The sequence below is a fragment of the Miniopterus natalensis genome, chromosome 16, assembly GCF_054644295.1.
Source record: "Miniopterus natalensis isolate mMinNat1 chromosome 16, mMinNat1.hap1, whole genome shotgun sequence".
NCBI classification, from domain to species: Eukaryota; Metazoa; Chordata; class Mammalia; order Chiroptera; family Miniopteridae; genus Miniopterus; species Miniopterus natalensis.
The window spans coordinates 27,356,285-27,500,463 of NC_142096.1; the positions used below are offsets into that span (position 1 = coordinate 27,356,285).

The 144,179-nt window shown below is 40.5% G+C and overlaps 1 protein-coding gene across 1 annotated transcript; it reads right to left on the minus strand.

Moving 5' to 3' along the window:
- Positions 1-30,625: 30,625 nt before the first annotated feature.
- Positions 30,626-102,764, minus strand: TRPA1 (transient receptor potential cation channel subfamily A member 1). The gene is made up of 28 exons (XM_087825606.1): positions 102,638-102,764; positions 76,776-76,930; positions 71,172-71,331; positions 68,616-68,791; positions 64,154-64,261; positions 61,358-61,466; positions 61,042-61,187; positions 60,437-60,573; positions 57,629-57,677; positions 56,524-56,623; positions 55,525-55,625; positions 54,253-54,422; positions 54,003-54,167; positions 52,243-52,360; positions 51,153-51,319; positions 49,479-49,572; positions 46,075-46,134; positions 45,463-45,555; positions 42,929-42,999; positions 42,207-42,369; positions 41,308-41,397; positions 39,719-39,888; positions 38,097-38,226; positions 37,478-37,660; positions 34,365-34,433; positions 33,808-33,921; positions 32,144-32,241; positions 30,626-31,566 (listed from the first exon to the last, which is right to left on the minus strand). The coding sequence occupies exons 1-28, from the start codon at positions 102,762-102,764 to the stop codon at positions 31,362-31,364; spliced, it is 3,528 nt and encodes a 1,175-aa protein (XP_087681732.1). The 3' UTR covers positions 30,626-31,361.
- Between the last annotated feature and the right edge of the window lie 41,415 nt (positions 102,765-144,179).

Consider the following 144,179-nt stretch of genomic DNA (forward strand, 5'->3'; position numbering starts at 1 on the left):
CCCCTGTTGCACTGCGGTGCCCACGCCCCCTCGAGGGCACAGCCCTGACCCAGGCGCCTCCGTAACTGCGTGTGCATCATGCCAGGCGGGGAGAAACCGTGCGTGGGCGCTCGGGGCCGCGAGCCCGCTGAGAACTTGAGGAGAGCGTCCTTGTCATTGCTGGGACGCTCCTCGCGCTCCCGCCTCGCCCCGCTGTGGAGAGAGCGGGTGTAAAGACCGCCGCCACCTTGTCGGACGCAGGCACCCTCCCAGGAGGGCGTCCTGGGGCCTCGCCGGGAAGAGCCGCGGCCGGAACCAGTCCCGGGGGGAGGCCGGGCCTGGGGCTCCCCGTAACCTTGAGACTGAGCCGCTCTCTGCATCGGGCGTCGTCTGGGGTTCAGAGAATCAGCGGTGCCGTGCTCGGAGCAGGGCCCGGCGTCCGTTACTGCCCACTCATTTCCACGTTCGTGCGTGTTAACCGTCACGCTGTGCCCGGAGCTCCCTCCAGTGACAGAGGGGCGCCCTCCCGGGCCCGCCCTCCCCCGGCCCCGCCTGGATCCGACTCCCTCTGCCCCCCTCCGCTGCCCACCCCGGACCCCTCCTCACTCCCAGCCTGGACACGACCCACCTCTCCACTCGGGTTCCCCCTGGCGCCCACCCGGCCCCGGCGGCCCCTTCAGGCGGCGCAAAGGCCCTGTCTGTAGTTTAGCTTGGCCGTGAGCGGCTCCCCTGCCCTGAGGGGGGCCAAGGGCTCCCCTTTTGAAAAGAATCAGCTCAGTATCTACGCACTGGAAGGCACCCTTCTCGGTGCCTGGACACGGCAGTGAGCAAAACAACACCCGTGTCCGTGGAGGTCACGTCCTAGTGAGGGACAGAACATTTCATCGAGCAGGTACTTGAGGGTCAGGTTTCTGTGCGCCCAGGTTTCCTTAGGGCTTCGAGGTGGGCGCCACAGTGACCCCATGTCAGGAATGCTCGGCCGTGGCCCTCGGGTGCCCGGAGCCCAGGACCCGCAGGAGCCGTGGGGGCTGAGCGCCCCCTCGGGTCGCGGGCAGAGCAGGCGGCGGGGTGAGGGCGGGCGCAAGGCCCCCTGCTCCTCGGCCTCGCCCGCGGCGCCAGGGGACGCGGGGCTGGAGAGAGCGGCTTCCTGGCCGTAGGTTCGGGCTCCGGAGTCCCACGGAACTGCTTCAGCGTTTAGTTTCTCCTTCACTCACCAGCAGAACCACCGCTGGCAAGTGACTCCATCTCTCCCAGCCTCGGTCTCCCCATCCTCACGATGGGTGCCATACCGGGCTGGGCTTTATTCAGGGAACAGGAGAGACACCTGTACACTTTACTTTGCGGAGTGACACCCAAATACTTTCCATTTCATGTGTTTTATTCTTTCTCCTACACTCTCTGTTGAGAAAGGAGGGAGTGTACATCATGGTTGTGTAGGAGCAAGGTGAGAAAGAAAGCTTTGCTCCCGGTGACCTGGGCTCTGCTGATGCGGGTGGCGTTCACACCTTGCCCACCCTCTCCACACTGACCCCTGAGCTATACTCACACTGAATAAAAGCTTAAAATCAAGAATTCATTCATCTGCCAGCTTATCTGTGCTAAATCTGACTGACTGTATCATGGTACTGATTTTTGCTTTTGACATTCACTCGCCAAACCCTTTTACTCTCAAAGAGAATTTCTTCTGTTGGGTTTTTCATAGTGTTTCCTATTTCTTGGGTATCTGAGTAAAGAACCATCTTAAATTAACATGTCATGACAGTACATGATTGGAATCAGACTGAAAACTTAACAATTTGAGGGTAAAGTCAACAGTGATACCACAGAAAATCACAGATTTTTTTTATGTTTTAGCAAAAATCTAAAAAGCAGAGATTTTTTAGGAGACCCACAGGGCTAGCCCTGTCTCAAATCTAAAAAGCAGAGATTTTTTAGGAGACCCACAGGGCTAGCCCTGTCTCTTTGGGTGTCCTGTGGATTTTTGCTAATTTGGGTTACTATTTCAGTTCTCTTTCTAGCAAAGAGATGTCTTATTAATTTATTAGTGAGTGATGGAAAATTTTACAGAGCTTCAAGGTGTTTGGAGTATCATTTTTGTCAGAAGATAATCTAATTTACGTATTCCTGAGAGCTTCTGGTAAAGAAAGCTACTTGGATGCTGATGATAACAGCACTGTTAAGAAATGCCTGTGTTTCCATGCCTGATTGCCTAACAGCAGCTTCAGTTTGCAAAGCGTTGTGTGCTGATGAAAAGGAATGAAGAGGGAGGTGGAAGACGGGGGCAGCAAAATCCTCACTCGGGTTTTAACACCCGCCCAATATTTCTTAAAATAATCGGACTCCAAAACTTGAGTGCAAAAAATAAAAATAAATCAGTCACATTTTTGGTTAAGAAGTTATGTTGTGAGTTTGTAACCCACAACTCTTTATTTACATATGAAGAACTAAACTTCTGATACATTAATTAGTTTCAGCTAAGACCCCTACTAAGTTGTGCTTCCAGACAAATTGCGCTGTTTTCTTTGAGCAGATTTGTTGGTTTAGAGAAGCAGAAATTGATGGCAAATTATCTTTTTCTTTGGAAAGAGCTTTCACACTATATTATTATAGAGGAGGTCTGAATAAGTTGTATACTAGAAAACTTTTCTGATTGTTTTGACATATCTGATACAAAAATACTTTATCATTTTTCCATAATAAAAAAAGTGAATGCTTGTTAATAAAAGGCTAATTAGTTAAGAAAAGTGGAGATATATCTTTAATTTCTAATAAATCACTTTTTAGTAGGGAAGGAACAAAGGTTGCAAAGCCAAGAGTTATTGTGCACAAAAGCACCATCTAGTGACCAGAGTGAGTAACTGCGTGCATCCGTAAGATGCACATGAAAGCAGAGCCCACGAAAGCACTAGATACTGGGACTGGCTCCCATGTGCTCACTCTTCTCTCAGCCTTAGTGTCACTATCAAATAACTTAATTTCAAGTTATTAATTTCAATCATTTAGTTTCAAGCTCTACCCTTTTAGTAAATTCTTAGGGTTTTATGTTCTTAGGGTTTGTTTTTTATGTTTTTATGTACTTTTCCCCTTTTCAATTGTACTGCTTCAAAACGGCCTAATAATTGCATTAATTTGTAAATGACTGATAACTGACCTAAATTGTTCTCTTCCCAGGATTTATTTGAATTTTGAAAGACAACAATCTATCAATCAATAGAGGGATATTATGGGTTAGTAGGTCTGTAGCTATTTTTGATAAAGGAAAATTTATCAACCATTTAAAATAACCATTAAAGATAAACTTAAAAAATAAAATATTGCAACAGTTAAAAATAAATAAAATAAAATAACCAGTCATAGCATAACATTTCCTCTGATTGGATGGCATGGTCATTAGAAAACCACTTGGAAATATCAGACAGGCACTTAATTGCTGTCTATTAGTACTTTTCTATTGATGAAAGGGCATTACATATAAAGCCAAACACTACAAAGTTAGGTTGACATATATGGACATTATGTGTTATTATGTACTACTACTTTTTTCTTTTTTTTTTCTAATTCTCACTCGATATGTTTTTATTGATTTTCTTTTCAGAGAGAGAGGAAGGGAGAAAGACATCGATGTGAGAGAGAAACATCGATACATTGCCTCCCACAGGTGCCTTGACCAGAGATCAAATCCACAACCCAGGTATGTGTCCTGACTGGGAATCGAACCCGCAGCCTTTTGGTGTATGGGACAATGCTCCAGTCAACTGAGCCACTATATCTTATGCAATACCACAGTTCTTTGTTGTTGCTTTATATTCAAAATACAGCTTACTAAAAGCTAAGAGATGGCTAATGCCTCTTATGAAGAAACAGATTTCATCTAAGGGTCCATCCAGACAGGTAAATTACCATTTTCTTCAGGCCTGAATTTTCATTTCCTACCTGCTGTACAACATGCCTATTCAGCATGTTTCCACCCACTTCTGTGGCTCAGAGGAGTGTCATTTTTATCATCAGGAGACACCCCTGTGATTTATCAAGAAAATAGTGTCCAAAAACTAAATGTCCAACAACAGCAGAATGATGAAATAAAATATAGCCTAACTCTATGCCAGACTGCAGCATAAAACCAATTGTCCAAGAATATTTAATGACACAGAAAAATGCCTCCAATATACTTTGGTGAACATTTTTAAACCCTTATACCTATTTTTGTTTGATCTCAAGTTTAGAAAAAAATAAAAGAATTTTTACACTTGTAGAAAAAATACGAGAACGATAGTCATTATTAACCACGGTTCCTTATGGGTGGTGGGATTAGGGAATACTTTTTGCTTTCTGTTTACCCTCACCTGTCTTTTCCAAAATTTTAGCTACTATTTTGCAAGATTGTATTAATGTCTTCAGTTGTTCACCAGTCTCTGCGTTCTTGCACTTCGCCATGTGCTTTCCTAGCTCTCCCAATACAAAGGAAGATTTTGGCCACCCTTTATATTTGGGTTCACACTGGTGACTTGCTTTGGTCAGTGAAATGTTAGCAAGCATGTCGTGAGCAAAGCCCTGGACAGTGGCTCTGTGGTTTGGCTTGCCCCCTTGCGCCATGTCCATGAGAAGATTGGCCTAAGCTGGCCTGCTGGAGGAGAGCGACTCAGGCGTGGAGCAGAGGCAGGCAGCCCAGCTGATCCCTGCCTCCCTGCCTGTCTTGGTCTGCGGCTGAGATTTTTGTGGTTGGTTGTTATGCAGCATTACTGTAGCAGTAGCTACTCATTTCATTATTATTACAAGGAAAATGCTATATGTGTGATCCAAGCCCGTAGTGTCCAGTGTAACTGAGGATAGGAAAGAAAGACCCAAGGGTGGAGTAGGTATCTCCTCCCTGTAAAACATGCATAACAAAGCTTATTCTCAGGGCTGCCTCTCTACCCTTTTACATTGTCTCCTTAGATAATGAGATTTTAATCACTTTGAAATCTGTAGGCCAGATGTGGAGTGATCACATGGACTCTGAGTCAACTCAACTCATTTATGTGCTTTTCCTGGGATTTTCCTCTTTGCTTCTTTGCTTTTCCTTTTAGTCATTAGTGGGGAAATTTATCCAGAATATATTTTTTGTCAAATAAGTCACTGTATTATTTTTCAATTTTCCATGCTCCAATTTCTACTCTACCCTTCTCTCTCTTTCTTTTCTCTCTTCTCCCGCTCAGTGGTTTTTATTACAACAGCAAAACCACACGAAAAGGCAGCAGTTCTAGGGGATTCTTTTCAGAGACCACTCCTCTGGAACAACTCAGTTTAGTGTAGGGCTATTCTACCATGTTCTCCCCGACAAAAGTGTTAATCTCATGTGCCATCCTCTGCTTTATGGGGACTCCAGCGCCTTTACAACCGAAACCTGACTACGTTGACCAGCCAAGCTGAGTGCAATAAATCCACTCACCAATCCGCTTGCCTCACACCAAAGCAAGTGGAGTTTTAGTGGAGGTGGAGGTCTCAGAACTAAGGCAGTTTATCCAGAGTGGGTTTTGAGGGATTACCCGTCAGAGTCGGGTGTTAGGGCTGGTCCCAGGTCATCAGCAATGCTGAGAACCGGCCTGTACCCCATGCTCTTGATCCACACCTGATCCACAGAGGCAACTGTGAGCCACTCAGGACCGCACAGAGAAGCCCTGATGAAGGACAGAAAAGGACGGCATGCCCATCATGCACCTTTGAACTGACTGACACCATTTGGCTTCCTTTTTCCTCCTGCACACTCAACCTCAAAGGAGTGGATGTAGGGAGGAAGCCCAGCCCCCTTCACTCCAGGCCCCGCCATCCTATGCTGGTTTGGGGAGGAGAAAAGACTGAAATGAATATGAGGTTCACGTTTTAAAAAACAAAATGAGCTGGGCTGGTGTGGCTCAGTGGTTGAGCATTGACCCATGATGACCCATGAACCAGGAGGTCACAGTTCGATTCCCGGTCAGGGCATATGCCCAGGTTGCGCCCTGAATCCCCCATAGGGGGTGTGCAGGAGGCAGCCAATCAAAGACTCTCATCATTGATGTTTCTGTCTCTCTCCCTCTCCCTTCCTCTCTCTGAAATCAATAAAAACTTTTAAAAAATAAATAAAATAAAATAAAATAAAACGAATGGAGGACACTTTAAGAATGAAAATAAAACTGTTTTAACAAATTGAAGTGACTTAAAAGATGGATTCAGACTAGTATCATTAAAACTGAAAGCCAGCCAGGGTCGAGATTTGACAGAGCCCAGTTAAGGGCAGATGCTGGGAAACTAAAACCATTTCATGTCCAACTACCAGCCAGTCGAGACAGCTTACTAATCCAGCTTCAGTGTACTCAACAGAAGACTGGGATGGGAGTAAGAGGGGAAACACAGATGATGACCCTTTCTCGGACTGCTCATGGCAGGGTGGCCGTCCCCTGCACTCCCCTGCACTCCCTCTCTTCCAGCCCCTTTCTGCACACCCCAGTAAGGACTTGGCTGGTTTTGTGGACCAGTTGCTTTCAGACAAGAGAATCTCCAGTCAGGCATCCTTCAGTCTTGTAGGAAGAGGGGCCAGGTGGCCCCGTCCATGGGGAAGAGACAGCTGATGCTCCACACACTCCCTGATGCTCCACACACACTGTGCTCCTTCTGTCTTCTGGGTCCTTCTCTTGTACGAATGTGTGTGGGGGGAGTGCTTGTCCCAATGCTCCTAAAATGTCGCCTTGGGATTCTTTAAACCCCAAGAATGGGAGGTACTGAGCCCCTGTGTCCTCCTCCTCAGTGGGCAGTAGTCATTATTTCTGAGAAAATGAGAAGCACTTCCTCCAAACCTCACACTGGCCTGCTTGAAATATGTAACTCATATGAGTATAGCTCACCCACACTGCCTCTCGTTTGCCCAACTAGACACGTGGTTGACCCACCACATTGGACTTTTTAGTGATGGGGAGTAGAGAAAGAGAGAAGAGAGAAACATTGATTTGTTTTTCCACCCATTTATGCATTCATTGGTTGACTCTTGAATGTGCCCTGACTGGGGATCAAATCCACAACCTTGGCGTGTTGGGATGATGCTCTAACCAACTCAGCAATCCCCAGGGCTCACCTTGGACTTCTATTCCTACAGCTGCAGCCACTATAGTAATGTTGTTTATAAAATAGCACCAGAGTGCCTACTCTGTACCAGGTGCTTTACCTGCTTGTTGTCATTTAATGCTCACTACAAAACACATTTATTGTCCATTTGACAGACGAGGAGTCTCTGGCCTTAAGCACAGCTCTCCCATCCAAAGTCCTAGTTCTAATATTTCCTGTCTGACCTTGTGCCCTCTGAGGCAAGCTGGGGGCCTTCACAGCCACACCCCACCCAGAACCCAGGGCCACTACTTTCTTTACCTGCCTCACTTGCCAGAGAAATGACAGAGAGGAAGAGATTTCCAGGTAAACAGTTCAGAACAATGATATCTGCACATTCTGTTGACAACAGCTTACAGACTATTTCTTCAATGTAAGACAAGATTGATTCCCTACTGTGTGGACAAGAGGTCTTCCATTTTGGTGCTTAAGGTCCCCTGCCTCTCTTAGCCTAGGACCTCTTTGTTGGGACCCCTCCTCTGCAGCTTTCTCTATGAGCTGCCTCACTTCCCTCCAGTGGCTCACCTTCCTGGTTGGTCCCCACTTCAAGTGACAATCAGAGAGGCCTAGGAACTTCTGGATTAGACCATATGAAGTAGTCACGTTTATAGGTCAGAAGACAAATGTCAGCTTGTTTGTATGATTTCTCCCAGCACCTCACACTCACCAAACCCAAGGACAGTGCAGTTTTGTGTTGTGTGAAATCAGCCACTGTACAATTAATCAGAACTGTGTTAGAAGATTTAATATGTTAATAAACCTAATGAAAATCCTTTTGTCACTTCAAGTTTCCTTTTATAATACGAGGAAGCACCTGTGGCCCATCTTTGTTCGTCACACTGGGTTTTTTGTTTTGTTTTGTTTCGTTTTTCTGCTGAAGTCAAGCATAGCAATGTCTGTTTAGCAGAGTTAACTCTAAACTCATATATCACATGAAATATGATTGCATGTCAAGTCGAAACATCAATAAAAGAAATAACATTAGACTGTCTTAAATAAATGCTAAACCCAAGAAACTAAGCCAGGAAAGTACTCCTGGACTTACTTGAAAAACACTTATAACCATTGTTCAAAAAGAGCTACTTTAATTTACTTCAGGTGTTCTCAATTCTCAGCAATTAATGTTCGAAGTGAGAGAGGATGGAGGTTTGCCTTTCAGGGAAAGTCAGTTCCCTGGAACAGGATAGTTCGCTTCTAAGGTCACTTAGCTTTGGATTCCAAGGGAGCCCGCATGCTGCTCACTCCTCTCCAGTTCTAACTTTTAGAAAGGTCCTTTTCCTTGTTGCTCAAGTCACACATCCTAAAATCCTGCAGCTGTTCCCCCAAGATTGCCAGCAAGATAACAGCTATAAAACTCAAACCGCAAGATGCAAATTCTTGCCCATTTTCTCAGTTCCAGTCTAGCAAAAATATCCTGCCTCCTTCTCTGCTTCCTAAGAGCACTTGTGACTGTTCACAGGGAGGGGAAAAGGTTCTGCAGACCAGCTGGGCTTCCCCCGGGTCTCAGTGTCTATAGGACCTCTAGTGTGCCCAGGAGGGACTTAGTTTAGAAATGCTGTGTGTTTTTCAAAGGACAGCAAACCAGGAAGGGCCATCTTTGAAATGAGTGGACACAGACCACCCTTTTGCTTTGGCCAGTGAACAAAAGGGCAGGCTTTCTAGTTCTAACGGTTTGGGCTAATACAGTGTGAAAAACTAAATATAGAATACTTTTGTTAAAATCAGATTAGACTAATTCTATATGAAGTGCTTTAATGAAAAATGTTTAATGGTTGAAACACTATACCTCTGGAGTTAAAGTGCAGGTGCAGGAATGATATTCTACACTCCCCGGAGAGCAAACGAGAACACACTGTGAAATAGCAATTAAAGTTTATAGTTGCCTGCCTCGGCTAAATGTCTTTTTCATGGGAAATTTTCATTGTCTTATGCAATGATCATTTTGGGTTAAAATATGTGCTGAATTATGTGGGCATTCCAAGTTATTAAGAAATGGATTTACTTTACAAGCAAGCTGTAAGCATTCTTTGCTGTTCTTATGAGGTCATCGACATGACTTTTAAATGGGGCTCTAGGCCAACTCTGATTCTCACATCAGTTCATTAATTCACACAGCTGTCTCTGAAAACTACAAGCATAATATATACTGCAGACTGAGGGCCAGGGAGGGGGTGGGGTGAGATTTCAAGGCCGTATTTCAGCCCGGAGATCCTGCTGACATCATAAACTATGAGAAGACAGCTTAAGCTGTTTGGGGAACCGCAGTAGCCCCCCTGATGGAAATATGGCTGGTTTAATTGATTCTTTTTCGTTTCAGAATATACAGAGTGGGGACACCCAGTCGTTTTTATTCCGAGGGAAGTCAGAACATGAAAGGCAGGCACTGCGGGAATGCATTAGCAGGGAAACCCAAGCAGCAGCCTAAGGTGCAGGGATGGATTTGATTGTGTTGATGATATATGAGCAGCCGCGCTGACATGTGAAGGGCACTGGTAGGGTTTACTGTACAGTGATTTTGTTTTATAGGTGATTGTGAACTCACCATCGCAATGAAGAGTTTCCCAAATGAGATGTGACAGGGATGATATGACTGTGGTGTGAGCGAGAGGCTGGGAGAATCCCGAAGAAGGTTCCTCACCCCCTCTCCACTTCCTGGGTTGTAGCAAACATTGACTGTAAGCGACTGTAACCTGCGGTGGGGCCTCTGACAGCTTTTCCCACTTGGTCCTAAAGAGGCATCACTAATATCTGTATTAAAAGTCACTCCGGTATGTATAAGCCCACATTTGGGAGGGTTTGATACCAAACTGAATTTGGAAGTAGCTCAGGCAAAACTAATGTTTGTGGGAATGTCCTGGTTTCCGATTCTTCCCTCAGCATTAATATGATATTTTTAAAAAGGATATCTGCAGTTTCAGATCCTTTAAATTCCAGATTTGTTTTGGTTGCCATGAGAAGGTGAGCTAAGCCTCTATGAGAGTAATTTCAGTTTTACAAATAAATCCAGCCACATTTTTATGTCTTTGGATGGAGGAAAATTTCATGAAATGTGACATTTTAAGTGTGCTCTTCAGTAACTCTCCATTAAAACATTGACACCTGTGTACATGTGGGTGTTGAGATTTGCTTGCCCTTATCTCATTTGTATACACAAATGTCTTTTTGTACATCTGACCTGAAGCTCTGCATGAGAAACAGATGTGTCCTTAAAGAGTATGTGTTAGACTGCTAATGCAGAAGAAAGGGTAAAAAAATTCAGATTTACTTAAGAGATTGGGGTTGAATCTCTTCTAGGCTCTCCCTACATGCTTTTCATCCCCCCTCCTATACTTAATTACTCTGTGGGCAAATGCTGTGGGGTTTTCTCTTAGAATCATGAAAATATGTGAAACTTAGCATGTTGAACAGGATTATCTTAGTCCATTCTGGCTGCTATAACAAAATCCCATAGGCTGGGTATCTTAAAAACAACAGACATTTATTTCTCACTGTTCTGGAGGCTGGGAAGTCCAAGGTCATGATTCCTGCAGATCCTGTGTTCTATGACAGACCATGTTCTCATACAAGGCCTTCTTGCTATAACCTCACAAGGAGCGAGAGGGATTTCTCTGGGGTCCCTTTTATAAGGGCACTAATTGTAGTCATGAGAGCTCCATCCTCATGACCTAATCACTCCCAAATGATGAGGTAATGGGGCTGGGGGGATAACCATAATGGGATCAGTGCCCTTATAATACTATAAGATAAAGGCTTTCTTTCTCTGCCCTGTGAGCACATGAAGACCGCCATGATCTTGGACTTCCCAGCCACCAGAACTATGAGAAACAAACATCTGTTGTTGAAGCCAGCCAGTCTATGATATTTTGTTGTAGCAATGTGATAAAACTTTATACCCACCAGTTTGGCAGAAATCTGATAATACTAAGTGTTGGTGAGGAAGTGGGAAATAGGAACTCATGTACTGCTAGTGGGAATATAAATTGGTGCAATCACTGTGGAGGGCAATGTAGGGATATCCACTAATATTGAAGAAGCACATACCTGGGAGACCAGGGACCGATATTTTTGTAATAAATCTTGTAGGACTATTTGATTCTCAAAACCATAAAAAATACAACTTAATAAAAATGTAATGTTAATTAAAAACAGACAAACAAGGAAAGATACTTAGGAATGTAAGGTAAAGCCAAACTTTAACAGCTCCTGAATATCAAACTAATCTCTATTTGTAATTGAGTCAGGTGGTAATTAATGTTAAGCCACTGAACTGTTTTGACCAATGAAGTAATAAGACCAAAGCTATTCTTGAAGACTGGCTTACCAAGATGTGGAAGATGGTTTGGAGGAGTCAATGGCCATAGGGAAGCATTGCTTACATTATTCAGGAATAGACTGTAAGAAGCTTAACTGAGGGGTGGGCTCCAGGATTTGAGAAGATGTAGATTCTAAAAATATCCTGTGTGCTGAGTCAACCTCCCTGCCTGCTGTCCTGTACTGTTGTTATCTCATACCAGTCCGGTACCTCTGCCCCACTCAGGACACTTTCTCACTCGTCCTACTCTCCCCTCAGCCCATGTAGGACAAGGTAGCCTCTAAGACCAATGCCTAACTCACAGCCACATCCTCCTGGCCTTCCTGAGGTAGACCTCTATGTCCACGAGTGTCAATTATCTCACTCTCTTGGAAGACAACTTTACTGAGTTCCCTCACATGTACACCAAAGAAACAAAATAGACCCTCAGCTTTCTATTTATTTTGGTTGTATGAACACTCTTTGTGATCTTCCTTCAGAATTCCAACTCTTCCGTAAATTAGGCACAATTTCAATGATTAAAGTCATTGCTTTTGCAAGAAATAGTTAATACCCTGTGAAGCAGCAAATACACTCCTAGATAAGAAATGAGCTTGGAAATGTTCCTTCCTCTGCAATGTTTTGAAAGAGTTTGTGAAAGATTGGCATTAATTCTTTAAATGCTGAGCAGACCTTATTTTTAATGATATTATCTCCACTTAGTAGCTATTCGATTAAGGAAGTAATAATAGCTATCTCATAGCTGTTATGAGAAAATATATCTAAAGTCCTATCACAGGATCTGGTATATAAAAGAAGCTCAGTTGAAAGGAATTTTTTTCCCCTTATATCTTAGTAGGCATGGACGGAAAGCTCAGTAAATGTTCATAAAATTTTTAAAGCTTATCTACACACACACAAGTGATTTATATATTACTGTAACAATAAAACCTCAGTTTTCTATGGTACCTGAAAGTAAATAGCACCGAATACAAGCTTCCAACTTTTTATACAAAAACTACATAATTAGTTCTTATTAAATAAAAAAATGACACTAAAATATTTGTTATGACATTTACTAAATTAAATTAGAATAATAAGTTTTTACTTTTTATTCATACATTAACATATTTTCCAGGTTAACCTTAAAACTTTTAATAACATGAGTTTGTGAAAATATATTATGGTAAATTGTTCAATAAATCCAGGAAATATGTATTTCAGCATTAGAGTCTAAACTGATACAGAAAACTATGAAAGCGCTTTCTCTGGAAAGCTTTGAATCACAGTGATGCAGATCCCTTCCAAATATATTTTTCAGGAATTATTTGTCTACTTTTACCTAAATTCTATGAGTAAAATTTCAAAACTTCTGATGGCTATAAGGAAAGTTTTCATTTTATTTAGGAACCACCTAACAACATTCATTTTTATTAATGACTACATAAAATGCAGTATGATGAAGTGTTTTAAATTTATAATTTCTCTTACAATAGGAGAGATTTTTTAATCTCATTATTATAAAGAATTTGATAATTTTTATAATATTCAAGTTGATTTTTTTAAAGACCAGTGTACAAAAATCTTTTTACTTGGTTATTTTCACAACTAGAATTTTTTCTAAATTATATTACCTTTAAATGGGATTATTTATAGCATAGCTCACGCAAATAAATGCATTTAAGTTAAATTAGTTTATATACTCATTAAGTTAGTTTTGGTTCATTTACGGTTCTATGTAGTGCTGTTACTTTTACCCTCACTTTTAAAATGAGATGCTTACAGTAGAAATGTTATTAAGATATAACAAAAAAAAAATCCAAATGAAAGTCACTTTATATGAAATTTGCCTCTTGCCTTATAAAATTAGTGACTATAAAGTTTATGATGCTGGCGGTATATGAGGTGTTGGCTGGGGAAATGGCTGGGTGTTTTCACAGGTAGACAAATGCACACATAGAATGAGTGTAACTTGATCTAGATGGAATTTCACACTGAAAGAAGTAATTTATTGCATATTTGACCCATTAAATCTGATAAAGGAAAAGTATTCCAGAAAAAAAGTATAGTGCCTCCTATAAAGAATTTCTTAGATGAAGGTTCTGTGCTATTTTGACTTTGAACAAATTGTTTTTTCTTAGGTCCTTGTCAAATAAAATAATTCTCCATCAGACTAAAATAAAATGGCATATTTTAAAGTTTAATTGAAGATGAACTTACTCTGGTCAAAGATTGAAGCTTATTTTGTAATTTAAATGCAAATTATATAATTGAATGTGAAAAATAGTGTGTAACTATGATCAGAATTCTCTTTCAAAATTAACTCAGCTTGTGGAGTTTGGCACAAATCCGTCTCCATATTGTTGGATCGACTTCTTGAATCGGCACAGTTGTCATTAATTTGAAAGGAGGCTTTCAATGGTCTTGAGGAGACTTTCTGCCCCTAATCTCTCTCCCATTCAAGCTGCCACAGTGATGGGTATCTGTCATTATAGATCTTTCTCATTACTTTAAGCAATGACTTAGTGAAACAGGGTGACTTCCTATCTAGCCTCCCTCACAGGAATTTGTGGCTCCTCAGTTCCTCTCTCTCACTTACACTCTTCACACCCAATTGATCACAATACCTCCCAAAGTCTGTCTTTCTCTACTCTTCCAGCCATTTCCCGGGGCCTCTGAGAATCACATCTGCTCTCCTAGGCTTGTAGAAGGCTGCTCCTGGGCTCTCTCCCTCATCTCCTCAGGCACTGATCACATGTCTTTTGCTTCAGGCACACTAAGTTTTTACCTTTCCTGGAGCACTTCTGGCCCTTCTACAACTCCATGACTCCCTCTTCCTGGCTGTACTTTTATTCTGCTTAGCCTAGAAAAACAAATAGCAAAAAACAAACAAAAAAAACCTACTTAGCAGTCAATATTTATCTCAAATGCCACCACCTCTGCGAAGCCTTCCCTGGCTGGCTCTTCTGTGTTCCTGCAGCATATTTCTTACAGCATGTAGCATGTTGTAGTATAATATATTTTTAGCAACACCCTCTCCCCACTAGACCAAGCTGCCTGAGAACATAGATGCCTTCTTAACTCGTCTGGGTCACCGACACGGCTGCATTATACATCCTTGTGCCTGGCATACAGTAGGTGTTCAATATATGTTTGCTGATTAATGGTAGAACAAAACTCGAACATTTGGGAGTAGAACATCAAGCCACTACCTCCTGTGTTTATCAAATCCGTTTCTCTGACATTGGAGGTACTGAGTAGTAAGCAGATGTGGGGGGTTGGAGACCCTGGAGGAGCAGAGGAAAGGACAGCAGGGGAGCAGGAGGCCATCAGCCACATCATCTGGCCCATAGTGGGGCCAGGACCAGACCTGGCCAATGTGATCAATACTAGGAGGCTTCAGATAGGGAAAAATGACCAAAGGAAAGGGAAAGGAGGAAAGGAGAAAGGGGAAAGGGGAAAGGGGAAAGGGGAAAGGAGGGGAGGATATCGCTGGACACTCCGATCACTTCAATGACTCTTCTGTGGATAAATGCATTTTAAAACAATAATCTATTGACGTGAAGTTCACTTAACATAAAGCAACCGTTTCAAAGTGAAAAATTCCTGGCATTTAGTACATTCACAATGTTCCCCAGCCAGGAGTGATGGAAATGCTTTGGAACTAGATAAATATATAGTTTAATCCCTGCCCCTAGCCACCATTTCCATAAATGAAGACACCCCACGGCTCTCCTCAATCTTGAAGCAAATGTGCAGCCTCGTGTGAGAAATGCATCCAAATGCCACCTGGTATCATTCTGGTGTAACTGTGTGATGTGGAGAGAGGAAATGCATACCACAGGCAACACTAGATCAGACTGAAGCACACATTTCTGCTCTGAAGTTGGGACAAAAAATGCATCTATTGTGGCTCCTCTCTGTTTGATTTCAAATGAGAGATGACACAAAGGAAATTCCCTTGTTTAAGGGAGCAGCGGTGTGCACACAACATGGGAGTGTAACATTGTGCCAGGTTAACTTCCACCTGACCTAGGGGTGTGTGTGTGTGTGTGTGTGTGTGTGTGTGTACAATGTATAGCAACGTGCTCTCTTCAGAAGGCTGGCAGATGTTGGGAAGTCTAGATATTGGTAAACCTGTGGTTATCATTCTTTCTTCTCCATGTTCTCTAATTGTTAAAACACCCCATGTAGTGCCAAGCTCAGACCAACATTGCCTAGGCTAAATATAAACATACAAAATTACAGTCTAGAAATCTAAATACCTGAAATGCAATTAGCACAATCAAAGACCATATGTCTCCACAAACTCTTGAGACCATGTGACTATGGGTTGTAGTAGTTGGTGAATTATGAACACAGCCAGTGGTATAAAAAGAGGCATGTCAAATTCGAATATGAAAGCCAGCTCCCCGTGCTAATGTATTTTATTATTTGGGATTTCTTAGCTTTTGTTTTAGATTACATTCCTTATACAAGAAATTCCTTTTTCCGCAGGTGTGCATTCTGACACATGGAAATACCTCTCAGACTACTCTGACCATCCTGTCACCAAGGTAAGACTGTCCTCACATTGTTCACAAATGCTTGGCCCAGAATAATTTCAAGTGACAAAAGGGAACAGGCTACAGTCACCCTCATAGACCATGTCCACTGCTACGCAGCTAATGGGCTGTTGGGAGATTTATCCTGATCCTCAATATGTGGTTTCCTTCCAACAACATCGTCTGGTGGTTGCTCGTGTGAAGGCCTGACTTCAGCAATGCTGTGAAACCGGACCACACGCTCCAGCTCCTGTAAGAATTCAGTGCCTCTGAATATTAGCTTTATTTTCTTAGTGACATCAGTTTGCTTTAACATTCCCACCAGGAATTCTATTGTGAGAGGAGATGTAAATGAGGCTTTACCTTATTTATTCTGAGTTTCTCACGAGCAGAATTTTGATAATATAATCTTTGAAAATCCAAAAGACCCTAAGCACAAGGGTAGTACAATCCAGTTTCTCCCTCACTATCCCATTTGACATCCTTCTGAAAAAAGAAAATACTTTAAGCAGAAGACAAACTCACGGGAAAGAGAGGATTTGGGGGTGAAACTGGGGACAGATGAGAACCCCAGAGCTGTGGTGAAATATATCTGCTTGCTCGCTAGGTGTGTGTACCGATTCTCAGTCTTCCAGTTTCCTCTGCTTTTTCACCCCTTTGCCTCCCCCACCAGCAAGGTCAGCTGCTCCAAGGAGCAATTTATAAACTTGCAGTTCATATTGTGGTTGCAGTTCCTGGGCTGACATGAAATTAAATCAGTCTTGAGTGCTGTAGGATGCAAAAGCTACCTTCGGAGTTTACCGAGTCCTCCAGACTCCTAATAAATCTTGGAAAGGTAGCATTCCACCAGCAACAGCCCAGTTTCTCCCCTCGCAAAAGGACCTCAAAATGGAAACAACAAATTTTTCTTTGAGGCCACATTTCATACCTCGGAGAGAAAGACGTACAGGGAAGGCACATTCTTAAGCCCCTTTTCCAGCTCTGGGGCTGGCGCCTGTGAGATGGTGTTAAAAGAGCTGTAACTTACTTCTCCTCACCCCAGGCCAGGGCCACGTGATGTGAAAACACCCAGAAAAGTTGACTGTATCCCCCAAGTATACTGTTTTTAAAGAGCCTAGAGTGTCACCCCTCAATTTCCAGAGACCCCGAGGCTTATTGCTGAGAAGGAATCTGAAGGAGATGCTGTCAGATAGTTAAGGCTGAATTATGCCTGATGGTGGCTCACGTTTTCTGCTGTTTTAAAATTTAATCCTAAATCTTTAGTCAAATATACCTAAAACCTTGGTACACAGGGTCAGTGATGCAGTCCTGTGCCAAGTGCTTGATAGGCATTAACATTTAATGTTCCCTAGACCTCTCTAAGCTAGGCATTACTAGGGTCCCCTGTGACAGTTAATTTTGTGTCAGCTTGGCTAGGCCATGGTATCCAGGGGACCCAATTCTGGTCAAACACCACTCTAGATGTTGCTGTGAAGGTATGTTTTAGATGAGATTAAGATTTAAATCAATGGACTTTGAGTAAAGCAGATTACCTTCTATAATGTGGGTGGGCCTCACCCAATCAGTTGAAGGCCTTAAGAACATAATTTCCTGAGGAAGAGGGAATTCTGCCTCCAGACTGCTTTTGGATTCAGGCTACAGCATCAGCTCTTCACCTGGATCTCCAGCCCACAGGTCTCTCCTGCAGATTTCAGGCTTGCCGGCCCCCATGATCACATGTACCAATTCCTTAAAAATCAATCAATCTGCCTCCACCCCCCTGAGATTTTTCTGGACAGCCCTGACTAATACTCCTCCATTTTCTGAATGGTGAAACAAAGTCTCAGAGAGAGAAAATAACTTGCCACAGGCCACACAGCTAGTTAGTGCCAGGGCAGAGTGTAGGCTGCTCTTTCTCACAGGGGCATCCCCCTTCGAGTCACGCTAGAGCCTGTGCTCCTTCCCAGCCTGTGGCCAACAACCACAGGAGGGTCACGTGAAGAGTGGGTTGTGTTTAATCCTGTCATCAGTTTATTGGAAAGCTTTTCACTGCAGCTCGCGTGAGGGAAACCGATTTGCTGGGACAAACGTGGCCACCAATGTGTTACTTCCCTTAATCTAAACAGAGCCTCAGGCACACTTCATTGATCACGCCTCTGAGCTGAAAGGCTGCCTTAATGCTGGCCAGCAAATATTATGTTTCTCAGGCAGCCCTGTGCTGTCAGCCACATTTCCTGATCTACTCTGATTAGATATATAAACAGCTTCAGTAAAACAGAGTCCGCGCTTTGCTGTTAGAAATATAAGATAAGGCTTCCATAAAGATTCATCAACAGCACAGACACTGTCTAAGTTAGGCCTGAGCCCTCAGAGCTCACAGCTTCTTTTTCTTTCCTTTTTTTTTTTTTTTTTGGTGTGTAAAAAGGGTCAGTGGGCAAATAACCATGATTTATAATCATGTTTTAATAGTGGCTGGTGCTTCGGCTAGGGGACACCTTGGGGAGAAGAAAGGGTTAAAATAATTGACCAGGGTCACAAAGTGGTCTTGCATGAGTGCCCCAGCATGTGATGACATAAAAGTAACAGTCATTTTGTATCTGCTAAGAAGTGTCACCCTGTCCCAGCTGAGAACGGGGAAGTGGGCTGATGCCTGCAAGGTGCAGTAGGCTTAGGAAGGAAGAACCCAGACTCCCTGAAACTCAAATGAATGCGTCAGTTGGGGAAGTGAAGCCATCGAAAGCAAGCACTTATTCCTGCACACCTTTATGCCTTCCCCGTGCCTGTTTCAGATACACTTTGTTCTATAAACAAGTACAAGTGGGAAAAGTTTAGGAATTTTGTTATAGATGTGCGTGTTTAATTGGGATGTGTTTCAAAATATTCTTCTAACATTTGTGCCAGGGATGCACTAAGTGACCTAAAGGATTTTCCCAATTCCAGTTTTTTTGAACAGAAATATATGCCTTTTCTGGATGATTTTTGGTATTTTTTCCCCAGAAAAATAAAAAGGATTATAAATATGTTTTAAGGGGGAAAAAGTAAGGTGAGAGTAAGAGGAGTGTCCAAAATTTCTTGGTGGGAAAGTGTAAGAAGGTAACATACTGGATGAAGTTTTAATGTGCTTTGATGTTTATATGTAATTTCTAAAGGATACTTTGCTCATATAAAGAGTAGATTGCTCCCCATTCAATGATCACTTATTAATTTCCTAAATTAACCAATATAATTTCTATTCAATTCTAAAAGTAATTGCTAACATTTATTGAGCATTTACTTTGTACCCAGCACTGTTCTAAGCACTTTATACAAATTAGCTGAGAAATTTGTTTCAGCAACCAAAGAGTTTGCTGCTTTTTTCCTCCTCTTAATCTTAGCCTATCAAATTATACATGTTAAATTTAAACCCTTCTTGAATTAAAATAATATCCTCTCAGGTTGACACCTGGTTTGGGGTAACGTCAAATATAACTGTCTTTTATTCTCCTGAGATGATAGCTTTATTTTTTTTGGAATTATTATAACCAGTGGTTCCTACGTAGCTGTGCGTGAAAATCAGATGAGGAATTTTCCAAAAATGCCAGTTCCTGAGCCATACCTCCAACTGCGGACTCTCTAAGGGTGGGACTCAGGAATCTGCATTCTAACAAGGAAGGTGCTATATTTAATCCTTTCTCGGAAGAGGTAACTGAGTCACAGTTAAATAGCCTGAAGTTGTACTGACAGTAAGTGGAATTGCTAAATGCAAACAAAGGATGATTGTAAGGTTTTTTAAAATTGTATTTAGTTGATCTTAGGGTTGTTTGTGCTTCTATGACAACATCTTTTCTTTGTACAAGGACCTCAAATACTAAAAGCGAAAGTGATATTGGGCTGCACTGAAAATACATTGAGGAACTTGGGCCACCTCTTGGAGGCTTCCAGGAAAATGAGTGGCTATGGACTATCTTCCAGTCTTTCCTTTAGATCAAATACCCCTAGGCTTGGTTTACACATGCAAATGGGTTTCTATCATTAGAATGACCCAGAAAGCCCCTTAGACTGATGTGGGTCCATGAGGGTCTATGAACATGGCTGTAGAGAGGTCTGGGACCCTCAGTGTTGGGGGAGGAACCGACAAGCCAGAACCTACAATCAGAAGCCCAGGGTGCCAGTCCTGTCCCAGTCACTGGTCACTTATTTGCACAGCCCTGAGCAAACATCAGGTCACCTATGAGGTCACTTTTAGCTGTTGCCTTTGACATTTCAGGGACGCCCTGAAGGACAGTGCCCCGGGCATTGTCTAATGAGGCCCACAACTTCCCTGAAGAAGGCTCTGAGCAGAGGTTGGGGGCAAGTGTTTTAGGAGCCCATTTGGGAATAAAGGCAAATTCTTTAAGAGACAAAAAGTGAATCTTTGATAAAATCAGGCATGGAGAACCTTAGGAAAGTTTCTCATTTTCAGTTCCAGTTGGCTTGCTTGACACAACACTGATGCTCAGAGCCATGGGTGCTGGGAAGGATAGGGGTTGCTGCAGAAGCAACATTCTGTTCTGTGTGTCATTTTTAAAGTTCCCACAACATAGTTTCCCACATTTTCTAAGGAAAGGAATTTTGTACTATAAACATTGTGCTCAAGGCCTTTACGGTAACAGTAAGCCATTTCCTTAATTTTGTCTTAATTCCCAAGTACACAATGCAGAGATAAACAGGCCTTTTACCATTCAGAGTGCTGAAGTATTTATATATAAACCCAGGAGCGCTGCTGGCCGAGTCGCAGGCAATACAGATCAGGTTCCTCCGAGTTGCAGGGCGCTCTTTGGTGGTAATTTCCTGTTTATTCAAGGTAGGGAAGGGTCTTGCTACCACAGACTGGAATCAGACATAGGCCCCTTGCACCCACAAGAGCTGAAGTTAAAGGACCATCTCTGTTTTTTAAACAAGCTGTGTTTATTCCAACCTCTGCAGGGTTTAGCCCAGCTCTTTTCCTCGTCATGTTTATGCTGCATTGCTCTATTTACATATTTCTTCTGAAACCCTGATGGCAGCTACACACATTGTGACTTTTTGCCTCTGTAAGGTAATGCCTTTTCCTTATACATCACATCTTGCAGTTGCTACCTGTGGCATTGCCAGATGCATTCTCTTCTGCCGCTCACTGTCTGTTGATTACCTAATAACATCTAAACTAAAAGTGAAGTAGACAATGACTTCATTTATGAAAGAAATAGGACAATTTTCTGCATCCCGACCTTTACGAAATACAATTCCTTCCATCTTACGTATTAGGTTTAGTTAAATTGAAAGTCATGTCAGTCTCCCCAGCTGAAGTGTGAGCAGTTAGACTAATGAGACTGAGCCCTGCATGTGCCCTGTGCCTTCACCATTATTGGCACAATGAGGGCCCTCCGTAGCTGACTACCTACAAGTGCCTTTGCACCCTACTTCTCACTATAATGTCTTTCAAAATGCAACTGCCTTTTGCCCTCAAATCAAGTACCCAAGAAATGCTCCTGTTTGGTTTCTGACTAATCTTCCTATTTTCAGAGGCAATGCTGACTAATCGTCCTATTTTCAGATGCAACGCTAGGTGGACTTACAGAAATGCAAAGTAATGGGGTAGTTTAAGAATTAGCAAAAGTCCCTTGATGAGAAATTGATCTAGCATTGAGGGACATCCATGTGGGTAGCTAGAACACACTTTGTGAGGGTGTCTTACAATTTTATGACTAGACCTGTGAATGATCCCATGCAGTGACAGGAGATAAATAGACCAAGTCTTCCGGAAATTCTAGAGAACAGTTAAGTGATGGCCTTCTCAGTTTCTGTTTCTGTTCTGATTCAATTTTAACTCTTGTAGGATTTTGTAGACTTTTATAGAACCCTGTATATTGCTTCTCTAATCCAGTGATTATCAACCTCAGGCTACGACACTTGGGGAGTGATTCTTTGTTGCAGGAGCATGTAGGATGTTGAGCTGTGTATTGAACCTACTCTGGTTCTGGAATTATATCTAGCCTATGTGCTTGTTCTTTCTGCTAAGCTTGTCCGAGGGCTCTGAATTGAGCCTGCTTTTGCTCTGAAGCTTGAAGTGGTGCAGATGGTTGTCCCAGAGCTTAACCTTGAACAAGAGCTATGGCTTGAGCTTCCTCTGAGTCTAAAGTTGATGCTGGGGTAGTTGCTTGTTTTAGCTCTTGAGCCTGCTCTTGCTCTGTAGCTAAAGATGGTGCAAGTGGTTGGTTGTTCTAGCTCTTGGGCTTAGCTGTGGATTGAGCCAGCTCTGGCTCTGGAATCAAAGATGGAATATGAGCTAGTTTTAGTTCTTGAGCTAGAGTGTGAGTTCTGGCTTGAACCTGCTTTGTTCTGAAGCTGCAGATGGAGCAGGTGCCTCATTCTTGCTTTTGACCTTTAAGGAGAGCTGAGGCTTGACCTTTCACTGGCTCTGAAGGTGAAGCTGATGTTCTGGCTTGAGTCTGCTTTGGTTTTGCAGTTGGAGGTGGTATAGTTGCTGTTCTAATTTTTGAGTTTTATTGAGAGCTGTTGCCTGAGCTTGCTCTGGCTTTTTATGTGGAGCTAGCATGAATGCTTATTCTAGATGTTAGCTTGAACAAGAGCTGCGACTTGAGTTTGTTTTTGCTCTGAAATTAGGGATGGTATAGATGCTTTGTTTACCTCTTTAGCTTGAACCAAGAGCTATTGCTGTGGCTCTGGAACTGTAGAGGGCACTAGAATTACAGCCAGTGTTAGCTCTTGAAATGGTTCTTGATCATAACTCTGCAGCTGGTTCTGTAGCTGCATAAAGAGAAAATATTATCAATATGATTAGCTTTCATGTGCCTTCCACAGACAGAAAGTCTCTTGTACTTATCAATAAAGTCTCAGTTCAAGAAGTCACCCTCAGGAAGTGATTTGGACCTACTCAAATTGTTCCTGCCTAACCCCAGCTTCTGGAAGATCTTCTCTGTGTGGCCTAGTCACATCCCCTCCCTGAGTCCTCCTCACCCTCTCTTTCTGCCTCAGTGGGTTCAACGTACTCCAGCTCTGAAAGGAGAATCTGGGTCTAGTGCTCTAAGCCTGGAAAGTTGAGCTCTGTGTAGGCCAAAAGCATCATCAGACAGAAATTCTGGCTAGGAAAAATCCTCAGGGTACTGGTCCAGCCAGGTGCCCAGGATGAAGAAAATGGCCCTGGGGGGAGACACATGGGCAGCAGAGTCTGAGGCCTGGCTTTTCCCTCTACAAGGCCCTCCCAGAGCACCTCTGCTGTGCCTCATGCTCCTGCCCACTCAGAAGCCAGTCCTGCTCCTTGTCTACCTTCAGTCAGGCAGTCCTGGCAGAGATATGCCTGGTGACCCAAGAGGGGCTGGCAAAAAGCCTTTGTAACTGAGAGCCACTGATCAATGGTGCAACCACCTGTCCTCTTCTTCAGAGAAGCCTGGAACACTTCTCTGTCAGTCTTCCTATCCCCTCTCCATTGGAATGTCAAGTCCATGAGGGCAGGGAGGGTTGGTGTCTGCTCTGTTCATTGCACTCATTGGCACACAGTAAGTGCTCCATCAATATCTGACCAATGAGAGAACAATTGGACCCTGTCTCCTGCCCAGACTTCCCAGGGCCCTCCTAACACTTCAGACTTTAGCTCCTGTGCCTGTACTGCCTAATTCCCTAGGTGCCCGTGTCAGTCTTCTCCTCCTCCCACTGAAACTTGTCTCCCACAAGGTGAGGTTAGCTGGCCTCTGAGCCCTCACTGAGTCCCCTGAGCACCAGCTAAGCACCTATTCTTGAGGTTCTACCAGATTAGTGAGCAGAATGCTCCCTACACCTCCTGTTCTAGGTCCCAGGATGGGGCATTAGAGGCAGGGTTGAAGGGCAGTGATGGAAGCACTAGGGTGGAGAGGGGTTGGGGATGGATTCTCTTAAGGGCTGACTCTGTCCACTGACCTCCCCAATGCTCTCCTCCAGCACCCAAAGCCACATCCATGCTCCCTTTGACTCTTTTCTAAGAGAAATCCTAACACCTCTGCTCTCTTGCAGAAATCCATGTGTGGGGTGCAGGGTTATGCCAGCACCTCCAACATCTAGTTCCATTGGCACAGGTGAGAGGCCCTTTAGCAAGTCCTTCTGCACCTAGCCAGCCTTGTTCTGGGGTGTGATCGTGACAGGACAACCAGGTTATCCACTGCCCATCAACCCGTTCCTTGCTGGGGGGGGGGGGGTCCTTCCTTTATGTCCCTCTTTCCCCCCACATGAAGAGGAGGGTACAGGGGCTGCCCAGGGAGGGCTCCCAGAGGTGGCCTGGCCTGGATTGGACTGACTGAGACCCCCTTGTGTTATCTATAGGGAACCTCCTGGAAATTGGCCAGGGACGTTGGGGATGAGGGTTGAACCAAGGTCTGCAGCATCTAAAAAGGCTCTCAGCCCCAGTTAGTTGGGACATAACAAAAAAAATCTGTCACTATCAAGTGTCTCCTGCCAAATGAGCTAGCTATGAGGCTGTCACTAGAATAGGGGTACCTGATTACTGGGTTCCAAGTTCTGTTGGGATCTATTGTCAAGGAAGTGATTTCACTTCCTGTGGTCCCTTACCCAAGTCCCCTCCTCCAATAACACATATCTGGATCGTCCTCTGGGCTGCTGACTGCTCACCCGCCTCCCCATGCAATACCAGATCGGTACATGGTGACACCAATACACCCCTCTCTGCAGCCCCCTGGAAGGTCTGGGTGCAGCCAGGGTCCCAGCTTTGAGGAGACAGAGGAGGATTCCTACTTGGCCGTGCATTCTGACCAATCAGTCTGTGATTCTTGGCCAGGCCTGAAATTCTGGGGCCTTCCCCTTCTCCCCTCAGTGTCTCCCCACAACCCCTATTTCCTGGGACACATGCTGCCTGTAATCTCCTCCCTTTAAGTATGGACTGCATTAGTGGCTCCATAGAGACGGCAAAGTGGTCCATTCTCACTTCCAAGATTTGGCTGTAAAAAGTCAAGTCAGTGCCTAACTACTTGCTCACTCTGACCTGTGTTCTCTCCGCCTTTCTAAGTCTCTGTCTCTCTCTCTCTCTCTCGGGTCCCTCACCCTGGGGACCAAGCCTCTACGTCATGAATTGCAATCTCATATGGCCTAGCCCTGAGGGAGACCAATAAACAGAGAGAAAGCCAGGCCTTCAAATCCAAATGAATCTCACCATTGCCCTGAGTGAGCTCAGATCCAGACTGATGAAGATACTGCCTCAGTTGAGACCGCAGCCTCAGTGTCCCGAGAGACACTGTCCTGGCAGGAGCACCCAGCTGAGGCAGGCTAGGTTTGGGGTAATGTCACACAGCCATATATTACTAATACAGTTGTCTCCACACCAGATCTTGGGCCTGACCTCGTCTCCCTCCCCCATCTCCTTTCAAACCTGTGGGTATTTTCCATTTCAAAGACCAGATTGAGCAAAGTTCTCTCTGCCATTTAGCTAAGACTTACCCTCAGTAGCTACAACTGGAGATGAACAAGGCATTGAATCTTTTATGAAAACTTGGTTTAGCTACCTTAGGAGGTGGCACCTGACTTAAAGCACTGTCAAGTCTCACAAGTTTATTTATTACAGGCCTTATGAGAGCCTTTATTAAGGCAATATGCACTGTGAGCCTGGAGTGGGAGTGTTAGAGTAAGTGGCATTTCCATATTTGACCATAGGTTTCTCTAATGACGTATCCAGGGGTAATAGTGTGAAGCGGTCACAAGAGCAGTGATGCTCAGCCTGCAATGTGCACGGGAATCACTGGGCGGTGTGGGTCATGTGCAGGTCTGTTTCCGTGGGTCTGAGTGGGTTCTGAGAGTCTGCATTTCTAACAAGCTCTGGGGATGCGCCTGCTGCTGGGCCACTTTGAATAGCAAGGCACTAGGACATACTAGAGTCAAGAAGAAATATTCGGCATCCCAGTGAGAGAGCAAATGACACCACTGAAATACATCCTGCTCCCTTTGAGAACCATTGTTTTGACAAGGATGCTGTCCAGAAGGAGTGGATGCTGTTCCACACCAAGAGCAAGCTCTGGAGGGAACAGAGAACAAGAGGAAATGTGAAGGAAGAGCTTATGTAGGAGGAAAGAGGGGAGGGGGTAGGAAGAGATTATCCAAATAACTTACATGCATATATGCATAATCCATGGACACAGACAGTAGTGTCCTGAAGGTCTGGAGTGGGGGCAGAGTGGGTAGATGGAAGGGGGTCAGTGAGTGGAAAAAAGGGGGATGTCTGTAATACTTTCAACAGTAAAGATAAAATTTTTTAAAAAGAGCTTACTTATGGCAGGTCTCATTCAGTTGAAATTCAGTTGGTGAATTTGTTGGGTAAGGGATATGGGGTGGTTAAGTGGTCCCTCAATCGGCATATGGACTAAGGTAGCTTCATTTTTGTCATTAAAACCCAAGTAAGGGGGAAAGAAAATCAGGCCCAGTATTAGTTCAGATTTAGTGACTATTATCTCTCTTTACCCACAAATTCAAGTTGCATGGGTTATGAATTGTTTTAACTCTTGATTATTTGGAACAGGATATTAATGTCAGAAATAGAAAGGGGAAAAGTTAGCTGGCATAAAAAGAGGTTAAGCTGGATCAAGTGAGGTGGTCGCACTACAAAACATAAGCAGATAGTCAAAGGATTCACAAACTCTCCTGTCTTCTACAGACAGACCCACCTTTCTGACCAGGCCCTGTTCTAGCCTGGGAACCTCAATTTGGCACCCGGGTTCCTATAGCAGCTGCTGCTCTCTGCTGGCTGCCTTGGCCTAGGAGACTCTTCTCTCAGGGTTTCCTGGCAACTGTGTTTTAATAAACTTTGTGGGTCACACAATTCGTAAATGTAGAGCTGGGATTAGCCTAATGGAGGTGTGTGAAGTTTTCCCGCAGCATATCTACCAATGATTCATTTCTACCAGCTATAGCTTGACATATTTTGATAACTTATTTGAAACAAAAGGGTTAATAGCTCATGAGTTCCTAATAGATCAAAACCTATATCAGTGTAAAGCACTCTTTTTGCCTAACTTAATTTCCCTTGGGTTCTTTGTGTTAGGTTCATTTTGTCACTCTTGTTTACATTTTTAGATTTATCTTGGCTCATCTTTCTATAAAGCTAGTTTATTCTCTAGTAATTAAAATTTTAACCCAAACAGAGTATTTTGCCTTCAGTGATTTTTATGTTCATTGTCAGGATTTATAGGTTTTATTTGCATAGTCTTGTTTGCATGTTTTTGGATTTGTGTGGGTCTTGATGCTTTCCCTTTTTTAAAGCCTTTTTTATATTGCTTCTTTTCATTTTTTAGTGTACTGATAGGTATTTATTCTGTTTTAAATATGTTTATGGTTTCAATTTTTAAAAGAAATGATCTAAGCTATGTTTCAAATGCCAGGTATCATACAGTGTCTTTAACTTTGATTTGAATAGAATTGGCTCCTTGCTGAGAAAAATGGATGATTTAAAGTGTTTACGGTCCCCCAATTCACTGCCTGTTGCAGAGAAATGCAAACACATGGACTTTCGTAGTTGTCAGAGCTGTCGTTGATCAATACTGAAGGTACAGTCTGCTGTTACATAGCACTGGCTAGGTCTTTGAAATGTACGAAGGGGAAATTTATGAATGGGTTTAGTCACTTCCCCATAAACATGTGTCATGCACATCCACCCTAGTGTTCCTGGTCTCTCAGAATTTTTGTTGATTAGTGAGAATTCATAGGTGACTCTTCCTCCAAAGATTAGCTCAGGCATGACCAGTTACAAATAAGTTTTAAGATATCATAAAAAACTATCCAGTGCCCAATAATGTTAAGAAACATTCTTTCACGTTGCAGCCTGTTTTCTTGCTCTTGTCTTATCTAGTGGAATTTTTACTATGTCAAATGGTGCCTCTCGTTATGGTGAAAATGAAGCAAAAGGTGCTTTTCCCCATTACCTTATGTCCTAAAATAGCCAGAATATATACACAGGGCACTAGAGGAAAGTTGGCCTTTCTCTAACTTGTTTGCAGGCAGGCTGAATCCAGCTGGGAATTCCGTGAGTCCCCAATGTCATTAGCAGAGCCCAGCTGAAGCCCCTGTCTAGAGCTGACTGTTTAGAATATTTACATGGTAAGGTTAAGTTGGAGGTGTGTTTTTGTTTGTGTTGCCTTAAATCTTCTCTTTTTCAGGTGATGAGAGCTGCTTAGTGACTAAGTGCTTGTTTTCTTTATCTGTGATACATTTCTTCTTTAATTCAAAAGCATCTAATACTTTTGTCTTAATCAAAAAACTATAATTAAACATACGAAACTCTGTATATTAACATAACAGCTAAAACGTGTAGCCCTAGTTTGCTGTTTACCCATCTGATTTGTGTAACTAACATTAAACTCTGTCATTTGAAATCATATGTATATATCCTTGTGATATAATTAATGTTTTCAGATACTTTGTGTGTATATACATATTAATATTTTTCTATGATAAATTTCCCAAAAAGAAATATTAACAATAAGTGAAAACAAAGTAGTACTTATATTTCCAATAATCATACTAAATGTTTTCATCAAATACCCATCCTGACTTTTTCCCACTTTCTAAGCAGAAAAGGACCTGAATCTTAGGAAACATTTTACCCAAACAGTAAAGCTATGCCCAGTAAAAGGCCTATTAGCTCTATAGCATGCTTTTCAGCTTAACTGTAAACACTAAAAATACAAGAACAGAATGACAAAGCAGCTCAGCAATTTTGGCCCTATTTTATTGTGTTTTCCAAGCGGATTAATTGTATTCCAATTTTGGGGAAACTAAAAGCAGCAATTCAGCTTTTCACAGATGCTTCTCTTGCCTGACTCTCCAAGTGTGAAGCTCATCATCGAAGCCCTCACGGTATTATCTTAATAACAAGGAAAGCCGCACACTTGATGACCTTATCATGCCTGCCAGGGCGTGCAGTGGCACTATCACACCTCGAATTATTCTCATAGGATTTAGTTTTTGCAATATTTTGAAACTTCTTAAAAAACTTAAGATTTTGAAAGATTTGCCCTGTCACGTAGGCCGTACATTCCTGTTATGAATTTAACATATTCCGCATTTCGAAGTTCTGTGGGCCGCCATTCACCAGTTATGGAAAATTTCAGAATCCTTGATGTACCTGGCCCTTTTCTGGCAGCATCATTTACCAGCCTGGGTTGAACCCGTTTCAAGGCAAAGGTGACTGCAGAGGAGCCACAGGAAAATGCAGTATTGGGGTAAAAGGAGGAGAGAACTTCAGTTAAATGATGACTCACTAAACTGTCAGCTCCTTGAGAGAAGGTAAGAGAGCTTATTCACATCAGTATTCCCCATGACAGGTAGGGCACCACGTTTCACACATTCTTGGCGGTGGAATGAAGATCTGTGTCGTGCGATGCCACCCAAAGTTTGAGGAGTGTGAAGATGGTGAAAAGACCATTTGATTTCATGATCATGACATCCCTGGTTATTGTTCCTGTATTGTAAATTTCCAAGCTTTCTGTTTTAAGGAAAACAAAGGACAAAGACCTTCCTCATATCCAAGATCAAGGCACACACAACACTGCCTCTAGGCCATATGCTCTGTTGAACCACCAATGAAAAGATGTCTGGTTTTCTCATATTACATATCGTCACTCAGCATTCTGCCTGTTGGTGTGAGTATGTTTGAGAATGTGTGTGAGAGTGGGAGGTGGAAGCCAACACGATGTCTGTCTCTGGAGAGATAAGCCCAGTGTGGGGTACACACAATGATAGCAAGCAGTTGTTAGAAGCCCTGTACTAGATGGACAGATGGTCCCACAGTCGTATGTCATAGACACAATGTCCACTGTAAAAAGGTAAGAAAGAGAACAAGAAACATAGCATGATAGCACCTATATAAATAAAAACATGCCCAAAACAACACTGTTCAATGTAACACAAGGATACATACATAGCCAAAGAGACTCATGAGAGTGGGTGTCTCTTGGGGGTCATAAGGGAATAAACAGAAGAATTAGGGCAAAGGGGAAAATAAAATAAATCAAGAGAAGCACCCTGAGTGGGATGAATGAAGGATACACGCCCCCCTTATTCATGGATCACAGTTCTACCTGCTTTCTGTCTAAAATCAGTTGTTTCATACATTTTGTCCAGTAGTTGTATGATGGGGAGGTAAGTTAGTCCCAAGTCCATTATTTATGATAGCTAGAGAAAGAAATGCCTTTTATTTCTTTAAAATTATTTTAGTAAGTTTGAATTTTTATTTTCTTCTATTTCTGTTGCAGTGTTTGAGTTTTATCATTTTTACACATGGCTTACAAATGGCAGACAAGGGTTGTGGTCACAGAGAATGGTAAATACTTTTTTCAAATAATTTATAACTTATTGGTCATTTTTTACACCCTAAATGTTTGTGTCCCCCCAAAATTCATATGTTAAAATCCTATCCCCCATGATGACTGTATTAAGAGGTGGGGTCTTTGGGAGGTAATTAGGTCACGAAGGCAGAGCCCTCATGAGTGAGATTAATGCCCTTATAAAAGAGGTTCCAGAGATATCCTTCGTTCTTGTCACCATTTGAGAATAAAACAAGAAGTCTGTGACCCTGATGAGGGCCCTCACCCAACCATGTTGACACTTTCATCTAGGACTTCTAGCCTCCAGAACTGTGAAAAATAAGTTTCTATTATTTACTTTGAGAGAGAGAGGCACCTTGAAAAGATGAACGAAAAGCGTGTGACCGACAGTGGGCATCAAAAGACAAAAGGGCGAATGTGATGGAGGCATTTTTGCAAATCTGAAAAAACTAAACACAATGAACAGCTCACAATAATCACTGGGGTGACTACATAGGTTTTACATTTATTACGATCACTGGCAAACAAAACTACAGAAATAACACGTGCTATCTGTAGTAAAATTCATGCATATCAATTTGAACCTCAACTCAAAGTGACATCAGGCATGCTGGATGCAGACGGGTGGGGCCATTTATTAGGATCAGAACAAGGCACACAGTGTTCCACCCACAGGATCTTCCAACACAAAGAAGCATGCCAAATGGTAGAAGCCAATGTATTTCTTCACTGTTTAATGCATTACATATTACATAATTACCGAGTGGGGCTCTAGTATTCTAGACATTTGTATTCTAGCTCAACAGTCACATTTATTACTCCTTATCATCAAAATGTGTGTTCTAGCAAATTACTTTCTACCCATTCCAATAGTGAGAGATAAAGTCCAACTTGAACATATCACCAAGGAGATTTCTAACACAGAATGACTGGCAGAAAATGTGACTAGAAAGAGATTGTTCACTTTTGCATGGGATGCAGGAAATGTGGTTTCACATGGAGGGAAAGAGAGCAGCTTTCTGCTCTTTCCATATTCTTTCCAAATTGGAAATCAGACCCCGTGTGTATATTTGTATATTTGTGTTCAATATACAAGAGATACACACACAGGAAGCCCTGCTGGTTAGGTAGCTACTGCTAAAGGTACTGTGTTTTGGCCTTTACTACTTTCAGCACGGAATTCCATTTGCTATTCCTTTGTTCTAACCGCTCTTTTTTATACCTGTCTTGAAAAGAACTATGGTTGTCTTCATCCTCTGTCTCCGAGATGATTTCCATCTTCTGAATGATGAGTTTAATAAGCTCGTGCTGTTTTTCCAGAAGAGAAGTCACGTCCTTCAGCCTAAAGGGACGTACACATTTCATGAATTTATTTTAGCCCTCTGAGTGCACAGAGGCCCCAGTACTAGAAGTGTTCTGTATTGTATTACCTGTGCTCAGGTTACAGCCTCATGGCAGTCAGCATCCTTCTAAAGAATACATATTTTTAAAGTTTAAGCGGTTTTCCTACTGTTACACTGTTGGCTCATGGCTGGTTTACTTCTGTTCCCATTTTAGAGATTAAAACACTGTTGCACAGAAAGGTTACGTGGCTTGAACTCAGGTAAATGAACCCTAAAACCCTCACACTCAACCACTGTACACTATATAGCTGCTCTAAGGATCCTCAAAACCTTGCAGAGCTTTGATGTATGAATTCAGATGGCTCGTGAGGGATGTAGCTTAAGATACTGATTGGTGAAGGGCAGCAAATAAGTCATTGGGTCTAGAAACTCATGATTCCCAATCTCCTAACAACATCAGTGAGTTAAAGCATGCCTTAATGCATGAGATAAACACAAATATTCAGTATAACCTTATACTATGCATCGTTAAGACTCTTAAGTTTCTCAAATACAGGTAGAAGGAAAAATACATACCGGTATTTCTGCTTCAATATTTCTACTTCTAAAGCTGTATCAACATTTGGTATTTCTTGTCTTACTTCTTGGGTACAAAAGATATTATGAAATATACCCTGTGGGATAAAAGATTAATAGTTATTCAAGTTAAACTCAATTTGGGATCTACTCTTTGAACATGTGCCATAATTCAGCTCCTGAACCAGGGCACGCTAACACAAATATCTAATGAGAGCCATGCCCTCAAGGAGCTCACAGTCTGCTGAGAGAAACAGACACGCCAAGAGCTCCATAAGGAAATCATGCACACAACAAAGGAGAATGCAAGCTCTATAAATAATACAGAAGGAGGGGTAAGCTGGAGTGGAGGGCTGTTTAGAAAGAGGTTTAAGTGAATCATTTTCATGAGAAAGTACTCATGAAAAATGTCCGTAAGTGGTGGTGTTTCCTACAGGATTAGTTATTTCTCCCAAACTGCTCTGCCCCATTACGTGACACAGCTGAATTCCACACGGGGAAATTCCTGAAAGGCTATTTGAATATATATTTTAAATTTAGAACCCTTAAACCCTTAGTGGACTAGAGCGGATCAAGGGCAGATGTGAAATGGCCAGGAGTGAGGTAATTCTAGGAGTCCAGGCAAGAGGAGGCCACTCAGGAAGCCGGATGGCCTAAGCCTGGGACTGACTGGATGTGAGGGGACAGGAAAAGGGAGGGGCAGTGTCAAGGCTGACATCCCAGCCAGGCAAATGAAGGGCGTGGACATTAACTGACATAAGGAACTTCGGAGAAGGGCAGGCTCTTTCAGCCTTTGCCTGTAGCAGATGTCACATGGGAGGGAGTGGTGCAAGGGAGGAGTGAAAGTCATGAGCTTGTTTTGCATGAGTTTGTTTTGAACATGCTGAATTTGAGGGACCTTTGAGACACACCAGGGAAGATGCCAAGTTGATAGTTGGCTACTGGCGCCCGGAATGCAAAGGAGAGCTCTAGGCCCGAGAAATCCACTGCTGAGCTTCTGTGTTAGGGAGAAACTGCAACCATGGACATGAGTGAAATCAGATATGGAGGTAGCATAGCGTGAGAATAAAGCCTAGGCTGATACTTAGGTTGCCTTTACCATTTTATTACTACACAGTGGAAAACTAACCTACAGAGAACTCAGAAAGGATATTCCTGGAAATAGGAGGGAGCCCAGGGATAGTTAGGATTAGCATCCAGTACTTCTGGCTCTTAGTATAGTTCCTGTTTCATTATAATGCAATGGCCTGGCTTAATCTTTGTGTATTTTCTATATGTATACTCCGTGTGTGTGTATCTGTGAACATGTACATGTGTATATATGCACATACATCTGCACATATGTGACATGTGATTAGGAAAAACAAAACATACTTGCACTGTGAAAAGGACACTTAAATGGTATAGCTGGTCCACAAGGACGTGGCACATGTTTAACACCGAGTGTGGCTGAGCCACCTGGGAACAGAGACCATAGTCCCCTCTGCACTGCCCATCACTTTCTCATTCTGGCTTCATCCTGCACTTTTTTTTTTAGAGCACAATTATTTGTTTCCCACAGGCAGAGTGACTCAAAGTGTGTAAAAGGGCACCCTGAGGGATACACGATGAATGACCATCCAGTGGTGACACTCTTTATGTCAATGTTGGTCACATGTACTTACTAATAACCCTCGGCCGTATCTGGGTCTGTTGGGATACACAGTGATGGATTTCTGATCCACTTTGCGTAGGAACCAGAGCGGCAGCTTCTTCTCCAAGTTGGTATGAAGTTCCACCTAAAGTGAGTTTCGGAATTAGTGATAGGAATCATTAATTAGCATCTGGAATTCTCACCCTGCACAGACGCAAGCGTTAGTACAGCCAACTGAAAACTGGCTCCTGTGTCCTGAGTTGCACACAGGCAGCTGCTCACAGTTTTCCTTGGCCCCTAATAGCCGGTCACCTTCCCCTGCTTTCATCTCACCCACTGACAAGACGGGCTAGCTACCTGGTTAGCCACATGTTGAGCTAAAAGAGGCTCAAGCGATTTCTCAGTTTCTCTGCTGAGGCTGTTGTAGAGATTTTTTTGTTTTTGATTCTCTATCGCAGTTGCACCTGAGAACATGCGCCGCAGGCACGGCACTGAGAAAATGCCCGTGTTCAACGGCTCATTCTCAGAACTCAGCCATGCTGACGTGTGAATAGTTAGGATGGTGCTGGTTTCAAACATGAGCCTCACCTGCATAGCGATCCTCTTCAGCAGTGCGTGCTTCTGGACCTCGGCAATGTCCCCAACGGCCAAACCAATCTGAAGCACAACACGGCATTGAATCACGACCAGTTTAATGGCTCACATCAAAATGCGCTTACCTTCTCTCTCTGGATACTGTGAGAGTGGCATGAAATTTACCAGCAGTGTCCTTGACACACTTGGCTTCCACACCTCACAGAAGCTGCAAAGCCTGTATAATTCTAACAGTGATGGTCATGGTGGTGGGCGTAGTAATGCAAATGTTATCATGAAAAGTTAAGACATACAAGTTCATCTGAAATTCATTTTAATTTAAAGTAAAAATATGTTCTTTTGGGGGATGAAGAGGGTGATGCGATATCAAATGCAGTTGGGAACAGCCATGCAACATAGTTAGAAATTGCAGGAGTTTAGCATCTAAGGTGACCAAGAGCGACTGGACAACATGGAAGAGTTCAAACATTAAGGTGAGGTAATGAAGGAATTTATATCTTACCTATGTTTTGCAGGAAAAAGTGTACTTTAGGGGTGAGCGAGGCTCTGGTAAGAAAAAAATCCACCTAGAAACCCATGGCTAGGTAGAATCAGGTGAGGGGAAGGTGTCAGCTCAGTTCTACTCAGTCCAAATTAAATTGCTTACATTCGCTGAGTGTCTTTCACCATTAGACACTCAGTTTCTGTTTATGCGGAACCAGCCTGCTTGCTGTGGCCGGAGAGGAAAAGCCAGTCCCTACTCTCAGGGGCTCAAAGTCAATTAAACTCCAGGAGAGAAGGGCTCTGTCTGGCCAGGTCACCACCATATGCCCAGTGCTTAGAATAGTACAAGGCACATAGTAGGCACACAAAATAGTGGCTGAACGAGCAGTGAAAGTATATTCTAGGGTATACAAACTAGTATTGAGAACCAAGTACAGGGTGTCCAAAAAATGTATACATACACTTTGAATTATAATGGCGGTGTTTATTAAAATACATTTCACTTTCAAAATTGAGCTGTCAGCCATTAAAGTGTGTATACATTTTTTGGGAAACCCTGTATAGTCAGCAAGTAGGTTCTGGTTGGCAGGATAATGTTTTCTGTTTTTCAATTTGCAAGTCTGGAGCTGGGCATCCTCTCGGGTTTAGATCAGCCTCCATCAAAACCAACTGTCTCATAACTGCTGCTTCGTACGTCCAAGGTGCTTGCCTGGGCCCTGAAGACACTGAGCCTGTGAGTCAAACTTACAGCTTGTGAGTCATCTGAGCTTCGAGTCCCATTATAGTTTATTAATATAAGTTATAAGCTTCTGAGTCTCATGGTAATTTACTAATTAAAGTAAGTGAAAATTAACAATTAAATATTAATCAAATACCTTTACTGTTTAATAGTAGCTAACATTTTGATGTGGAATGCACATTGTGTCCTAAGTGCTTTGTATTAGCTCATTTCATCCTTACAATAACCTAGGAAGTCGGTTTTTATTATTTTCTTTCTCCGATTTGTATCCTCAAAACTACGATAACACAAGAAAGGGGCACCCGATTCAGACGCAGGTGACTGGGGAGGGGGAGTTGGTTGAGAATAAGTCTGCCCACGAGAGATGATGCGTGAGCTGAATGTTGAAAGCTTAGAAAGGGTTAACCCAAGGTGGGAGGGCTTCTAGGAAAGGAAGAGCGGAGGCCAGGTGGCAGGAAGGAAAGCCTGGCATACCGCCCCTGAACATGCGCGCGTGGTGCTCGTCCAGGTGAAACCCGCCAGCAGTGAGGAGCTGGGTGAGATGTGTGCAGGATCCAGATCACCAGGGTCCTTGCATGCTGCGCTCATGGGTTTAGACTGGGTTAAAGCTTTAGAGTCATAGAAAAAAATCTGAAAGAGCCTCTGATGAGCCCAGCTTTTCATTATCAGAACATCACTGTGGTGATAATTTGCAGGGAGGATTAGACAGAGAAATGAGATGGGATGGAGAAACTCTTCAGTCTCCTGCAGCAATAAGGGCGAGGGACCGTGAGGGTGCAAGCTAAGAGGAAGCAGCCATCTGCTGGAAGAACTGAGGAAAAGGGGGCTGGGCGGATGGAGAGTATCTCCCAGGGGCCTGAGTCAGGCTGAAGGAAGGAGAACACTGCAGTCTCGGCCCTGCTGGGTTTGATTTTGCTCTGGGACGTGCAGGTAGAGAACGACTGCTAAGCCAAATTCTCTTCTAGATAATGATTTCCCAAAAGGTAATGAATCTAAGAGATGGTGTGGGTTTCACATCATTCTCTGTCATTCTTCATGCCATCTTTATTTTTCTAGGTCACCAAAATAAAACTCTGGAGTTGTATGAAGTGAATCAAAACGCTAAGTGGTCTGTATTATTTTTTCCTTCCTGGAAACACTGCCTAGCACAGTCCCTGGTGCATAGTCAGACTCCAAAAATGTGTGTGGAACATGTGCATGTTCGAGTAAATGAGTAAGGAAAATCATGCCCTGCGATGTGGGCGCGGGCTCCCCAAGGACCTGGGGTACCTTCCTGCCTGCACTGCCAGGATGCTCGTGGCCGGGCAGGTTCTCCGTGGAAGGGAGGGCCGTGTCTGCGGGGTGGCCAGCCTCTGACTCGTTAGAGGGGCACTGAATGCCGCAAACACCCTCCCACTTAAATCTCTGGTCCGTGAGATTCGAGAGAGGGGTTCTTCCTCCCCACCCCATGAAGGCGCTGCCTAGGCTTCGCCCTCCCCCGCCGGCAGCCCCAAGGCGCACACGCCCGTCGTCTTTTTCTCCTCCCGCCTTCAGTTCCTCCTGGCGTCGCTCACTCCCGGGCCCTCACGCTACGTGTTTATTTGTCCACTGCCTCACTTCTCAACTCGATAATCATGTAGGGACTGGGAATTGATGTGGTTTGTTCACCACTGTTTCCCACCCCCTGGATCAGTGTCTGGCATTTAGAAGGTTCTTGCCAAGAAGACATCTTTGCATCCCCTGGTCCCCACGCCGTGCCTGGCCCACTCCAGGAAGTAAATCAAAGAACGAATTTCATAGCTGTCCTTTTTTCCCTTCATGGAGGGAGATTAAGGAGGCTAAGAATAATTATTATTACATGTCCCAAATAATCAACAAACAGGAAATACAAGGATAAATTACTTACAAGTAAATTCATGAGGACGATTGGGACAAACATTGTGAAGATAATTAGTTGTGCAAAGGACAGAAGTGGATATGCCAGTTCATTTCTCAAAAACGGTTCCAGGAAGGCATCGCGGTAATTAATGTCTCCCAGCATCATGCTGAAGGTCTGGACTATAGAAAGCAGTGGAGAGCTGAAAGCATCCTGAGGAAAGGTGGTAAGGGAAAAACAAAGTGCATATAATGAAACATGCTTCCTGGAGGGTAAAATGATACAAATCCTATTTAAAACATTTTTAAGGTTATAGGATACGGCTACTCAAATAAAGTGACAAAAACTACTAATAAACTGGTGGTAAAGTCATCAAAATGGTCTTTTCTGCGCATGTAACAAATCATCATGCATGATACATAAGCTTTTTGACAATGGGAAAAGTCATTTAACAAGGCTTTACGTTTTCCTGCAATGAAAATCATTTGAATGCCAATATATTGGATAAGACGAAAGTGTACAAATATTGCTGTGTTATTATCAATTTTATACACCATGAAGATATCAGTATAAATATATATTCCCAATATTTAAATACATATTCCCAGTGTCTACAGCAGCAAAATGAACCACAGGTGGGGCTCCTCACCTGTATGCTCAAGAGGACATAGAAGCTGAGCCCAAAGGCCAGAAGGAGGAAGATGAACACGACCGTGGACCTCAGCAAGGTCTTCATGATGACCTCCAGCATAACAATGAAGATCCCACAATTTTCAAACCTCATAGAATGTGAAAAATGAGAATATTTACTCACTTTTCTGGCCCACTATACTTCGCACAGTGTCAGTATTTATCTCGCACTAGACACTAGTTTTCACAAGTGATATCACTGAGGCCAGCTGCTTCCAAAAAGGAGATATGAGAATTCATGACTAGTCAAGTCTTATTTTCAATCTAATCATTCAACCTGCTTTTTTCTTCTTTTTTTCCTCCTTGTTAATGTTTACCTTTAATTGTTTTACCACTTGGCTAAAGTTGGAGAGAGAAATCATAGCTTTCCAGTATCCAGGATAGTGCTACCAGACAACGAGGGGATGAGAGATGAGTTGTGTGGGGCCTCGGTGGGGAGCAATGAAATGAGCTCCTCACTGAAGGCACCTCTCACAGGGCACATACGCACACTTCACATTCGCCATCCTTACAGCTCCCCAAGCTTTCCTGTGTCTCCCCCAGCAACCTACACTGTGAAATGTTGGGGTAGATAACGGGTATCATCTGGTCACTAACTTGTACTTTCCCTTTGGCAAAAACACCTGTTAAGAGAGGAGTCACAGGTTTTAAAGTTAAAAGGGACTTTGGAGGTCTTAGAAACTGTCACTGATCATGACAAAGCCAAGAGAGTGGCACTGCCCGGGCCTGTCTTGAAGCCTCTTTCCTTCCAGGTCACCACTGTTCCCACTGTCCAGGTCACCACTGTCCTTTCCAGGGGGCAGGGCTCAGCCCCGCAGCACTGTGCTCATGACAGCAATGCAGATCTGAAGGTGGGGAAAGCGTGGCCCCTGGGGTTGGAGAGACTTCGGTAAAATGCCGACATCGGACTGACTAGCTGACATCTTGGGCAACTTACTAACTCAGTGCCCCAGCTTCTTTTACAGACTATTAGTAATAACATTTATCTCTTGTTATTGTAGAGATCATGTGACATAAGAGTTATTTTTTTTTTAATCCTCACCTGAAGATATGTTTAGAGGGAAGAAGGGAGAAAGAGACAGAAATCGATGGGAGAGAGAAACATCGATCAGTTGCCTCCCATACACGCCCCAACCGGGGACAGAACCCAAAACCTACGAATGTGCCCTCACAGGAAATCGAACTCACAACCTTCTGGCATAAAGGCTGAGGCTCCAGCCAGCCAAGGCTTAAATAACATATTGAACTTGACATTAGCAATTGTGGGAGGCAAGAGCACTTAGCCCTTCTTTCTCTCTAGAATTAGATTTTTGGGGCTTACTTTTTCCTCCTGTCACTGTTACTCCCTGACAAAGAATTATCTGGCCCCAAATTCCAATAGTGCCGAGGCTGAGAGAAACCTGGTCCACACTCTGAACTGCCAACCTCCCTCCCCTTCCCCTCAACAGCATAGAAAAGATCTCTTCACAGCCTACAAGCAGAAAAGGAACGAGCCAGTGACAAACTTATGGGACTTATAATAGTTCTTCTCTCATATGAAACCTGCCTAAAGGACGCGGAAGTCACTGAAGCGGGTTTTACCTCTGAAGATACAGTAAGAAGTTCATCCAGTAGAAGTAAATGGCGATGGCGCCACACTGCCACTGCACGTGGGCCGGGATTGCCACGAACAGGGGCAGCACGAAAACGATGCTCGTCGTGTAGATGACCCACTCAGCGCCGTTGCTGTGATCTAGAAAGTAATTCCTTTTCTGGGGTTGGAAAGAACGGAGAATTACCGCAGGCAGAGAGCAGGACCTGGCATCTTAGGATGGTTACATGCCTGTGACCAGTCCCAAGCGTTCTCTGTTGCTGCAGCTGGGGAGTGTGGGTCCTGCCACCCCGGACCGAACCCGGGCCCTGGGCACGTATCACCGTGGGAGGTGGCCCAGCCTCCTCTGTTGACCTGACACTTGGGGAGTGTGATGCGTAAGGAAATTCTTCACGTTTCTAGGCTTTCCCCACAGAGCCCACTCCATCTCGAGGAAAGCTCCAGGGGGACTGCCGGTTGGTTTAGTAATTCCTTTCTGCCTCTATATGGACACACGTGTGGATTTCTCAGGATATAAAGCAACTGATACTGCTTCTAAGGAGGTTTGAGACCTGTGCTAAGACTCAATTACCATACTGATTTGGCGTATTTTCTGTTCTTAAAGATGTCATGTAGAGTAGACCATTAACGATAAGAAAATGTGGAGAACAAATCTGTAATTCTCATGTTTAAAATATGAAAATGACAAGAGACATTAAATAATTCGCCCTACATCATTTAACGTTCAATGGAACAATATGGTCCTAACTCTCAGAACTGTGACAAGTTACTGAAACTATATACATATAAAATATGCAATGTATATTATAAAACAAATGTAAAGCACTATTATCATCATGCAAATACCCATGTGCTTATATTATGTAATGAGGTAAATTTCCATAGAAAATGAGATATTATGTAAAAGGTATATAACATAAAAAATATCATTTGCTAAAAGTATACCCCAAAAATGAATAATGAAAGACTTAGAAATAAAAGACTGATGCCATTTATCAACCAGAGCAAGGTCCTTGAATCTGATCTGAACTTGGTCCATCCATTTAAAAAAGTAGAGTAGAAAGTAAAAATTATGCTAAAAAAAAGTTCCCAAATTTTATTATAACTTGAAATTTTAGGCAATAAATAGAAGTATTCCTTTTAGGAAAGGAATTCAAAGAAAAACACACTTGAAACGGAGTCTTGGCCCAAGTAAGTTCTTTGTAAACAGTTACATTCAAAATTATCAAATTCAAAACCTAGTTTTTATGTTAGCAAAATATTAAACCAATAATCAGAGAAAGCACAGAAGAGTCATTCACAAGTTCATCTGCAGCCAGACAGACCCACATGGACTTGTCAGTCTGGACTGGCTCTGCTTCAGGTGTCTCTAACAGGCACCATCCAGTGCAGGAAGCGAATCTAAAACCACGTGGTTTCTACATTTGGAGAAGTTTATGCTTGGTATTTCCAATCTATACTTTTGTCCAGGTATGTGATTTTATTCCAACATAATTGTTTCAATAGCAGTTTAGCAATTAATTTGTGTTCTGCATATTAAAATATTTACAGCTTCAGAGATATAAAATGTATTGTTTACCTGTTGGAGAATTTGGACCACTTCTTTGCAATATCCAAATATACTTGATAAAAAAACTAAAATCATACAAACTTTTATAGGATATGAATTCTGAAACACAAAATAATGTAAGACAAGCACTTATAAGATACACATGAAAACAACACATGAAAACAACAATTTCTTAATAATTTCCAGCTACAATTTTTTTGTTTTCCATTTGCTTCATTTTATGTACTGTCCATATTTGCTTTAAACAGAAAATTACTATGATGCCAACGTAAAGATGACACATACTCATTTCATAATGTCCCAAGTAAGACAGGTTCAAAAGTTGCCAATTGAATTCTAAAGGAGTATGAATCTGAAGACTTATGTAAAAAATCATTTTACTCTGGTAAAATACACATTATATAAAATGCGTCATTTCAAGAGTTTTACATTTTATATGTACATTTACATTTTAAAATGTACACTTCTGTGGCATGAAGTACATTCACAGTGTCATACACCATCATCACCATCTAGTTCCATAACTTTTTCATCACCCCAAATGGAAACCCTGTACCCACTAAGCATCATTCCCCTCTCCCCACAATCGCTGGCAGCCACAAATCTGCTTTCTTATACACCACTTTTGAAGTTTTATACTTCAGCATTCAAGCTAGCATCTCATACATGTCAATTCCTTTCATTTAATTTACAAACTCATTTAGTGACCTATTTATTTATATTCCCTCTCATTTCACAAAGGATTTTAGGAGAAATTGTTACCATATATGAATTGTATAGGCTACTTATAATAGTCAAAGTCCTGGTATTTCAGATTGATTATGGGGCTATTATTCCTAAGGAAAAAATCACACTTTTAATAATCCTTTATTTTAAAAGTTGAAATATGAAAATAAATGGAAAAATACCTTGTTGTCTAGTATTTCTGAATGATCACTTGTTTCATTGATGATTCCAGTTGAGTTGAAAGCCATACCTGGCTGAATACTGACAACAAGAAAGGTCATAGGCAGCAGACCAAGGCAGTAAGATCCTAGGTTCATAATATGGGCTCTAAACCCATAAGCCAGCCTACAAAAAAATAAGTAAACCATAATTGAGGAGTTTCAATAGGATATATTTCCTTAAGATACCTGTGGAAAAATAGTTATGACTTCTCTCAGAAACCTACTTGGTAAATCCACTGAACTTTAGAACCAAGATTTTTTAATTCATCTTTTCCATTTTCAAAACAGGAATTTCAACTTCCCAGTAAACCATAAGTTACTTAAAAATCTCTCACCAATTAATGGAAGAGATGTTAGCTCATGTCTTCTGATTCCAAATTGATTGCTCTTCCCAGGAACACACCTCTCACTTCATTCATGGCCCCTTAACTGCAGGGCCGAGGAATGCCTCTCATTGTCTTATATAGTGATTTCCCCACCCCCAAATATATCATTTAATGTTAAAAATAAATGATATCATCACTTTAAACCAAAATATGCCTTCAACACATTTCTTTTTCAAAGTGTAAAACATTAAAATAATAAAGCCTAAAATATTAAAATCCCATTAAAACATAATTATTTAGAAGACTTAATTAATTTAATGAAGATATCATTAAAAAGAAATACTGCCTAATACCCACCATTTCATAAGTAAATATTCTTTACACACAGGATGGTTGAGAAGCTCTATGCGGTTATGTTGTACCATTGTCTGAGAAATAAGAGAAGATTAATAAAACTACAATCATATTAAGCTATCAAGTATAAACTAAGCTACTTGTTTGCTGGTTTTATAACTTCATCTGATATTATAAAAGTAACAACTGTTTATTTTAGAAAATTTGAAAAACCAAAAATTATTTCAAGAATGTCTTTTTTTTTTTTAACCGCAAGCTAGAGAGAACTCTTTTACACAGATGCAAGTATTTGATTGGATTTGTCTCTTTCAATTTCTCACTAGTTGAGGTAGCATCAGCTTTTCAGTCTTATACAAGTTACAACTGGAAAGGACGTTAAAGGTAAATAAGCAAGAGCTACACCCTTGGTCTTTCCTTGAAGAAACCCAGGCTCATCTTTCTAGAAGGATTTTAAACAGTAAAGAACACATAATAGTAGTTCAGTTAGCCTGTATTTTATAATTTTTCATGAGTTATTGGAAACTACTAGTACCTATCTCAAAATTAATTTTCAATAAATATATAGAGAACGTGGTGTCAGCAAGACAGTGGAATAGGAAGCCCCAGACCCACTGACACAGGAGACAGCAACTTAACAACAATACCCAGGCTCACTGCCTTTGTGAGAAATCCAGGAAACTAGGTAAGAGGTTCCTGCACCCCAGGTGAGCCTGTAGTCCAAGGCAGCAGGACAATTCAAGGCATTTACTCGCTATTAGCTCCGCCCCCAGCACAGAACAGTGAGATCCAGAGATATCTGGCTTTTCTTTTTGGGGGACTGCTGATGGTCTGGTTTCTGTCTTGCCTGAATCTGAGCGCTGACAGGTCCATCTAGACTTTCAGACTTCTGTGCACAATAATTTCCTGCACCAGACCAGCTATCTCTCCAGAAGACGCCCACTCAGCTCTCCTACAACTGAAGCAAGGTTTGCTATGTTATGAGGCGTTAGTCAATCAAGTGCTTACGTCTCACCCCTGAGTGTGGTGTAGCTGTTCAAGTGAGCCTGTTTCATATAAATTATACTGAGTTTATATTATTCAGAGTCTGTTTCTTTCTAAAAGCTACAAGTATTTTATTTCCTCCTATTCTAGTGGTGGAGAGAAGAAACTCTTTCTGATAAAGTAATTGCCTATTCACTCAATTACAATGAAAAAATAAACCCACACATAGGCAAAAAGTCTCTAAGTATAACTGTAGTGGAGTTACTCTTAGGTCACTTGGCTATTGAGTATGAATTATAACAACTGCAAAACATAATAGACTCCAGCAGAACTAAAATGCTTTATTTACATCGAGCAAATGTGAGAGCCCGTTGCCATCACCAGCCCTGTGGGCATGAAATCCACACGACGGCTTCCTTCACGTTCCAAGTACCCAGTAAGCCTTCGAGAATTTCACTTTAGATGACGGTTGGTACCACGGTCTGTACCAAAGGCCTTCATGTAGGGAAGCGAATTCATTTAAGGTGAATGAAAGTTCCGAACTGGTCTAGACCAGTGCTGCCCAATGGAACTTCCTGCAACAATGGAAATGTCCAGTATCTCTGCAGTTGAGTATGAGAGCCACAGACTACATTGGCTCCTGAGTGCTAGAACTATGGCTACTGCAAATGAAGAAATAAATTTTTAACTTTATTTCATTTCAATTTAAGTAGTCACATGTGGCTCATGGTTACCATATTAGAAATCACAGATCTAGGCCCTAGACCACAATCTACAAAGCCAACCCTCAAATGTTTTCTTTCTTATGCACACACTTTTCTTTGTTGCCAATATTTACAGGAGTCTGGGCTACCATTCCCACACGGCAACAGCGATCAGCCATCATCTTTTCACACCAGGAGCTCGTCGCATGTCTGTTACCTGTTTCCTGTGCAGTTATTTGAGTCTAAGACCCTAGTTTAGGCTGAAGTCGATTAGCTGCACAGCTTTTATTGCCTCATCTGCTAGAAATGCAGAAGCACTCTTTAGAATAAGAACTAGTATGAAGCAAGTCTCTTGGGAATTTGGGGTTCATGGTGAGCATTTAGGATCTGCTCTCAGAGTGCATTTACGCTTCCAGAAGGATCTAAGAGCTTCTGAAAGTTCGGAGTTTACCGTGGAGCCCAGGGGTCAGCTGAGCTTGGAAGCTATGACTGCAAAATGTCAAGCCCTGCATTTTCCTCTAGTTTTCATTGGAGCAAACTCATAAATATATGTGTCTGTATTTAGGTGGACAGCCTGTGTTGTCCATGGTTTATTGGATTCTGATTGGGACAGGTTTAGCATGACCATGAGGACTAAAGTGATCAAGAGTGGGGAACTTTAAGGAGACCAAATTATAGCAATTGTGGGGGAAAATGATTGCTTTTTTTACTAAAGAATCAAGGGTTGGGCCACATGGCAGACAGACATAAAAGTATAAATCTGGGAGTGTCTCTAGGACCCTTCCTGAACTATTGTACCAAACATTACAGAGCCTGTGTAGAAACTACCTGCATAATGAAAACACGACTTACATTGATGGTTGTGAGAGGCTCATATGTAACATCCTGTGCGTTTTTTTTCGTGAATTCTAATGGACATTGAAGATATCTGAAATTATACTCGATCTGTAGAAGACAGAATTTTTAAAAATTACAGTCTAGTATAGACCCTAAAACTGTTCTTCACAAATACACAAGCCTACAATTCCGCTGGAAATTAAGTGATCCAAATAAAAGTAGAGTAATTTCATCTGAACAAAAGTAAATTAAGTTATTTCATATTACTTTCAAAAATTAATATACTAGGAAGCTGTTATTCAATTGATTTTTAACTCATAGTCATGGAAAAAGATGAATTCTCAAAAGATCACTTAGACCTTTTAGAACTTTATTCTTTAGGCAATACTACACAAGAAAATGTAAGACTACAAGCAACCCTAAATAATGCTATTAGAAACAGTTAAAATATTAGGGGGGAAACTGAGGATCTAAGGGGGAAATTGTCTTATAAGTAATACAGTAATATGACAAATGAAGACAATAATTACCATCTTTTGAGATTGTGGATCTCTACTAACATTTTTAATACTTTTTAAAGAATTATAATGAAATAAACTTCAAATTGTTATGATAAACTGAGCTTACGTGGTAGTCTCGGCAGGACTTGTCTTCCGTGGAGGGCGTCATGCAGCAATCTAAAAGTACCTTTGAGAGGAAAAACGCCAAAATATTGGGCAGGAGAGTAGATAGAAGATAGGATGTGATCCTATTTCTAAAAGAACACCCAAGACATTCCCCTCCTGTCCTTTGCTTCTTGTACCTCTAAGATAAACTCTAATCCATGTCATTCAGGAACAAAGTTTAAAAAATAAAATGTTACATTTACCACTGCACACCTCAGAAATACCAATGACTCAGAGAAATACCATCCACTTGAGAAACAAACTACATTTACTAAAACTTAAGAAATATTCCATTAGTTTTGCCTAAGATTTGATGTCTTTCTGGGCTTCTAGAGAACACATGGATTTTTAAGGACTCCTTTGCTCAGCGTCTTGTAGTGACAATTTATTGTCCCTAATCAGCTTTCAGCTGAGTTCTAGGATCTTTCTTTGGCCAAGGTCCTATCTGCATTGCCAGAGCCTCAAGAGCTGTGTTTGCTTCTGTACCCTGCTTGCTGAGCAGAACTGACAAAGTCTTTGTCTAGAACAGCATGGCCGGGGCAGTGATGGGTCAATAGAGCCTCCTGTAGGGTGTGGGAACAAATATGTTTGTGGGGTCCCTATCTACATAAACAATTTGAGACACCCCAACTCTGTGTATCAGTACCCAAATTCATATCCCAAGAAAGAATACTGCCCAGTCACGTTGCCCTCCTGAACCCAGATTTGGACACAAGGCCCCAGATGACCCCATCAGTGTGTCCCCCAGAGCTCCTGGGGCATCTGGTCAACCCCACCTGAAGGACACAAGGGTGGAGGGGTGGACAGCACCCTGAAGGGGAGAATCGGGGAGCCAGGCCTCACTGGCTGGTCTCAACACCAGAGGGCCCTAAGAAATTGCAAGGAAGTCCCTGTTGGTGATGAGGTAGAGGCACTAAGTGTCATAGGAGACATCACGAAAAATAAAGACACAACTAGTCAGTAGTGGTGTGCAAGCCAGAACCAGGGAGGTGGGTCTGGTCGTCACAGTTTGAGAGCTCCAAATAATCAGCACAGGCACAGGACAGGACAGGCTGCCTGGGGACGGGAAGGGCCCTGGGGGAGGGGCTGTGTAAGTTCCTCAGCTGTGTGGTGTGAGGCCATGCTAAAACATTTTTAAGCTCCCCTATTTAAAAACAGTTTCACAATACTAAAATAATACAAAGTCATTTTGGAAAACTAACTAGAAAATAGATAGTAGTGTAAAGAAGAGAAGAAAAACCAGTTGCAATCGCACACCTATGATAATTCTTATTAATATTTTGGTATGTTTTTTCAATTCTTTTGTTTTCTATATGTGAATATTTCTAACACTTTTTTACTATGATTAATAATGCTGCAGGAAACATCAATGTATAGAAATCTGTCTGTTCCTCTGATTATTCATTAGGGCAGATTCTAACAACTGGAATTACTGAGTAAGGAAGTCTGAGGTCATTTTCAGTCTTGAATATTTATATGCACTTTGATGAAATTTATGCACCTAAAATGCTAGTCTATGAACTGGACCTGCTCCAGTATCCATCAGATATTGTGAAGAAAAAAATGCACATGAAGTACTTAGCACATACTAAGTGCTTACTGAATAAGTAAAAACAGTGTTATAGTGATAGTGCTAAAACCCACATAAGCAGTATAAGAACAGTAGAATGTGCAATATGGGTTAATCACTATCCCAAATACATTATATATTTTTCCTCTAACTTTTGTAATCACTTTGCAAGATCAGTATCAGCATCACTTCATTAGAGACAACAAAAATAGAAAATGAAGCTCAGAGAGGTGAAATGATTGGCCAAAAGCAGCACAGCAAGATGCAGAGCCAGGACTAAATCCCAGGGCCACTAGGCTCCAAATCTGTCTCACTGCCTCCTCCAGTATTTGAATACATTTTCCCCTATTAATGACATTCAAAGTCATTCCTCTTTTCTTAATTATTCTCTCTCTCCCAGTCCTCAAATCTCAGCTTTGCCAGGAAGTCTTATACCTGCATCCTTTAATACTCACATGCTCAAGGTCTGTAGGTGTTTGTCTTGTAGCGGGGGTCCAGCCACGTGCTGAGTTTAATCTAGCACAGGCAGTCACACCTTCCAAGGCCCCCCGAGGCCAGGCAAGGAGTGTAAAGGAATGAGCTACGCCAGCCTTCAGGGCTCTTCCCCATTGTTCTTGACATGTTGGCTCTCCTTGGGCTGGCTTTTATATTCACATTTGGGGTGGTTTTTTTACATTTATTTTACTTTTTGTATTAATTTTTAATTGAATTTATTGGGATTACATTGGTTATAAAATTATATAGCTTCCAAGTGTATAACTATATAATACATCATCTGGATATTGTCTTGTGTGTTCACCACCCAAAGTCAAGTCTCTTTCCATCACCATTTATTCCCCCCATACCCTCTTCTGCCTCCCCCACGCCCTTTTCCCTCTGGTAATCACCATACTGTTGTGTGTCTATAGTTTTTGTTGTTTTGCTTCATCCCTTCACCTATTTCACCCAGCCCTCCACCCCCTCCCCTCTGACAGCTGTCAGTCTGTTCTCTGTTATCCATGAGTCTGTTTCTATTTTGTTTATTTTGTTCACTAGATTCCACATATAAGTGAAACCATATGGTACTTGTCTCTCTCACTGGCTTATATTACTTGGGATATACCCTCCAGGTCCATCCATGCTGTCGCAGAAGGTAAGATTTCCTTCTTTTTCACTCTTCACAGTTTGGATAGAGGCACATGTAGAGAAACATCACTCTAGTACAGGGGAAGTAGTTGCACAGAATGACAATACAAGGCAGCTAACACTGGGCATTAGAACTAAATATACAAAAGGAGGAGGCTGGTGTGAGAGAAGGGAGGGTGCTTGCTCATCCAAAGGAAGCAGCTGTTACTCACTCACCCAGTGATTCCTGCCTTGTGCGCAGGTAGGCCCAGTCACCAGATGTGATGTTTACAGGAAGCCAGATATCTGGATCCTTAAGGGGAACCTCCTAGTTTTAAATGTTAGCAACTAATGCAAATTTGAAACAATGACATGCATTCCATTAAAAACATCTAGAGGATTTGTTCAGTCAGCAACCACCATTATGAGTCTCTGCTCTAGACCTGGATTATTTGAATAAAAGATCTGTTGCCCATATTTTCTATTTTTCACATGACAACTAATGGAATCCTTTAATCCAAGTAGGTCCTTCTTATATACTTGTTGGCTAACTTCCCATATAGCCTATGGAAAATTAGAAACTTTATTTAAAGATGGAAATTACTACTATTTATGTTGTGAGTACAACAGCAAATCCTCACATTATATTATATGCCAAGCATGTACCCAGGAGTTTTGTTTGGAGAGCTTACTTTCATGCATTCAGGGAGGTATTCTACCATTTCCGTGACTGGACATCTGTTGCTTGGAGAATTATGACTAAAAACCTTAAGACATTCTTCCCATCTGTAAAAAAAATATAATAAAAAAACACAAGTCTTAATTCTTCCATTTTGCACAACAACAAAGCTATCCGTTGAGCCCAGCCAGGCGTGCCTCAGTGTTTGAGCATCAACCTAGGATCCAGGAGATCGCGGTTCAATTCCTGGTCAGGGCACATGTCCGAGTTGCAGGCTCCATCCCCAGCGGGGGGTGTGCAGGAGACTGCCGATCAATGACTCTCTGTCATCAATGATATTTCTGTTTCTCTCTCCCTCTCCCTTCCTCTCTCTGAAATAAAAACAATTTTTTAAAAAATTATATCTTTATGAGAAACTTGAATTGGTTCCAATGGAACCAATATTTGAACCAAGATGAATCCATTAATAGGGTCCTTGTCCATTAATGGGAATTAGAAACGTGGGCCAACTCCAGGATGGCTGTTACCATGGCTGTTCTCTTTCTCTAAATGCCTTCTAAAGAAGGTAGGCTTTTGCCTTCTTTTCCTCCTGAGATCATAAGCTGGTCATGTTGGGTAGAGATACTCACATACACATACACAGGATAGCAACACAGTACTGGGCACAGGATATTTAGTATTTAACCCATTTTTACATCATGTATTGAATTAAACTACAAAATAACATGTGTCAAGTATATTAACAAGCACGGGTTCTGCCAGAACACTGCAGAGTCTGCCCCTTTCTTCATTTCCATTCAGTAGGACAGGATGAGAAGATATGATACCAAGGAGGAAACAGATCTACAACAGGAAGTAAAGAAGAGCCCTTTTACCCCCAAAAGCCTATCTAAGTCATAGGAGACTAGTTCTAAAAACCACTCAGACAAGTTTTCTGTTAACACTATCAGTGAAATCCATGTAGAATATCTGCATAATCAGTAGAAAACTTCCCATTGCACGCATTGACAGGTGCTTCAAAAGAATGATCAGCAGGGGATCTTGAGACTGTCCCATGCTCAAAAACACAGGCCTTATCTGCCTTGAACATGAGATGGTTCCCCTCTGTGTCCACTACTGGGTGACACTGGGCCACTGCACGTATCTGTCTGTGTTTATATAGACAAACTTATGCACGAGAAGTGAGACAAACTACTCTCCAACTTCATCATGAAAGCTCCTAGAAGTTGTTCAAAAAATCTACCACCACAGAAGATCAGGTGTTATGGGAAATTCCATTAGGTGACACTAGTGACAATAACCACCTTGGAGAATATTTTCACCAACATCCAATTTGGGGGTTTCTGTTGGCAAGAGAGTGTCAGGGAAGTTCAGATAGGACAGGGCAGAGTCTGCTTGACAGTGACCATGATGCTAGACACTACACACACCTGAACCCCCGAGTCTCCCAAGACAGCCACGAAGGTGGTCCAAGCTCCCAAGATTTAGAAATGGAAACGGAAGATCTGAGAGGTCAAACAGAATGTCTGCTGTCATCCGAGTCCATTAAAAGTCTTCTATAAGCAACTGACATTTTTAAAATGTGGATTAACAGCTGAAACTTATTCTCTTTCTGTTTACACTCAGGTTGTGAATCATCCCTCATGCCAGGAGACACTCAAGGACAGGGGACAGGAAGACAGCATACCTTTTGTTCCTGATGGTCATAAGAACCACCTCCTTCCTCTTGTTGTGAATGGCAAGGTGAAGAAAGGAAGCCTGTTGCTTGTTCAGGATGATGTCAGCGTCGTAGCTCAGAAGGAGGGTGACGGCTTTGGCGTGGCCTTCCCTTGCAGCCAGGTGAAGTGCTGTATTCTTTTAGAGAAAATAGAACACGGAAATGCAGTGACAATGGCCAATCTTCCCTTGGCTATTTCATTGTCATGTTTCATTGTTGAACTGCTTAAAAGAAATTATTAACAAAACTAGCCATTTAATACCAAAATACATACAATTTAAAACTGGTGTTCAGAATCAAGCTTCAAAATAATAAGTTCATAGTTTAAGCATGGCATGTGTGTTGGGAGGGGGCTGTGTGTGTGTACATGAATTCCAAGTGGTTGTTTTGCTTTGTTTTTGCAGCGGGATAATTCCATGGGGACAGAAGACAAGCTGTCAGGGTAAGGATGCTGGAATGAGCACAGAAGAAAACACTTCTGGAACATTTTATCATTTCATAGAGCAGTGGATCCCAGATTTGGGGTTTTCACAGGATTATAAATTTTTTTTAAAATCAGAGCTTCTATAAGACTGCTAATCTTTTGTTTTGCTACATAAAGACATTATTAAAAAGCAGTGACAATCTTCTATCTCCATCATTTAGTGAAAGAATTTACATTTCAACACTTGCCATCCTAAAAAGGAGGAAGAACATCATAGCAAAATAAAGCTCTACAAATCAAATACACTGGATTTATGAAGACTTACCCCTGCCTCCTTCATTTTCCTCAGCTCACCAAAGTGGTGGAAATTCTATCATCGGTCACCACAGGCCTGTGAACCAGTCTCTGCGAGACTGAAGAGGTGTCCTCAACAGGCACCCACCCCTTAGCATTCTCCAGGGTCTGTTCCCCTTCCACACATTCCTCTCTCTAAGGGTCTGCATAGTAATGGCCCAATAAAAGGCCATGAACAGGGCAAGGAAGGGAAGAGGGTGGCTAAGAGGAAAGCTTTTTTGTGATTTTTGAAGTTTCTTATATGCTAAGATTTGGGGGCGGTATGAAGAACAGAGTACGTACCCCATCTTCATCAAGCTGATCAGTTGTGCACCTCAAATTAGTGTCAAGAATGACCTTCATGGTCTGAGTGTACCCGCCCAAGGAAGCATGATGCAAGGCAGTCCAGCCATTGTGGTCACTGTTAAAGAGTTAAGAAAAGATGTGTGCATTCCCCTTACAGGTGAAATGTGGGACGGCGTGCCACACATCTGAAAGGTAGGTCTCATGACCAAAAAAAAAGCAATCTAAGTTCTAGGAACTAAATATTTATTACATACTTACAGTGAGTGAGCTAATTTTAAAACTAATGATCTACCTATAATGTGACTCACACATATTTTTTAATATGTAGCAGATTAAAGTATAAAAGTATATATATCAAAAACTTGGGGCAGGTGAAACTAAAGTTAGCACGTCTGTGTCATACATATTTTTCCCCAAGGCTGTAATATAGTATACACACAATTTAAATCTTGTTTTGTTCTTTCATTGAGCATTGTATCAAAAATTTCCATGGTGGTGGTAATAGTCTTCATGGCCACTAGTTATTACTAATAATAATAATTGTGATAATTTCATCATCTTATAATACATGACTATAAGATAGTTAACTTAGTGCCATATAGTTTTCTGTGAGTTTAGGTCTGAAGAGATCTTCCTCTGTGGTCACAAAGATGCTTATTTAATCCCTTTGGAAAATGTTTGTCTTTTCTCACAGAAATTTAGTATTAAATACGATGAAGGCTTGACATTTTTCCAAATTTAATTTCAATTAAATTTAATTTCAATGCTGATGAGCAACTGTGTTAGGGTGCAAGAGCCACCTCGCTATTTCAGTTACGGTGTGATTAAGTAACAGCTCTCTGGCCTGGGTCCACTGGGGTCCCCTCTGCAGGTCGCTGCCTGGTGTCCCCATGGAAACAGGAAGGAAATGAGCAGAGCAGCAGTGCCCAGCTGCCTCAGGACGTTGCTGGGATTGGCAGTCTGATAAAGAAATGTGTTTCTGAACATGAGCCTAATGAGCTCTTTGCTCATTCACCTGGGTGACATTAGAAGATAGTTCATCATATGTCTATAAAACTTTTCTGGGGCTTTATTTTCCTTTTATAAACATGTCATTTAATTATGCTACCTTTTTATTATGCATAATTATTTTAATTTGATTTTGCTCCTTATGATAAAGTTAAGTATAATGAAATTCAGGAATGTTTTATATCTCATGTTGTAGTTTAAAGGGCACTTTTTACATCTACCATTCATCAGGTGGAATGAAAAGTAGAGTCTTTGCATATGTATGGGTGTGGATACATGTACACATGCAGTTTTGTATCTGCGTTAAAAGATGATGGCGTGATGAGGTAAAATATGAGGAACTGTATTTCAAAACTCCTGGGAACTACTCTGCACAAAGCCAGGTATTCTTTTTTTTAAAATTTATCTTTATTGTTGAAAGTATTACAGATGACCCCTTTTTTTCCCATTGACCTCTTCCACCCTGCACCCACAGCCTCCCAGGGCCTTCACCACACTATTGTCTGTGTCCATTTATTCTGTGAACTTCAACTCTATAAATCTCAATGTCTTCATTCACCAGTTGAAAATAATACTGACTTCTCTTTCAATATTTCAGAAGTCTCATATGTTTCAAGAAGTAAATTAGATAAAAGTACTCAGGGAGATAGAAAGTTAGGTACCATAATTTAAAATAAAATAGGAAAACAGCCTGGAAATGGCTAACTAGTTAAAAAATACATATAAATATTCTAATCACATATCCTCACCTGAGAAATAAGGCACCTTTTTTCAGAAGAAGTTGGACTACTTTATCATGCCCATTTTTTGCAGCCAAGTGGAGAGGAGTCATTCCATGAAGGTCACCTTCATTCAAAAGCCTCGTATCGCTCATGTCTTGCAGGAGCCTCTGACAGGTATTGATACGCCCATAACTTGAAAAAATTAGATTTCATATGTTCAAAGCAAATATCAAACAGGAAGATGACAGGCTCATATGTCACATCAACTGACCCTTACCTGGCTGCAAAATGTAGGGGTGATTGTTTATCTTTGCTTTTGGAATGAATGGACACATTAAAGCCAAGTAGGTTATTTACAGAGACAGGGACCCCCTGTCTACATGCATAATGCAGAGGAGTGCACCCATCGTTGTCTTCATCCATGACCAGCTCTTTAATGTGTTGCATCTGTGGGAAAAATATAATATTCTAAACATAACTCTGCTATCATGCTAATTATAGTGTTTTTCAAACTATTCTATAGCATAGTATTTTCCAACAAGCTCCCTTGAGGACAAAAATTATAAATAACTGGAAGGGTAATAGAGTAAAATAAATATGGATGACAGTGCATGCTGTCTCCCTACAGTGTACTTTACTATAATGTGAAAACGTTCTGGGAAATTCTGAGAGTAGAAAATGTACTTAACATTTTTAACCTAGCATTCTCCAAACATATTAGACCACTGACCATCCTCCGCACCCCTTTTTTCATTCTCCCCCCAAATAACAATTAAGAACTTAATGCTAATGTGTTCTGTTAGGGAAAAGGGATGAACTATTAAAATTAGGTTTCCTTTATCTTTTGTATGAATATTAAATTTAAAATGAATGCCAAATGAGCAGCTTAATCCAATCAATAAGTAAACATTTGTATTTAAAATATTCAAATACAGGGGTGGGCAAAAGAAAGTTTACCGCCGTGAGTAACATTCTTTTGAGTTAATAAAGCTATTTTGATCAGCATAACCTGCAAGTCTTTTTCCATATGAACAACTATAAATCTGCCCCTGTACATTTTTAATTCTTTATTAAAGATATTGGCAATATTTAAATCTATTATAAAAATATGATGCACTTCATACACCTAAGAGTCACTCAATAAAATAAATATGGAGATAATGTTTCCAAAGTGTCAACAAGTCAAGTATGATTAGTTTTTCTTAATTGATGATGGTGTGTTGCTAGCCTACATGTGTACCTGGCCTTTTCACTGATTCCCAATTTGTAATGGTCAGAGTGAAAGAATGCTGGCTCAATATAGACAGATGGGGATATGTGGGAACCCTCTGTAACTTGAAAAACTCAATCCCAATGTAATTTATTATCATCATAATCATCACAACTATATTGTAAATAAATATTTAAATATGGCAACTTTATTTTAAAATAATTTTTAAATTCCAGAATCAGCCTTCATAATAATAAAAATCATAATAAGCAAAATCACTTTACTCTCTGTTGAGCCCAACTCAGTTTCTGGGAATCCACATATATACAGACATATTACCTGCATAAACTCAGGTCGCAAATTTCTTAATCCGTAAGGTTGCTGGACAGTCAAATGCAAAAAATTACGTCCAAGATGATCTTTTATGTCTACATGGGCACCTAAAAAAGCACAACATAAATATAACTTCTCACTTATTTATGTTTGTTTGTTATTTAACCCTCACCCAAGGATATTTTTTCCATTGCTTTTCAGAGAGAGTGTAAGGAAGAGAGAGAGAGAGAGAGAGAGAGAGACGTCAACATGAGAGAGACACATCAATTGGTTGCTCCTGTACGTGCCACAACTGGAATCGAACCCAGGACTCTTTAGTCCGTGGGCTGACGCTCTAACCACTGAGCCAAATCGTCCAGGGCTACTCATTTATTTAAAGCACGGCCTATGGTAGAGTTTTAATTTAAGAATCCAAAAATAAGTTTTGACTTAAATCTCTGCCAACCTTTAGTTTTCTTATCTAAACTTTAGGTAAGAAAACTAAATATAGTTAAAAATGGGTTTACCTTGTTGTGTGTACTGTGTGTGTGTGTGTGTGTGTGTGTGTGTGTGTGTATAAAGGGGGGGAGAGAATATGTGATTTATTACATTAATATATAGAGTCTTACTTTTGAAAGCATAAACTATAAAGATGGAGAGATTAGAGATCAAGAAAGAAGAGGGGGATGATACCTCTGTTCTTTGTTATCATCACATCAGGTTAGTATCTAAAATGGGGACAGTTATAGTACTTATATGGCATAAAGTTTAACCATTGAAGGAATGTAGATAAAATGTTCAGCAAAATGCCTGGGATATGATAACTACTTTATAACTATTATCTATAATTGTTCTGAAATTATCTTTTTAAGTACTGATCCCCTACTGGACTGAATACTAGTCTAGACTTGGGAAATACTCTATTTATCTTTGTATTCAAGCACCTGGCCCAATGCCTGGCCCACCATAAATGGTTAACCAAATTAAGTGGTAGTTCTAAAGGTTTGGCTTGATCCCTCATGGTACCTTTAGAGAGGAGCAAATTTACGATATTCCAGGATGCAGACGAAGTCGCTAATAAAAGTGGAGAGCGTCCTTCAGAATCGGTGCTATTAATATCTGCTCCCTAAAATAAGACAAGGCATTCAACAAAACCTTATGAACAGACAAATCGGCTTACATTACAATCTGTAAATAATATTAATTCATCAGGATATAGTGCCCACAACATGGCAGCACCCAAGCATGTGACTAACTACAGAACTGCTTGAAATTTCCCTATAATTCATATACTGTAACATCAGAAATCAAGGAATCCTTTTATCATTTCAACAACAAAAATCATCCTCACAGGTCAATCTTTTTAACATCTGGCGATAAGACCTATGTCGCTATCTAAACCAAAAAACAAAACCCTTTGACCTTTAGCAATAGTTGAGTTCTCACTTAGAAAAGGTTTTTAAATGCCCATAATTAAAAAATCTTCCAAATGTATTGCATACAAGATTTTTAAAACATTCACAAGCAACTGATCACTTTTTTAAAAATCTACTTCATCGAAAATACGTGTAACTATCACCATATCAAAGAGTTGCTATTGACAACAAACACACATTAAATACTACAAACGAAACGACATTCACTGCTGATATGATAGGACTTAAATAAATACATCATATATTCATCTGTTAAAATTTAACTCAAAGTTAATGCCTCAGTTTTTTATGACAAAGACAGCACTGAGGAGCTGGGGCGGGAGCTCAAGCGAGTGTGAAGCGGCCGGTGCTGCCAGTCCCGCCCCACCTCAGTCTCCTGTGCCAGGGAAGGGTCAGCAGAGTCACCAAGCCTGACAGGAGCTTTTCTTGCCATGTGCCCACCCACTCCCCACGCGAAACACACTGACGCAGGCATCGGGATACCCTTTGGTCCTTCTAACTTCACGGTAATGACATTTGGCTGTTACGTATTCTTGTGCAATACACTCCACTTGCATATGTGTCAATCATCTTTTTGTAAACTTTTTTGCTGATAAACAAGAAATTAAAATTTGGTTTATTTTTTAAAATTCACACTATGTAATTATATGATTTTTCAACCATAAATAGTAATAAACAGTCAATGGAATAGTTACCACCGAAATTAAGTATTCTGCTAGTTCATGGTGATCAAATAATGAGGCCCTGCAAAAAAGAGAATTAGAAGTATAATAAGCTACTATTGATATAAAATAAGGCTATTATATTCAGAAAATCAATTTAAATGATCACTTAATAACATGAAAAATGACAGAAAATTAAGAACCTTTCAAAATCTATAATTGGTTCTGATTAGGGTAATATTTTCAAAATAATAGTAATAGGAAACATCAAATGCATCACAAGATTTTCTTCCCCATCGTTTTGTAAACCTGTTTTCTCATGTGAAATCATAATGCAGATGTCCTGAAGTGAGTGGTAACATCTGACTAAGAGTTTAAAGTAAAAGGTAACCAAACTGATTGTTACCGCTGTTGCCCCTGGGAAATAACGAGTTCAGGCACCTAAAATTCACCTGCAGGGTTCAAAACGTGCCCTTTGGCAAAAGTGAACAGGCAGAGTTAGCTTTCCTGAGGTTTTATGAAGCCAAAAAAATGATGGTGAGAACTGAAGTCATTTTGGTATCATCGCACAGCTAGTCGTAAGGGTAATGTTAATAAAGCAAATGAAAGTTTTCAACCTATGTCCGAGCACCACCATAACAAATGCGAATGATTTAAAACTTTGTTTCCTATGGCAAATCTTATTTCCCTGTTCCTACTCAAGATTATCTTAGGTATTCTTAGCCCTCTGTATATAAAGCTCAGAATCAGCTTGCCAGTTTTGACCCCAAATTTACAAGAGGTTGTATTATATTTAAATTATATTAAATGCATTTGGTAATTTTAAGAAACAAATAATGACATTAAGGCCCCATTTGATTTGTTCTTATATTTCCCCAGTCTACAGCCTTGCTATGCAAAGTGTGGGCTACAAACCAGCAACATTGGCACCACCCGAGAGTCCATTAGAAATGAAAATTCTCAATGGATCTGGACACTGAGGCTTGGAGAGGTCAAACGACATGCCAAAGGTTACATGGCCAGGTAGGGCTGGAACCCCATTCCTCTGACTCCAAAGCTCACTGTTTCAGCCAGAACAATGCTCTGAGGTCTTTGCACTATAAAAGTAACAGAAGGAATTCTATCCCAAAGAGCAAACTTCCCTTTGAAGCCCAATATAGACTCCAAATGTCACTGGCTATTAGAAGGTCATTCCAGGATCCTAGGTCAGTATTTAATCAGAATTGGGCTGAACTGGACCAAGAAATCTTCGGCCAATCCAAGTTGAATATATCCAGCTAGGTTAAGGATATTTATGGGTGAGGTAGATGGATCTATTTTTCTAAAATAATTCCTTCTTTTGCATATTTATTTATGTATTATGTATATTAAAGCTGTGTTCTAAATGGATACATGTTAACTATACCCAGGTGAAAGCATTTCTAAATTAAACATTGTAATCGCTTAAGAAGCTTTAAAAATTCCTGATACCCAATCCAAAGATTCTAATGTAATCTGGGATATGAATTGACATTAGGATTTCATAAACTCCCCATGATTCTAACGTGTGCAGTTGGAGACTCTCCAGGCTAGAGGTTAGTCTATCTGTTGAGTTATTTTATTTCATATGCTTTCTTTTTCATTTCCAGGGTTTCTAACTGGATCTTTTTCATATAACAATCTTCAGTTCATTCATGCCAATCTGTTTCTCATAATCTGTTATCTTAATCTACTTAATTTTACATAACTGATTACTCTTTCCTTTAAATTTCTGAAGGTCTTAAATAACATTATTTAAAAACTATTTTCAGATTACTATATTATTTCTATTTCCTTGGAAGAAGTCTTTTGTTGATTTTGTTGTCTTTAATAAGTTTTCCTTTACGCTAGGAAATTTTAGTTAACAAACTCATCCTAAGTGGGAGTTCCTTAATTCCTTTCTACCCAGGCAGACCCCACTGTGCCTGGTGGTGCTGCTAATGTACATTCACCAATGCTCCTCCCCAGTCTAGAAGCAAATATTATATTGGTAGCTAAAGTTTCTATTTCCCTGAGGGATACTACAGATTTACAATATGTATTATCTCAGCTTTCTTCTGCCATTCCAGCTTCTAGTGTGCTCACAGTTTGTGCGTGCGTGCGTGCGTGTGTGTGTGTGTGTGTGTGAGAGAGAGAGAGAGAGAGAGAGAGAGAAGGAGAGGGCAGAGAGAGACACAGAGACAGACAAGTCTCACCTCCTTCATCGCATAGGAAGCATGAAGCCCTTGTCTTCCCGAGGAAACTGGACCTTGTCTACACCGCTTGTTCCCTGTCCTAGCAGCATCTAGTGTGCCTACAGTTTCAGACGCTGCTTTCTCTGATGTGTATTTTTGTTCAACTCTACAGAAATATTTGGAACTTGGCTATCGTTTCCTAAAATGATGTTTTGAAACCTGTATCATTTTGGGGGTGGGCAGAAGGGGGAAGAGGGTGATAAAAGTGGAACACTTTTTATCTGCTCCATTATCCTCACTAAAAATGAGGCTAAGACACAGGAGGAGCCGGAACAGATAGAAAGGGTGTGGCAAGCCATGGATGCTGACCTTCTGACCATATAGGAAATTAATCCTGAACCTATATCCACGGGACTAAGAGCTGGACCCAGGATACGCCACTGGTGATTTCACTCTTCGGGAATCTACTTAAGGTTCTGCTTAGATTCCAGAGGAGCACGTCGTTTCCAGTGGAACCCCAGGAGCTTTGTTACGCGTGTTCTTTTCTTTTGAACCCCAGAATCTCTGATGCAAGTGCTAACTTCTTGCAGCATATAACTGAACACCTGGAGACTGAGCATCTCTACAGAGCGGTAAGCAGGGAACTTGCCTGTGAAGCAGCGTCTCCTGGTTTCCATCCACGGCGTTGACAACATCGTCGCTGCCAGAGTAGGAGCTTATCATCAGCTTCACGATCTCGGTGGCTCCCTGGGTGGCGGCGAAATGAAGGGCCGTGCACTTCCCATTCTGTAATGAGTTGTGAAACCAGGGTCAATGCCTAAGTCCCAAACGAAGGATGTGACCTAAATTCAGCTGTGAGGGTTTTTCTTCCCAGGTCAACAAAATCACGGAATATGTAACTTAAGATGATGAACAGCCATCAGTTTCATCTATTGAAAAGCATCAGAATAAAAATCATAGCTGGCAATTTTGCTTCCTTGCAATCTGACAGCTCTTCACAGCTCTGACAATACTTCTGTCATTAACAGTATCATTATCTTTACTGGATCTGTATTTGTGTTTGCAGTTGCTTTGGTAGCTCTCAAAATTCTTTTCGTAGATTGAAATTTGGGAGATTCTCTTGTTCTGCTTCTACACAAACAGCAGGAAATATCTGTTTCCATCTAATCAACTGTAAAAGAGCTATAAAGCATTTTGGAAAATAATTTATGACAGTTCTAAAAGAAACGTCTCATGTAGAATATGAACAATTACCTCCATCAGCTCCAACTGGGCCCCGTTGTCCAGGCACATTTTAATCATGTCCAAGTCACCGCCTTGAACTGCCATGTGCAGAGGACTAGCCTTCCCATTATTCACAAAGTTAATATGAAACTGTCTGTCGTACCCATGCTCCTCACCTTTAAAAGAAAATTCAAGATAAGAAATATTACAAATAAATAAAAGGATTTTTTTAAAGGACATTTAGACTTACTTAAAAGCCCACATATAAATTGTTATTTTTCAAATTATTAGCATCCACCAGTATAAGCTTCCTTATAGTATATAATGTAGGAAAGCCTCTACTCACCAAATTTTAATATTATTTCCATGCATTTTTTGGCTCCCGAAAAGGCAGCCTGGTGAATAGGAAAACATCCCCATTTATTTGATTTACACGGCTTAGCTCCATTATTTAACTGGAGGAGAAGAAAGAACAACGGCGAAAAGTCAAATGACACAACTTAAACCCCACATGGCAAGGGCGGACCAGGAGTTAGGTGCTCTCCCAGGTCATTTCACTTTTCTATAATTATGTCAAACTATATGGAAGAGCTTCAAATGACACGAAATTGAGGCAAGAAGGCAGCTTGGGAACGAGGCTAAGGTTCTGAAGTAGAGACACTCTATATTTTCCAAAGACGAGGTGACAACGTAGACACAAGCCATCAATCTTGATACCTCAGAAAACAAAAGTCAACACAGTTTTCAATGGGATTCATGAGATATTTTAAAACATTAACATGATTCCTCCTACACCCTGTCTCAATTCCTTATACAAATAAAGTGATATAATATTTCCCAGATTCTTTTACTTTTATTTATGTAAAATGAAGACATGATGAGACCAGCATTCTTGTTAACTATGAAAATCAGATATTTTCCCTAATGGAAATTCTCCACTAAAAAAGATGGTAGAAGTACTGAATCATATGTTACCTTGACTTCTGAGTCAATCATTTTCAATTGTCATTTTCTATAGATAATTAGACTTTGGTTTTAAGTACTTTTTATTATCATAAAAGAAAAGATTTTGGCAAGTAGAAAAGTGTAATGAAGTAAATGTTACCTACAATCTCGCCTTCTAGGGACAGCATTGCTTTACATGATAGAAGACAATATATTTGTCTTATTTATTTGCAAAGGTAATTTTTATGTGTATACTTTGTGATCATACTGTTCAGAAAAGTTTTTACTTACCAATAGTCTTTAAAAATATAATTTTATCAAGTGCATATTTCATTTTGGGGTACACAAAACTTTATACAGTCAGTCCTATTAATTGAACTTCAATTTTTTTTTCAGTTTTCTCCCTCTGATTATATATAATACTGGTGTTAACATCAATGATAGCTTTAATTATCTCAAGGATGTATTCCCAGAATTGGAATTGGTGAGTCAAAATATTCACACCCACACTGAATATAATTCCCCAACTCATGAAAATTTCTCTAATTGTATATCAACAAAGTTTTTTCATCTTTGATTATTAGAGAAATTAATTAAACTTCATGTGTCCCCTTGCCAGTTTTCCATGGAGTATCATTTTTTCCTTATAGATCTGTAAGAATACCATATAGATAAATGTGTATCCATTTAAAGATAAATAAACATATAGATATAATCATATGCTTTGCCTGCTCAGGCCAATTGATGTTATAATCCAGTACTGAACTATCTGTGCATTCTCTGCATAAGGCCAACATGCATGTCATGTTACTCTTTTAATTATTTTGATGAATTAATTGCTAGCACTTTTAAGATTTTACATCCAAACTTATTTATATGGTGAAATTCATCAGCTGCTCCAGAGTTTTGGTAATGCGCTTTCTAAAAATGTTTTATGGTCCCCAACAGGTCTTTAACTTTTTACTTAATTTTGAAATTTTAATTACTTTCAGCTGTTAATCCATTAAATGGGGATTTACAAATATTTTTAGAATTGTGCACACTGATCTTTTGTCATTTAAAAATTACCATCAGATTCAAGTAAAGCCAACCCTTTGTTATTTCTAATTTTATTTATTTGTGCTTTACCTTCTTCTGTTTTAGTTAGACTTTCCAATCTTTATCTACTTATCTTTTCAAAGAAATAACTCTTAATTTATCAAATAATTTAAAAATTATTATTATTTGAGTTCAACTTTACTATTTATTTAGTCCAATTTTCTTTTGGTTTATTTGAGGCTCTTTTCTAAATTCTAGGTTTGAGTGTTATTTAACTGATTTATTCCCTTTTTGGTCTAATCATGACAGGCTAAAATAATATGAATTTTTCTCCATACAGTAAATACGTTAGGATGTATTTATAGATTTAAGTATTAGGAAGATATTATAAAATTATTTTATTTCATTTTCCTACTCTCTGAGAAGGCGGAGAGGGAAAATCCAGTAGTAAAAATATAGAATGTGGCTTGGCTAACATACAAGTGATTAAGGAATCTTGGGAAGAAAGCTCTTTACTGGAATTCCAGCACCGCGCTGGAAGGGGCACTAGGTGGAGCAGGAGGCCGTCATTTAGATGGGCGGGCCCAGGGTCCATAGACCCCCCAGAGAGAAGGCGGCTCTCCTCCAGTGCTGTGGCCAAGGACCTTAGCATTATTGTCACACAGGGTTCCCTTTTTTGAGAATCCATGGCAGCAATTTCTTCTCATCTTGGTAACATGAAGGGCTAAGTTTCTCTGGGCTTTTATTTCATGCGCCCAACAGTAAGTCTGCAATTGACTATATTTATCTTCCCTTGGACTATTCAGAAGTTCAGAGTCAAAAGTATGATCCACTTTAATTAACACATGGGCTATTATACTTTGTATTTTGTATCCTAGCCTCATCACCACCTCAGGTTTTCTAATTTTAAGTTTTCCTGTCTATACTTTCATTTCAGTTTGATCTTCTCATATTTTCTTTAATGTTTCCTTTTAGTTTTCTGAATCCATTTAAGATTTAAGGTGTGTGTACATACATTAAAAACACACAGAACTATTTTTAATAACATATTTTCTGTATCTCATATTTTGCTAAAAAGAGAAACTGAGAGTTGTAAATAACAATAATATTGTACTAATAAAAAGGGAAAGAAAACAAAAAATAAGGTTAAGATACAAACCAAAATCTGCAGAGCCTCACTGTTATCTTTGGAGCATGCAATGATCACAGCCGTGTTTCCATTTTCTCCCTCCAAATTGATATTTGTACTGCTGTGCTCAATCAAGACCTGCAGGAGAGAGGGGAACAAGTTCACCTGCAGGTTTCCAAACCGGGTGTTAAAGTATAAACTCTCGGATGCCAGGGACCCGACCTTATTCACAGCTTTTCATCCCTCTCCCAGGGAATCTGGCACGAAAGCTCGCATGTAGTGGGTTCTACATAGATTTGTGTTTCCTTTATGTTTTTATTGACTTCAGCGAGAGGAAGGAAGAGGGAGAGAGAGACAGAAACATCAATGATGAGAATCATTGATCGGCTGCCTCCTGCACACCCCCTACTGGGAATCAAGCCCATAACCTGGCATGTGCCTTAACTGGGAATCAAACTGTGACCCCCTGGTTCATAGGTCAATGCTCAACCACTGGGCCGCACCAGCCAGGTTCTTTTTTTTCTTAATTAAATTTTTTCCATCACCATTTTCCCCCTCTATGCCCTCTTCTACCCTCACTCATCCCCCTCCACCCACAAAATCACCACACTGTTATCTGTCTCCATGAGTTCTCTCTTTTTTTTCTTTTTTGCTCAATCCCTCCACCCTCCCAACATCCTGCCCCAAGCTGCCTGCCTGCTCTCTATCTATGAATCTGTCTCTATTTTGCTTCCGTTTGTTTCTTAGCTACACAAATTTCTCAAACAGATGAGTAGCAACGATTTCCACATCACATCAACTGACACAATATGCAGTTGTGGAACCAGACATAGAGTAAGAAATGTGGATATTAGTTAACACAGTTCACTTAATATTTCTCACTTGTATTAAGTAAACTGTGTTAGCTAAAGTCTTCAAGAAAATAAATCTGTTGGAATATATGGATTGGGGGTGAGGAAAAGAAGGGAGAAGAGGATTAGGGAGGGAGGAAGGTGGAAGAAAGGAAAGAGGGGGAAGAGTGAGGGGGAGAAATGTGGTTTTTCTTTTTCCCCCTCTATTTTTCTTTTACCAAGATTGCAAGTATTTTGGGAAATGTCAATTAAAATTCCATTGTCTTCAATAGAGAAAAGAGAGTTTCATGCAACACTGGTATAGCTTAACTCAGTTAATTCAGACAGTCTGGAACAGAAACTTTTTCTATGATGTAGGAAATTAGGACCCCTGACAAAACAGTTAAGCAGTTTTTCTAATGGAACTTGACTGAAAACCCGTTACCCCTTCACCTGGTTGACTTCCAGCTGATCACTGGCCAAGAATCTACAGATCTTTAGCCAGTCTTTATTTTATATTAAACCTAACAATACTTATCTCATATAAATCTCTCTCCCAAGACAGAAATCTTGGGATTGACCTACTAGAGGCCTTTTTTCTTGCAGCAAGCCTATAATAAAACTATAATGTACTACAACTTAAATTGTTTAAAAATAATTTATTAAAACAAGCTGTTTCTTAAAAACCTTGACTTTTTTTTAAAAAGCACACTACCTCCTACTAGAGTACCCTGATAAAAGAGTGTGTGCTGTCTCAGCAAATAAATTAAGCTTACTAATGTGCTCCTAAAAGAAAATGAAACTGAGATTTACATTCATAAGAGCATACGGAGAAATTTCTGATGGATGACAGGAAATGAGAACACAAGGCTCACTTGATGGACGCAGGCACCTTCACATTCTGTTCCTAACAAATGGTCGAGTCACACGCAAAGTAACCTACACAAGTATATAGGAAGAGATTTTCCGCTTTCCCCTCTTAGAGCCATAGGTCATAGATCTACAGCATGTATCGGGTGTTACTGTTGTATTACCAAAAGCACAATCTTTCACAAAGCTGTGTTTAATTGTATGTGCGTGGATCCCAGGGAGAGCAACTAAACTGTGCACCCACCAAGCACGTCTGGAGCTTCTCAGGTGAGGCCTCCAGACGACCCTTTGATGAGAATCCAAGAAGCTTCATGGGAGGGTGAAGCCACTGGATATTCTGAGGTTAAGCCCCAAGGACTAAGGCCTGTAAGCAACTGAGAAACAAGGCCCCCTCCTATGCACAGGCCAGTGTGCCCCGGGGAACACTATGCATGCCAACAGAGTCTGTAAGAACTAGAGGTCACCATGGGTAACAATTTTTCAGTTTACAACTATATGGGCCACGGTGGAAGGCTTGGGGAAAGGCTGGCAGGCCAGACAATGGAAAAGCATTCTAGACTGGCCAGAACTTGTGGGGCACAGGCCTGCCCCTTGGGGTAATGGGGAGAGGAAGGAAGAAGACCATTTGCAAGCCTGTGAGACACTCCAAAATTCCTCCCCCTTCTTTTATTCTGTTCATCTTAGGTGAAGCACAGGGGGTTAAAAATATTTTTTAGAGGAAGTGATGGCTGGTAAGACCAAGTAAAAGAGAGATGATGTCATTCTCTTGTAACCCTACTTCCCTTCTTGTCCTGGTATCACCCAGGAAAATGTGCTATAGCCACCACTGTAATTTATAAATCACTTATGGGCTTATTTCTAAACTTTCTTTTCTATTTCTGTGTGATACCTACCTTTCTGTATTTGTTGGCCTGAAGAATTCTGATTTCTAATTAACAATAGCCTTTCAACTATTACCTGCCTTTGAATTCCCAGTTCACACATTGAGAGCCAAGACTAATTAAGTCAATGGGCATTTGTTTCTGAAAAGAGCCTTCAGAGGAAGCCCAAAAGTTCCTTGGGGAAATACTATGTGACATCTCTGGGGCTTGGAGGTGGGGTCCCTGCAGTCACTAGTGGCCCAATTTGGATGGTTCATGAATGAAGGATGCAGACATTTAAAGAACAAACAGGCAGAGGCTTTTCCAATAACGTCCTCAAGGGGCCATCCTGACTTCTTAGGTGCTGATACCTAAACTCCTCTTCTCCTTCAGCCAGAATCCCAATTTACTCATTCATTCATTCATTCATTCATTCATTCATTCATTCATTTCAGAGTCATCATTATCAGCAGTGCCAAGGACTCGAGATATTGAGATGAGTCACACACAGTCCCTTCTTCAAGGATAACCAGCCAGAGGGGGAGAGAAGCACATAAACACATGATTATAATACCCTGTGCTAAGAATTAAGACAGGCCTATATACCAGGTACAATGGGAAAGTGGAAAGAGGGCTCCCCTCACATCCTCTATTCCTGGAGTACAAGGACCAAGGACTCAGAGGGCTGAGAGGACAGTGTTTGGGTTAAAGCGAGCATGGAGCTCATTGGACACCCTGAGATCTCCTCGGTGATTTACAGACAAAGTAGGTTTTGGTGTGGTGTGATGGACCAAATGTTTTTGTCCCTCAAAAATGAAATCCTAATCCCTGATGTGGTGGTATTAGGAGGTGGGGCCTTTGGTAGGTGATTAATTCCTGAGAGCAGAGCTCTCATGAAGGGGATTCGTGTCCTTATAAAGAGACCCAGAGAGTTCTCTTGCCCCCTCGGACACGTGAGGACACAGCAAGAAAACAGCCATCTATGAACCGAGAAGCAGGTCCTCACCAGATGTGGAATCTGCCTGTGCCTTGCTCTTGGACTTCCAGGCTCCAAAACTGTGAGAGATGAATGTCCGCTGTTTAAGCCGCCCAGCCCATGATACTGTGTCACAGCAGCTCCAGCTGACAAAGACTTAGCACGATAGCCAAGTCACTCGCAATATTGTTTCTACAGGAGAATTTATTATAAGTTCCAAATTACCTACGTTAGGAATGTATTTCTGGAACATGTTCCATTTGTAGATTGCACTCCTCTTTAAGTAAGCATGTGGGCTTCCCAGCATGTCTGCGAGATTGAGATGCAGTCTGAAAGCCAGGGCCTAAACCTTGCCCTTCAGGCATTTACCAGGGTTTCCTCTACTTGATCTAATTTACTCTCAAAAGAAACAAAAACCTTGAAAAAAATAACAAATTTCCCTATAGTATTGTAATATCTTCTGCTAAAATTATCACATGCCATCCACTTGAACCAACATAATAATTTATAATTATGTTTTCTGTCTTCACTGAGGCGCTCGTCACCTTCCTTTTAATCATTAAATCCATGATGAAAAGGCGGTAAAGCATCAACTTGCGAACTCAAGGTAAGAACAGAATTCGTAATTCTTGCTTTCACCAGTGATCTGACATTACGCAAGTGACTTAATTCTCTTTGCCTCAGTTTCCTCACCTATGAAATGTGAATAATAACAGTCTTACTTAAATGCGGATATAAAAACTAAAACATATAAAGCCCTTAGACAAATGCTTGGTAACAAAGAACTATTTGACAAAGATAAGACTATATCATCATCATCACCAACACTGGCATGGTCATCAGTTGGTCAGGAGCAAAGCCAACAGTGCAATCAGCACGTTCTATTTGCCCGGCAGCCTAGCTTGGCCATTCTCCCAGGAAGGGGCAGCGGGCCCCGGCGCCCGGCCCAGGCTTACCTTCAGCACGTCATTGTGCATGCCCTGCACAGAGAGGTGGAGGGGTGCCATCATGGCATTGTTTCGGAGGTTTGGGTTGGCTCCTTTGCTGAGAAGAAACTTAACACTTTCAACCTGGTTCTTTCTTGCCGCCCAGTGCAAAGGGGTGTTTCCATTATTGTCCATTACATTCAACACTAGGAAGAGATGCCAAAGTACGGGTTAGGTTTTGCTTGGGTGGGACTGAGTGCCTACTGCATCACTATTCACTTCAAAGCTCAGTGCCAGGTGCTACTGTGACAGGCTTCCCCTTCTTTATGCAAACTAAAACCATAGCTTCAGTTCTCAAGGAACATCTAATGGACACCTGGAAGGGATGCATAGAATCATGACACTGACATCAAATGAGTAAGATGTCCTTCTGTGGCATCAATAAGAAACAGATCCTCCTATTGATACATGCTTTTATCTGTGGTATGAATTCAGGGACTGTTATAATGTATCATGCTCAATTAAAGCAATAATTATATGTCAGGCACTCTACTAGGTTCCATATAACCATTATTTCATTGAACCCTCCAATAGCCCGCAAGGAACCATGACCATTTTTTATGAAGAAGAAGATGCTGAGGCCTACAGAGGTTCAAAATCTTGCCAACATTACACTGCTTGTAGAGTTCAGAAAGTTGCTTACTTGTTTGAAACTCAGTTTTCTTATATTTAAATTTAATTACAATCAAAATTAAAACACACACACACGCACACATACATATTGCAATGTTTTGGGGGGGGAGGTCATGAAATGTCTTCATGCAGAGTGCGTGGCCTATTGCAATGTTTCAGAAAATGTTAATGAGAAAAAACACACGCCACTGATAAACCACAAGACCGGAATTAGAGCCTGAGCCTCCAATGCCACACATGGCCTCCATGTATTCTATAGTATGGCATATCGCGCTGTTCACTCTGTGTGCTCAGCACAGGAATGGGCAGCCTCTTATATCTGTTCTAAAATAGACACCACTGTCTGCTTTATCACCATTTTAATTAGTGGCAGTTATTTGTGTGTCTGAGAAGGGGGAAAAGTACTCACTTGTGAAAATGATTTGGGGACCATCTACAAAACCTAGATCCATGCTGCAGCCCTGTCTGTTCTTCTCAAAATTTATCTCTGCACTATTTCCTCTCATTCATCCAAAAGCCTCATTCTCAAACACACACACATATACTCACAGACTCACACAACCCAAGTCTCTCACACACACACACACACACACACACACACACACACACAATCTCTTGACCATTCGGTCTGATCAAGACTGAGCACTTTATTTAGCACTTCAGTCAGCACCAAACTTGGTTAAACAGGGGCCTAAACTTACCGACTCCATTCACTAATTAAATAACTTGAATCTGGCTTTTATGTCCACCACTTTTCAGAAATTATTGCTACAAAGGCCCCGAGGCTTTCTAATGTAAGGGTGTACTGTGATCTTCCTTCCCCCTTGTTGGGTGTGTTATCAATCCCCTTCCCATCACTCTCTTCACCATTTTGCCTCTGGCTTTTCCTCTGCCACCTGACCCCTGTGTTGGTGGCTCCCCTTAGCTATCTTTATGGGCAATTCTATGATCTCCTAAAGGATTCCATGCATGTCCACAGTCCCAGCTACTTCCTATGGCTTTGTAGGGCTTGTGCCTTTCCTTCTGTATTTCTAGTTGTCTACTGGATATTTCCAAGTGGATAGCCCCTGGGCCTTCCAAGCTCAGTATGACCAAACCAAGTTCATTATCCCCTCACACATCGCACTCACTTTTCACCTGTTTTCTTTCTATGCCTCCTTTCCCGAGTGGTTATACTATCAGCCTCATCTCTTTAATTAGGAGTCTCAAAGTCACTTCCTGCCACTCCCTCCTTACATTCAATCTTTTATCAAGCACTGTTGACTCCAAGTGCAAAATAGCTCTCGAATCTCTCCCTTTCTCCTTATTTCAACTTCTAAACTCTGGTGGACTCTCATCTTCTCTTTACACTAAAATAGCTTCCTAACTGGGATTCCACTTCCAATGCATCTTCCACAATATTGTCAGAATTAGCTTAAATATTAAAGGCCTTATCATAACACCTCACTGCTTACATCTCTGTGGCATCCACCTTCCTTGATTAATTGAGTTTCTCAAATGAGGCTGGGTGTACGAGGCTGGGTTTGTGGGAGTACGTTACATCTTCTTAGAGTGTCAATTTTATTCACTGATGAGCAATTTAAATGTAGAATAACCTCAATGAAAGTAGTATAGAAGGATACACACAACGTATATGAAATTTTATGACCTATCAGAAAAATTCAAAGAAAATCTGTGCTTGCTATGCAGCGTCCCAGATCTCTGCACTGTCCTGGGCAGTGCTTCAGTGGGGAAAACTGAGGAACAATGGCCTATAGGGGAAATCACACTCTGAGTGAGCTAGGCAGGCCCTTTATAATCTGGAACTAATCTACCTTTAGAGTAACTTCACAGCACTTTCTTCAATGAATCTAATGGGATAATGGGTAGGGAGCAATCGTAACATTTTGCTACCTTCACAAGAGGAGTCATTGACGATCATCTCCATCAGCTCAACTTGACCTTCTTCCGCAGCATAATGCAAAGGGGAGGCATCCACATCATCATATTTGGGTAGCTTTCTTGCTTTTTTCATCCAGCTTTGTAATTCATTTGTGTTTCCTTCAAAAACCACCTAGAAGTATATTAAAAAAATGTTACCTCAAACAAGCATATGTAGAATTTATTAAGATAAGCTAACTGTTAAAACTTATCATCCAAAACCATTTATCGTGCTTAAAAGAGGCAATTTTTTTAAGAACATGAAATGCTCCCAGACATAAAGGAAGTGCAAGCAAATGCCTAAACACTGATAAGTACATTAAATAACTGATTTTATTTTCAGATTATAAATGTGTATAGACTATAGAAATAAAGATCTTGAGAAAAATTTCAAAGCAATGTAAGGCGTGTGATCTGAGAAATAAGAAGTATAGTGAACCTATAGAGGAATTCTCTTTGCCAGGTGAAAATGTAAACTACAGCATGAGCGATTTCTGTGAAATAAAAAGATTTTCATGAATGCAAGAATTAAGTCCAGGAATCTAAATTGCTGCCCTGTCTTTGGCCTTCCTGCCTACAGTCAATTCCCATCCAGTGTTTCCTTTTGTATATGCCAGAGCTAGTCATTGAGCACTGTCATGTCACTCACTTGGTCGGCAATCTAGAATGGCTTCCACTCACCCCTGGAAATAAGCATTCCTATCACTGGGGTCCTGCAGCAGCCAAATCAGGTCAGGCTCACCTCCACATTGCTCTATGCATGCAGGAAGAGAAGGTATTATTTGCAATTACTTAGGACCCTATATCAAGGCATCGAGAGGTTATGTCACTTGCCCAAAGGCACAGTAAGTGGCCAAGCTAGAATCTGAAGAGGAGATGCATGGAATACATATTTTGCTGAATGATGGATGCTAAAACTCAACATACACAAGAAGCAGAGGTCAAAAACCCTCATACAAAGAACAATGTGATATAATAAGATATTATAGAGCCTAAGAACGGCCTTTGCAGGCTCAGTACTTGCTGGCATCGCTGGCTGCTGCCACTGGCCTGTAAATGTGTAATTTCAAACACATGCTCACATCCAGGGACATCCAGGGAGGAGCAAGAGCTTTTGTGAGTATCTTACTTTCCTCTAATGCTTTCTTTTCTTCAAGCTTTTTATATTCTTTATTATGAGCAGACTAAAGATGACTTATCAGAGATGACATCCTGCTTCCTCCTTGTGAAGTTTTAGGGGGGGCAGCATTCACATTCTGAGTTTGATTCATTCTCACAAGATATGAAGAAAAATTCTCAGATAGGTCTCTTTCTTGAAAAGCTCATGACATATATAGAATTAACTTCCTAAAAATTAAATAAATCTTTTAAAATCATTTTATTCAATGTTATTAATGTTGCTATAGCAAACACAATTTTAAAACAGCCTTCACGTCATAAACTTGCTTCAATGAGCCTGCCTTGCATTACAAGTTATATTTATATATATAGGGTGTCCCCAAAAATGTATGCACACACTTTGAACAATTTTAAAGGCAGTGTTTATTAAAATACATTTCATTTTCATTTAACAGCTATCAGCTGTTCAACTGTATATACATTTTGGGGGAGATACCATAAAAGTATATTATGTTCTTCCTAAAATTAATGCATCCTTTCTTAATATCTATATTAACTGATAATCTATTTCTCTATTCAACTACTTGAAAATTCTTAATCTGGTTTATATAGAAAATTAAGAATTTTCAAAATCATTCATTGTAACCATATTTAAGCATACTGCAATGACAAGATTTTTATTCAAAGTTGCTTCTAGAATTACTCCCTATATTTGAATGTCAGTATTTAGGTATTATCAATCAATATGAATGACACACCTTATTCTATTGCACACATTTTTACATTGTTTAGAGTTGGTAGTATCATTGATCACACACCAGTTCAGAGAGGTCACAAATGGCATCAAATTAGGTTTTCTAATATTTGGTGCCAAAGGCAAGGCCAAGGCCAAAACTGAATGCAGATAGTGACCCCTATTTGAGGCTGAAAGGCGACTCTCAAACACATCCCTGCACTGCACACAGTGGTCTGATCCGCAAGCCGAAGCTGGGCTCTTCCTGCACCTGGCTGTGCTGCCCTGTGCATGCGGGCTTGACCTTCACCAGGCTTTCCACCTGGACGACTCACCCTTCTCCCTGTCCTTGTTCCCAATCCACCCATCTTCCCACAGCCCTCCTAAATCTTCCCTCCTCCTCCAGGCCTGCACAAGAGCTATAGGATCCCCCCCTCCAGCCCAGCCTCTCCCTCAGTTTCTCACACATACACAGTGGAGTTTTCCAGAGGCCACAGATATATGGTGACATCACACCGCTGATAGGTATCGGAACAAGTGCGGTGTATTCTCATGTTTTCAAGTGTTTCTAACATGGTATATTTGGTAGCTATAACCTCATTTGGAATCTTCATATTGTTTAAGTTTAAAAGGTTCTGAGACCAAAAAAAAAAAAATTGAAAAACTCTCTCTAGTTCTTTCCTAACACTGTCTATGCTAAATATGCACTACACATTTGTATACTTATTTTCCATGATACTGTCATATGTAAATAATTTTTTCAGAAAGAAAAAAGGAAAGAGGGAGGGAGGGAGGGAGGGAGGGAGGGAGGGAGGGAGGGAGGGAGGGAGGGAGGGAGGGAGGGAGGAAAACCCAGAGCTCTTTGGAGCAGCAGGTGAGGCCATGTGAACTATTAGACACTAGGACTTCCCTGGACTACTTGGTGAATTTCAGTTCCCTAGAGGCTTAAAAACCAATGGGAAAAATTAATGGCACCTCATCCAATCCTGTGACAATACAGAGACTAAAATTTTTTCTCAATGTTCCTTCAAACTTTGCAAATATATGACCAAACAATACATTTGTCTGAATTTTTTCCAAAGCTATTTCTTAGCAAGTATTTCATCACATGGACCTAAAAGCAAAATGTTCTATAAGACAGTAGCTTTTCATGGAACCCACTATAAAGTGACTATTTTCTGAAAATGCAGAAACTCCCCAAACAAATGATCCAGGCACTTGCTTTAATCCTACTTTTGACTGTGACTGGTCACATTTGACACATGACAATAAAGTCTTAAAGTTCTTAATGTATTTTAATATAGTTTATAAAAAATTGGGCATTTAGGATTCATATAATAAATGTCAGGTTGAAATAAACAAAACAGAATCTCTTAAAATTTTGATCTTTGATTTTTGGTCCGTTAACACAGAATAGTACCTAAGGAGTCAGTCTTCCCTGGTAGGCCCTTAAAAAGAGATGTGTCACTTCTCAATTACAAAATTCTGCATAAGCTCCATATACCTTTAGTGAATGCATATGACAATGGCTATCCAACCATTTCCAAATTTACATATATTCAGTAAAAAATTTTAAATGAGCCTTTTACAGAAATAGGTTCTTTCTTAATGTCTTACCCTATCAAAGAAAGTCTACCTAAATCCATTTGGAAGTATTTTAGCACCTAAGTTTGATATGCTCTTTCAGTGATAATAAAGTGATCATATTGCTCACCCCACAGAGCCAGAAAGTGCAATTTGTTCAGCGATGTGCTGTCAACAGAATCCCAGTTACACACTCCTGGGAACAAGTACGTGGTTCAGATGCACCCAAGGAGCTGATGAATTCACAGCGGCACAAGTGCATCAGAACACTTTACGCAAGCTCGTCAGGCACTGAGCAGTCTGAGTTCAGTACATGATAAGTCAGCCTTTAAGGGAAGTTCTGAAATAAGCCCCAAATGTGATGATTTAGGCCAATTATACATCCAGCCGGTGTAGTTTGCACTGTCGCCCTATATGACTACACACAGGACCCAAAGAACAGGTCACCTTTAAAGAAGAGACTTCTTTAAAACAGAGATATCAAAGACATTGGTTTCAGGTTACTTTAATGCAATGCATATAAGTAGTAATGGGGCAAAAAGGAGGGAGGCTAAAGTGAGAGATTATAGCAAATGACAGGTCAAAAGCTAAAGTACTAACTCTTGAAGAGCCACTGGGAAAGGACAGAAGTGTAAGTCAGACAGTTTCATTCACATTTCTCATCCTGTGAGGTTTCTGCCATCCTTCCATTTGGTTAGTGCTCCTGAAACAGTGTCTGTGCTGGAGGAAACATTATACTAAATATCTTTTTTAATCAGGAAATCCTTCCGGGAATGTTAAATGTATTGATTTCTAATTCGTCTCATCACTAAGATTTCTACAGAATGATCTGGAATTGCTGCAGGTAATAAAATATATCAATTCCTCCACCTATAAGCTCTAATAGGCTCATAGGCTTCTAAAACAATGCAAATAGCTCTGCTTCACTTAGGTAAGCCAAGGAAATATTTCTGGTGTGATCTGCAAAATTTTTTAATAATTCCTTCCTGTCCCATAGTATTAATTCCTGAAACACTATCCTAATGCTTGAAATCCGCCCATAACCTCGGCACCAGGGGTTGAACCAGAAGACCTTGGTTAACGTGTTAATGCTGAGAAGGAAGAAGAGTCCATGTTCTGCCTGGATGTGCACAGGGCTCAGCCCGGGCCGGTGTGCGGGCCTCTGTGATTTACTGAACCCGCCTGACTCACACACACGATTGGCAAGTGTCAATTCGTGCAACCTGTTTAGAGCACAATTTGGCAGTTGCTACCAAAATTAAAGCTATACATACCTCTTGATCCTGCCGGGACTTCAGCACACAGACGCCCCCCCTAAGGTACAGACAGACAAAGCCACGTCTCCCCTCACAGACACGTTCAATCACGTGAAATAACAAAACCAGACACAGCCTAAGCGTCCACGGATGCAGGGCTGGTTAGTAAAGCATGATACATTCCGACAACGGAATACTATAGAGCTGCTAAAAAGAGTGAGGCGCGACCTCCCGGTGCTGATTCGGAAAGCTTTCTGAAATAATTTCGGGAGGAAATAAAAGTGCCATCCCCTCTGTAAATAAGAGGTAGATGCTTGTGGACGTGGGTATTTGTATGAGCGTCTCCCCTCCCCGGAAAATACGCAGGAACGGTTCATGGTTCCCCTGTGGAAAGGGGTTCGTGCTGGGGGTTTGGGGAGACATCTGTAACGATGGATTAAGGCCTGAAGAGAGGCCCTTCCCCGCCGGCAGTGGCGGGCCCGGGCCGCCCCGAGCGCTCCCCGCCTCGCCCGGACGGCGCCACCTGAGGGCGGCGGCCGCGGCTGCCCCAGGGCAGGTGTCCAGGGCCGGGTTTAAGAACAGGAGCCCCGTCCTAGTCCCGGGGTCGCCCGGGGGCCACCGACCCACCTCCAAGGGTCTCCCTCTCCGCAGCGGCCCCCCGCCCCCCGGGAGGGTTCCCCAGCGCGGCCCGTCCTCGCAGGTGCCGGTTTCCCCGCTTCTCTGCGGGAGACACGAGTGCTCCTCCCCGCCCGCGCGCTCCGGACACCCGCCGCCAGGTACGGCCACCGAGCTCTTTGCTTCGAATACAATCGACCGAAAGTTCTAGCGCGACAGCGCAGGCTCCCGCCCGCCGCCCGGCCCGGCCCGGCCCGGCCCGCGCGGTACCTGGACGGCGTCCCGGGGGTCTCCCGCGCCGGCCTCCACGCCCTGGTAGCCCCCGCGCCGCGGCTCCGTCTTCCCGCCGGCGCGCAGCATCCTCCGCAGGCTGCGCCGCAGCGGCTCCGCGGGCGCCGTCCTCTGGCGCGGCGGGGCGCCCGCACCTGGGGCGACAAGGGCCGTGAGCGGCGCGGCCCGGCCGGGGCTGCGGGGAGCTTGCCCCGCGCGAGGCCCGCAACTTCTGCGGGGAGTTCTCGGGCCTCAGCTACTTGCAGCGCAGGAAGGAGGGGCGCACACCTGGAGCTCCGAGGGGTGGCCCGGGGGCTCACTGCCTTAGGCGGAAAGTGCGAATTTCCTGTCCCTCTCACCCCACCCCGCCCCCGCCCCGCCCCCACCTGAGCCTGGGCGTCAGGTCAGGGTGGATCCAGCTACAAAAACACTGAGAGCCCCACCCCCGCCTGCCCTGCCCTGCCCCACAACCATGGGCGGGAGTGGGGGTGGGGTGGGGGTGAGAGCATAACTGGGGACATTGGGAAGATATATATTTTTTATAATTTTTTTTTTTCTAAGAGTCACTGGGCCTGTTTTTCCTTTGTCCATTTCACTTTGGAAGCCTCTATGATTTGGAGATCGTTTTTAGAAAAAACTTCTATTTTCTAATAGAAGGCCCTACTTCCTCTGGATACATTTCCCGTGGATAAAAACACAATCCACTTAGGGTTTGGTTTTTCAGAATGGCTAGTAAAATGACAGGTTAAAGTCAGTCCGGTCGACTGCTGTTCACCCTCAGCCTTTTTGGGAAGGCCTCTCTGCCTGGGCCGGCACTGCCTTTGCTAATCCCCAGCAGAGGGGTCGGTGGTGAAGTGGAAGGAGCGTCCTCTCCTCTCGGTTGGAGAGGCCAGTTCTTCTAAGTACAGTTTCTTCTGAAACTGTGGCCACGGTGTTTAGGTCACAAGGTCAGGAAGCAAAAGACTTCCTCCCAAAGCCGAGTACACTTTGCACATTAGAGAACTTGGCCAGTCTTCTATTTGGACACTGTGGGCTCCTTTGAGACCCTGGATGGTCACACTCACGGGATGATCTCCAGCCCCCGACACAAGTGCGCAGGGATGGGGGCCTGGCAGTCAGCACTGAAAGCACGTGTGTGGACTGCCCGGCTTAGGGGCTACCCTGGGCTGAACTCAAGGGGAGCAGAGTGGTCCTGGTGATACGGAGGCACTAAGGGAAGGTTAATATTGAAGCTATCTCCAGTCACCCACCCCTGTGGCAGAAAGACACGGGGAAGATACAGCATTCAGATTCACCACCTGCAGTTTTCCATCAGCAGCTGTACTCAGGGAGTACACTGCAGGGGTCAGCTGCATTCCTGACTTCTATCAGATTAGAGTGGGTAATGTATTTAGAAAATAAAAATTAAAATTAAAAAATAAAAATTCAGAGGGATGGGGGAAGAATAACTTTGATTCACTGTTGTCTGCTGGCATTTTGCATCTATAAGCTCCTCAATTTAAAAGGGAAATGCCTCAGAGGAATATTAAGGCTTTCTATTTGTTATTGTCAATTTACTTTGATCAATTGCTTTTCTCCTAACGCTTAGCTGAAAAGGGTCACTATGGCAAAAATGAATAGAGAGGAGTCTGAAAGGGGTCACTCTGGAAGCCTGGCAGAGGGCGTGTCACAGCGTTTGGCCTTGAGAGAGGACTGTGGGGGCCAGAGAACTCTAGCCTTAGAGGGGTGCATGGGGGAGGGTCCCAAGAGGCCAACACTCTCCTGCCTCCTTTGCAATTCACTGCCTTCAGCTGCCGGCAGGGAATTCCCACAGTATAATAGCTTCTGTATTCTTGCTTCTGAATAAAAGTTATGCAGAGCAGGGAGAGGGGTGCTTCCTAGCCCCTCTCTGATGCTGCTCCTCAGTCGATGCTTGCAGACCATCTCTGTATCCCTGTGGTCCCTGGTTCCCCATCATTTTTCCCATCTCAGTGTTCCTTTGCCTATGTTTAACTTGAGGTTTCCTTTATTTTCATATCTCTGTAGATCTGGTCCTGTCTGCCTTCCATTTTGCCAGAAGTCTTTAATATTTTTAGACTGTTGGTGGCATTGTTTTTTGTTTTTCCACTTTGGTTTGGATTTACTCTTTAATACAAAATTTTTATTTTTATTTTTTGCCATTTCATGGGATCTCAGATGGGAAGGAAGGTAGATGTGTGTACACAACTATCTTAAATCAGATCACTTTCTCTTATTTCCTAGTAATTTTTAAAAAATTCTACCCCATTTTGGCCAAATTGCATGGAAAAGAAAAAATTTTTATACAGCACATCTTGAAAGTCATATTAGAAAAGGGTTGAGTCAGGAGGAAGGGAAGAAACTGATGTTCATGAGGCTCTGCTACTCACCAGGCCACGTCCTTAGTGACACTGAGTCCCAGGTGGAAAATTCTGGTTAATATGGACAGGTCGTAAGGTAATTAAACGCACACACATATTACTGTGAAGTACTTTTTTTCTACCAGGGAACCAGGGAAACTCAGTATACTTTGTTACAGAGAAACCTGAAGCAGATTCTGCCCTGTCTACTTCCCACAACACCAGCCGGTGCACACAGCACCATTCCCAGGGCCCTTGGCAACCATAGTCTAGAGAGATTATGGGAACCATTAATAAAAATGCAAATCGGATAAGATTATTTAAAACGTCAGGATATTTGAAAAGCTAATTAAGTTGCCCCCCTAGGGAAAGAAGACCTTGCTAAGAGTTCATTGTGTCATGGCAAATAGTATTTCAAATTTTAGAATAAAGTAAGGTACATACATTTATTTTATTTGTATTAAATTTTTATAAACTAGTACCTATTTTATCCCTTAATCAGATGAAGGACTTAATCTTTATGTTGTAAATTTCTACTTCTAACTATTTTACCTGAGGCAACAGCCAAAATTGTATGATAGAATTAACCTTTACATGTGAATTTTTAAATTTTTAATAATTCAGCTAGAAGCAATAGCCAAAATTTAAAATTTGTTTCCATGCTATCTGCCAAGCCTCTTGGTGAATCCTGAACAACCATAGCTCTAACAATTCAAACAGAATTAGATGTAAAATAATGTTTTATTTCACTCAATTCATTATGGGAACTAGGTCAGACTGAAACTAAATAACATCAAATATAAAATGAGAATCTACATTCCTTACAGTTGTAACTGACACTGGCATTTCAGATATGTAATTAGTATTACAATTAAACTAATTTCTTATGTCAGAAACCTTGATTCATCTAAAATCTGAACTATATGTGTTATTCTTTAAAAATATGAAAGTTATAAGATATTGAATAAAAATTATGCTTACCGTTATCCATGGAAATTGACATCCTATTTCTGATGTTGCACAGGCAAAAATATCCCAGCAGAGAACTGTTCCTTTTCTCAGTCAGTAGTAGTTGGCACCCACTTTTATAGTCCCGTGTAATTGTACAAGGGGGCGGGTCGTTCTAAGAGTCAATATTATGCCTTTTTATTAGACTACCTAATATAAATGATGGACGAACATTAAATTTTCATAACTTGAGCTTTAAAATTTGATTGCTGGCTACTGAAAAGGAATCAGCTAATTTAATTACTGCTTGTAAGTTGATCTCAGCTGCATGGCTTCTTGATAAGTCAGTACCACAAATGAAAATGTGAATAGGTAGCCTTGGGAGAATTATCTAGCTTTTGCAGAAAACTAGGTACCATCCTTCTACTGAATAAATGACAGATTACCAAGAAAAATAAATGAAGGATTGCAACCTTGTCATTTACTTGCTTAAATCTATTATATACCAGTAAGTTGGGGACAAAATTGAATCACCCAATAGAACATTATCATGGCAAATGTCTCATACCGTAAAACATGTATCTGTGTCTACCACAGATAAGATTTGAAGAAAAATAAATTTCTAAAAAGAATAAACAAATTACCTTGTGAAAACTGTAATGTTTTAAAAATTAAGCTAACTTTGGACGTCAGGTATGACAGCTTGATTGAAGATGTCTCATCTGATGCATTCTTCGTTATCTGTCCTAAAGCATTTTTTTCCACTCATTCAGTCATTAATTCAGAAACATGTATTGAGCAGTGGCTGTATGCTAGGTAGGCTAATTACTGTAATAAGAATTGGCTCGATCATGAAAAGTCCAAAGCAGGTATTCTTTAATCATCCAGAAACTCTTCTTCAAGCAGTAGCTCCGAGACCAAGGGCCCTGCCCTGTAGCCACCGTCTCCCTCGCCTCACAGCTGCCCCTGTTGCCGCTCGTTTGTGTCAGGCCTGGGAGAGGGACAGCCTGGAGCAGCTGGAGGGGTGTTGTTTTGGACCAGCGAGGGGGCTGGGGAATGCATGCTTGGGAGGAAGAGGAGGCATGTTTGCTGACAGGCGCTGCAGGCGCTGTGGGACCACAGCTGTGGTGGGAGGTTGGTCTGGGAAGGCTCCCCGGCAGCAGCAAAGCTCATCTTATTTGCTGAATAGCAGCTAGCTAGCCAGGAGAAAACTGGGGTGGCGAAGGAAGATGCCTGTGAGCGAGATCATCGCAGACGGAAGGAAGAGCTTGGGCAAGTCACCGAAGTGAGAGAGGGTGGTGAAAGCAAGGAACTGCAGCAGCAGGGGCTCCCCCGGGGAGCAGACGGAAAGGACTGGGGATGCTCCTATAGTTGGCTTGTCCATATTGTAGGGTTTAAAACTCCTTTTTTTTTTTTTTTTTGAGCTCCTTCCAACAGCATTTTAGGGATGAAGCAAGCAGGCCAGGAGTGGAGTCAATAAAATCAGTAAGGATGGCATAATGATCATAAAGTCAGAAAAGATAAAGTCCTGGAGCGTGGTGGAAATGAGGGAGGCGGGAGGGCTTCCTGGGGCTCTGGGACACGGGAACCACAGACGCTGGAGGACGAGGGTGAGATGAGTGAAAGTAGGGTCTAGAGGCCTGTGAGGTTTCTGATTTCCTGGGGAGGAGAGAAGAGGAATATAAACGGGGGGTGTGGTCAGAGAGGAAGGAGGAAGAACAGGTCCCATCACCCAAAAGCCATGAAATGAGAGTTTCAAAATGGTAGAAAATTTTAACCTTTCTGCAAAATCTGCAAAAAAGGTAAAGAAAATGAGGGCCAAAACGTATCCTTTCAGTATGGAAACTAGAATTTCACTGGTGATCTTCCTAAGAGCAGTACAAGAATTTAGATCTATAGATTAGTAATAAGCATTTCGATAATATTGAAAATAAACATGTTTGTTATGAAAAATAATAGCACGGTTTACGTTAGTGTTTAAGTGATTCAGTTATAGAGAGAAAGGGCTTTGATGGTTATCACAATGATATTGGGCAAAGTTTAAAATGAATCTATTACATTCTGAATATAAAAAAAAATTATCTCTAGTTCATGACTACTGAAGCTCCAACCCTGACATTTCTCCATCTGAAGTCTTTCCTTGCTGCCTAAATTTGTTCAGAATTTGGTGATGATAATGCATGTGATTATTATTCCTAAAACATCATGGTGAATGTTGCAGTTTACCATAATGTTTCCAATAACTCAATGTCAAAATGATGCTATAATGAGAGTGATAACTTGTGGAATTTATAACAACAAAATTTCAAGGTATACTGAATATGAAAGGATATTTCAAACCTTCATACTGAATAATCATATGCTTAAGATATTATTTACTTATCAAAAAGAAACATTTTAATAACATCTCATATGCAATACACAATCTCAGAAGAAAAAGGAACAGCTTATAGAAAATTAGCAAAACTGGTATTGGTAAAATAGAAAATTGTGGTTTTACTGAGAAAATAACCTCTCAAAAATAGAAGTGCAATACTACATTATCTGCAATAACAAAACCTCAAAGAAATAAAAGTGATGCAGAATTCAACTCTTAAATATAGTTGTTTATACAATAATTAATACACTTAAAAACTAAAACAGTGTTCTCTTTTCACTAAATATTCTATGAGAAGCTCAAAAGCTTAAGTGGAGAATGACCTGCATGTATTTTAAATGTAAAATATGGTGCGTTATTACAAAGAAAAAGAAAAGAAGTACCCTTTTACCTCTGGTGTTTTTTGTTTGTTTGTTTGTGGGCTCACCAGGGATGAAGTAAATACAATAGTCCCGTATTACAAAGTAAAACAACTATAGACCAATATAGAGACTACTCTAAAAGCTGATATTACCCCAGTAAGAAATCAACAAACCCACTTCCAAATTACCATCTATCCACAGAAGATTTCACAAATGCTCTGCAGAATCAGACTTTTCCAGACTAAGAGACCAAAGGGTCAGACAATGACATGGAATTTGAATTCAAAGGACCAAGGTTTGAGTCCTTACTTGTCATCTGGCAATTTTGTAACTGTAAGTTGGTCATTTAATTACTTCAAATTTCTGATCCCTTGGACACAAAATAGAAATGATAAAACCAGCCTCAGTAGGATGATATTAGAAACAAATTAGACAATGTAACAGAAAATGTTATTAGACTATAAAGTGCTGTACAGAACAATCATCTGGGTTTTACGAGCAGCATTAATGCTTATTTATTATGCGGATGACCATTTCAGTAATACGAGGAAGCATTAGGAGCACAGTACAAAACAACTCAGGTGGAGAAACATTAAATCTTGGACTCTTCTAAAGTCAAAGGTGCTTTATTGTGGTTCTTGGGAATAAGATAAACCTCTGGGGAAATAACTATGGAGTAATTTTTTAATTGAGTCACTGTAATAAAAGGCAAATAATGCTTTATGCTTCCTCTTCATTCCAGAGTCACCAAGATACATAGAGTAATTACTGGACACTGTTCACTGTAGTGATGGCTAACATTTATTAATAATCACAAGAGCCAGATTTCATACTTACTATCTCATTTAAGAGCTTTACATTTATTATCTCGTTGAGTTTTCATGGCAACTTATGAAGTAGGCCGTTTATCCTCATTTGTCAGATGGGGACATTGAGGCTCCCGAGGTAGCGACTTTCCCAAAGCCTGTACAATAGCCCCGCCGTGGCCAGCGCTTTGCTTTCTGTGGTTTCAGTTACGGTCAACTCGACGTCGGAAAATATGAAATGGAAAATTCCAGAAATAAACAATTCATAATTTTCGATTGCACGCCCTTCCGCGTGGGGCGGGCGGTGTCTTGCTCGCTCTGCCCATGTGGCGCGTCCCTCTATCTCGTGTCTCGACGCTGCAGACGCTCCGCCTCTTGTTACGACGGCCTGTCGGTGAGGGCGCCGTGTCCGGGTCACCCCCACAGCACCCTAATGCGGCGTCGCGAGGCCTGCGGCACCCCCTCATGCCCCGCACTGCATCTCATTGCGCCGCGTTTCATCAGCTCGCATCGGCACGAAAAGGGTGAGCACAGTGTAATAAGATATTTTGAAAGAGAGGTGGCACTCTCATAACTTTAACTTCTGTTACAGTATATTATTGTTATATTGATTTATTAGCTATTCTTAATCTCTTACTGCGCCTAGTTTATAAATTAAACTCTATCGTAGGTAGATAGAAGGAAACATGGTATATATGGGGTTCGGCACTGTCTACAGTTCCAGGCACCCACTGGGGGGCCTTGGAACATATCCCCAGGGATCAGGGGTGATTGCTGTGTGGCATTTAAGGACTGTTAAGGACAGAGATTCCGTAACATCTTGGTTGTCGATTCTAGTGTTTAATAATCTCTTTGCATCAATAAGTTGCTCACGTACTCCCTTCATTGCTCTACTCGTGTAATTATTATTTTTATCTGTAAACACTGAGACTTGACAGCCTGATTCATCCTGACTGTGCTTAATAGATACTTCCAGACAAATTGTCTGCCAGAGAGGAGTCCTTCCAGATATAAATTTCCTGTGTCGTGGTTAAAGAAAACAAAAACAAATTACTCGATTGCTCAGTAAGTTACAAAATGAATCCAAATTAAGGTTAATATTGGACGGATCTTCTATCATCCCCATTGAGAGATAACCCAAGCACAGAGCCAAAGAAGACAACCAGTTAATCTTTAATAAAGGCCAAATTGACAGCCAGGGTGAACATAATCACCCTTTCTTTAAAATTTGTTTTACTACTGCAGAAAATATCAAGGGCAATACCAAGGTGTTTTTTTTAATATTTAACAATGTTTAAAATAAATCTTAGTGTACGTATTGAAATAAAATACTGCAATGAATACATGGCCAAATATTAATTTTTATTTTAAATGATACACTCATTCAATTAACACTTGCTGAAGACCATCTGGGCTAGGTGCTGGAGATATAAAAGAGAAAGACATGGTTTATAGCCTGAAGACCTTTTTTTTTTAATTCTCACCCTGGGATATGCTTTTTTATTGCTGTGAGAGAGAGAGAAACATCAATCATTTGCCTCCCATATAGTGCCCAGGCTGAAGATGGAACCCACAGCCTAGGTATCTGCCGTGACCTGGAATCGAACCCACAACCTTTTGGTGTACATGGACGATACTCCAACCGACCAAGCCACCTGGCCAGGGCCAGAAGACTTCCTTTAGAGGGAAAAGCACTTAGGTGTAATTGCAGTAGTCAAGCGATGTGGAGAAGGGATTTGAGGGAGTAAAAGCAGCTGAAAAGGCTTGAGGGCCTGAAAATCTGATGTAATGTTTTCATTGCTCCTGGAGCATCAAACTGATTAGGTGCATGGCTGCTTAGGTAGGGAAATGAAACTGTCAAAGGCTTTATCTCTCACCTTGAAGGCTGTGTCGACACCAAAAAGGTGGAGCAACGTTCAGTTTTCGGCTTAGAAAAATTAGTCTGGTGCTGGTGTGAGGAATGGGTTGGAGGCAAAAAAACCTAAAAACAGGGAGATGGTTAGGAGATCCTAACAGGCAGGTAATGAAATGGATCTGAGTGGGGGCAGACCCTTAAGCAAATAGCAAGGCCTGGTGAATGGAAAAAGGCCTGGTAAAAGGAGCCAGAAGCAGCAGGAATTGTGAGGGATTCATGTGGGTACATGAATAGGGAATTCTGTCTAAGAGTACTATTTCTGGGTGGTAGGTGGTTCTGAACTTTAAGTCCTGTTGAGACCATGGAGTAAATGAAATCAACCAAAATGAGTAAGTAGAGCAAAGATTGCAAGGCAGACTGGAGTCATAACTGACCAGGGACTGGTTAAGAAAGAAAAAAATACTGTGCAAATGAGTAACATAATAACAGTGACAAACCTGGGAGCCTATGTCCTGTCCAAAGCCTTCTACTCAAAGTGTGGTCCATGGACCATCAACACTGCTATTCCCTGAAAGCTTATTAAAAATGCAGAATTTTAAGCCCAGCCTCAGAGCTGCTATATCCAAATATTCATTTTAACACTAAAGTTTGGGAAGCATTGGTCTAAAAGGTGTAATTGTTTTTCTGCACTAGCTAATTGTTTTGATTGGTAATATGGGCATGGTGTTGTCAAATGTTCTGATTTTTTTAAGAGGCAATTTCCCAATTTTAGGAACCTTTCCACAGATTAGGTTGACAAATGTCTGATTTTCTATAAAGTTGCCTCATCACTATTTTAGTGCTGTTTCCTAATCACAAGAGTGTGTAGCCTTGTGAAAAATTTAAAACATCAGGAAAACTGTCAGCAAATGCAATAAATATTTGGGGAGAAGATAAACTCAGATGTGTTTGTTCTAGAATAGTAACCACTATATAATCTCCACCTTCATCTGTTGTTTTTTTGTTCTTTTGGTGGACTTCTGTGCTGTCCTTTGGGATGCTTTCATACATTTCACAATGTTATTTCAATTTAAGGAAAATAACATGATGATCTGGTATATAAAGATGAAATAGCATCAGAAGTGCATATGCTTTTAATCATTTCTGTGTGGTGGTAATGAACTTGCATTCAACTACTCGTAGTCTTTTCTGCTGATTCCTTATAGAGTTATTGTAGGACTGAAAATATCTGCTTAAATATTATCCTCATTTCAATGTATTAAAATTGAGCTAAAGCAAGTTTACTAAAGTGACCCAACTTATGAACCTTCTGTTAAAAATACATATATAATATATGTGTGTGTATATAGGACATTGTTATGTCTTTACACCAAAAGTATTAAAAAATAAGTTGTTTTTCATTGTTTTTCTTGCTTTTTATGTTGCTATCTGTTGGCCTACATGTGACCAGCTTCCATATAGCACGTTAGAGAATGCAGTGTTGGAAAACTCAGGTGAGGACTTTTGTTGAAAATGGTGCATGGCAGACAACGACAGTGTAGCCCAGGACAGATGTCGTTCTTTGCCTCCCTGACATCCATTCCATCATTTTCTTTGTTAACAACTGCATTTTGTTTGATGAGCCCCAGTAGGTCTAAACTAATCACGGTGATCCTATTCCACTTTGCCAACGATTGGTTTGGGTGTAAACACCTAGAATTTGAGACAGGGGAGTTTGGCTGGGGAGCATTGGTCTTCTGAGGATAATTTGTCTCCTTGATTGAAGGAGAGAACCATCTGATGAAAGGCCCTTTTCTACCTGCATACCTGCTTTTGAAATTATTTTTAAATGTATTGATTTGAGAGAGAGAGAATAAGAGACATCGATTTGTTGTTCCACCTATTCATTTATTTGGTTGCTTCTTGTATGTGCCCTGATCGGGGATCAAACGCAAAACCTTGGCTTATTGGGATGACACTCTAACTAACTGAGCTACCTGGCCAGGGCTCTGCATACCTCCATTTGAAGGTTTAATCCCGGTATCTGCAGCGACTATTTTGTGACCTGAGGCAAACAGCATGAGAATGGGAGCTGGTATGCTAAAAGTGGCACAGAAGGATGAGCAGAGCCTGTCTGTGACACTGCTGTTGAACTTTTGAACCAACTCTGGAATTACTTTACTCTGTACTTTTTGTTCATAAAACTAGGCTTTTCTTCCCTTGCAGTTCAAAACATACCTTCTCCTTAGATTCTGGGACCCAGTAGTAATGTGTGTGTTGGGGAAAGTTTTCCCACACCAACAAACAATTCTTTGGATGCCAGGGTGTCCTGTAATGCAACTCAATTCTGACACTAGAGATAGCATCAGATGCCACAGATGAAGGGCTCAGTCCCACAAGACAGCTCTCCTCCCTCTCCAGACACCAGTAGAAAGTCCAGGCTGTTGCCCATACTTCAGACCAATTGGCTATAAATTGGAGGTTTCCACCAGCCCCTCCTTGGGTCCAATTAATTTGCTAGAGCAGCTCACAACTCAGAAAAAAAATTTTCCTTACTAGATTACCAGGCCATCCTTAAAGGGTAAAACTAAGGAACACAGAGCAAGGTGTGGGGAAAGGGCACGGAGTTCCCACACACAGGCCCATCAGTCTCCTCAAATCTCCATGTTCACCAACCCAGAAGCTCTCTGAACCCAGTCCTTTTGGTTTTTTATGGAGGCTTTATTATTGATTACATCATTGGCCATTGGCCATTGAACTCAATCACTCAATCTTCAGCCTCTCTGCCCTCCAGAAGGTCAGGGGTGAGACTGAAAGTTTCAACCCTCTAATCACAAGGTTGACTCTATTGGCAACCAGCCCCCATCTTTAGGTTAACATCATAACATCAACCTGACACTAACATTATATTAATATAACATTATTGCTGTAATAACAATCTTAACATTATGTTAAAACAACATCGACAAAGATATCTTTATAACTCTCTCCACTTAAGAAATTCCAATGGTTTTAGGAGCTCTGTGCCAGAAAGGGAGATGGGGGCCAAATATGTATTTCTCATTATAAATCACAGTATCACACCTTCTGACACTTGGCCTCTCCCAGTTTCTCGGTGAAATGCCAGGGATGACACAGGGAAACTACTAGGAACTCATTCTGAAAATGAAACAGCTACAACACAGAGCCCTTCCACTGCCCCTTTTTCTTGGTTAAAAATGGCACAAATTTGGAAGATGTCTCTTTGGTGTTGGAAAAAGAAGAATCAACCAAAATGAAGCAGAGATTAGCCCCCAAATTTTGGCTTTATTTTTTATTGGGAACAGGACGACTCATTACCCATATTTTCAAGAATAAACAACTAGCAGGAGTTTCTTCCATGTCCTGCTTATCTGTTGCCAAAACCAGTTACAGTGCAGGAAGGATCAGTATTGATAGCTCTGCCATCACTGTAAATGTTTGTTCATTGAAAAGCTTTCCAGAAAAACACCATCGTATTTCAAGAGCTTAGGCCAGCTTCCTCAGTGATGACTCAAGGCTCCTAACATCAAGGCATGTTGAGTAAATACAGGTCAGGGCAATGTAAATTCCTTTTGCCGTGATAAAAGAGTGTATCATGGGTTTAAACATCCTGTGCTCAAGAAGCACCATAATTCCTTTATATAAATATTCAAACCGCAGCAATAAACATGGCCAATGTATTATTATATGTCACTAGAACCCACAAAGCTATAATTTCTTTCAGAAAGCTAAATTTCCATTTTCTGCCTCTTGAATTATCTTATGAGCCTTCTTATCCTTGTAAATTAAAATACTGATTTTTAAAAAGCAATTTTATCAAACATATTTGCCCATATTCATCATTCTGAAAATAGAATATAGTAAAAAAACATTTAACCAAACTAGAAAACTTTATCATGGACATCTACAAGAAACAGGGACATTTTAAGAGTGTAACTGTGGCCCAGCGGGCATGGCTCAGCCACTGAGCATCGACCTAGGATCCAGGAGATCGCAGTTTGATTTCCAGTCAGGGCACATGCCTGGGTTCTGGGCCCGGCCCGATCCCCAGTGAGGGGCCTGCAGGAGGCAGCCAATCAATGACTCTCTCATCATTGATGTTTCTCTCTCTCTCCCCCTCTCCTTTCTTCTCTCTGAAATCAATAAACATATATTTTAAGAAAAAAAAAAAAGCTGTGTAGGTGCTCTGTTTGGAAACTTGAATGCTAACTGCATTTTTATGATATTAAGAGATTGTTACCAATTTTTAGAATAATGTTATTGTGGCTATATTTTTAAAAGTCTGTATAATTTGGAGATACCGACTAAAATATTTACAGGTGAAATGAATGATATGATGTCTGGAATTTGCTCCAAAACAATATGGGAAGTGGGAGTATATTTAAAACAGTATTAGTCATAAACTGATCATTGTGTTGTATATTGTTACATGAATACGTGGCGGTTCATTCTAGCATTTTGTCTACATTTTAAACAACTTTGTAAGGGAAATCTCTACTTATTAATTTTCACAAATTGAACACACCTGTGTAAATGACACTCAGATGAAAACAAAATATTACCAGAACTCCAGAAGACCCACTTGTGCTTCCTGTCGTAATACCCACCCTTTCCCAGTCGTGATCACCATCCTGGCTTCTCACATCATATCTTTGCCCATTTATGTAATTCATATAAATGTAACACTCCTTTGTACTTGGGTTTTCATTCAACATTAGGGTGAGATATTTTGGAGTTGTTTTATGTAGTTATAGATCATTCATTCTCACTGATGCATATATTCCAGTTTGTGAATCTACCACCGTTCACCTGTCCATTCCACTATTGGTAGCCATTTGGAATTCTCAGGTTTTTTGCTTTACGAACAGTGCCACTGTGAAAATTCTATTTCATGTCCTTTGCCAAATGTTTATATTCATGGTTTTGTTGTTGTTGAGTATATACCTAGAATTATTGGATCATAAAATATGAATATATGCAGTTACAATAGATGCTACTAAACTGTTTTCCAAAGGTGGTTATACCAATTTATACTTACAACTGTAGGGTATAAGTGTTCCAGTTTATCCATATCTTTGCCGACACTTTCTATTTTCCATCTTTTTCATTTTTTATTTCTGGTGGGAGTATTGGGGTATCACGTTGTGGTTTAAATGTACAATTCCCTGATGACAATGAGGTTAAGCATCTTATTATAGGTTTACTGACTATTTGGATATCCCCTTTGGTGATGTATATGTTAAAATATTTATCAATTTATTTTGGACATCTATGTTTTCCAGTCACTTGGTAAAATTTCTTTATATTTCCTAGAGAAGAGTATTTTTTCAGTATATGTAAGAGAATGTCTTTCATTCTGAATTGTTTTTGTTCTTTCTCAGTGGCATCTTTTGATCTACAGATATTCTTAATTGTATTATTATTTTTTTCCATCCCGAAGGATGTCCAGGGCCATAAAAAGGTACTTTCTGCCAGTGAAGTTCTCTGCCTCCTTGATGACAGCAATATTACTGTGTTCACTTCCAACTCCAGAGCTTAATTCCTTAAAGTGTATTTGTTGCAATTTGCTACATTTTTATGTGAGTCTATTTATAGGTGTCATTAGATAAACTCAGGTCTTTCAAATGAAGAAATTTCTGGCCCATCTAGGGAAAAAGGTAATGGTATGACAGCCGTGAAACCAATGGTAGGAAAAGTTGGAACTGATAACCGTGATGCTAGTGGTGATTCTCTGTCGAGGAAAAGACCAGGTATAAGAGCGTTATTGATGTTATTTCTAGCATGCTGATAGAATGTCTTTCCAGTTATCTATCTAAGCCAACCTTTAAAATACTGTTTCTTTGTTGAAAACACCACTTTAGGGTTTTTTTAAAGTATAAAATTTGTTTTTCTTGTTTATGTAAGACCTGGTTTTGTTCTCAGAAGGAGAGAAGACAGTAGCTCTGGACAGGGCTATATCTATATTGGTCTTCATCTGACAAGAAATTCTTAATTTTAGCATACTCTGTCAACTTTTTCCTTTATCTTTAATGCATCCTGTGTTAAGTATTTTAAACAGTCTCTGCCTTCTTCAGGTCACAAAAGTGACTTCCTACATTCCTTGCTGAAAGCTTTGATATTTTATCAGTCACGCACGGATCTACAGTCTATATGGAATTGATTTTTATATGTGGTGTGTAGTGGGGAGTCAAAATACCCTTGCCCCTCATGTGCACATGTAACTAACCCAGCACCATTATTAAAAAGCTGTTTTTGTCTAGTGCACTTAGTCATTTTTGTCATAAAGCAGGTGTCTAAATATCTGTGTTTGTTTCTGGAGTATCGCTTCTGTCTTTATATTGTTTGCCTACTGTTGTGCTCTTTATGCTGTTGGTAGATTTTTAATGTCCCTGTCTGTTAACACCAATATCTAGGTCATTCATGGGTCAGTTCTCTGTCTAGTAATTATATGTGGGACAAAAATACTGTAAAGAGCTATATGGACTCTAGTTTTAAGAGCCGTAAAGTCTGTAGTTGATGTAATTTCTCACCAGAGAGGTTTTCATATTTCCTTTCTTAGGAAGAGAGGGAGAAAAAAATGAACAGTTCAGTCCAGGATTGTGCTGAGTCAGGGCTGGGTTGCAGTTTTAATGGGATTCATTCTAGGTCTGATTCATATGTTTTTTAGTGGCATGTGTTTTAGAGAATTTTAATTGAGATGTTTTGGGTGCATGCCTCCTTAGTCTTAAAACACTGTAGGAGATTTTTTCGTCTTTGGAGGTTCTCAGGTGATCTCTTTAGATCCTTACCCTACCACATACATAGTTTTACATCCTGTCAAGGATCTTTGGGGATACTGGCTGTGTTTTTAGGCAGTGAAACTACCCAGGATCCCACTCTGCCTTTTAGAAGTGTTTTACATTCTTCCTCAGCTTACCCTGCAGACCTGGAACTCAGAAAAGGCTCGTGGGGAAATTCATCATGCATCGAAACCCCTTAAGTCTCCTATTTATTACTCCAGCCCCATATAACCACTAAAAGCTTGGCTGGTCTCTTCATTCTCCTGTGAAATCCCTCTGTGTTTTAAAAGTCTATCTTCAGCCCATGCTCAGAATTGTCAGATACTCCCAGGGGAAAAACATCTGACTCATCAGTTTACTTTGGAAGGGTGTCATCTCTCTATAACTTCATTTCATTTCATCCTAGTAGCTTCTGTTATTATACAATTTGAGGAGTTCTTGCCTCATGGATTCATGGAACCAAAATGGGTTTCAGGGAGTCCAGAAATCACCAAAAAGGGTATTATTTTATTCATGTATTTATGTATTTCCCACCTTTGGGAAATACAGATTTTATCAGGTTCTCAGGGGAGTCCATGATTCAAGTGAAATTCAAACCAACCACTTTAGCCACCGTTCAGTTAAATTCCTTTGATATATTTTGAGATGTACATCTGTGATTGGCTTTCTGACACTCCATCCTCCCCCTTTTCAGGAATAGCCACAATTTTTATTCAAGGATCCATTTTCCACTATTCTTCATCCACGCCTAAAACAGTTTCACCTTTGCCTATTTGCTTAAGAGAATTTAGGTTGGAGTTTCTGCAACCTGCAACCAAAACCCTCCGACAACTTACTTTATCACACATTCTTTGTCCTCAATTACTTGGCTTTGCTTTTTTGCAGACAAGACCAAATGCTGGCTGCAGACAAAATCCACACTTGGCCAATAGAAGTTCTGCTGTCATTTGCTGGAACAGAGTATTGCATGGGAAAACACCAACCTTGTGCTAGTTTTGGTCTCCACCAGTCCATTTTGCTGTCTTCAGCATTTCACCTCTCTTCGCTGCTATCACCACTGTTACCTTTCTGCTGCTGCTTTCTGCCCTCAGGGGCCATGCTTGCTTACTTGCCATTGCAGACTTCACATTACTCCTTCCTGGAGAGTAGGAGAGGTCGCCTTTTGCCTTCCTTTTCTAGTACATTCTTCTGGATGCCATCATTACTTTATTTTCTGGTTTCTTGCCCTAGGAAGGGAAGATTCTTAAACAAGGATTCTGAAGTTCAACTTCTACTCTACAGACTTTTTTTTCCCTCCCAGTTACAGTTAACATACAATATTATATTAACTTCAGGCGTACAACATAGTGATTAGACATTTATATCTACCTTATGAAGCAGACTGGTTCTTCATTAATGCTTCTTGGAAGATATAGAGACAGTCATAACTATATACTGAAGCACTGGACATTAACCCCTCAGCCACACGATTTAAGCCTTCTTTATGAGAATACTCGGAACACAGATGAAATCAGCCAGACTCTTCTGTAGACGTGTGTTTTTTTGCCTTGTTATGTTTTATTATGGGAAATTGTACATATAGAAAAGTAGATGGACTAGGCATATGGTTAGTATATCATAACAGCAGACTGACCCTACTGCTGAAACAACCAGAAAAAATCAGATAAATTATACAAACCAGATATTTAACTTTTCAAGTGCGGCTCTCATATTTCTTTTAGGCAGTGCTGGATTTGAGTTAAAGATTGATAGCTAAACATAGCTGAAATGAAGGTTTCTAATTATGCTGAACTGGTTATTTGGCTTCCTTAGAACTGCAGATGAAGAGGTAGAATGAAATTATGTTATAAACAGATAGAAGCCAGTTTGGTATTGCATAAATCTTAGGCCCTCTTTGGTGGATAACAGCCGTCATACAAGACTGCAAATGCTGAGCACTCCCTATGACCTTTTTACAAGGCGTAACGCAGGCAAGACTCAGACCAAAGTCTGCCTACCGACATTCATTAACAAATTCTTTGAGCTCTTTAAAATCCAGCTCTACCCACCGTCCTTGAGGCATCAGAACATTTCAGAGGCAAGATTCAGTGAACATTAGGAAGATGGAAATCCTCCTCATGCATGGTTGGCCATTTAAGGTTCAGTCCTGGAGAATTCCCCCTGAGAGTGCACGGCACGGGCCTCCTGTTCATGTAAGGATAGGAAGTACTAAGTGCTTCTCAAACACTTTAGCCAATCTACATATTTTCAGTACTTTTCGCCAATGAGATGTCACTTTTAATACGCAAGCCACAAATTCCACCAGTAAAAACTACTTTGGGCATTCCCTATACTACCTAATAAAGCCTCAGGTGTTCAAGATACAGACAATAGAAGTGCTTACTGAAGCCACTTGTGAAGTATAGCCTTTGTGATGTGACTCAGGTTAACTTGGATAAGATATTTTGTCAGTGCAGAGGGAAGTGATGCTATTCTCTCCCTTGTTCTGAAACCAAAGAAAATAATCTGAACTACTTTTATTTATTTATTTTTAAAATATATATCTTTATTGATTTCAGAGAGAGGAAAGGAGAAGGAGAGAGAGAGATAGAAACATCAATGATGAGAGAGCCAGTGATCGGCTGCCTCCTGCATGCCCCCAACTGGGGATCGAGCCCGCAACCCGGGCACGTGCCCTGACCCGGAATCGAATCCTGATCGCCTGGATCCTAGGTCAACGCTCAACCACTGAGCCATGCCTGGCCAGGCTGAACTACTTTTAATGTAGTAAATGAGCCTTTATGCATTTGATGTTCAACAAATATAAAGGTAAGAACAAAACTGAAGTTATTTGTTGGGGGTAGGCCCATACAGTAGTGTGGACCTACGACATTTTGAGAGGTCACATAACAACCTAATACCCTTTAAAAATCCCTTTATGCTTAAATTACGTTGAATGAATTGTGTTGTCTGCGACTGAGAATTCATACAGATACAAAGTCCAAGGATAGTGTTCTGCAGCACTCTGCTAAAGATCCCCATTCAGTCCGTGTATGTGTTTTCACTGGGTGCATGTCACAAATCAGTTCCTAGTGCACTTAAGGAATAAAATATATAGTATTATAACACACTAGTATCACATTGATCTTGTATTTTTGGGATACCACAGTGTGGGGAGAAAGGATTAACTCCAGTGAACTCTCGTGGAGTTCCCAGGATGTGCCTTAAGCTGGTGATGGGCTAGGTCATTCCCTGAGGCTCCAGGGTGTCAACCTTGACCTTCTGCAACTGGAAACAGGAAGGAATATGAACCTGGGTGGCAGGGAATGCGGGAGTTTTAGAAGTTTGACCAGGAGAGTTTGATTATTTTTTTTTATTGGACTTGAGTTCTAAATGGGGATTTTTAACATTTTCTGAGAAAAGGACAAGACAGAAAGACATACAAAATCCCATTAAGTGGTAAAATAATGACACTCCTGGTCCAGGAGTCCAAAGTGAAGATTCTATGTTGGTTATGCTTGCCTTGGCCTTGCATAGAAAAAATCTCACATAAAGATATATATTCTTAAATGTGCCTTTCCCCTCAGCCTCTTTTAAGTTGTATTCTTTATGAAATGGTTGAACTCCTTTAATGGGCATTGGGAAAATAAGAGGAAGGATTTGGTATTCTGAGGCTAGTAATTTATAGGAGGGGCAGGGAATTTTGAGGAGCCAGGCCTAGAGGCACCGTGGGAATCATGAGACAATCTCTGGGGATGGATATAAAAACGACCTCTCTGGAGGCTGGGCCTGCAGCTGTGACTGTCATATTCCATCCAGGGACTCTCTCCAGTGCTCTACTTGTACTATGAGTCATTGTACTTCACCTGATTAAGGAATGTCCTAATCCTACGCCACTGAAAAATACCGACTAGGAGTGCTTTTTCATGAAAGTAAATAGACTTTCTTCTAAAGCATTGGAAGACAATTTAATATATCAAGAAGGTACTTTTGCTTTTAGTGTCTAAGAAGACCCGATTTGCTTCAAATGATAAAATGTACCAACAGCAGCTCACAGTGGCATAATTACTGCTATTATTGGGATTAGTCAGACAGCTCCTGAGGATTCTGTTCTCATCTCAGCAAACCTTGAGAAGTCTCTCCTCCCTCCAAGATTATTGCTGTTGAACTCTGTAAGGTGAACTCTTCCCTATATGTCTGCTGCATCAGCTTCCAATTACTGTTGCCATCCCCACCCCAGGTTTCCACATTATTACAACTCAATAGGGCTGAGGTTTCTTCAGCACTTTTCTGAACAAGAAACTTCAAGTCACTGTGAGAAGCTTAATAATATTAACATGGTACTCCCAGAGAGCATTTTCCATCTTCCAGATGCTTAATGCTGCCCATCAGGGTACTCACTCGATGAAGATGAGGCAGCTTTTAAAACCCATTAGCTTTCTGAGAGCATCCCCCTTGCTTCCTTGGATCCAGATCATTTTCATGCTGTTTTCTTCTGGGAATGTGACACCAGAAACAATTAAGCCCATTAGAAAAAGTGTTCTCTAAGTCCACCTTGATCTCGGGACCATCTCTTTACAGAAATCTCAATTTAAGCTTTTCTCAGATACAATTTCTATCCAATTTTAGCTAGAAAGACACCTCATTCAGACATTAGGTCACATAGATTAAAATATATTTGAAAAGATTGAGAATAAAAGGGTTTTTTTCCTTTTTTGCAGAAGTTAAAACTATGTTCTTAGGACAGAGTTTAAGACTATCATACTTAAGAAAATAGGTTATTTTTAAAGATTAACTAAAAATATTTATAAAATCTGAGTTAAATATTTTGTTGCGACTTCCAAATGTCTTTCATATTCATATGTTATACTACCACTTGTGTAGAGAGGTCATACTGTCCTGCTAAATAACTGAGGGAATGACACATATCACACAGACCCGGAAGGTGCTCTATTGCCCTTGGAAAATGAACTACACCTAACTCATGTTATGGTGACTCTATCATGTGTAAAGAATTCGAAGATTCTTTTTTTTTTTTTAAGATTTTATTTTAATGCCCAGGTAAGAGTATTAAAACAACTGTCCTCTATCAGCATCTCTACATGAAACAAGTTTTAGCATCAAAATTGAAGGGAGGTTATACTTGTAGATAATAAAATGAGATAGGTTTTGTTTTGTGATTTTAGTGTCCTTTTCTCGTTTTGCTGAGGATGGGTGAAAACTTCATCAGAGCCCAGCAGGGTGGCTGTTTGGAAACCTCACCAGACCTGTTTTGTAAGGTCCTTGCTGGTTCTGACATTCTAGGATTAAAATAGGCATTTTTAGGATTTACTTTCATTCTCAGTTCGATACCCTGCAAAATAGCCCACTATCAGGACCTCTAGAATAGCCCTCAGGCACTAGGAGCTCCAGTGTAGGTCCCCTACGAGGGCCACCTTTGATTTTTCCAAATTTACCTCTCTTCTCACCCTGCCTCACAACTTTCATATCACCTGATTCCATAAACACACATTCACAATTTACCAGAATCGCTCAGGAAAATCAAGGAATTCTTCTTAAGGATTTCATGCTAGACAGTTAGTGGTTTAATGAGTTATACCTTGCTTTGCATATTTAAAATTCATGAAAACACTCTTAAGTCAAAGGATTGCATCTTTAGTGATTATTTCCCAAAGAGTCAGGAAATCTAAATTTTTTAAGGTCAATAGTTAGTGCTAACTACCTAGAACTCTAGTCTTCTTTGGGAGTCAGGATGAAGCCAGCTACTATAAGGATGTCTGTACTCTCCCATCCTGTGGACTCTTCTTTTAAAATACACTTGAATAGAGAAGCACTAAACTCTAGGACATTGGGGAGGTGGGGCTGCAGGAGGGGACAGAAGCAGAGACTCTCAGGTAGTGCGCAGGAAGAAAGAAAATTTCAACAAAACACCAACAGGAAGAAATTTGGAGACCTTTGAAGAAAGTTCTGAGCAAAAGCAACATTAGTTTAAAAGGATTATACCGTACACCCATGTTCATGTCCATTGCAGCATTATTCACAATAGCCAAAAGGTGGAAGCAACCCAAGTGTTTACTGACAGATGACTGGATAAGCAAAATGTGATATATACATACCATGAAATATTATTAAACCTTCAAAAACATGGACATTCTGACACATCTGTAATACTGATTAACCTTGCCAACATGAAGTGAAGCCAGTCACAAAAATACCAATATTGTATAATTCTACTTATATGAGGTAGCTAGAGTAATCAAATTCATGAAACAAAAAGTAGAATGGTGGACTGAGGGAAGAGAGACTGGGCAGTTGTTTTTTCATGGGTGCAGAGTTTCAGTTTTGCAAGATGAAAAAAGTTCAAGAGATTGGTCGCACCACAATGTGAATGTACTTACTACTGAACTGTAAATGTGAAAATGGTTAAGATGGTAAATTTTATGTTCCATGTATTTACCACAATTTTTTAAAAGTGAAAGAAATGGATTATAATATTAAGAGAACTGTAGGTGTGAAAACAATGTTTTCTGTTTGTTATTTCTAATTTTAGCTTCCGTAGAGTGTTAAAGATATATGTAATACCATATATCAAGGCAAGAGCCAGATGACACTTCTGCTCAGAAGTATCCTGGGTGATTATATAAGCACGTTGTTTATTTTGGTTGTTAGCACTCTTTGAGGCCCTTGGGAAATATTAAATATTCCCTTGGCTCGGCCAGGGGATTTATTCTTTAAGGCTCTTTAGTGGGTAAATGTATTACTCAACAAGCCCTCCAGCATGCACTCAACTTCCATCAGATATTTATTGCTCTAATTTTCAGTATCAGTGGACAGCCAAAAGAACCACCACACATTTAAGAAAATATTCTAAACTGAAAGATAGAAGGAAAATGAACAAGTAGAGGAAAAAAGTGAGGCATAGAGATAGAGGGAAGAAAAGATTTTAAAGAAATGAAAAGAAGACTAACATTAATATCATAAAGAGAGAAGGAAAAATATCACAGCCCTGAAAAAATATTTAGAGAAAGGATCTTAGAATGATATATAAAAGATAATTTCAGAAATTTTAAAAATTAAATAAAAATTTAGAAAATAAGATTGAAAAAATCTTACAGACAGTAGGGCCAACAGAGAAATCGATGGAAAATAGCAAGAAAATAAGATAACCAGAGAACATCTAGATATTTGGACTCTAGAAAAAAGAGAAAATGCAATAGAGGAAATATTTCAAAAAAAACCTCTGAGATAGAGGATAGAAGGACCCATCATGCTCCCAGCATGATATGTAAACATGGAGCAAAACTGCAGAAAAACAAGCTTCTAAATGAGAGAAAAAAATCAAAATGATTTTTTAAAAAAGAAATAGAAATTATTTAAAAAATTAATAGAGACTTCTCAACAGCAACACTGAAAGTCAGAAAATAATGGATTAATATCTTCAAAGCTCTGAAAAAAAGTTTATCATCAAATTAAAATTTTATACCCAGAACAACAATCTATGATACGTTCAGATGGAATAGAAAGCTCTCAAATGGTTACCCCTCCCCACTATTTCTATTTAAAGAAGCTAAAAGAGGATGTGTCACATCATATCAAGGGATTCAAGAGAAAAAGAAGGCATGGAAACCAGGATGCAAGAGATTCAAGACAGGAGGGGAAGTGAAGGAAACCACCAAGATGATGGTGAAAGGAGGTTTCTTTCTTGCTTTAGGAGCAAGAAAAAAACATCCAGACTGAAGCAGGTCAGGAAGCTCTGAGAGAGACTTAATAAAGAAGATAAAATTGATAGAATCTCTAGAGTGTTAGAACATACCAAGAGATTTACATAACTAAAGGAGGTTAAATAAGTTATAAATACATAAAAAAGTTAGTGAACACAAAATAGGACAATTGCTAATTCCAGCGAAAATAAAGCATATAGAACAGGAAAAATGGTCGCTGTATATTAAAATGTTCAGCTTTCAAAAGCATTTATATTATCATACTAATGTAAAATTATGATAAAGCTTTAGGAAGGGTGTTTGTGTGTGTGTGTGATAGTGAAAAACTAAAAAAGAGCTTATGACTCTTATTTTCAATGGAGGACTACAATTGAAAAATTAAGAACACAATCAAGAAGGATATTGTTTTGAAATATAAAGATAAATATAAAAATAATTAGATTAAAAAATTAAAAGTCCTTGCCTTTGTGGGGTGGAAAATGGTGGTAGTATGTATAAGATTATTTTTTAAGGCATTTAAAATGATTTGATTTGTTTAAAACATGTACAACTTTGATAAAAGTAATGATAAAATTTTTTAATTACAATTTTTATATTAGAATACTCTATTGACCTCTACCAAAATGGTAGCCCTCTTATAGTAATTAACGTGGTTCTTAACTTTCTACTGTGGAAAACAAATTACTCCATCAACTTCTGGAGCCAGTGGTGTTTGCCACCCAACTGACTTCTAAATCCTCTGCCTCTGCTCATAGCAAATTTTTTTTAATATAAGAAGACAGGAAATAGTAAACATGGGTAATTGAAATAGAAGTAATATAATAACCTGTATATACCAGTGGTAATAACATAATGCCAACTGAAATTTCCTGAGAAATTTAAACACCCAAGAACATACATCACAGATCCTGTCCTCACAAATCAAGAAAATTCAATCAACACTCCTAATATTATTGAATTTCCGTGACAAACATTTCCATTACATAGGAAAGGAGAGAGGAAAAAAACAAAGAACAGCTAAGCCTTGAGCTGTGAACAGTGATAAGATTTATGCTTCCATAAATTGATATTTACACATGTGGAAGATTTAGAGCTAGAAGGAACCAGAGACACTACCTAGTATAAAGCACTGTGAATTTTTAGCTCTGATGTATGGAAGAATCCTAAAACCCAGAGTAATTAGTTGACTCACCTGCATGGATTTAATGAAAGACTAATTTTAAAATAGAGCACATTTATTATCTTTAGATACTGGGTCATTTATACAGAGGTACAATTTATAGAGTATGTGTGAAACCACAAGCAAGCTTTTGACTTCCCAGAACCCAGTTGTAAGAAGAGGGAGAATTCCAAGGCAAAGGGGAAGGAATGGATCCTTGGCCAGTTTCAGTGCATCCCAATAGAGGAAAAGGGGCGGTGGTAGGTATAGGGAAGCCAGATTTCCCCAACAAATACTGGTTCTCGAAGCGTCCAGTTATTTTTATCTGGATAGAAGAACAGAACTAGAGGGGCAAGGCAGGGGTAGCAGCAGCATGAGACTTCAAATCCCAGTGACCTGGCCCTTGGGCCCCTCTTACAGACCCACAAGGCCATTGTCCTACCTCCTACCGGCAGTGGCCAGCCACCAAGAGGAGGACCATGTTTTAGGGAAGGAGGCTACCCAACAACATAAAGGGAGGCCAGACAGTTAAGATCTGGAGAGCTCCGTGCAAAAACAATCCTTTAAAACAATGTAGGTAAAATCAACCACAACACTTATATTTTAAACATACATCAGAGCTAAAAATTCACAATGCTCTATTGTGAAGTTTCATCATTTAACTTGGCAGCTCAAACTTAAAGTCTCAGAATCAGTCTGGTGGCCAAAGAAGGCTCTTTTGCAAAGTGATTTGGGCATGGAAGGGCACATGACCCTAAAGGGTTGTGTCCTAGAAACTCCCCTCAAGACATTGCCTGAAGTCAGTCAAGTCAGGATTTAAATCCAGACCTTCTGATTCCAGATTATTTGCTTTTCCCACTTGATCAGTTTATGTGTTCTTTACAGAAAACATTTGCATAGGCCAAAAGTATGAAACACAGATTAAATTCCTGGTGGCGGTATAGCCTCCATCCGTTCCTATCAATTTTAAGATTTCTCACAGACACCTAGCATATAGCAGCACAGAACCTGTTTCTGTCCTTTCAGATGAGATGTTTACTTTGTTGATTCACATGTCTTTTTTAACCCCAACCGGTCTCTTCAGCCACAGTTTCCACCTCTTACCACCTCCTCTGTCTCCCAGGTATAGAGAACCACTCCTGCATCCCGACTTCTGTTCTGCTCTCTGCCTCAGGTACCCTTGTGTCCCCTCCCATGTGTAGCCACCCCCAGTCATCACTCAGGATAAAGTGGATTATCCTCCAGAAACATTCCTTTACCAACCAACTCCACCCATTCCCAACCCCCTCCAAGGCCACTCAGGCTAAAGATTCCTTTTCCTCTGTTTCTACAGAATGGCATCTCTATTTTCTCAGTTTATTCAATGCTTGTAACCAACTTGAGGGCAAGGAATAGATAATCTTTCAACACTGTACAGAATGAGTGCCACAAACCGGGACCCATAATCTCTACTGAGCCCACAAAAGTGTGGTTCAACCTGCACAGGTGTACAATTTGGCATTAAAATCAGGACACCCACCTGGGCCAGCATTCCTGCATAGTAACGACCCTGAGTCATAGGCAACCTCGATCACCACCGTCCTCGCACTTTCTATTGCTTCCAGCTCTTCCTGTCGGTTGCCATGTTCCTTTGATTCATCTGCCATCTTTTCAAGGTGTAAGATTTCCTGGCTACTATGCATATTTGACCTGAATCCATGCTAAATGGGCAATAAATGCTTTTGGAATGAATAAAGACATTTACAGATTAGATTAAATGACTGCAAAAGAGGGTTTTTCAAAAGAAGAGAGAATTTGTGCCTTTTATGGGAAAGGGATAGGATAATGTGAATTCTTAAAATTCTAGTTATTATTTCCCAAGCCAGAGTCAATTGTTTTCATGATTTTAAATGTTCCCAAATGGTTCTCTACTTTTTTTCAAGGCCACAATAGTCACTGTGTTCATATGAGTTAGTCTATGTCCATCTCAAATCTGTCCCATGAATGTGTAGTAACTAGATCTGTCCTGTTGAAGAAATCAGAACTGTCACTTATAGGTGCCAAGGTTATGTTTTCAGTTTACACAAATTGAATTCCAGATACCTCCAAATAAGGGGCTCTAGTTAGTTTGAAAACATTCTATGGTAGCCCATTTATAACTAAATTCTGTATTCTCAGGAAATAACTCGGACTTAATAATAATCTTTTCATCAGAATCTTAGTTATACTCGCTCATGACTCTATGACTGCTGTTTGGCATCTCTTCCCATCCTATCCACAAAGCAAATTATTTCCTGAAGTAGTTTTCATTGGCGTATAAGTCAGGAAGCCACTTCTAATTGCAGTGAAATGATGCTGTTTAAAAAGCCACTGTCTTGGCCCTGGTCAGAGTGGCTCCATTGGTTGAGCGTCATCCTGTGCACTGAAGGGTTGCCAGTTAGATTCCTGGTTGGGGCACATTCCTAGGGTGCGGTTTGATCTCTGGTAGGGATATGTGCTGGAGGCAACTGATCGATGTTTCTCTCTCTCTCTTTTCCTCTCCCTTCTTCTCTCTCTAAAAAAAATCAATAAAAACATATTTTAAATAATAATAATAAAGCCACAGTCTTAAGAGGGCCTTCCTGGAGCAGAGAGGTAAGTCCCTTTTATCTGGCAAGGTTCAAGCAGTACACAGGAGAGTTTTATGATCCGTGTGCTTCTTGAACACAGGAGAGTGGATATGGCATTTAAAGTGTTTCATAAAACATCTTTCAGAAAGTTACTGAAAAAATAGAAGCAGGTGAGTTGGGAAAAAAATATTGACTATTTCTAAATAAAATTTTCCCAAAATACATAAATAAATATTTTTCACAACACATGTAGTAGTAAGCAGTCCCCCATCCCTCTACCTTATTTGCAGGTGATACATTCCAAAACCTCCAGTAAATGCTTCAAACCAAGAATAGCACTGAACCATATATATAGTTTTTACTATACATTCATACACTTTCCAGCTTCTCTTTGGCATATCTGAATTGCCAGCATCACTATTCTTGCTCTTTGGAGCCATTATTAAAATAAGGGTGACTTGAACACAAGCACTGGGATACCAAGAGAGTTAATCTGATAATTGAGCAGCTACTCAGTGAATAATGGAAGGGGAGTGTCTACAGTGGGGAGATTCGGACAAAGCAATGAGTGACATCCCAGGTGGGACAGAGCAGGTTGGCTCGAGATTTCATCACACTATGCAGAACAGCATGTGACTTTAAACTTATGAACTGTTTATTTCTGGAATTTTTCCACTTAGTATTTTCAGACATCAGTTGACGACAGGTAACTAAAACCACGGAAAGGGAAACCATAGGTAATGGGGGACTACTGAATACATTTGAGAGGGCATGAGAAAGTTACCCTTTAGAAATGGAAAAGGTATATGTGACTGATTAGTTATACTCAGATAATGATAAATTATCTTTGACTTAGTGACCATCACATTTCTAGGTGACAGGGCTTCACTCTGTGAATGTCCAGAGGGGGATCATTAGGCTTTGACAGACCTTGAAGGCATGAAACCTGTCATAAATTTAGGGGAGTCCTGTGATCTGGCTCTATAGTCCAGCATCTTTTTCTGTTCGGGGTAGTATTAATGAAAAGCTACAAACATGATATATTGACATATGTATTCCTGTTAATTAGTTAATTATTAATGTTATCATTCCTGTTATTAGTCCATTATTAATGTGTGTATTGTCCCCAAATGTCTCACACTGAGCCCTGTACATAGTAGTTGCTCAAGAGACAGTTGTTTAATGTCCCAAATCTGACTGGCGCCCCCAGCAGGAATGTGGCTGGAGCGACACCTCCTGAGGGGCACCGTTTCATTGGTCTTGAATGCCAGTCTCTCTAATAGTGCCTGGAACGTACCAGAGCAACAGCAACAAGCTGAGAATGCCTGGCCTGGCTGCGTGGAACGGGACTGATGGGCTGTTGTCTGTGTAGTTAACTAAATTATGGAGAGAGATTAGGTAGTTAAATAGACGCATATGTGTAGGAATAAAACAACTAGAATTAATTAAAACCTATGTGTCTATTCCTTTTCCCTTCTCCCCATGTATCTATCCATTTTATGAAGAGAGTAATTACCAATGCTATATATACAGTGGTTTTCTTGTAATTAGTTTTTCATTCTTCCTAAGGAACTGATCTAATAGTGTGTTAGTCTGCTAGGGCTGCTGCCATAGCAAAGTGCCACCAGCTGGGTGGCTTAGGCAACAGAAACTCATTTCATCTCAGTTCTCTAGGCTGGAAGTCCAGGATCAAGGTGTTGGCAGAGCTGGTTCGCTCTGAAGGTTGTGAGGGAGGATCTGTCCAAGTCTCTCCCCTGGACTCTGGTGGTTTGCTGGCAATCTTTGTCATTCTTTAGCTTGTAGATAATGTCACCCTTACCTCTCCCCTCCTTGTCACATGGCCAGACGTCACCTGTGTGCATCTGTCTCTGGGTCCCAATTTCTCCTTTTTATAAAGACACTAGTCATTGAATTAGGGGCTCATCCTACTCCACTGTGACCTCACCTTGACTAATGATATCTGCAATGACCCTATTTCCAAAGAAAGTCACATTCTAAAGTCTGGAGGTCGGGACTTAAACATATGAGTTTTTTGGAGGGGGTGGGCATGAGAAGGGAGGTTGCAGTTCAACCCATAACACCAGGGATGCTTAAGAAAAGTGTCTAAGTTTTCTTTTCCTGTGCTTCCCAGATGCCATCGACCCCTCTCCATTTGCCTACTATTCGTGTCTCCTCTAAAAGTGCCCTGGGCCGGTTGCTGCTTTGTGTCAGAGCCCTTACTGCTAATGGTAATTCTTAGCCAGGTTTTAAGAGCAGTCCTCACGGGTTCTGGGTAAGATGGCCTTCCCTCAGCCGTGAGGTCTCAGGTGTGTGTTGGGTGGGCTGGCTGCTCTGCCTCCACTCTGCTGCCTGATGTCCTGCGGGGTAGTGGCCCTGCGAGGAAAGTCAGCGCCACACTGAGCTGGAGGGCTGCTTCGCTGCCCAGAAACACACTGACAGGCGTCCCCGCCTACGATCATTGATCTGCCCCCTGGACTTTATCACCTGACAACTTCACACCCACAACCACATGTTCTGCGTGGATGTTATTCAGTGGAGCCTCCAGGTTGATCACTATGCTTTGGTTTAGATATTTAAAAGTAAGTTCCTCATTCACCTCACAGAGGTTCCGTTCTCGCCAGCTGGTCCCTGTGAATGTAAATAGAGAAGTCGGGAGATTTTACCAAAATGAGGTTAAAATATGTCACTGGGTTTTCCTTTATTTTGCAACCTATGACCCTGTCACAATAAAAAGTAACCTATTTCATATTCTTCCCTAAAGGTCAGCCTAGCCAGAGGCAATGGCCGTTTATTTTACATTAATCATTTAGATAATAATCTATTGGGCATTTATTAAGTTCACACTGAGCAAGTTAATAATTAACAGCAGAATCTCAGTTATCTGGAACTCTTGGGGGCTAAGTCAACCTAAAGAGCTGAATTTTTTCCTCACTAAAATCTGTTTTGCTTCTTATCTTAAAAGCTCTTTACCTTTAAATTCTGTTGAAAATATGTTCATTAGTTTGGAGATAAATTACTGTCCTGAAATTTATTATGGCCATTACCCCAGAATCAATAGAAAAACAGAAGACTATTTGTTTCTACACTAAATCACCCAAAATTTTTCTTTGAAATCTAATATTAGCTTCTGACTTCTTTTCTGCCCTTGCTTTAGATGTTGGGTCTTTGTATATAGCTCTATTAATGCTCTTGTTTTGTATCTACCTATATAACCTTTTTACTGCATGTAATCTACCATGGAAACCAGGGCCTGTTAGATTTCTATGCAAAGTAAGCAGAAATGCATTTGGATTAGGCACCATGTGAAACATTTATGAACATTAGTGTTTGTGAGCTGTGATACAAGTATGAGAAGCCAGTGGGAACAGAAGCACAGAAACGAGAAAATGCGTGGAGTGTGCTGGGAACCCTTGCATTTCGGGGCTGTTGGAGTGTCCTGTCTGAGGCATTTGCTAGTGAGAGACAGTTAGGGAGGGCTGTGCCTCCTAGGCCCTGCTCAGGTATTGAACTCTATCCTAAGGGACAGAGATTTCACCATAAAATCGGTGGTAAGATTGGAGTTTGGGCAAATTTCCCTTTTGGAGGATGTATTTGAGGGACACAAGAATGGGAACTAGATTAGGCTGGGTTGAAGAGTAAATGAGAGATGAGAAAGTAGAAATAAGGAGTATTGATAGTGATTTCAAGAAGTTTGGGTTATGAGAAAAGGCGTAAAATTGGACGGTGGCCGTTGGGAGCAAAGGTGGAGAGAGGTTTGGAGCGTTTTGTTTTTTAGGATGGAAACGCATTTCTCTCCTTACCCGCTGATAGAAAAGGGGAGCTTGAAGAGAAAGGGAAGACGGGAGGAGTTTGAACAAGGTCCTGGAAGAGACCAAAGGTTTGGAGTCAAGGTCATGGGTGGAGTCAAGGGCACAGGTGGAAGGGTTGGTCTTGGACTGGAGTAGAGGCCCCTCATTTGCTGAGCATGGGGGGTGGGGAGAATCTCCCTGTATAAACTGTCAGCTTTCTGAGGGCTGAGACTGAATCTCCGCAGATAGTAAGCACTGCATTTTTTATTGATGAATGAACGAATGAGAGAGTGGGATAAAAGTGAACAATGCAGATGGGGTGAATGAAAACTGAGGGTGATCACCAGCCTCAACTTCCATAATAGAGGATGTGGGTTCCTATCAGCCAAGGGTATCTGTGTACATTAGTTTCGTTCAGCATCCCCATTCTTGCAGGGTAAACTTTCTTTACCCTGGGCCTCCACACTTTCACTGCAGCCTTCCGAGCACCCTTATCTATCAACCAGGCTTTTAGTAGACCCTGGTAATGAGATGGTCCTTCTCCAGAGTGTAGCCTGGGAGCCCCATCCCTTGTGACCAGCTGAGAATGCCCTGGGCAGGAGCTGCTCATGGAATCCTAAGTAACCTCACCCCTTTTAAGTGACTTTTATATCATTTAAACTCTAAGATGAAAATCAAAATTAGTATGTCTGCAGTGCTCAGAACTGTCCTTGATACCCATTCAACCTCCTCACCACACAGCAACAGTTCCTGACTCTCAGCAGTGCACTGCTCACAAAGTTACAAAGCCTGGCTTGTGTAGTTCTTGGTGGTCAGGCCCAAGTTGTAATCACTTGTATGCACTCAATGCTTAATGCAATGCTGGGCATAATATAATTGAATCAATCAGTTAATGAATGAATGATCAACTTTGTTTTTTAAAATACCTCCCCCAAACACCACATGACCAGTCTGAACGTTCGTACCTACTTCCTGCCTGGACCCAGGCCTCTCTCCCTACTGCTTCTTAGATTTCAATCTCAAGCCACTGGTTCTTAACCTTGTCTACACTTTGGTATCACCTGGTGATTTAAAAACATGGTCCTACTTCTGGAGCTTTGGATTTGATTGGCCTGGGGTTTTAAAATAGTCCAGGTGCTATTGTGCAGCCAGCATTGAGAACTAATGCCTTCCTCACACTGACAGAACAGTGTCAGCTCCAGATCTGATAAACTTGTCTCAGCACCTGCATCCCTATAGGCCACCTGCTCTTCATCTCTGATCCTCCAGCACTTGCCATTCAGGCCCAGAAGCAGGCCTAAGGCAAGCTGCCCATGTGTGCATTAGTGACATGCACCAATAGAGACAGTTTCACTCAGTCTGTTCCCATTGTCTGAGATGCTGCTTCCAAATCGCAGTGTATAGGGTTTCATGAAGCCACGGAAAATGGGAGCTGTTCTTTTTGGTTTTTGTTTTTTAGGAGTACATTACAATATGCATATTTAGGTAATGTGCATATTTAGCTTTCCCAGTATTTTATACAATTTATTAAATGCATTTTAAAATGAACTAACCCTGTAATAATTTGATTTACATGGGATAAAATAAAGTCTTTTTAAAAATACAGACATAGAATTTTATTTCATAAAGACACATGTTATTCTTTGAACAGGGAGCTGTTCTTTCCAGATGGCCTCTGCTCAGGTGGAAAGTACCATCCACTTATCTCATGTTTACACTGTTCTTATCTGGTCCCTACCCCACACCTTGTTCAACACCTTTGAAGCTGATGCTACAAGGAAGCTTTCTGTAAATTATGTTTAAAATCAGTCATTCCCAGGATGAAAGCAGATTTCTCCCGAAGACATAGACATTTAGATTGTGCTTCTGGATTGCTATCATAAAGAGAAATAGTTGAGATGAATCACAAATGACTGAGTTGGACTTATAAAGAGCATGCCCAAGTTAGCTGCAGCGCGGCTGCCACCTGCTGGACATCCTTAGAATCAGGCTTTTAGCATTACCTTATTTTCCTTTGGTTCTTAGTCAAGAAGACTATTTGCGTTCTCTCTCTCTCCCTCCCTCCCCCCTCCCTCCCCTCCCCCCTTCTCTCTCAAAAGAACAACTAGCCGTTTTCTGTCTGTTAGGCAGGCTGTCAGTATCTATGAGCAATGCCCCACGCGGCCAAACAGCCTGGTCAGCATCCTCCACTTGGCCAGCGTCTCCAGGGAACCATATTTGACTATTAAAAGCAGTATCAATACCATAGCAAGTGCCCTATGTAGTGAATTCTTGCCTTCACCCTCTGTCATTTCCATGTGAGATATTCAGTTCATTTATAATACTAAATAATTTAAATAGTTTAGATCATTGGTTTGGATTAAAGATTTTCTTTTTCCTAAAAGCAAACTATCCCTGGAAGCACAAAAGGCATCTGCTGTATTATGTCATTTGGCTGATACAGGAAAGTAAATGCAAACTTCAAATGCTTACACTTAGTTCAATTTTCCTAATCACCCAGACGATGGCAGCATTTCCAAATTTTATTGAATTTGAACACCTAAGGGAAAAGAATTCACTTCTACTTATTCAGTACTGCTAAATACCACTGTCCTGTAATTAGCTCACTGTAACTTCCATCTTCAAAGGCTTCTAATACCAATACTTAATGTTTTATAGTTTGAACATAGAACTACATAATTACTGTGACCACATCTATAATTTTCCTACTGGTGAACTGCGTTTTGGTTAGCACCCAGCTCCTTTCTTGGACATCGACAGGCATATCAGTTCCTTTGTAGATCAATATTGCCCAGTAGAACTTTCAGCCATGTGGTAATATTATAACGGTGCTGTCCAGTAGTAGCCACTAGCCACATGGAACATGGCTACTACTGTGTGTAGTGCTACTAGAAAATCTAGTGCTACCGAGGAACTGAGTTCTTACTTTATTATCTTTGAGTCAATTCACATGTCCATAGTGTCGTGTGGTAGTAGTTACTGTACTGGGGAATGCAGTTCTGGATGGTACAAATAACTGGGCTGACGGGCCAGAATGCTTCTCCTCTTCTCAAACAGTCTAATGTTGCCTTGTGGGTTAAAGTACATTTACTCGGAGAAGGCTGTCTCAGAATTAAACTTTTAATAGGAGTGCACAGTCTTCTTCCTGACCAAACTGTCAGATTCTCTCTAATCACTCTGGTTCTTCCTAAAGCTCCCCACCCCAGCCGACCTCCGCTCCCAGCCCATGGGTTCTTACTCCTCCTGTTTACTGATGAGTCTTTTTGTTGTTCTTTATGAGCTTCTCATTCATTTGCTTTTCTGACCATTGACCTCCACATTCTACACATTCTCCCTGAGTTCTCCCGTTCACTCCATGGTTTTAATTCCTGCCTATATGCTGCTGATTTCCTAATCCACAGCAGCAGCCCTGACCCTGGCTGTGCCCCTCAGCACATAGCCAGCTGCCTAGTGAATATCTCCATAACTAACGTTTCTCCAGGTCTGCTCCTCTTGTAAACTATGTTTCCATTACAGCCATTCAGTCACCACACCACATAAAAGAGCTTCACCATTTCAACTTTTCCTCCTTCACCTCCGCATGTAATCAATTAGTTCTCAAATCCCTCTCCCCTCTCCCCATGCTTATGGTTACTGCCTTGTTCAATCTTTCATCATCTCTCTCCTACTGCACCAGCCCCTCAGTGGTTTCCCTGTCTTGTTTTGTCTGCCTCAAATTCTTCCTCCACACAGCCACGTCTTTCTAAAGACATCTGTACTGCGCACAGATGCTCTCACGTTCCCTAAGGATCAAGTCCAGACCTCTTCGTATGCCTTGCAGTGTGTGCCCCGTGACCTGTTCCACGTAACCATCAGCCCGACTCCCACCTCTCTGGTCTCAGCTTTGCTCTGCTTGTAACTCTCTGGGCACTGCACTGTGTTTCCCACCTCTCCTTTCAAATACATTTCAGCTCAGACTTTATTCATCCTGCTGCCTCCCCTGGAAACATTGTCTGCCCACCAACCACCAACCCCCAACCCGTTTCCTGGCTAAGTTGTCGTCATTCAGGCGCAATTCCAGCTGCGTTTTCTTTTGGAAGCTTTCTTTCAGTTCCCAGGCTAGACCAAACCACCCTGCTCAGTCTCGCTGCAGATCTTTATCATTGCAATGATAATTGTTGCTTTTCTCAGCTTCTTGAATGCAAGGATTTTATCTAATTCAATAGTTGCATCTAGGAGATACTCAAAAACTTTATTCAACTTTTGAATGAAACTCACTATCAAATTGTAAGAACTGGATCTCCCATTGTAGTAAGTGTCCAGGGTGAGTTTGGAGGAAGAAAGTCATGCAGCAGGTCTGGATAGGACTTTCCTGTATTCAAACTGTCCCGACCTCCATACACTATCTTCCCAGTCATGAGAGCTTTCTTTACAAAATATCCCAAGTAACTAGCTCATTTCAAATGCCTTCTATGAAAATGACCACTCAAAGTCAATTCTACCAAATACTGCTGGAGAGGGATCATCAAAGACTCTAACTGCAGGAGATATATTCGCAAGGCTTGCCTTTATTAATGTTGTTCAAAGCCTGACTTACCCTTGGCCTTGCCTGCACCTTGCCTGCACCTGAACCCAGCACATGGATCATGGTGCTAGCTCAGTGTCTGGAAGCTTTCTGCCCTGCTTCCACTCTGCATCCTGTGCCCTTGGTGCTAAACATCACACCTGAGCCCCAAATCCACACTCTGCGTGCAGATCCACAACTCCAAGGACCACTTTCATAATTCACAAATCAGCTCTGCCACCAAGAGCTGCAAGTTTCTCTTCTAGATCAGTAGTCAAAACAGCTAAAGCCTTGCTAACCCTAAGGCGTTACATTTAGGTGTTAAATTTAGCTGATCACTTCTTTCCCCTGGGAGGAATACTGACTAAAAGGGGGACTTGATTTCCCATTCATTTCATTAAAGTTAGTTTTCCTTTGACAGGGCTTTCAAATTTACAAACTCTAAGGTGTATTTAGAGTTCAAATGCTGAAGTCCACTCCTTAAAGCAAACTAAAAACTTTCAGATGTTAGAATCACACTATAACCATGAGCTGGTACTTGGCTTAATGATGTTCCTCTGTGGCTCTCTTTACACCCATCAATTTTGGGAAAATCATGGACATTTATTTTAAATGACTTTAAAATAAAGCCATTTCAGAGTGAGAGAAACATATATACACTCAACAGAGAGTTCTAGGTCATTTTGAATCAACAAGCTTGCCCAAAAATTTCATAATGCAATCAATTCCCAAAGCATCCTCTTTGATTTATTATAAAAAAGTAAACTGCTTTAAAATTGAATTTTGAAATGTGTTAGTATTATAAGGAGCTCACACTAAGAAGCTTTTATCACAGTTCTACAAAACTGGAACACCATAAAGCAGAACTCTCATAAAATAATTCCTTTCAAATGTAGTATATATTTAAGACAGATTGGTTACAACTGGTGACTTTGCAACATTAGACTTATTTAAAAAACTCGATGGCCAAGAACAAGAAGTTACTTAGCATAAGTGTTCAGTAAAGTTGCTCTTTTTCAAGAGAGAAAAACTGGCTAAGGCTCCATGCTCCTTTGCTGCAGCAGAAACATTGCTATAAAACAGAGAGAAAGGCCAAAGCAGAGTCAATCCCTTAATTATTGTTCCTTTTCCAATTAGGAAAATTGAAATTCCTCCCACTTGACCCACTTCTCCCACTCACTGAAACTGAACCATTTTGAAAAACTTTTTTTTTTGATCTGCAGGTTTCTGTGCAGTTTTATAAACCAACCTATGATACAAGTTTTGACTCAAAAAGTTTCTAGTTCATAAAGTGCTTGACCTTTAAATTCTGAACACAACTTAAAAGCACATTTAAATAAATGTCAGGTAGCTTGCACACACAGGTCCTCCCGGTGCAAAAATAGCCTGCCTAAGTGATGGAAACAAATTTTCTCAAATGTTCATTGCAAGGGCTGATGGGTGCTGCTGCTCCCTTCCCCTTGGAGGAACTGCTTTGTAACTCCTGGCCCCTCTCCGACTCTCCCCTGGAAGGCAGAGGACTTATCTGGCTAACAAATATCAGCTTTAGGATGCATTTCTGGAAGGGTGAACAGGGTGCATGCACTTTGCTCCTCTTCACCGTTGTTCCTGCTGGAGTAGAGGGGTGTAGGGCCCCTCTCGTTCCCCTGCGCTCTCCCAGGAGTCAGCATTGCCCTTGAACCTGGCTTCCCTTCGCTGCACATTTGGCCACCAAACTAAGCTACATTCTCCAACTTGACCTCTGTTGTAATGTTTTATGTCTTCATGTTTTATTTCTCAGTTTATTCAGCTCTGGAGCTGAGATAAAGTGTGTTTTTGTTTCGGGTCCCACCGGATACTCCCAATACTTGGCACATGAAACAAAAACATTGAAACCTATAAGGACGGGCAAATCTGGGAAAGAAAGGTTGATAGAGGAGGAAGGGTTTTATGGCTCTGGACTTTGGACGGCAGTGTATAAGCAGGTATTTTGACCATGATTTCTACGGGCTTGCCTCAGGCCAGATGAGCTGTTAGAATTGTGCAGCTGACTGTGGAGAAGTGTTATCATACTGGGGACCTTCCATCTACGACAGCGTTATGTGCAAAAAAAAAGAGACTGTACAGAAGTAGGACTGCACTTTTGATTTCAAGAAAATGGTGCTCAAACTTGCTGTCCTGGCAGAAGCTGGGAGGAAAGAAGGACTTGGAAAGGGCTCTGGCTTAAGCACAAGCCTCCTTAGGTACAGGGAACTGGGAGTATAGGCCATAGCAGCCCACTGTGCAGGTGGGTCTCCGAGAAGTCATTGCCCAGGTAGGTGAAGGTGCAGCTAGAGAGAAAGGAAGCTTTCTTTGTTCAGGACATTTCAGGTTGGGGAGGGAACGCTTCGTACTGGTTTTGCCATCTTCTTAGCTGGGTCCCCTGAGGCAGTTCAGGGATGCAGGTGCCACAGGGGCTACCTGTACCTGATTAGAAACAGGCACCTGGGTGGGAAGGGCTAAACCAGCTGCCCCAAATCCCACCTGCTAGAAGGGCCAAGTTGGAAACTGTAGAGACTCTTAGAATTCAGTTACCTTATTCAGAGACTCCAGAGCTTAAAAATGTCTAGCCCCAGCTGGGGGGCTCAGTTGGTTGAAGCATCATCTCATACACCACAAAAAAAAAAAAAAAAAAAAAAAGACTTTGAGTTTGATTCCCAGTCAGGACACACACCTGGGTTGTGGGTTCAATCCCCCATCAGGGTGCAGACAGGAGGCAACTGATCAATGCTCTCTCACATTGATCTCTCTCTCTCTCTTTCTCTCAAATCAGTGAACATATTCTTGGGTAAGTATTAAAAAAATTTTTAATGTCAAATAACATCTAGGTGGTAACATAATTAATATAGGTGTTAGGTATGCCAGGTGGGAAAGCTTATGATGAATATATGGGATTCAAAAACAAAGCGAACAAACTGTATTGAGGTACCATGTCTGAGGTATAGTCCTCACCTAGTCCCTCCTGCAGTGGTTCTCAAACATCAGAACCCCCCTAGAGGGCTCCTGAAACCACAGATGGCTGGGCCCCACCCCCAGAGTTTCTGATTTGGTAGGTCTGTGTGGGGCCTCAGAATTATCCCTGAAAGTCCCCAGTGAGCCTGAGAGTACTGGTCTAGGACCAACTTTGGGAACCACTGCCCTAGAGAAAGAGGTTTCAGAGCATCTGTCCAGGGCTATGACTTATTTTTCATGGCTATAGATCATAGGTACAGACCATTAGACCTGCTCTCCCATAGCCCTGGGTTCCAGGCCTGGCTCTGCCACTTTCTTTGGTGCTTAACATCAGATAAGATAGATGATACCACCCTCCCCAGATTGGTTGTTGTGACAATAAATGAGACCATGTTTTTAGGAGTTAGTTATTTCATCCACATGTCATTAAGTGAGGGAACTTGGAAAAGTTAAGGACTTATTTAGTGTCTTCTCTGGATCCCCTATCCCCATTCCTCTGTCCAATTACAATTGCTAAAATTCCTATCCTTGAAATATCAAAAGAACCAAATTTTGTGCAAAACTTCACCAGAGCACAATAGAAATAAATCTCCTCACCCAACTCTCAAGAAAGACTGTGTCTTTTCAAATTATCTATCTTCATGCTTGCGACTCCCTGCTATAGATTCATGTTTAGGATTACTGGGTTGCATACTTTTTATACCTCTCCATCTCTTTTTGAGCTCTGAGTGAGCAGTGTGACAAAGATACAAATTATCTTCTTTGACTTTAAAGTTTTCCTCCAAGATGACAACATAGCAACCCATTAACATACAAGGGTGAGCAAAAGCAGGATTACAGTTGTGAAAACTTGAAACAGTTTATTCTTGTATTATCATTTATTTATTAATTATTGTAATATTATTTATTCTTCTTAGCCAACTTTTGCCCACCCCATACAGTAAAATCAATTGAAACTTCCCTAAATAACTTTGAACCATTGAGCAATGCTCCCTAAGTGTATATATGATCATTAGACTCTCCAAATAGTGGAATTAGACCAAGTCACAGAGATGATGGCTTTCTTAGAAGAAATTTAGCCCAAGGATTCCAGTTAAAGGATGCAAATAAATTTTGTCTGTTACCATCAGCAAATTTTTTGACAAATATACCCCTGGCCCATTTCCAATCAAAAAGAACCTCAAAATTTAGTAAGCAATGAGTTCATCTTCTCAATATGACTATATTCATTTATAATGTTCACATATTTGTTAAATAGTCCTAGCTCAGTGAACAGAACAGAATAGTAGGGAGATGGTTTCAATGCTTAGCGCTGCCTATAAACTTAGCTAGGAACCTGGTAGGTGGGAGACATTTGTGCCTACTTTGATCTGATAACATATGCATGCTGTAACATGGCTGACCCAAACAAAAGCTTCAGTCTTACAGAAAAATTTAGCATTCTAGGCTTCACCCTTTCAATATTAAAAAATTAATACATCTTACCTGGTTACCTTGTTTACAAGAGAACGAAGCTTACAGAAAATATGGTTTATCATGTATGACAAGAAATAAATGTGTGAGTCCTAGGCCAGCCCTTCCCACATACAAGAATATCGAAGGAAGGAGAAAAAAATGAATAAAGTAAAATTTTGCTTAAATTAGGGCTGATTTCTAAACCATAGCAGATGGTAAACTAAGGAGAAGAGATGACTCACCGCATCTATTTAGAGAAAACCAGTGAACAGACTGTTACCCATCCTCTTAGGTGTTTGTTTGCCTGTGAACTCGCCTAAGACATTTACCAAATTTATTAAATCATCCCATTGTAAAATTGGCTTAGTACAGAAAAGTGCAGGAAAGCACAGTCTTTATAGTATGGAGAAGCATGCACCCACCAAACTAAGGCCCACGAAGCAACATGTTCCCAAGTGGGTCCTTTTCCATGGTACCGGTTGCCCAAGTTTTCTTACATGACTCAGTTGTCTGTAGTGTCCTCGTGCCCAAAGGCTGATGACTTCAACTGCATGTCAGTCAACACAAACTGCACCTCTGTATCAGTTTCTTCGACAACCCAAGCACACTAAGCATTTTAGGAGATTTGTAAGTCAGGCTGCAGAGCCTATTGCTTCAAAATTCCTGCAACCTCTCTCTTTCCTAGTTCCCACTCCTTGTGCTAATGTGTGCATTTTACATCGCAGCCTACTTCCCTCTGGGTGGGTGCCAGCCCCCTTGCATTCTTCCTTCACTCTTCACAGTTCTCAGGCAGTTACTTTGCAAAGCAATTCATCTGTCCCAAGTTCTACTCCAAACCCATGAGCCATCACCTACCAAGGCAGTTAGCATTCAGAGATTTCCAGATGTGGTGCACATTTAAAATTCCAAATCATTTTTTAAAATTCCAAAACACTTTGATGATGTTTACTCTATAGGAGTACCAGTTGTAGAATGTTGAAAACCTTTCACTTGGAATACAAAAATCAATTTTGTGTTTTTCCCTGTTTTCCTGCACCTAAGAGGAGTCTAAAATATGTATTCTGTACTCTGTGCTAACTAGATATTTATTGGAATATAAGAGAATAAATCACAAGTCAGTCTCCTCCAGTTGCCTTGTATTTTATTTTTATAGTTTTGTTGATTGTAAGTCAGAATTTAAAAGAGAGAGAGAAACCAAACAAAGTTATATGTCAATTAAAAGTTGTTTTTGTTCTGCCTTTGCAACTCACCTTGGCACCACTATCTTTATATCTGTTTTCTTGAGGTAACAGAGGCTAATCTCAGTCCTCTTTATAGCTTGTGTCTGCTGGCACACAGTAAGTGCTCAATAATGATTTTCGGTTGCAGTATGGTTGATTTTTGAACAACATGGGGGTTAGACGCACCAGCCCCCTGCACAGAAAAAAATCCACATATAACTTTTGACTCCCCCAAAACTTAACTGCTATAGCCTACTGTTGACTGGAAGCCTTACCGATAACATAAACAGTCAATTAACACATATTTTGTATATTGTAGATATTATATACTTTATTCTTACAACAAAGTAAGCTAGAGAAAAGAAAATGTTACTAAGAAAATCATAAGGAAAAGAAATAGATTTAGAATAGTTACTGGGGAAAAAACTCTGTGTATAAGTGGACCTGCGCAGTCCAAACCCATGTTGTTCAAGGGTCAGCTATAATTTTTATTTTAACTAATAATAAGAATGACACTTGTCAATGCCTTATAAAAATGTAAGCAATCCAACACGGGTATGGACTTGACCTGCCTGCCAAAAATTACACCATTTTGAATAGTTCTCTTTGTTTTGTGTCTATAGGCTTCAGCGGGTTTTATTTTTGTGTTTGCTGAGGAGGTACACGCCCTCCCTTCCCTAGTTTGCCCCAGCTACCTATTTAGTTGTATTTTTACACTAATGTTCTCATCTCATTGGGAGGGATTGAGTTTACTTGCCAGTGTGTGGGCTCATCCACATGACTCCCCTGCAGGAAAATATAAAGCAGATTGTTCTGTTTTTTAACAGGTTTTGAGATGAACTTATCTTTGTCTTCTCTGTTTCAATTCCTTGAATGCTTCCATTAATCTTGAATTAGCATTCTGTATAATATACAATTTTCAAGATCTCAAAGGCAGTCCCGTCACATTTTGGCCTCTGTCTCTGCCCCTTTACACAAGTGTTGGGGCCTGTGAGTGTGGGGACCCATAGGGCTCCTCCCTAAAGTTGATTCACTGGAGTCATCAGCTTGAGCAGGTGGGTGTTTTCTGTGTCTACAGTTTAGAGAGAAAACACAGTACAAAGAAATTTGAAAGACATTTAGGTTGAAGAATGGAATATGAACCATAACTTCTTTCATCGTGAAATTTCCTTTTTATTTATTTTATTTTTTCATCACCATTTATCTCCTCTAGGTCCTGTTCCACCTCCACCCCCACCCCACAATCACCACAAGAGCCTTGAGTGAGGTTCTGTAACAAAGCAAAGATCAGGGAGCAGAGACAGTTGAGAGCGGGAATGTATTGATTTCAGAAAGATGAAAATCACAGGAAAATATCACAGAGAGACCAACATAAAGAAGAAACTAGCACACCTATTACCAACTGCCGTGAAATCACGCTGAGAACAATGCCATAATATGTCAAGTGACCTGGTTAATTTAGATGAGTCGGATGTTAAATAATCCAGATAAAACGTCCACTTCAGCATTTTAAATTTCAGGCTGGATCTTCCATAGAGAGCCCTGAAGAATACATGGAAACTTGGAACAGGAAGAGTAAACCTAATCATAAAGAATTACCAGATAAGAATAATCATCTAACTGTAATAAATGCAGGAGAATATAAAAGAAGCACATTGTACAACCGTGAACACAGCAATGTAAGCATGAGACACGTCATCCTTACCAGTTATAATACCTGCATATATGGATCAAGATCTGCTACAGCAGTAAATGTTTTAAAGGACTTCGTTGTTATTGTAATTAAGTATTATAAAGGATTTAATTTGGGGTGGTTTGTGATTATAAAAATTTGATTATGTTTATAACATTAGTGCTTTGGGAGAATGGTCTTCCTTCTATTGAATGAAATGCCATATTCCCCCACCTGATGGCAACCATGTTTCAGAAACCAAAGGAGTACTTACTGCAAAGAGTGGCTTCCAGCGTCGAAAGTCCCAAAGGGTAAGGGCAAAGCAAGCACATAAGCAGATAATACTGAACCACAGCAATCCAGTTTTGTTACCCATGATACCAAATGTGTAATTTCATGAAACTGTATAGTATGTAGAGATGAGCAATAAAAAAGTATTGGTTTTTGTCTTATGTTTTATCAGCAGTACTGATTATTGTTTCTTAAATTAGAATAAGAAAATCATGTAAAATAGTATCATATTCACAAGTGGATTAACTGCCATCAAATACACAAATAAGGGACAAGAAGACTTCAGGGCATTTCCTCTGGAACCAAATTTTAAATTAATAATCTGTTTTGAACTACTTTAAAATAAGAATAATGTCATAATCATCTTGGTACGCCCTGTTCCCCAAACATTGGCTGGTACATATAGATATTCAATAAGTATTTATTCAACAAAAACAAACTGAAGATGTATTCAGTTTTACGTGGATATGCAAATTATGTGAAATTCCAGTTATGTCTATCTATCCATCTTTGCAGTTGTAAAGGAATGTCAACATGTGTTTACTCACCCAACAAGAGCATTAAGGGCAAAGTGCTCTGGGAAAAGAGAAAAAGGGGCAATAAATTCTAACAAGGGGCAGGTTTTGAGAGTCTTCATAAAAAGTACCATTGAGCTGTTTTGCAGCCTGTTCACCCAAGCATCAAAATGCATGCGTCTCTCAGCAACATAAAATGTCAGAACTACGGCACTCACCAGAGAAAATATCGAATTAGAAGCCATCTAGCTCCTGTTAAAATTCAGGCTAACAAAAGCGAGATTCAAAGAAGAGATTCGAAGTGTGTGGCAGACATTATCTGTTTGCTTTGCTAGGAAATGGAACAGGTGTGGGCCAGGTGCAGAATGTGTTTCTGCCTCCCACACCCCCCTAAATCCTGCTGAAGAGCTGCATGAGCAGGGTGCCCCTCATCCCACAAGGCTCATTAAAAGAGCCCCCAAGCCCTTGTGGAAGCTGTTCCTCCTCAGGGGTCCCTCTGCTTCTGATTTCTCCTCCATCCCCTCCCAGTCAAGGGTTCCCCTGAAGAGCTCTTACAGGGCATGCGCCTCCTGTTATCACTCCTGGAACCAGGAGACTCCAAGGCTCTCAACTCCCCTCTGTGGTGTTTACATAGACTTGATGGAAAGGAAAGGTTAAGGATGATCTTCACCTCTTCTCTAAGCCAGAGTTCAGTCCTCTGACACAGATTTCAGTGGCTTGACTTCTGTGAACACAGCTTTCTGCCTGACACTTACTTTGTTTACTTAGTTCTGTTGGTAAATACTGGAGCACACTCTTACAGCCGTCCCCCAGACTTAGCGCTGTCAGCTACTGGGAGCTAAAAATAAGACAGACTCGCAGGCATTTAAACAAATGCTTGACATTTAAACAGAATCTCTCTTCCTTCACTCTAAAAATTCAAAAATAAGGTCCAGGCAATTATTTTTCACATAGCTAAGTATATACTTAAGCTAAAAATAGTGCGATGTTTTAATATCTGTGACTTAGAATTCTCATCCAAGTGAAAATGTTCTGACTTCTTGTGGCCCCGTTGTGATAAACATCCCTTAGGGAGATTGATCCATAGATATATGACTACTTTATTTTAAATGTGAATCTTCCTAATGAAAAACATATTTTTATTGGCCAATAAAATTCTCTCACGCTCTCAATGATTTTCCCCTCTCCAATGTAAGTCCTTATTAGGAAACGTGGAAGAGAACTGACATTATTTGGTCTCTGTTATGTTATGGCTGTCTGACAAGCGATTTCCACACACTTCCTCCTCCAGGCCTTATAACAGACCTCTTAGAGAGGCATTAATTGTCTGCATTTCCCTGAGGAGAAAACAGACTTGGGGGATTAAATAACATTTCAGAGATCCCATAGCTGGAAAAGTGTCAATTATTCTGGGATTTGAGCCCGGGCCTATCTGATTTTAAGGCTCAACTTCTAGATTTGTAAAATTTAATCTGTTCTTGACACGTGTATGGAGTAGTAGTCCAGGAGTCTCTTCCTCTAAGCCCTCGTTTTAAAGGAAAGGGTTGGAGTAATGAGATAATTTTCTACAGTGTGTAAGTCCATGTATGCCCAACATCACATCAATAATTAAATGTTTTGCTGCAGGTGAGACTCACAAATCAATAGCCACAGTGAGAATGAATTTGGATTTAGATTATAAAATTCTGGCTTGCGCACCTTATCTTCTTTATTTTTGTTGAGTATATGGAAATAAAACCACTGCTATGTAAAATGTTTTAATGATGAACTAAAAGAATGTTCTATAGTTTTTGGTGTGTGTTTGGGTCTTCCTGGTGTTCCAGCTGTGTTCTGGACCTGATGATTATAACCTTATAACTGCTGCAAAATCCTGCAGGCAGATATTAATTTTTATCTTCTCTTGTCTTTTAAAGTACCTGCCAATCAAGAAGATGGGCAATGGCCTTTGTTCTTCAGATAAGAGAGTAGAACTTTCCAGGCTTTTCCTGGTTCAAGGACTTCTCTGTGTTGACATTGAGGCTTTGACATCTCTGTGTCACTTATTAAGGACTTAGTTGTGGCTTGAAGTCACCATCCTTTGATTGTGAGAAAGTAACCCCCACCTCCAAGTTTTGACTCTACTTGTATTTTCTGACTCTTTGTTTCTGTCCTAGTTAATTTGGTATCTTGATTTCAGTACCAGATTAATCCTTTCATAAAACCTAATCTAATGGTTGATCCTGTTCTCCTTTCTAAATGAGTTCAGATATACATATATAGATAGATACACATAGGTAGATACAGATAGATAGATAGATAGATAGATAGATAGATAGATAGATAGATAGATAGATAGATAGATATAGATATAGATATAGATATAGATATAAAATATATTTACTGATTTCAGAGAGAGGAAGGGAGATGGAGAGAGATAGAAACATCACTGATGACAGAGTCTGCCTCTTGCACGCTCCCTACTGGGGATCAAGCCTGCAGTCTGGCATGTGCCCTGACCAGGAATTGAACCTCGATCTCCTGGATCATAGGTCGATGCTCAACAGCTGTACCACGCCAGCTGGGCAGTTCTTATATTTGTCTTAAGTTCTCTGATTTTCTTCCTGGGTATGCCTGCATAAATTCCACTACAAACAGTCCTTTTTGATCTCAATATGTCATTTGTGCTCAAAACATGTTACAATACAAAAGTTTTTTCTGCAAGTAATAAATACATGGATTCCAATAGTGATGTTTTGAGGACCCAGGATCTTTCCATCTCTTCTCAGACATTTTCAGGTTTGGTTCCATCTTTGGGCTGGTAGCAATACAGCCACAGCAATTCTACTTTTCTCATTCTGACACAATGTCTAGAAAGGAAGAGACCATCCTTTCCTTGATGTCTCTCTTTGGAGCTAGGAAAATGTTTCCAGAAGTCTCAGCAGTCCTCCCCTCAAGTCTCACTGGTCATATGCCCATTCTTGAACCACTCACTGGTAAGAGGAAGGGACCTGCCATGATTGGCTTAGGCCAGCCACCTGGCTGGAACGAATGTTAGGAAACCAACCACAAAGTCACATGATTTTTTCCCCCAAACATGTTATAGATAATGAGGATGCTAGTATATTCTTTTGTTGTGTGATAGTGTTTTGACAGTAGAGTCTGTTGATAACAAATAAATATTTTATATAATATAATATTATTTCAGAACTGTAAAATATGTTTAGTGCAATGTTTTTGTTACCTTTACAGGTCCTACCTCATGCTGGAGCTCTCTGATAATATGCCAAAAAATGTATCGAAAGCTAAAGTCTGAATGAATTGTATTATATGCGTCATCCTTATAGGACAAAAATGCGTCCTTAAAAATGCAGGATTAGTGATTCTCCTTACTGCTGCATAATTTTAGCAGAGGTTGGCCCCAAGGGCTAAAAATTTAAGGGTCTGGCTCTGCAGGACTTGCTAAGACACTGTTACACTGTTTTGTCAGCAAAGGTGGATAATCTACCTCCATAACATATACAAGAAGGAATTTGAAGTCACCAGGAGGCTACTTTTGATGCAGGTTGTCATTGAGCGTGTGTTCCCTTCCTTTGATATGGGTGAGTGGAAATGGGTGCTTACTCCAGTGAGAGAAGCTGCAATAATACCACTCAGAGAGCTTGGCAGATGCCCATTAGTATTTGGAGGAGGTAAAGACTGATACCTGCTGAACACCTGAAAAGGTCTAAGCTGAAGGGGCTGGCTAAGCACTCTGAAGGCAGAGCAAAGGGAGATTAATACTGTAACAGGGGGTAACTTCCCCACCAGAGAAAGGATGAGGTGTGTGTTTCCCATGATGACCAAAGCCCACAGGAGGAAGGTGGACTTGAATCTTCTTTAGAGTGATCTGAGTAGTGTTAAGCTATAGGACTGTGAAGAAGACCAGCCAAGTAGAATGGGGTAGAAGCCAAAGAAAGAGCATAGACAGCAATAGCAAACATTTCTAAGATATTGAGTGACCAAGTGACCGTTGGGTTTCGCATAAAGTTCATTGGCACTTTTGGTGGTAAGGGAACAAGTCAGGCTATTGGAGGTTGCATTTTCATGGTGATCAGTTAGAAATTTGGTGGAGAGGACTTGGGGGGATTTCCATCTGCATTTGTTACCACATGTTTAGAAACTCAACACAATACCAATTTATTTTTTCTCAGTTCTGTAGATCAGAATCCAGAGGACTTGATTGGGCTCTTTGCTTTGGACCTCCAAGGCTAATGTCAATGTATGAGCCATGCTGGGCTTTTGTTTGGAGTATCTGGGGAAAAATTCATTTTCAAGCTCATTCAGGTTGTTGGAAGAATCCAGATCCTTGTGGTTGTAGGACAGGGGTCTGCATTTCCTTGCCAGCCTTCAATTAGAAGCTGGTCTTTGCTCCTAGAAGCTGCCTGGACTCCTCATCATGTGGTCCCCTCCACCCACAAAGCCACCAATCACATGGCGGATCCTTCTCATGCATCCATTCTCTCTTTTTGTTTTTGCCACCAGCCAGAGAAAGCTCACTGCTTTTAAGGATTTATGTGATTATATTAGGCCCATCCAGATAATCTCCCCATCTGAGGTCAACAGTGCCATATAACATAACCGTAATCATAAGAGTGATATCTTTTTATATTCATAGGTTCTAGGGATTAGAACATAATCCCTTGAAATTCTGCCTTCCACAGATACTTCGATTCATCAAGTGTGCTGGTTGAGAAAGAAAAACAGCATGCCAGCAAGATTCTGGTCACAGTGCCATTCTTTGCAAGAGTATTGGATGGGAAGCCATGGGCCCAAGGAGATTTTCTACCCAAAGTCCACAGATTCACATTCACATACATGTTTATTTTAGGAGAAAATAACTGAAAAGTTAGTTAAGATGATAGTGTAGTTAAAATGTGAAATTACTACTAAAAAATGCAAGGCATAATCAGATAAATGTTTAGTGTTAAACACTATTGAGCTAATATTGAGTTGACCACTTGTAATCTGATTTCAAAGTTTTTCTTAGGATTCTTCAGCCTTGAAAAGTTTGAACAACTGTGCACAGAACAAAGCTATTGAAAGAAAATAGCATTCAATAAGCAGATGAATACTATGTAATTTTATAACTCTTATGTACATTGCTAGGAAGCAGTATGTTGCTCTGACCTTAGACAAGTTACTTAACTTCTCTGAGCCCTAATTTCTGTATCTGAAAAATTGAAACAATAATATATCTTTCATAGATTCATTATAAGTACAGTATTAAATGAGACAACATACATAGTAAGTATATAGTAAGCAACATACATTTATTTATTATAAATGCATTTTAATCACTCAGTTTACTCTAAAAAGGATTATCAATCCAAATGCCATTCTAACCTAAGTCATTGTAAAATCAAATCAGTGCCCAAGGTTTATTCTGATATCCTAAAGGAACTGAAATCAGAGTCTTGGAATTCTTTTTTCTTTTTGGGAAGAGAGTCTAAAAACAAATGCAAACCCCTTTTTGATTATAGACACTTTATCTTAATTTTCCACTTGTTCAAAGGCTGATTTACAATCACTTATTATGTTCTGATGTTGGCAAAGAACCCAATTATTTCTCTAATGGAATTGACCTATAAATGTTCATACTTCGAAAGCCTTAGTAAATAAATATTAATCAAAGAATCTCACACAAACTATGAATAAAAAATGTACATGTGAGTTCAACTAAGTAATGAATATAATTAGATTGCTACTTGATTTTGAAATTGGAGAACAAAGAAAGTAAATGGCTAATTTAATAGCAAATGGGAATTTACCCATTGCCAAAATATAATGGATGGTTTGTTGTAGACTCAAAAAAATACGTGTGCTATTAATTGAATTTTAATTATATTGGCCTTTCCAGTGGCCTTTTTAGTTCACACAAAACTTAAATTTATAAGTCAGTTGAACTGGAATTTGAAAAGGAGTGACGTGTATTTCAATTTAATATCTTTGGTTTTTAATGAATTAACCCATCACTGATAATCAAGGAATATATGCTTTTGGATACTTATATCACAAGCCATATTTATTGCCTCATTCAAACTACTTTAATAATACATATCACATTGTGGGAATTGAATGAAATAGAGCCATTAGACATAACATGGAACTATTAAGGCCAACACCAAACCAAATCGCATACACATGCACACACACGCACACCTTTGCTATGGTGCGTACATAGCATCTGCCAAATAGACTATGTCTCATCTTGTTTTCACTCTTCTCTTTTACTGCCTTCTTTTGTATTAAGCAGATATTTTCTAGGGTAACAATTTTAATTCCTCTAATAATTTTGAATGATATATTTTTAAACACCTTCTTAGTGGTTGTCTCTAAGGCTCACAATATGTGTCTTATCACATTCTACTTCACATTTACAGTAACTAATATCACTGAAATACAGAAACTTTACTCCCACATATCTTTTTCCCCTCCCCCTTTTTCTGTGTTACTATTGCCATATATACTGTGCCTATGCATGTTAAAAGACAAACAATTCATTGTTATAATTTTATTTTATATTCTTAATTTTAAAGAGGCTGAGAGAAGAAAGGAAAAGAGTATATATTTATAGTTTGTTTTATTAAACTTTTTATTTACTATTTCTGTTTCTGCTCTTTTCTTCCCGTGAATTTGAGTTACCTTTTGATGTCATTTCCTCATGTAAATGAGATATGTTCTCATCTGCCTCCTTTATGCTGTTATTGTTAAACATAGAAAATATATATTATAATTTTTTAAATTAAATGAATATATAAATATGTGAAATATACTTATGAGACGTAAAATATATTATGCATCTGCTTTTAAAATTAAGAAAAATGAGAAAAGTATGCAATTACACTGTTTGTTGTAATTACATAATTACCTTTACTAGTACTCTTTAAATTTTTTTTATTGATTTTTAGGGAGAGAGAGAAACATCCATTTGTTGTTTCACTTATTTATGCATTCATTGCTTGCTTTTCTTGTATGTGCCCTGGCTGGAGATTGAGCCTGCAACCTTGGTGTATTGGAAGGATGCACTAGCCAACTGAGCTACCCAGTCAGAGATGCCTTGACGAGTACTCTTTGTTTTTTCTTGTGTATTTGAATTATTGTCTTATCACTTGCTTTCAGCCAGGAGAACTTTATTATTTCTCATAAAGTGGGTCTGCTAGCAACAAATTCTCTCAGTTTTTATCTGCAAATGTCTTTATTTTGCCTTTATTTTTGAAAGATATTTTTGCTAGCTATTAGATTCTTGGTTGACTATTTCTTACTTTGCACACTTTGAATATGTCATCTCACTGCCTTCTGGCCTCTCATACTTCTGATTAGAAGTTAGCTGTCAATCTTATTGGAGTTCCCTTGTGTGTGATGAGTTTTTCTCTTGCTGCTTCAAGATTTTCTCTTTCTTTTGGGTTTTTCAGCATTTTTACTCCATTGCATATGGATGTGGTTCTCTGCGTTTATCCTACTTGAACCTTCTTGGATGTGTAGAAAATAATTTTCAATAAATCTAAAGAGTTTTGAGCCATTATTTCTTCTAATGTTTTTTTCTTCCCCTCTCTCTGCTCTCCCTCCAGAATTCTGATTCTGTTTTTTTGGTGTACTTAAAGGTGGCTTGCATTTCTCTGAGGTTCTGCACGCTTCTCTTCATTCTTCTTCCCCTTCTTCTTTAGATTGCATACTCTGCATTAATGTATCTTCAAGCTCATTGATTCTCCTGCCAGTTCAAATCTGCTGGGCCCCTCTAGTGAATTTTTCATCTTGATTATTGTACTTTTCAATACCAGAATTTCCATTTGGCCCTTTTAAATAATTTATATCTTTTTATCGATATTCTCTATTTGATGAGATGTCATCTTATGTTCCTTTAAATCTTTAGACATAGGTTCCTTCAGTTCTTTGAACATATTTGTAACAGCTGCTTTGAAGGCCTTGTGAAGTTCATATTTTGACTTTTTCCAAAAGCAATTTCTGTTGCCTGCTTGTCTCCTGAGTATGAGTTACACTTTCCTGCTTCTTTGAATCTCTCATAATGGTTTATTGAAAAAGAGGCATTTTAGATCATACATTGTAGCAAGACTAGGCACTAATTCCTCCCATAGCTATCTTTTGTTGTTGTTGTTGTGATGCTGTTGTTAATCCTCACCTGAGGATATTTTTTCCACTGACTTTTTAGAGACAGTGGAAGAGAGGGAGGAAGAAGGGGGGGGGGGGAGAAACAGAAACATGGATATGAGAGAAACCCATCAATTGGCTGCCTCCTGCAAGCATTCCGCCTGGGGCTAGAAATCAAACCTGCAACCCAGGTACATGCCCTTGACCAGGAATTGAACTCTTGGCCCTTCAGTGTGGGGGCCGGTGCTCTAACCACTGAGCAATGCTGGTCAGGGCATCCCTTAGCTATCTTTTAATTTTAAATCCTATAAATAATTTATCAAATAATTCAAATAATAAACATTATTGACTAACCAATTTATAAATTTAAAAATCCTCTCATTTATTGTTGTGTTTTTAGATATAGCATAGTGTCAAGGAATAAGCTGAAACTAAATAACATTTGTAAATAAATGAATTCTATGCCCTGGACAAAAGGTGGGCAAGGCTGTGGTGTGGCTGGTGGTGGCAAGCAGAGTCACAGGACCTAAGTGAAACTGCCAACAAGATAACTTACATATTCTCAACCCAGTAGCCTTTTATGTCATTCCTGTCACTTTTCTGAAAGTCCTCCAGTGGCTTCCTATCACACTCAGATGAAAGGCTCCCACTGTCTCTCTGTTTTATTTCCTCCTGTTCCTTTCCTGTTTCCCCCACAGTGGCCTCCCGGGATTCTCTTGCATGGGTCATTTCCTTTTTTTAAAAAAAATTATTGATTTTTAGAGAGAGAGAGAAACATCAGTTTATTGTTCCACTTATCTATGCATTCACTGGGTGCTTCTTGTATGTGACCTGACCAGGGGTCAAACACGCAACCGTGGCTTATTGGGATGACACTCTAACCAACTGAGCTACCCGGCCAGAGCTGCATGGCTCATTTTCCTGTTAGACTTTGTCTACCTTTAGTGGTCTTCCCATCAAATCCACATGATTCTCTCACTTCCAATATTGATTCAGATGTCACTGTATCCACAACTTTTCTTATCTCCTTAATTTTGTTTTTCTTCTGTACATTTATCACTATCTAATACACTACATAATTTACTCTTTTTTTACCTTGCTTATAATCTTTCTTGTTCACTGGGATGTGAGTTCTTGAGGGTAGGGTTTGCCCCTTTTGGTTCCTGCTTAACCTCTGTTCATAGAGAAGTACCTGGCACATAATAAACACTGTGAAATGAATAAACGTGGCAGTATGCATGTTTGATAAATAATACTTCATTCATTTAACTAGTACACACTCAGCATGAGCGACATGTCAGGAACTCTTTCAGGCATTCAGAACACAGTGGGATGCCCAGACAGAAGTCCCTGTCCTCACTTAGCTATAGTGAACAGCTAAACAGAAAATGCAGTTTTTTATGTTTCAATATATCCTGAAGAAACTTAGGGCAGGATAAGGGGTTTAAAAAAATATAGGAAGATGCACAGTAGTGACAAAGAGAATTAGTTCATGGAAGATCTCTTTACAGAGGTGACAGCTGATGCGATGATGGTGATAGGGGAAGAGCGACAATGTGATGAGTGAGGCAGCAGACAGTGATAAGAGAGGTGGCTAAAGGTTAAGCCGAAAGTTGCTGGGCACTAAATGCAGCTTTGTACCATTTCCATTACACAGTGCTGATGATTCCCCAGAACAAGTTGTCTCTGTATCTAATTTGTTAAATGCTTCAGTGAAAGATTGTGTAAAAAATGTGAGAATAGCACCATTAGTACTGTTCCTGGTTCTGTTACATATTGTTCTTTCCCAAATTGTTTGTTTACTCTTTTAAATTATATCATTTATACTTTCTAGAAGGGATCACAATGTATTTTAAATGAGTTTATAACCATCACTATTTCTTATTGAATTGAAAATTCCCTAATTCTCAAGGAAAGTAAACAATAAATTCTCATTTTAATGAAGACTAAAGTAAATTGGACATATATAATCTACTCTCAGCAACCAATTAAAATTTCCAGCAGGAGACCAGCCAAAGAAGTTGCATGTTTGTCCTTGACATTAACATTATTATTCCTTCATCTGGGTAGCTAGTCCTGTTCTTACCCTCACCCCTACCCCCACCCCTCAAAAAGGCTTTAGTAGTGTGTCTTTTTCCATACATCCTTGAAACTTCCAGGCATAGAGCAGAGTGCATATCTGAAGTAAGCAATCCTCTTGCTTACTTCAAGAATAATACAATTTTAGCTTCCATTGTTAGCATTATTTACCAAGGTTAAACCTATTCAATTTTTCTTTCTACATCCAATAATTCATGATATTTCTTCTCTTTATTTTTACCCAAAATAGACCCCTGATAAGGATTTTTCCAACTAATAATTCTATTTCATAAGACTCAAAAATTCATATTTATTTCAAAAGGTAAACTTTCTAGGGTTAAATGAACTATTTACTAACCTATACCAATATTTTTTTTAAATTAAAGTGGAGTTATTTTTCTGGATAATGACAAAAATACATACATATCATGAATTTTGACTTTATTGTGTGAGGCCATGAGCTGGGCATTGAGGAACCACATAAAAGACTTGATTTCCACTCGCTTTTGTATGTCTGGGTATCTGAAGGTAACAAGTACATGATCAAAAAATAAACAAGCAGCCCTGGCCAGTGTGGCTCAATTGGTTGGGTGTCATCCCGTGCACCAAAAAGTTGCTGGTTCACTTCCCAGTCAGGGCACATGCCGAGGTTGTGGGCTCCATCCCCACTAGGGATAGTGCAGGAGGCAGCTGATAGATGTTTCTCTCTCAATTGATGTTTCTCACTCTCTCCTTCTCCCTTCTTCTCTTTCTATAAATCAAACAAAAATCTTTAAAAAAAATAAACAAGCAGGGTAGGCCAGAGGTGGCTTGAGATTATTTCAATGATTTTAGTACAACATACGTTACTAGCAAATATTACATAGCTAATGCAAAAGAAAAGATGTTAAAGGCAAGTGATGTTCTTCTTAAAACACAAACTTGAAGATACATCCCAATGCACTACCATTTGTTTCTAATAGTAAAATATTATTTCAGATAATATTTGGAAATATTAGTTTTTTTCTCTCCTTTTCTGCACTTCTTTAACTGTAATTTCTTCCATCAACAGTCAGCAGCATGCAACTTTCTGGAAAATACAGATAATTTTTATAGAGGACTGATGAAAGAAAGGGTCAGTGTTAATTTTTTTTTAAAAGTAAACTTACATGCTAAGTCAATGGATACCCTTACTCTTGAAGAGACAAAAATCCTTGAAAATGTATGGTCACAAAAAAAATTTTGCTATCAGGTATCCATTGCCTAAATGGAAAAAGCACTATTAAGCTAGTAATGAGATTTGTATAATAAAATAATTTTAATTCGGCACAATTTGTTTAAAAACAATGCTTCACAAATAGGGGTTTCCATCCCTTTGGAAACAAGTTCTTCTCACACTAGTTTCCTTGTCTGAATGTTAAAGATTTCTCTGTGACAGGCTCTTGAGCAGCATTCTGAACCTTGTTTGCATGTGTTGGGGTGGAGGTTGAGGGATTACTTGGAGTGTAAGGGGGTTGATAAGCAGGAATGACCCTTATTGACAACAGAGGGATGTTCAGGGGAATGAAGCAATATTTCACAACCTCTGCACAGGCAGAAGCATTATTTTCTGCAAGAAGCTACCACCTACTCCATCAATGGTCCAGGAATGGACACAGGTGGTACCTCCTGGAGATGGGAATGCCCATGTCAAAGCCTCTGGGACTTACAGTGATCAGCATCAGCCTCTTCAGCAGGAAGGTGGGCCATGTGATAGGCTAGTAGCTTAGTTAACCTGTAGCCCATGGCTTTGTCTTCTTTGTCTCACCACATCTATTAGCCACAGTTAGGATGAGACCCATTTAAACTATAGGCTTTCATTAAAGGTTTTCCCAGAGATTTTGTTGCACTCCCTCGGCCTTTGATGTGGGTTGAATTGTGTCCCTCAAGAAGGTGTGTTGAAGTCCTAAGTCTTAGTAGCTGTGAATGTGGCCTTATTTGCAAACTGGGTCTTTGTGTATTTAATCAAGTTCAGATAAGATCATGAGGGTGAGGCCTATTCCATTATAACTGGTGTCCCTATAAAAATATAAAAAGAAAGCCAGGTGAAGAGACACAGAGAGGGAGGATGCCATGTGATGATGGAGGCAGAGATTGGAGTGATGCATCTATGATTTAAGTCACCCAATTGATGGTAATTTATATCACGGAAGCCTTAGGAAATGAACACAGCCTTGGAAACCATTTTCCCACACACTCACCCCCTCCCCTCATGTTTAAATCTCAAGAGGCTGCGATGACATTACACTTTTCTGACCATACTATAGTCAGTCCCCTTGCTGTTTACCCTAATTCCATCCTGGCTAACTTCAGGGCATCATTACACGAGGAGAATACCATCCTGTCTTCGTGATTCTGACTGCATTATACTTGCTCTAAACCATAACATTACACTTTCTGTCATTTCTTTGAGAAAACAACTTCCTCAGCAAGTCTTATATCAATCTTATACCTTCAAAATGTGATTCTCAACTTCCAAAATTTTTGTTGAGTCTATTACAAAAGAAAAACAAAGTCACTGTATCCAGAGAGAAAAATGGTCCATTAGATTAACTTTTTACATTTTAATTCTGCCCTTTGGCATTGGCTTTCTATGCAGCTTGGGCCAAATCATTTTATCTTTCTGTACCTTGTTTAATAACACTGACTTACCCTACGGGGATGTCCTAAAGATTAAGTAATGTTGAATTGAATAACACTTGAGAACTATGGGATAGATATAAAGGTTAACACAGAATGACCTTTCTTGACCAGAGAGGGAAGCTGAGCCTTTATTAATTCACATTACTACTCAGCCACATACCATTCTTCTTGTAAAAACAAAACAAAAAAATAACCCCAACCAGGCTATTCATTAAATTTGGAGCAATAGAAAGTCACCTCTCAAGGTAGGATTGATATATCTGTTGCCGATGATTTCAAATTATTTATATTTCAGTCACTATATTAATGATAATAGCAGGATAAAGCAGTGCTTCTGCTTCCATGTGTTACATATTGACATTACTTTTTTCCTGCAGTATTTCTTAGAGGAAGAGCTGCCAGATTTCATCATTGTCCTCAGTCATAATATGTTACAGCTCCTAAGTCCATAGATATACTCCATGTTTAGAGTGACTAAGGTGTCTCCTGTGTTTGAATTCTGTAGATATATCATTTCAGGAGGACAGTGGGTCCTTCTAATTCATTTCACATCCTAATTTGCACGGCTTAAAATCATTTACCTTCAGGAGTATGCAGGCTGGGTCGTCAAGATCCTGCCCAGATAATGGAAGATATTAGTCATGTTCTTTTGATATTTCACTTTATACATAGTTTGTTCACTGCTGTTCCACTCTATGGCCTGGTTGACCTCTATTGCTTTATTTCATTTAAACTCTGAGATCAGTTTTTATTTGCTCATTTATCTCATTGTATTATTGGCAGATTTCTCTTTCAAGGAGCTTGGACCCAGTACCTTGAGGAGAAAATGGTGCATCTAGCTGGGGTTCCATCCTCCCAGTCATCAGAGGAGTGAGGGCTGTAGTGCCTGCTCTTTGCAGTGCTGAGAAAGAACAGCCCTGAGCCTGCGTTCAGTGATAGGTGCAGAATGAATCTGTGGAACCCAACTGCCTGGCTGCTCCTTTGACTGGACTTTCATGCTTCCTGTTGGTTTAAAAGACAGTCTCTAGATCCCCATGTCCTTTTCAAGGTTGTCCCTTAGAAACTGTAGTGTGCTACATCCTGGAGGAGATGTAGTCTCATGTGCAGCTGACTTGGGGAAGGTTCTGTTTTCAGGTTGACTCAGGTTGTTGACAGAATTCAGTTACATGTAGCTGTAGGACTAAAGACTTCAGTTTCTTGCTGGCTTTCTGTTGGAGGCCATCATCGGCTCCTAAAGGCTCTTTTGCAGTTCTTTGCCATGTGGGTCTCCCTACATGGCAGTTGGCTTCTTCAGATCCAGCAAGGGAAAGAGGAAGACTCCAGCAAGACAGATGCTATAATCAGATTCATAATCATGTACACATAATTAGGTAAATCCTATCACCTTTGCCATATTCTATTAGTTAGAAGCAAGTCACAGGTCCCCAAAGGGAGGGGATGAACATCAAGAGACAGCAATCACATGGGGGCCACACTACAGTCTGTCCACCACAGTTTGAGTCTTCTGGAGGGGAATACAGCCCAGCAGAGCGTGGCATGTAACTTTCATTTTGATATATATTAGGTGTCCCTTTGCTTTGGCTGGACCTGCCACTAGAAATTTTTTTTGGCCACCTCTCTCTCCTTGGCTCTCATGTATCCTGTCATAGCTGGGTTTTGTGCTATCCATTTCCTGGGCCTCACCTCTTCTCTCTGGACTGTTGCTAAAAGTTGGTGTTTCTTATGCAAACAATTTTGTTTTCTTTGCTTCAATCTTTCATTTCCCTGTCTATTCCATAAGGTCTACCTGCCCCTCACCCCCCCCCCCAATCAAATGACTTAATAAGGCGTTTTGCTAAAAAACAAAACAAAATAAATCTATATTTTCCAGTCTTTATTTACATGAGTGACACACCATAGTTATGCTGTTTACCATAATATCCTGCAGAATTCCATATACTTTTAGGAGCTGAAACATAAAGAATGTCATGGATAGGTAGCTCTACCCAGGGTCTTTCCCATGCTCGTTTAGGATGAGGCTACATGCTATTCTAGTTGAAGTTCTTAGGAACCCCAAAACGTCCCTATGTATGAGTGAGAGATTGACCCACTGAATCAGCACTACTCTTGATAACAACGGTGGTTTTCTAACAGACTTTAGACTTTCCACCCAGTTGTTCTACTCAAACAGATGCCTTACAGAATAAGATGAAGAACAAAAAATTCACAACTCATTGACAAATGCAAGGTTTTGGTCCAAGAGAGGAAAAAAAGCTATTTCCCCAAGAGGTATCTTCAATACAGTGTTTCTCAAACTCTAGTGAGCATCAGAATCACCTGGAGGCTTGTAAGAAAAGAGTGCTGGGTTTCACTTCCAGACTTTTATTCAGTGAAGTCTGCAGTGATCCCAATAATTTGTAGTTCTAACAAATTGCCAGGTGGTGTGGTTGCTGCTGATTTGGAGACCACACGTTGAGAACCAATTGCCCAAAATACTTCACAAAACAGCAGAATGAGGTAGGATAAAGCAGAGAAATAGCCTTCAAATTCTGAAGGTTGTGCAGCCTTAGAAATAGCCAAGCCAAGGAGAATAGAAGACCAAAGTCCAGTTAATTACAGGTCCAGCATCAGTGCTACTGCATTTCCCAGTGTTGTCCTGATGTTCTAGAGAGAGCCATACAGCTACGAGATCTAACAGAGCATGTGGTTGTCTTCGAAGAGTATCTGAAAGCATAAAGAATCGAGGTAGGACTAAAGTTCTTTGGGATCAGTATAGCATTGTGAGAAAAGTTGAATGTGACATTATAATCAATTATTAATCAGTCACTGGCAGTAACAATTTTTAATTAGAGGGCAATCACTAAGATGTCTTTTGTAACGTCTTCATGTTTTACTTCTCAGATTCATCCATGGTTACCATTGAAAACTCCTTGTTTCTAATGTTTGCAGAAAATAATTTGTCATCACCTTTTTTACTTAATTGATAGTAGGCATTTTTGGGGGGGTTTATTATTTTGATTTGTTTGGTAGCTGTTTTATAAATAAGCATATTGTCTTGGTCATTCATAAAACTATAAATAGAAAGAAAATCCCTGATAATTAGAAAATAAACATCCTGTATGGAAAAATAATCAACTTCAATATAAAGTAATTACTGTATCAAATATGTCCCAGAATAATTAATTTTACTAGTATTTTGCACTTCAAAAAATAATCTTTCTATGGACAGCAACACATTTTGTAAAGGTGTAACCCAAGTGCTTTTCTTCTTCAATTATAAAATGATTAATTAAAGTACTTATTGAATAGCCCTGGCCAGGTAGCTCAGTTGGTTAGAGTGTCAACCCAATAAGCCAAGGTTGTGAGTTCATTCCCCAGTCAGGGCACATATAAGAATCAACTAATGAATGTATATATAAGTTGGACAACAAATTGATATTTCTATCTCTCTTTCTCTCTCCCTTCTTCTCTCTCTCTCAAAATTGAAAATAAAAATAATTATTGAATAAACAATCAACAGAAGGAACTTGAAACATTATGTTTCATATATAGATGGAAAACTAATATCCTACAAAAAGTTCATAGTATACCTTACAATAATCTTCAAAAATACAGATAAGATTCAATCTTAATAATCTGAGCTCAGTCAACACACAAGAGAATCACTGGCAGTGAATTTGGCAAAGAGAAACCATATTCATTCATTTATTCATTCATTCATCCAGTTAACATTTGCTAACTGCGTACCTTGTGTCTGGTGCCATTCTATCAAATAGGTTTACTCTCGTAAAAAACAGGGGTGTTCCCTTCTCTCATTGAATTCACATTCTATTCCAACCACATTGCCATTAGGGAGAGTGGGAATGGTCTAAATACTCATACAAATGCCTGAATAATGATCTATTGGCTGTGTATCCCAATTTGCTATGGTCTATCTTATAGTCCTGACATTAATTAGAATAGTTGTAAGAAACATAATGAACTTGGTAATAGTATACTTTCATATAATCTGGATTCTATAATTTGACATACATTAAATAATTTTTGAAACTAACATTTCTTAATATTATTTGCAACACGACTCTACATGTATATCCTGTGTCATGTATATTAAAAGAACTCAGATTATTCTCAGTTCCTATGGATAACAGGAAATTAATTCTCTGGCTCAGGGGTTCTCAACCAGTGATGATTTTGCCCTACTCCCTGCTCTCCATTCTCCCCCAGCCCCCACCATCCAGGGACATTTGGCAGTATCTGGAGACATGTTTGGTTGTCACTGCTGACCTCTTGTGGATAGAGGTCAAGGATGCTACTAAACATCCTACCATGCACAGTGCAGCAACCCCTCCCCAAAAAAAGAGACCAAAAAAATGTCCTACCTGAACTGTCAGTAGTGCTGAGGCTGAGAAACCCTGCTGAGACTGTTCTCTTCGTGTCTTATTTTTCCTCTCTCCACACCTCACCTTTAAAAGTGCAACTCCATTGGTTTATCCATTTGTCTATTTACCTTCCTTCAGAAACTATTGTGCAAACATCATGGGGGATACAAAGACACATAAAGTAGGCTATCTGGTATCTAACATGCAAGAACCTACCTTACATCTAACTGGAGAATTCTTTGGCTTTCTTAAAATGATGAATGACCAAGTAAAACATTCCTTTGGGTGATGATACCTTTTGTGCATTCTGCTCATCTTTCTAGTTCTCTGTCTCGAGTGGAATGTCATTGTGCATGGTTCATGGTAGAAGTCTGGTTCTGAATTCTTTGGAACTAAAAATGAAGTTCTATTGTTCTAATTGCATCAAAGGCAGAGCTGCGTGGGGGTGAGAAGGACAGGAACATACAACTCTTTGTAATCAGAATGTGGGGAAAACGTTTGGCTTAATAATAGCTTACAAAATAGATTCCTTAATCTAAAATGATAAAGTCTCCTGAATAGGGGCCAGCTGATGCCGTGGATCATGAACAAAGAAGGCAATATTTTTTCATGTTGTATACCCTGGAATTGATGGAACAAGTAACACTTCCTGTCTACCGTTAGTCACATGTACCCTTTGACAATACACAGATCCTCCTCATTTGCACCAAAAATGGCAGAGTCAATTCAAGAAGAGAAAACAACATCAGAATTGTTTAATAAATCCCTTTCTGAAGAGTCAAATATAGGTGTTCTTTGCATTTGAGAAAACACAGACAAGAAAACTTAATATAAACAAGAAGATACTGTCCATCATTGATCACTACTGCACATACATTACACATATGTGTGCATGTGTGTACATGTATGTATGTTTTTCTGCATTACCACAAAACACCCATGTACTGAAGAGCTCCCCTGCCCATCTTTTGTTTAAAGCGCTCGCAGCAGAACAGTGTGCTATTTGCTCTTATCCTCAATTTTCCTGATGATTCACCTAGAATATGGCTATCTATCTAGAAACAGCTAAAATTAACTGAACAATTTAGAAACCCACTGAGCCGAAGTTTCACAGGGTGCTGACTAAAAGAAGTGAGGAAGTGGGTGACTCAGGGGATTCTTAGTGGAGCTTTAATTTAAACCTTTCATTTTCATGCTCTCTCATTGATGGATAAGAGGCTGTTCTCTTGGATACTTACTTCCAAACTGCTCTTTTGCACAACTCATTACTTCCACTTGGGGGAGGCAGGAAGCAGGTGTGGTGTTTCAGGAGCGCGGCAGGGTTAGAAGGAAATTTCCCGTCGGGATTTCTTTGTGTTTGGGAACTCCAGGGAGCACCTTCAGTGACTCCGGCTGGTGATGCATTTGCTACAACTGCATTTGCTGCAAACGCATTTGCTGCAACCTCTCTCACGGTTGGGGGTGGGGGGGCTCTCTAGGGCTTACAAGCTCCTCACCCAAATCAGCCTCGAGGCCTGAAGGAGGTTCTTAGAAGTTACTGGTTGGAGGACATAAAGGTCCAGTGATTCTTCCCAGAGCTTCTGGCATCCCCAGGGGAAGGCAGGTGGCTAGAGCACCCTCCACAGTCACACATGAGAGTTACCCAGGCTGGGAACTAAGGCAGGAGTCGTCATTTCCTGTGAGCTCCCCACCCTAAAGGCCCCTCCAACTCCGATCACAGCACGTGGGTGGTCACAAGTTCTGGAAAAGCGCAAACATTTAAAAATCCGAGCCTGGGATACTGGCTACTAATCCTAAGATACATAATCGTAAGAATTAGTACCAAGTTTTCCCAAGGGCCCATACTCACCCTGTTGTTATCTAAATCTCAGAGAGAAGTGGATGGCGGGTGGGCAATTAGCAACAGATGTTGTTTACAACTCAGTCTTGTTATTATGAAGACAAATCTCCCTTTAAGTCATGACCATGAACTTCATTTTGCCTGGCAGCCAAAATGAGACCAAGAGGGAAGAGCCTCTGGAGAGGTCCAGGAGAAGCTATTGCCCCTGTGTAGTCACCCCCACCGGCTCCCCCTGCTTCCCTGTGTAGGGTACATAGCCAATGCCTGGTGGCAAGTCTGGGGTCTCTTGGGCTGCAGGCCCAACAGTCAGGAAGGTAAGTCAGATACAGTGTAAGGAGAGCAAAACCAAGCTGCTCTCTCAGAGCAATAACCTTCTGAGGGGAGTATGCAGTTTCACTCAATTAAAACTCCCAACAACACTGTTCCATGGGCATTACCATCCTCACTTAATTGGTAAAGAAAATGGAACTCAGATGTGGCTTGCTCAAATTCTCACAGCATTACAAAGTGGGGAAGCCAGGGCTCAGGACCAACCTCGCCCGCTACCGTACAATACATCTTACATAAACAACCTGCTCAGGACCAAACTCATCCACTACCATACAATAAATACATCTTATATAAACATCTCATAGTTGGTTTTAAAGGTGAATAAAAAAGATTGTAGAAGGATCTGTGACGATCTGTCCTCACAACAAAGAAAATAATATCTCAAGCCTAGAGGGAAGTTAGACCACTTTTTGGTGGAAAGAACGCCTCCGTTTAGGAGATAGAGGTAGAGATATATCTCAGAATGAGATCTGAGAACAGGACTGGCTCTATAATTTGTGGGGGTCCGGTGCAAATATGGAGCCCTATGTTCAAACATTATTAACAATTTCAAGGCAATGACAGTAGAGTGTTAAACCAACCTTAGGGTCCTTCTGAGTACAAGTCCCTGTGCAGCTGCATGGTTTGCATACCATGAAGTCAGTCCTACCTAATTATCCGTTTTCCTATGACCTTTAGATAAAGTAAGTTTTTGTTTGAAGCTACAAAATGTCAAGGATTCTATTCCATGGATACATTCCACTTTGTGGCTGGTATGCATATTATCCATATCCTCCAAGACAATGTCTTTATATTCTAATCCATCGAGATTGTTTACATAGATAGGATTTGCTAGGCATGTAACAAACTCTCAATAAATGTTTAACAGCAAAAATATCTAATTTCTTTAATCTTAATAAAACATAAATTAATAGAAGTCCCTGGTTAGTGGCAAATAGAAAGTGATATGAGGGAAAGATAAATTTTCCATACAATGTGTGCTTATGCATCTAAACCTCTGAATGTATAGGGTAGTGTTTGGGAGCTATATTCTAAAAGCGTCCTTCATTTTAAACAAAGGCCCAAATACTGCATTTCATAATAAATACTGTTGATGCTGAATAATAACCCAGTACCATCTTTCAAGGCACATCTGAAAAGCAATAAAAAATGACATTGTCTCTCTTCTGGAGAATCTTATTTTTTTTTTAAAATATATTTATTGATTGATTTTAGAGACAGAGGAAGGGAGACAGAGAAACATCAACTTGTTGATTCTTTTTCTTTCTTTTTTTCTTTTTTTAAAAAATATAATCTTTATTGATTTCAGAGAGAGGAAAGGAGAGGGAGAGAGAGATAGAAGCATCAATGATGAGAGAGTCATTGATAGAGCCTGCAACCCGGGCATGTGCCCTGACTGGGAATCGAATCCTGATCGCCTGGATCCTGGGTTGATGCTCAACCGCTGAGCCACGTCCGGCCGGGCAACTTGTTGATTCTTGGTTGAGTCTTATATGTGACCTGACCGGGGATTAAACCTGAAACTTTAGTGTATCAGGACAATGCTCTACCCAACTGAGCTACCCAGCCAGGGCCTGGAAGGTCCTTTTTAAGGGAGAGTGTTATCTGCAGGTGCTTGGCTCAGGCCCCACTCAGAACGCTGATTCCTCGATAGTAGCCAGTGAGCACAGAGAGTTTCCTACGTGCCAGTGGGGAACCACGTTCTGGTTTTGGTAATCCTTGTTTCCATTGTTCTATCCTGTGTAAGTTAATCTGTTTATAGTCTGAGTCCTGTCAAATCAGCTCTGAAAATTTTGCTTTATTTTTGTAACATTTCTCAAGTGCCAGAAACTCTCTTTAATCTTCTGCTTTAAGTCATTGGTACCACAACCCACCTGACACCTATGGATCCATTTTCTCTCTATGCCTATGATATACCCAGTACTGTACTAGGCACCTGTACCTCTATTACATAAAAGCCAGGAATATTGGGGCAGATAAAGTAAAAAATCTTATTATAAAGAACTCAAAATAGTTAAATGTATCATTGAAAGTCTGAAAAACAAGTGTTTATCTAAATAAAATTTACATTATAAATGAAGGTGGTTGGAAATACAGAAAACACATGAATTGCTATTGTGCAAAACTCTCTTCTTTGTATGGTATTGGGTGTTGGGAGGGAAGGTGAGGTCGAAGATACAGTTTTCCCTCATTTATTCCTAGAAAAATTTATACAGTGGTGTGTTCCAGTGGCCTCTGCAGTTAAGTCATCTTCTACCATTTACATTTCTCCTTTCAACTGATTAGCAGGCGAAACTGATATAGAGCCCGTGAATAAATATTTTTTACATGAGTGGGACTGATTTACTAGGAACTTAGTAAAATCAAATGTAAGAGCTCTCACAGCTAAAATTTCTTCAGAAGCATCATCATTGATGTTGATTATACCACTTCACTTTGGTTTAATGTGAACCACTTTGGTTTGGTTAAAAATGTTGGTTTAATTTTATTTAAATTCTACCTCTTTCTTTATAAGCTATTTGGAATAAAACAACACAGACCAAGCAAGACAGAATAAATAACTGTAGACTGTACTGACTTCCAAAGGTCAATTCAAGGTAGCAAGTGACACATCCCAGGGCTCAGTTCCCAAAGAGGCGAGCTAGAGGACACTAGGTCAGAGGTAGGCTGAGGGATTTCTGGGAGGAATGGCAGTGTCTTCTACAAGAGAAAGCATAAAGTGGAGGGCGAGGAGGAGGAGGGTGGGTGGGAGGGAGAGGGTGAAAAGGGAGCAGAATAGGTGTGTGGTGAATGAGAACTAGAAGAAATAACAGATGTGGAGTTTACAAATATCTTAAGTAGGTTCTACGCATGCACTATTTAGAAGTTGAGCCACATTAAAATACACTGAAAATAAGGGAAACTGACTTAGAGACAGAAAGGATGGATAGAGATCAATGGAAATGTATAAAAATGCTAGATTAGATCCTAATAATTGAGTGGGATTATATGGTGATATCTCTAAATTCATAGGTATGTCAGGAAGCTTTGGCTCAGAAAGACAAATCTAAACTGGCTAAACCACAGTGGAGGTTATTGGTTATTTAACTGGAAGTCCAAAGGTAAACAATGGAGTAAGCAACTTCAGCGCCACTTGCCTGAAATTCTCCTACTTTTCCTCTCCTCGGCGTCAGATTCATTTTTAGGCTGGGATTAAGATGGTGGCAACTGCTTTGGAATTGAACATTCTTATAAGCCTCTTCTTTAATCTCCTTGGCCCACCTTGGGTCCTCTACCCACTCACAAACCAATCATTGGCACAAGAGAAGCTCTTCCCTCTCTTTAGCCCTACAGGCCCATCTCTAAATCTGGGGTTTGGTTAGCTTGAAGTCTCACTGGATTTGTATAAGAACTTCACCAACTATCTAACACAGGGCTGTTTTTCCACTGATGGAAAGACGAGTTATATTTGAGAATATTTGAGTGGCATATTTTTTAATGAAGCTCTTTCTAATGCAAGGATTTATTTAGAAATACATATTTCTTTCTCTTATAATGAACTTTATTGTTTCCTTTTTATTATGGAAATTATACTACTCCCTTTAGAAAACTGTTATTTCAGAAAAGTATAAAGAAGAAAGTAAATGTTATATGCAATTCCTTGCCATTACTAACATCCTGAAAAACTCTTGCTGCTCTGTTTTCTATGCATATTTGTTTATCCCATGTTCTATTGCTTGTTTTTTTTAATCTCCACCCCAGGATATGTTTCTATTGATTTTTAGTGAGAGAGGAAGGGGGAGAGAGAAAGAGATAGAGAGAGACATCAATGTGAGAGAGAAGCATCAATCAGTTGCTTCCTGTATGCCCCCGACTGGGGATCAAACCCAAAAGCTTTTGGTGTATGAATCGACGCTCCAACCACATGAGCCACTGGCCAGGGCCTCTGTGGGTTTAATGACAGCAGAATTACATATGGGGCTAGTGCCAGAAGTTGGAAAGCACGTGGGAACTTAGGGAGTGCAGGCTCCACGCTTCTCTCTTTTCCTATCCTGGCTTTCTGTGCATTGGCATGCGCAGAGTCTAACATGGTCACCCCACAGGTCCCAACTCTGCCCCTTACTCTTTCCCCCATTTATTAAGAACAAGCCCAAGCTCCTGGGGGAGTTAATCAGTTTTCCCAAACTTGTGCCAGGAGTTCCCCCTCAGTCCAGTCTGCTGTGGTAAGGCAGCACTCACACAGAATTACATGGCTGCTAGGGGCCCATGAGTGGGGCAGTGGATCATTTGTCAGAGAAAGGAAACCACTGTCCCCTGGACAGATGTCCTCAAAGTTTACTACTACACTACTCCTATTGAGACTACTGAGGCACAAAACATTCTTACAAAAACATATAAATGTCATTAAGATCATCCTGAACATGAAGTTATACAACCTGCCTTTAAAGAAAACTAAGCATTCTAACATGAACGTCTCTCCTATATGACTGTAATTGCTTCCCAAACACCATCTTCAGTGGCCATTTAATATCCTTTCTAATGGATGTACCACAATCTAGTTGTACCATAACTCAGCTGGAGGATGAATGTTTAAATCTTTCCCAATTTCTTGTTAACATAAATAACGTTTAAATAGACATTTTTG

What these genes read in the sequence shown, in the direction of transcription:
- TRPA1 (XM_087825606.1), bottom strand. Translation starts at nt 102,764, where the DNA reads ATGGCAGATGAATCAAAGGAACATGGCAACCGACAGGAAGAGCTGGAA. An exon ending in AAAGGTGCCTTATTTCTCAG is followed by an intron (nt 52,361 to 54,002) that starts GTGAGGATATGT and finishes ACTCTTTAACAG; the next exon opens with TGACCACAATGGCTGGACTG. An exon ending in ATGACCATCAGGAACAAAAG is followed by an intron (nt 49,573 to 51,152) that starts GTATGCTGTCTT and finishes TTTTTTTTACAG; the next exon opens with ATGGGAAGAATGTCTTAAGG.